The following is a 144,179-nucleotide window of genomic DNA, read 5'->3' as shown; positions in this document are numbered from 1 at the left end:
TCTAATGGAAGTCCTGAGGCCCAGGAGCCCTAGAGCCAAGGGTGGGGAAAAAAACAAACTTGTTCCAACTGCAAAGCAAAAAGCACAATTGGCCTTCCTCTGTGTTTCTTGTTATATCTGTGCCCTCACACCAGTGAAGGGAAAACTTCAGTCAGTCTACTGATTCAAATGCTAATCTTCCAGAAACATCTACACAGGCACACCTGGAAGTAATGCTTTGCCAGTTGTCTGGAGATCCATAACCTAGTCAATTTGACACACAAAATTAAATATTACAAATTTCTCACTAGAAGAGATGCAAATGTCATTGGATGAAAAAAGTCAAGCAAAGCATCTTAGCCCTGCTTCATTTTTTGCGATTCTGATCAACTTTAGAATTATTGGCTTTAAAACAGCGGAAGCTCAACTAGAGACAATGTCCTGGATCCCATTCTTGCATTCTTGCATTAATGAGGATTGTTGGTTCTTTTTTTTTTTTAATCTTGAGTATTCTAATAATCTTTGAATTAAAAAAAAAACAGATTTATATAGCATAAGAACAAAGCATATAGACCAATAGGGAATCCGGAAATAAACCTGTGCCTTTCATACATACTGATAAACTCAGTATGTATTGAAAATATCTTAAGTGTTGTTGGTATTGGTACGCATCGGGTTAAGACACTGTCTGCAATGCTGGTGTCCCACACTGGAGTGTCAGTTTAAATCGTTGCTGCTTGATGTGTGTGATCCAGCTTCCTGCTAAGCCGAAGAATGGCTCAAGTGCTTGGGCTCCTGTCATACAGGTGGTACACCAAGATGGTGTTCCTAGTCTGGATGCTGGGGCAATTTGGAACAAGCAGATGGAAGAGCTCCCTCCTCTCTTCTATTTTTCCTTCTTTCTCTGCTTATTTTACCTTTCAAATAAATCTAAAAAAAAAAAAAACTTTGGTAAAAAGTATAAATAATATCCCTAAACTATTGAACATCTTAGTGTGATAATACTGTATATTGTAGAGCATCAGTCATTTAAATTAGGAATGTTTGCCATTAACCCAAGACACCAGATGCAGTGAGTCACACGGTAGGTCTTTATTGCAGCAGGAGAGGCTACCACGGGGGAAGGGAACAAAAACCTGGCAGAGGAAGATGGCCGCATGAAGGGAGAGAAGGCAGAGAGAGAGAGAGGAAGCAGGATTGAGCTCCTGCCATCGTGACAGGAGAGTGCTCCAAAGGAAGAGAGAGACAGAGAGAGAGCAAAAACTGGGAAGGCACAGACGCAGGATTACGCTTTTATGGCCAGACAGGTAGGTAATATTAGCCACGAGGGATTGGTAGGTGTGGTGGTGGTAGGCGGGCACTAGGGGAGAGGCCATAAGAGATTGGTGCATAGGACCAACAGGTATGGTGCCATGAGGTTACAGCATATTAGTGAAAGTAGAGTTGCGAGGTTACAGCAGATTGGTGGACAATGAAATTTGGACATAAAGGGCACAAACCTTAAGAAACCGAGATGTAGGGGAAGCAGATATTTAAAATGGTGATGAGCCCAAAATGGCAGGTGTCTTCACAATCCTTGGGCAGATGTTCGAGTCACCACTTAGGGCTTATCCTGATTGTTGTTGACTGGAAGCTGTGAACTACTAAAGCAGTTGACTCTGTGAGAATAGCATACTGCATTTCAGGAGTCCAGAAAAAGATCAACATTCAAGAGGCAAGGCTTACTGCTACTGGATATATATGGCTTTTGTACCATCACAACGTCAAAAACCATGAACAGGAGTGTGAAACTGGAGGCCATCTATGTGGTCCACTAATCTTCCATGATGTGCCAAGAATACATTGCGGGGAAAGGAAAATCTTCAAGAAGTGCTGCTGGGAAAACCAGGTAGCCGCATCCAAAATAGTTAAATTTGGTCTTCTTTGGCACTACATGTAAAACTTCATCTGAAACAGATTGAAGACCTAAATGGAGCTTGGCTCCAGCTGTTGCAACCACTGGGGGAGTGAACCAGCAGGCAGAAGATCTTTCTCCTTGTCTCTCCTGCTTTCTGTAAATCTGCATTTCCAATAAAAAGATAAATAAAAATTAAATCAATTGTTTCACTAAAATATGCACACTGAAAATGTATATTGTGAAATATATAATGTATGCATGAATTTCCAAATGTTTTTCACCAAAATCGATGTGTCTTCTAATCGCAGTTTTTCTCAGACTTTCTGAAGTAGCCTTTTATAAAGTAGGATATTGTTCAGCCATAAAGAGAAGGAAATTCTGCCATCTGCCACAACATGGATAAAGCCGAAGGATACTGCACTAAGTGAAATCAGCAGATCCAGAAAAGCAAATACAGTGTAATCTCATTTGTAGGTGGAAGCTAAAAAAGTTCATGTGGAAATAGAATGATGGTTGGCAGGGACAGAAGTGGTGGGCGAAATGGGGAGATGTTGGCCAAAGTATACAAACTTCCAGTTGTGAGAGGAACAGACTGGGTGTCTAAGGTACACGATGAGTGGTGAAAGATGTGTTAATGAGTAACCATGAGATTAAATTTATGGCACCAATTAAGGCATCTAAGGACTTGAGGTCAAATCCTGTGCCCTGCTTGTTCAGGCCTGATAATGTCTATGTTGAACCTTAATTTCTACAAAGAAAGCAGAGAATCAGCTTGACCATCAGGATATACAAACAGGCTCAACATCTTATTTAAAATTATTACAATCAATGATCACCTCCTTTGCTTTTTAAATAACGTACTTAATAGTGGAAAAACCAGAATTGAACTCTTCATGGTGATAACTGGAGAGAAATTGCTTTCACAATGATGTGTTCTACTTTTCTGGGTTCTGAAATGACTCACTAATTTCACAGAGGAAACAGATCTAATTGAAAAGTAGGCAAACACTTGACGTGTTTAACAACAACTTTGTGTGCGCAGGACGTTCTATGAAGAAACAGAAGACTAACAATAGCTGACGGCTAAAAATAGACACCGAGAGGATCTTGTTACGCATTACATCTCTGTAGGGCTTAAACATTAAATTCACTCTGCTAGAACTACATGGATCACAGTTTAATAGTCAAGATCTCCCAGGCTCTTTGGGTTTCTCATGAACCTTACTTACCACCGGAATGTACAGGTGTCAGAAGATGCAGTGCTGGGGAAATCGTTCCGCCGTGATGCATCAGGAATGGGCGGGACCAACTACAAATCAAGGTGACTCCTCCTTTTCCCAGTAAGAGCTGATTATCACTTCAGCCTAGTATCCGGACTAGTGCTGTGAACTCGGTGATCTTTAAAACTTTCAAAGGAATATTCAAGGATGCATACATGACAAAACGTATGCTTTCTTGAAGGCAAACCTCGGACTCAAAATATGCTGAATCGCAGCATGGCTATAAATAGAGAAGGGCAGACAGCTCTGTGTTTGGCCTTCAAAGGAGACCGCGGATGAACGAAGGTTGGGCAAAACAGCAAGCGTTTAAATGGGAAAGCGGGCGACGCGGATTGTGGCAGCGTTACAGCATTGGCAATTAGCTAATGTCAGTGATACACTTAGGAAGTGCTGTGTGAGGCAGCTCATGAATCACCGCCAGCCATCATTAATAACCCATGACGGGGGTGTGAGAGAGACAAGGGAACGGAGGGCGCGGCAGGCGGGAGCACTCGGTAACAAAATACACCTGGAGCGTCCTATATTTTGAACTATTTCTCTGGTCAAAGGACCCAGGAAAAGCTTAACTGTGGATGGTTCAACAAACAACCGTGTAGCCAATGAACATTCTGTCGGGTCTGAAATTTTCACTTAATTCCATTTCACTTTAGTTGCACATACAGATGCCTTTGAAAGGTGCAAGATGTAATAGGCTTGAATTGTGACATCATATGTATTCCTGGAGATACCATAATTCCGAACAAAAAAACAGCACGTATTGCACATTCTAGTCTGTGTTAGAAATTCTTTACTAGTCAATTTCCCCATGGACGTACACAGCAATAATCGTCATCCCCAGGTTGCCCATGTACCGAGAGCTGAACACTCTTGCAATATCCATTTGATGTTTCCAGTCAGTGTTGCTATCCTTATCTTATGAATGAGGCCAAAGTTCATAGTGAGAAGTGCAGCCTGTTAAGTTCTGCGCACTGGCTAGGCTATTAAACCGGCAATTGCAATATAGTGTGATAAGTGGAATGCTAGGGAAAGTAGGAGGCGGTGTCTCCAAGGCAATGACTTTAGAGGTCAAAGAAAGCTTCTTGCAGGAAGTGGCTTGTAATATGAGACCTACAGGATTGAGAGAAGTGGAGTGGAGTGTCTGATTCAAGCGCAGGATGGCAGGCGCAAACCCGGAAAGCAGGATGGAGCGCAGCAATGTGGAACGTGAAGAGCAATTTAGTCGATGTGGAGTGTGGAATTTGAGAGAGCAGTGGTGAGAGATAGCAATCTGGAGAGGCCTGATTAGTCACGCAGGTCTGGGGCCAGTGGAGACGCAGTCTCTTAAGGAGGGAGGTGGTCCGATCAGAGCTCTCGCGGTGAGCCAGGTGAGACGTGATAAAGCTGTTAATGGTAGTTGTGTATTCAGAGCATGGAATGATGGTCCCACAGGATCGTCGAAGGGCTTGCAAAGAAGCTGGAGGTATAATTGGCAATATTTAGTACTGAGAATATTTAGGATTGACTACAAACTCCTGGCCAAGTTTCTGGTTATGATTTTACCTCCGCACTCAGAGGAACTACTCAGCACATAATCAGGGGATGAATACATGAAATCAGTGGACCCAAAACATGCTTTCCTTTGCAAATGTAACTTGGGAACAGAGTTCCCATCTCTGTTTTCCTGTACCGATTTTTTAACATTGCCACTGCTTGGGGCATTGGTGTTCTTACCAAGTTGCCCTAAGTTGGGAAAGATAAGTTACGTTTCCCAAATTTGTATAATGGAAATTGTCAAGAGTGTAGAAAAAAAAAATTAAAATGAATAATACAACAAATCAGCAGGTACCCATCACCTTGCTTGTAATTTTCAGTATTTCCTCAGTGGAGATTATTTGAAAGTGACCAAAAATCACACTTCACCTCTGAATGTTGCAGCTATAATCTCTAAGAATAAGGATATTTACATATAAAGTATTACTGTCATTACAAAATGTAACAGTAGCGGAGAAATACAACTCAATACAATCATTTTCAAATTTCTCTAATTTTCCCCCAAAATATTCTTTTCTAAAAAAAAAATATATATATATTTGTTTATTTTTATTGGAAAGGCAGATATGCAGAGAGGAGAGACAGAGAGGAAGATCTTCCATCTGATGATTCACTCCCCAAGCGGCCACAACGGCCAGTGCTGCACCCATCCAAAGCCAGGAGCCCGGAGCTTCTTTCTGGGTCTGCCACGCGGGTGCAGGGTCCAAAGGCTTTGGGCCGTCCTCGACTGCTTTCCCAGACCACAAGCAGGGAGCTGGATGGGAAGTGGAGCTACTGGGATTAGAACCTGCGGCCATATGGGATCCTGGCATGTTCAAGGTAAGGACCTTAACCATTACGCTATCGCACTGGGCCCTTCCCCAAAATATTCTTTACGTTTTCCCAAATAAATAATACAATCAAGGGGTCACATATGCTTATGTGCCAAGTCTGTGGAAATGAAAGCTTTTTGAGTCAAGAATGAAAAGGGTGGAAACCTTGACCTGGGACATGAGTGTTGGGGCTTAGTTAGTATTCAGTAGATTGCATTGAGCAATCAGGCTTACTTCCTCTGCATCTCCAGCAAATCAGTCAGTTGACAAGTGCATTGTATTTAGGAGCTTCAGGTCAAGGTTCACCCTGCAGAAGGGTCTCCTCCCCGTCCTTGGAGAATAATCCCTGTTCCCGGGATGAATCACTGCCCTCGGTGCCCTGGGCAATGGGCTGATAAAAGGCGGCAGAAACTGAGTGAATGCGCACAGATAGTGAGGTGAAAACCTATTATTGTTTTGAGAGGGACCTCAATGAATCATGAACTATTCATTTGTGGAGATATATTCCTATCTGAAGTGCTACACTGGCTTACATTCATGCTGGCATCACGGGGCACTTTGCTCTGGGGATCATGGCTGGGAGCAAGGAAGACATTGAGATAAATGCCAAAGGAAGCTGGACTTCAGTCTTGCCCATTGCACTTGCCAAGTCATCAAAATGTAGAAAATTCTAAGTACAAGTATTTGAGCCTATTGTCAAAGGCTAATATTTTGCCTTATCACTTCCTTGTCTCTTTGTTCCTCCTTCAACCTGAACGGAAATGCCAACGGGAATTTGACAGTGATGGACACAGTCGTCACACCATAACGAAGTCTGTAGCTCTGTCTCTAGCTGCACAAGACTGAAACATGAAAATGACTCACTTGTCACAAATCACACATATCTAGATGCACTCTATTGGTCTCGGATGCTCAGTGCCTCTTCGGAAATGGGGTGATTTCAAGTAGTTCACTTATTCCACGGTTTTCAGGGATGTGAGGGAATGTTGGTGTCCATCCTCTAGAAAGTTCTCCCTCGGGCTTCCGGTACTTCCTGGGGACTGTAGCAAAGTGGACAAAACAGGAGCATTTGTACTCTCAGACTACAGACGAGGTCGTACCTTGATGAGCCTCCATACTCACTATCCATTCTTCCCATATCAGGCAATTGGTTTTCTAGTAAAACAAACATCCTGAATTTTCTGTACACTTTAGTTTTCCAACACAAATGTTTGGAGGGGGATATCAGTGACAGTGATGACAGGGTGAACAGTGGTTATGAAAATTTGTCAGGAACAATAATTCTCTTTAACTGCATGTACCGTTTTCTTCTTCTAGACTGCCACACAATTTGCAGAGCAGGGGCTGGATGCTAAGCAGGTGTTGGTAGCGTTGATTTCTTTCCTATGTCCTCGGTTCAGGAAGGCTGCTTCATTTCCAATTGTTCCACACCAGCTGAATCCACTGCCTCTTCCTGCAGTATGCTCAAAGGACGCATACTTGGAGAGTGCTGTAATTCAAGTATTAGGGGATCCCTGCATCACACATTCTGTCAACATTCCAAGCCTACTAGGGTTAAACTTGTCTATTACTGAAATGCAAATATAAGCAGGGTTCAAGACCCATGCCATTGCTCTAAGACCTTGCCATTCTCCGTTTAGACTGATTCAGACATGAATCTAGAAACACCAGTAGACAGTACATCAACTGGGCTTAGAGGTATTTCAGAGTCTATTAGCAACTGCTTTTACAAATAGTTTGTTTATAGTAGAAAGGATTGTCAGTGGATGCGAGAAGAGTTTCTAATCTCTCATCTGCGACAGATTAATGAAAGATGAAGAAGGGGATTTATAAGTGGCCTATAAATTATAGGATATATTCTATAAGAAGTATTATACTTCTGCTCAGCCTGTAGTAACAGCAGGTGCACACACCTGTGCATGTAAGCATCATCAATTGGGAATGTTCCACAGGGAAAACATCCCCTGCTTAGCCAAAGTCTCCAATTCAGTTCATTATTGTTCCTTTTGGTTAATTTGTTGGTCCCATAGCCCTGTGTATATTTTTGTTTCTTTCTGTCTGCCATTTTGCATCTCAAGGAAAATTTGCCTTCTGGGTAATAACAAATCACCTAATTGCTTAAACTAATATAACGGTAAGTTGCATATTTTGTTACCAGTTTATCTTGGAGATGCATTTAGCACTCTTGACAGAAAGCTGCTTGAGGAGGTATACACATGGAACTGCCTTGCCAGCACTGAGCTCACTTAAAGCTTTCATTGTGTCCTCTTAACACCATATGGAAAGCTTTACTTTGTTGACTGAAAATAGTTGAGAAATGCACAAGAACCCAAAAGGGAGGAGTCTCCAAGCAGGTGGTCAAAGGTGGTTTGGGGATTTCATTAACACCTTTGTGTAAACATGCAGAGGGCATCAGGGCTGTGGGCTGAGCTGAAGGTAAACAAGTTAAGCCCATCGCAGCCCTTGTAAGGATCTTCTGGGCAGGGCATTTGTGAGTACACGGGTGGAGCACTTCTCAGAGAAGAGGAGGAGGTGGAGAAAATCAGGAGGACTGTGCTCCCTGAGCAGCCCCCCCCCCCCGCCCCGCCTTGGGGCTCAAAGAGAAACACGCACTGGAATGAGGGATGCAATCGCATTGCTTGAGACGTTGGGTGGGAACCGACAGGCAGAGGAGGGATCCCCTTCACTCTGGGGTAGAAAAGGCCTCGACTTCAATGCAGTAAAACTGGTGGACTCTAGACACCATCTAGAGTGGACCCCAGCTAGGTGGTGAGGCCAGCAGGAGGGGAGGTGAAAGGCAGCAGGGCTGGCTTAAGCCAAAGTAGAAGAGTGTAATTTTGTTGTGAGCCTAGAAGAACCAGAGATGAACCGAGGCTATTATAAGTGGAACCAGGATTTACACAGCATCAGGCCCTTAAGGGGGAAAAGCAGTGTTCCCCCTGGACTATTAGCCCGTGTGCAATAACAGCCATAACAGTATTTCTTCAGAGTGTCTTGCGTGTCTTAAATTGTCAGCCCAATGAGACAGATCTATCATTAGCTCTGTTCTTTTTTTTTTAAGATGAGAAAACTGGGGTTATAGAAGTTGAATGGCTTCCATAATGTCAGCCCAAGGAATAAAGGCAGAGCCTGAATCTCACCTACCCAGACAGCTTGACCCCAAAACTCCTCCCCCTGCCCACTCAGTACTCCATCTTATAGCATGAAATCACTGGGCTGAGAATATTCAAGCTATGTAATGACTGTCTCATTTTAGGAACATCATCCAGTCATCATAAATCTTAAAATTAGGGACTGTTTCTAATACTGTGTTAATTATCATTGAAAGATATATAAACAAAGTTTGATTTACAAGATAAATGGCTCTTTAGAGATGACTAAGCAGTGAACAAAAGCACCAGATTTGTTTATTCCTTTGAGAACTGTAAGTACTGATGAGTAAGTACCAACTCAGTGAAGCAAAATTAAAAATATAAAGAGGTTAGCAGAGAGAGCTTGACATATGGAAGGGACATAGAGTAAGACAAAGAAATTCCACACTGTGTTGGCCACATGTTCTACTATGTTTACTGTGTTAAGTGAGAGGGCTCTCCTGGTTGACAAGAACGGAAGGCGTTTCAAACAGGCAAAGAAAACACCAACCACAATGTGCAGGTAGTGCATAGCAGAAAGCCATTTCTATGCTCATCACTCTGCGCACTGGACGTCGAAGCCGTATCAGCGGATGAGGGGATTTGAATCCAATGGCTCCATGGACCATGGACCATGACATAAGCTGGAGAAGTCTTTCGTACGTTTTGTTTTCTGTAAATTCCAGTCTTGGAGAATTCAGCCTATGAGGAGGTGAGGCCTTTTTTCAACCGTTTCATCAGGGCTGCGTTGGGTTTGCTACATCACGCATAAGCAATGTCAGTTCACACTTTCGCAAATCTTTCTGGTTTGTCCAAGAGGAACAAAGGAGAAAAGGACTGAGGGTCCTAAAGTCTGTTTGATGCCTGGACCGCTGCTCTCACAGAACTTTCGTTAACAGCAGTGATCAGAAAGGGGTAAGTCTTGATACCTTGCAGTGTGTTAGTCAATTACCAAATGCTACGGGTCAAGGTTAGGGGTTCCAGCTACAAAAGGATGCTATTATTATCCTACTCACTTCCCAGAGTTACTTTGAAGATAAGATGATTGTCTCCCAATCGTCTGGTAACTTTTAAGAAGCCAGAGAAACCTTGTGAAACCAAAACTCTTCAGACTTGAAGATCTCCAAAATAAGAATTTATTGAAGGTGTTAGAAATGCTGGCCAGAAAACGGCCAAGTCTGAAGACAGGTTCCGCCAGCTGGCAGCTGCAAGGCTAGATCGCACTGTAACATACGCCTGCCACATGCAAAGCATGAAGATTTTGTTTTTTTTAATGAAAACCTAAGGGAAAGGAGCTTAAGGTGTTTGCATTGTACTTTAGACAAGAGCAGTGCGATGACTCCTAAGTGTGGGGATGGAATGGTCATAAGGGGAAGTCCTTGCTGTTCCTGGCTTGGTTGAGGCTCAGTAAGCAGGTGCTAGGACCTGGGAGGTCAGACACCATGGCTTTCAGTCCAGATCCGCACACAAATTCAGGAATCTGCAATAGTTGTTTTGTTTGTGTCCGGTTGGTCCTGTTAACTAATTGACTCCCCTAGCTATGTTCCCCACCATCTCAGTCACTGTAATTAAATTTAAGGCATCTTAGTGCTGCAGGCTAAACACAGCTGGTCCTGAATACATCCTGCAGCCAGGCATTCAGCGGCTCCACTTTCAGTGCAGCTTCCTGCTGAAGCCTCTAGGGAAACAGCAGATGCTGTCCAGGTGCTTGGTCCCTCCCACCCACGTGTGAGATCAAGGTTCCTGGCTGGCCAGGCACTAGCCATTGTGGCCATGTGCAGAGGGAATCACCTACTCAAACGTCCCCCCTCTCCCCGCCGCTCCCTAGCACTCTGCCTTTCAAATAAATAGATACGGTTTTTAAAAATGACCCACCTCAGAATTTTTCCTCTAATCAATCTTTTTAACTAATAAGTATTATTTAAACTCTTTGTTATGTTAGCTTCAATAGAGTGGATTCTATAGGCATTGCAAAAACAGGGATCTTATACAATACTTTCCAAAGTAAAACCACGTGACTTCCCTTTTTTAAAATTATTTCCCAGATTATGACTGATTTGGGTTTGGGAAGTATGGCATTTTTTTTTTCTCAAGCTCCTGTCAGCCAATGTATGCATGTGGCACAGAAAAATGAATATGCAATCAATGATTCATTAAAAGTCACCGAGTTGCATATGTGAAGGGACTAGGGCAGAATTCTCATCAGTAGAAATTCTTAAAAATTTTTTGAGAGAGCAAACGTTTCGAACTGCTTGCCAAGTTACTCCATTAAATAGCCTCGGTTTTTTGTTTGTTTGTTGTTTTTAGTGCGTGAGAGGTACATAAATTATTCGAGGCTACTGGGTTGCCTTTTTAGCTAAAATAAAACTTTTACTGAATGATACCCTAGTGACCTGTAGGCATTTATGAAAGCCGCCTAATTTATGCCGAAGGCTCATTCTCTTCTCAGTCGAAGTTTCACCCAGAAGGAGCAACGTTTTGTTGCCTGCAGGGGCCGGGAGCAGCTGCTCGGTGCCCCAGGGGGCGAGAGATTGAAAAGCACCTTTGGGAGTGCGGAGTCCCAGCCTCCCTGCCCGCCTCCCGGCTGTGTGACCTTGCGCAGACCCACTGCTGGCTGAGCGGGGACTGGCCCTCCACCACCGCCGTTTATTGGGGGCACAGATGCAGCCCCTATAGTGGGTATGCGTCTCCTGGACAAATTCTGAGACTTTGCTCTAAAGGAAGAAACTCCCCTACTCCTTGGGGGGAATATTTTAGGCTTGGGGTTTGGTTGCTGTTGTTTCTCTTTTTATAATGCAACCAGGAACGTGGTGGGTTTATATTTTACGTAACAGCTTGAGAGCCATGGCAACTAGCTGGTTCCTAACTCATCTTCCACGCTGAGATTGTGTGAGGGCAGTGACTGGCTGCGTGTGTGTACCGGCGGAGACCAAGCTGGCCGGCCGGCGGCCAGAATTCGTTCTGGTTATCAAGACAAAGCCTGCCCTTCAAAAATAATGAGCTCCTGAAGAGGATAAAACTGCTTTGATTCTTACACTGAGCAGCCTGCTTATAATAAAAGGGCAGCAGACTTCGAGTTAAGAGGGTTCCATTCCCTACAAATCTAATATCCACATCAAATGAATCTGCTGAAGACGATTAGAGCTGCAAGAATTAGAAATGATTGTTATAATGTTTCCTTTAGAGTTTAACCAGATGCGACAGCGCATTTTACCTAGCATGCTTTGAAAAAGGAAGACGTTTTCATTTTCTGTGGCAAATGCTAAATCCTTTTTTTAAGAAATGAAATAAGCCAAAAGGAGTATTTTTCTACATCTCAAGGAAAAAGAGAGATGGAGACACTGTTCCAATTAGAAGCAGACGGCAGAGTGTTCCTCCCCTGCCGGCTCAGATCTGCCATAGAAGACGTTCTGTCTGGCCCGGGCTATCAGGGGAGGATCAGAAGCATTCTGTGCGTGACATAAGCAAAGGCCAGGCAGAGGGGAACAAGCAGAGTGCAGCCGCCGTGGTCCCAACTGAAACAGCACATCATCATTTTATGAGCACGCAGAGCTGTGCAAACTTCCAGAGGGACTCAGGAATAAAATCCAAATCAGAGCGCTGGTAACAATTCTCAAGGAGAGAAGGACAAAACCAAGCGATCATTACTGAGAATCGGTCATTTCTAATAAAAATTAAAAATAGGTGTGTGGGGGGAGGGGCGGGGACAAGGAGCCACTAATTAAAGGGGAACAAATGGAGGAAATAATTATCTACTGGTATTTGCCTTTTTTTATTATTATTATTACTACAGATCTGCTCTCATCTCCAGAGAGATTCAGTTGGTTTTGTCTAGTTCTAGTTTACATGAATAGGAGCCTGGAAGGACATTTCCGGAGGAAATTCATTTGTCTACCTAACATTTTCAGGACCAAGACGTGTCGCACCACACAGTGAACCGCAGGCGACAGTCGTCCACGTCTGCCTGACCTGTGCCGGCCTCTCGGGACAAGTCTCAGGGCCCAGACTAGGGCTCTCCAGAGAGTTCGTGGAAAATAATGTCTTAGGACAAAACTTCATATTGCAACCTTCTTTAAAATGTATTTTTATTTTGGATTCTGAATTATGTGGTATAATTTCGTATAGTCTGGGATTCTCCCCTCAAACTCCCACCTCCGACAGGTTTTCCCCATTTTACTACAAAGGTGTTCCTTCATAAGGAGTCATGATTCCATCAGTCTGTTATGTAAGTGTACCCCGACATTGTTGGTACAGACAATGTCAGACAGTCCAGCATCCCATTGTCTACACATGTCCAACAGTTTCATTGGGAATCTATCTTTCGTCTGAAAGTAAGGATGCATGTTCCGTTATACCCCCACGTCTGGATATGACAGACCCCAGTACTCCATCACTATACGTTTCCATAATTGAGAAGCCATGAAACCAGGTCAACAACTGGTATGAGTTAGAACAGCCACAACAACAACATCAACAACAAATTATCTTTGGATTCCATTTTTCTTTTCATGAGCTTAGATTCTGTTGTAAGGAATGGACTTGGAAGATAAAGCGTTGCCTTTGGAATAAAGGGCAGGTTTACCTGAAGCCTTGGAGGATATGGTACTCGGATAGTACTCCTCCCCCCACCAAAAATAATAAAAGACTACATGTTGTTGCTCAGTACAAAAAATTCAGGCTTTCCAAGCCCAGATTCCCTCCCTGTATGAGAATCAACAGTGTGGTACAACTGTCACCTGGTTCTTTTTGTGTTGCCTTGTGGGAGCAAGGAGTTGTCCCTTTTTCCAGCATCCATGGGACTGTGAGCAGAATGGCTTGTGAGTTCAGAGGTGTGAATCTGCCGGTAAGACTCTCCCAGCACAATGGCATATGCCAGGATCCCATATAGGCACCAGCTGTGTCCTGACTGCTCCTCTTGCCTTACAGCTCCCTGCTTGTGCCCTGGAAAAGCAGTGGAGGTTGGTTCAATGCCTTGGGATCCTGTCGCCCTGTGGGAGATCTGGAAGAAACTCCTGGCTCCTGGTGAACTTCAGATTGGCTCAGCTCTGGCCATTGCAGCTGTTTGGGGAGGGAAGCAGCAGATAGAAGATCTTCTTTTCTGTCTCTCCCTGTCTCTCTAAATCTGCCTTCCCAATAGGAATAAATAAATCTTTAAAAAGGAAGAAGAAGAAGAATCTCATAGTCAGGTAAGAGCCTCTGCAGTCCTTGGCAATAGTGGAATGGACAATTCCTTGGAAACATTGGGAATCTCTTCCCTGGACTTTTGGCAAACAACAGAAAATGTCATGTGTCTAAATGGATGATTTTCCAGGACATATGAGCAGAATTTAACTGTCATAGGCGTAGAAGTGTCTGATAGTCTCTGGTTGACCACCTCAATAATCTCTTCAAAATATTAGCACCTGCAGATCCAGAAATTCCATATCATACTGTTTGCACAATTAAATTTGCTGCAGCTCAGAAGACTAACAAAATTCTTGTGACATCCACTCCATAATGTTGACGCATTCATTTATACAAAAAAAAAATGTGATTCCCATGTAGATAAGAAGTCTGCCAGAAAAAGCCATTAAGTCTCATCAAGTAAGTGAAAATGTCAGTGTAACAGTTAGGGACACTTGAGCTGGTGTCATCAGGGCCAACACTACATGTGGTCCCTTCGGTAGGATCCAGGTTGACCAGCCACAACAATTAGTCAAGGAGCGCTTCTGGGTGATGCTGAATAACCCTGTGTTTTACTGAACACATTTCCTTTCCGTAATCTGTCCAGATGGTACAAGTCAACTGACTAGCTTTTATCTTTATCATGATTCCTAATAATTTCATTTCACTGAAATGCAACCTTTGCACCTTGGCTGGACTTGACTGTTACTCAATCTTTTCTATTGCTCATTGAGAGATCATAAAATGACTGGTTTCGCTAGTTGCGCTTTCACTCTCAAATTAGCTGAGTTATTTCACCTTACATCCTAATTACATGCTCTAATTCAAATCTGTTTCATCCTTTGATTCTCAAGATGTGATCTCCAAGTCACTGTCATTGGCATCAGTTGGGAGTGTGGTAGAGATAAACTGCGGGATTCCAACCCAGATTCATGAGCCTGACATTCTAGGGGAGCAGACTAGTATGCCGTTTTAACATGTCCTCTGAGTAAGTCTGATGCCTGCTCAAGAGCCACCTAATGAGTTAAGTCTGATTAGATGAACAGGGTGAACTCTAGGCAACTTTTAAAATTGCTGGAAAATACCTGATTTGCTTGATTAAAAATAAGTTAGCTGCTGAGTTGAATTGAGACCTTTTGCTGGGTATTAGAATATATATTAGGGATGGGTATTGTGGAGCAGTGGGGTAAGCTGCCTGTCAGGATGCCTGTGTCCTGTAGGGGAAGGCTAATTCAAGCCCCAGCACCAGATCAGATGCACCTAATTCACCTCCGATGCAGCTTCCTGTTGGAACTTCTGGGAGGCAGCTCTCGGATGCTTGAGCTCCGAGTGGCCGCGTGAAGACCTGGATGGACTGTTTGGCTCCTAGCTTTAACCTGATCCCACCTTGGCTGTAGCAAGCATTTTGAGGGAGTGAACTAATGAGATTCCTTTCTCTCTCCACCCCCAAATTCCTACTCTGCCTTTCAAGTACATGCAAATAAATAGGTACCAATCTTGAGGGGAAACTGAATTAACTTTGCATGGTACTTCTTTGCATTATTTAAATGACTTGCTATAAGTCTAGAATCATTTCTAATTTAAAATTTTTTTTTAAACTTTCAAATGTCTGATTTGTAGAAGCAAAGAAATTTTTAAATAAAGATTTATGTATTTTTATTGGAAAGTCATAGAGGAGGAGAGACAGAGCGGACGATCTTCCATCCGTTGATTCACTCCCCACATGGCTACAACAGCTGGAGCTGAGTTGTTCCAAAGCCAGGAGCCCGGAGCTTCTTCCAGGTCGCCCATGTGAGTGCAGAGTCCCAAAGCTTTGGGCAGTCCTCGACTGCTTTCCCAGGTCACAAGCAGGAAGCTGGATGGGAAGTAGAGCCACAGGGACACAAATCAGGGTCCATATGGAATCCTGCTGTATGCAAGGCGAGGACTTTAGCCACTAGGCTGCCACGCCAGCCTAGGAATTTGTTTTTATATGGAGGATAAAATGTACTAATGGCACATAAATGACAACACGAAAGATGCTTACTGTGCAACCAGCGGTCTACTGAAAGCTTCCTCATATCATTCATCGTCCCATTAAGAGAATTGCATCAATTCCAAAGATCCAAGGTCTACTTGGGAAGACAAATAACATATGACAAATAACATAAGCTGAATAAATATTCGCTAAACTTAAGAGTTTACACAGAATATGTGATTATATTCACCCAAACCTTTGCAAGTCTAGATACAAAATTTAATTTAAAAAAAAGTAGGTGTAAGTTGTCCTGATTTTCATTCACAAGTTTATGCTTCAAAAGATAAAAATGACCATATGTTAGAGGTTGGATGGTTTTTGTGTCAGTTCAGATCTTCTGAGCAGTAGATGCCAAATGGGATTAGATGTGCAAAAATATTTAAGCGGAAATGCTTGCGGAGGATGCAGGGGAAGATGCAGAGAGAGCCAGCAGACCACAGGGGAGTCCAACATGGTGAGAAGATGTGGGGAGAAGGGAAGGCAAGAGAATTGGGTGGAGGTCTCAGACGCAAGCATGTGTCTGTATATAGTGTGTTTACATGGAGGGAGACTCCTGGAGCTGGAGGGGCCTCTGGGATGAGCCCTGCCTCCCGCTCCACTAAGTGCAGCTGTGCTTAGTCACCTGGGAAATCCCCAAAGCGTGGCCATGACCTATGTCCCTGGAAGCAGGAGTTCCCAGTGCTACATTCTCAGGCCACCAGTCTTCAACCCGACGATTTCAAGAGCATCAAATGTAGGATTACAAAAACAGCGTGTGCTCCGCCTGTCTGGTTTGTTACCCAGGTATCTTGGGGTTGTAGCTCAGATCTTGCAGATCTCTTTCCTTTACTTGCAGCTTCTGAAATAAATAAGAGGAAATGGAAGCATATTTTTAAAGGAATTCTGCACTTGAAGTTTTGATCATATGGCTCAAGGCCAGAATATCCTAATGTATCACATGGTGAAAGCTAATATAATCACTTCAATAATATAATAAAATATCCAGTGTAATTCTTTCACGATGTGACCAGTCTTGTGTCCTATGTATTGCAGGACACAAAACCAAGCCCAAGACTGGCAGTGTCTGACAAAACAAGGCCACAGGTGTCATTTAGAACGCCATGATGATCCAGCTGCTCACAAAGCAGCCATCAGTAACCTTTCCATTTGTTTATCATGAATAAACTTTAGAGTGGTTTCAGCTTACAGAAAATTCGAGCACAAAGTACAGAATTCCCTTACATCACCAGCTACTTCCCCCACCCTACCTGATTCCCCTGTTATTAACATTTGGCATGAATGTGATAGATTTTGTGAGCCAATACTGGTAGAGTATTATTCATCAAAGCCCATAGTTGGCTGCTGGGTTGACTTTTTCATGTTGCATGTTGTCAGATTTGACAAATGTATAATGGTCTGCTTTCCTTATTGTGGTTTTGTGTTCCCCCAAATCTCTCGTGCTCCACTACTCAATTCTTCCTCCGTTAACTACCCCCATTCCAAACCCCTGGCAACCACTGGTCTTTTTCCCATCTCCAGAGTTTTGCTTTTTCAGAATGCCATGCAATTGAAATTGCAAAGTATGTAGCTATTTTATATGTGCATTTAAGGTATGCATTTAAGGTTCTTCTGTGTCATTTTACCACTTAAAACAGATTTTTAAAGATTTATTTATTTATTTGGAAGATATAGTGACAGAGAGAGGGAGAGATAATAAAGCAGAGAAAGAGAGAGAAACAGAGAGAGAGAGAGAGAGAGAGAGAGAGAGAGAGAGAACCAATCTGGTTCACTTCCCAAGTGGCCTCAACAGCCAGGGCTGGACCAGGTGTAGGTTGGGAGCCTCTCACATGGCTGGAGGGGCTGATGCACTCAGGCCACTTTCTGCTGATGCCCTAGATGCATGAGCAAGGAGCTGCATCAGAAGTGGAACAGCCAGGATTTGAACCAGTGCTCACATGGGCATCACATGTGGCAGTATAACCCACTGCACCACAAAGCCAGCCCCAGTGGTGCTTTATTTTTTACGTGTTGTCTGAACATACTGCAGTGAGCTTACCCACCTCTCTGGGGACGGACTGCTGCTGCCTCCAAGTTTCGATAATTATGGAGGCAGCTGCTCTCGCCATGCTCATGGAGGTTCTTGCTTCGGTGCACATTTCCAACTAACGTGGCTAAAAGGATGAAATCTGATTGTGAACTCAGATGATGAGAGTATGAGAAGAAACTGCCAGCCCGCCTTCCAGCATGGCCGCACCGTGTCAAGGACCTTTCCGTGACGAAGCTGGGCTGGGACTCCTCTGAGAGCAGCAGAGGCCGCAGTGTCTGCATGCCGCACTGGACACTCTGCCACCTTCTAGCACCAACTAGAGCTCTACGTGTAGCAAGTAGGAATTTTTACAGAGAACACGCTGTTTTGGGATCTTTCTACGTTAACAACAGCTACAAATTACCATCCATTTGACAAGTAAACATGGAGGCTGCAGCCTGAGCCAAAGCTTGTATTTCTAAAACTTCGTGAACAGTTGTTGGTGGCTTCTAAATATGTTCCCTGCAAACAATAACTGCAGGAAATGCTTGGTTGGTAGGAAAGGTATTAAGTTTCCTCGTCTAGCTTTTTAGTAATGAGGACAGGATTTAAATCCCATTCTATCCCCTTAAACACAATCTCTTGGAAGAAAAGCAGATGGCCTGCCCCGCCTAGCACACCTGTTGGGCCGGGCTCTTGTAATCAACAGTGCATACACACACAGGGCTCAGTGCAACAGGTGACAGCCATGCCGTACTGATGGGGCTCATGTTCCTCTATGGAGTATAGGAAGGAACTGAAGTGTTGTCCAGTTTTCTCCGAAATCACAATTGTCGCTATTAAAGGAAGAGTCTTCGTTTTAGAAATGAAATGAAGGCAGATCAACTGCCTTTTGAACCAAAAGTGAAACATGCGCATCGTAACAATTTTAAGCAGTGCAGGAATATACTAAGAATGTGATTTTAAAAAGTCACGTTAAGCTTCACCTCTAAAGGATAGTCACTGCTGGTATTCTGACTAACACACTTGGGGGACCTCTCAACGTGTGTGTTCACAGAATTAGCATGAAACAGTGTGTGCTTTAGCATATCTGCTGTAAGTTTTTGTGTGTTCTGTGCATCTCTGTTTTTCCAGGCTCATAGAGGGAGCTGGATGAGAAGTGGAGCAGTCAGGGCTGAAGACGGTACCCATTTAGAATGGCAGCATTGCAGGTGCTGGTTTAACCTGCTGCTCCACAGCACAGGCCCCAAAACATGACTCTGAAGTATTACCCTGTCCTTCTTTTTGCTGCTTGGTTTCTGTGGCTGCTGTATTTCCTGTTCAGCTTATAAACTATTTTTAGAAAGAGAATGTATCCCATCACTTTCTTGTACTGCCTCACAGCACACACACTGAATATTTGTGTCAGTTGTTTTGTTTTTTTTTTTTCAAAGAGTTATTTCTTTATATCGGAAAGGCAAATTTACAGAGAGAAGAGAGACAGAAAGATTTGTCTACTGGTTTACTCCGCATGTGGCTGCAACAGCCAGAGATGAGCTGATGGTCTGAAGCCAGGAGCCTGGAGCCTCTTCTGGGTCTCCCATGCAGATGCAGGGTCAAAAGGCTTTGGGTCGTTCTCTACTGCTTTCCCAGCCTACAAACAAGAAGCTAGATGGGAAGTGGAACATGGACCGGTGTCCATATGGTGCAGACAAGGCGAGGATTTAGCCACTGAGCCATTGCGCAGGACCCTGTGTCGATTGCTTTAGAAAAATGAGTTTAAAATATCTACATTGGGGTGGGCATTCAGCATAGTGCTTAGGATGACGCTTGCGGTGTCTACCTTTTATTTAGGAATAGAGTGCTTGTCAGCTTCTCACTCAGCTTCCTGCTAATGACATGCTAGGGGGTAGCAGGTGACAGTCACAGGCTTGGGTCCCTGGCGTCCACATGGATGACCTGAACTGAACCCTGATTGTCAAGGACGTAGGGGGAATGAACCAGTGGTTGGAAGACCTCTATCTTTCTGTCTGTCCCATCTCAATTAACTAACTAAATAAAAATAATAAAAGGCACTTATTACAGGCATGGTTATTTATAGATGTTTCATTTCGATGCTTGCTTATATAATGGTTTACATGAATGTTATTTCACAATGATTTGCATACACATCACTGGAGATTTTCTAACGGATAAGTGATGTTGAATGCTTCCTTCACTGAATACTGGTTTTAGTTTTTAAGAATATTTTTAACCCTACAATAGCCTATTTTCAGTAAATGTCTGGATAGCTAACTATAAACATAACATAAGCTGACTAAACTTGAACACTGAAATTCTAAAATAGGCTGGGAATGTTATGAGTCCTATAGTATACTATCATGAGCACTTCCAAACATACGCTCTTGTGGTCAGACTCACTTTGTTCAGAGTCTGCTGCTGTGTTGTAGAAGATGGTGCCTGTATGCATGGACTGCGCGGAGCGATTGGAACACTAGCCAGTAACACCGCAAGAACTGCCAGTGCATCCTGCGGCCTTCAGTCCTGCTGCGCACACGCACCGCTCTCAGAATCCGTTGTCTCAGCAAGAATCTATATGGCATCCAGAGGGATCAAAGAAGAAAAGCAATGGCTTGCATGATGTACTTTCATCCAATTAGTCCACTTTCTGTAGGTCAAACCAACAGGATCAGTTTTTATGCTCTCTTAGAAGCAATCAATGTAATGATACAAGTAATTACTAGGCACTAGACGTGCCTTATGCTGTAAGGGTTCATGAAATACTTAAAGTAACACTCGGGAGTAGATATCGCTAAATCCATCTTGCAGATAAGAAGACAGAGGCTTCGGAAGTTTAGCTAACTTGTCTATGGTCACAGCACTGGAAAGTCACACCACTGAGATTCAAATCCGTTGCTCTCCCTTCAAAGCCTGTGTTTATCTTCGGTTCCTTGTCTATAAAATATGCATCCGTTGCCATGCTAGATGCTGAGGAACATAAAGGAAATGATTGCTATAGAGCCTGGTAGGAGAGACCAATAAAAGACAAGCAACTCAAATAATGCTTGTGTAAGGGGGCAGTGTGGGTTCAGCTGCTCTCCCTGACTTCAGTGCTTCATTCCTGCATGAGCGTCTGTCCTGTTTTACAGCCCTGCCCTGTCCTGGTTCTCAGGGAATCTGAGGGTGTTTGATACAGAGAAGCCTGTGCAGCTGACACATCCATCAGACGGGCCGTCCCTCCAACTCACACGGCAGCTACAAGGCTCTCTGTCTGGAGAAATGCATTCAGATCAGTTCCAGAAGTTTGCTCACTACCTCCAGTGATCAAACTGCCCTTCAGTGGAGCCAGACGCGGCCCCACGCCTGTCAGGTAGTTAGCATGGCGTGTTTTTCATGTGTGCACTAGCTCAGGCCAGCTACGTATCGATAGAGACAAACTACTTACTACCTTCCTTAGGGACAACTTTATGATTTGGGGGAACACCCTCCTTTCTAACAAGGTCCCTTCAGTGCTTGTGGCCAGACCACACCTCCAAGGACATTGTCAATCAGATTCATTGCTTCATTTTAATCCTGAGCTGTTTCTACCATTGACAACCACACGTCATTACGCTAGTGACACATTTTGGATTGCCTTTAAGTGACTTGTCTTGAACAGGTGCCTTAGGTATGTATTCCCTGGGTGGGCTCCCCACACACACCTGTTTTCCATTAGGAGCCTTAAAAAAACACCAGTTAGCATCAAGGCACCAAATCCAAATGGTCTCCACATTGTGCTGGAGGCATAAGCATCTTGGTCATTTTCGGGGAGCCCGTGGAAGCAGTTGTCCAAAATCTCTCTTGAGAAGTTTGTTTCACATGGGGCATGCGTTAGTTTGCCAGGCTGCCATGGTGGGCTACCACGGCTTGGATGACTTGAGTAACAAGGATTTCTTTTTTGCGACTCTGGAGGCACGGGGCCCAAGGTCAGTGTGTCGGGGCTCGGGGTCTTCTGGGACTTCTGTTTATGACATGCAGATTTTTATGAGCATGGTGTCTCTGGTTCTCACATTGTTTTCCCTCTCTTTGTTTTGGGGTCCTCACCCCCTCCTCTTGCTCCTAACACCCTGCCTAGTGGTTAGGGCCTGGCTTCACAACTTCATTTTCATTTCGTTATCTTCCTAAGGGTTTGTCTCCAAAAGCAGCCACAACCTGAAGTTCTGGGGTTAGGACCTGGAAACACGGATTTTGAAGCCCGTAACTGCAATTTGTAAGGCAGAAGTGCATTCCCTGACCAACATGTCACTAGGCGACAGAGCACAGGGCTTCACGGGACCTCCCAAGTCCCCGTGTAACTCAAGGGCAGGCTGGGGGCCACGTGGGGGCAGCTCAGATTCCGCCAGCATCATGTTTTCTAGAGGAGTGTGCACTGGGCGTCAGGTGGCGGAAATAACAGCGACTCCCAAAGGGAAAGTGATTTAATTTCCGTGCAGTTCTGAGGAAGTCTTTGGACCGTCTGGATTAGTTGGTAATGCTTTTAACACTTGCTAATTCCTATCTGCACACTCCAGGACCCCTCCCCCCATTTTTTTCTCTTAAATAAACAAAGATTTCCTTACGCGCAGCCACCACATCTAGCCCTAACCAAATGCTGCTTTTGTTTGTTTGTCAAGTTTGTTTTGATTGCACCCCGAAGGTTCCCTTGCAGGTCTCCTGGTGAGTAATGACGCTGTTGCGCTGCGGAAAGACTGACACGGTTGCCAGTCTGGTGCTGTTTACATTTTAGGAACTGAGTTTCTTTGAAGACAAATATTAATGGCAGCGCAGGTGGCGGACGGATATGGCCAACGGACTCGCAGAGGCTGCTCCAGCGGCGAGAACTGCAGCCTCAGACACGGCGCCGCACCACGTCACACACAGAGAATCCTGCCGCTGCAACTTTTGAGTCGCAACACTCTGTTCCACTCTGAGGGGGCTTCTCAATATTCTGCCCAACCCTCGTCTCCAGGGGCCTTAACTTCGTGTCTGTACTTTAGGTAGAGGGGATTTCTTCAAAGCAAGGCAAGGTTCTTTTTTGTACGTTGGATTTTGGAGGGATGGCTGCAGAGGCCGTTAGGGTGGTTATTATTTTTATTTATTTATTTATGTATTTATTTATTGCTTTGAGTTTGCACCCACACGGGAGGCCGAGAGCGCATTCCTGGCTCCTGCTGGCATCTGAGGAGTGAACCAGCAGATGGGAAGTCTGTCTTTGTATGGCTCTTTCAAATTAAGAAACAAGCACACATTTGAAACTATGTAGCTTTATCACCATGACTTATACTTCCGAAATTGGAGTAAATAAGAAAACAAAAGTTGCTTTAGTCTGACTATTGATTGAAGTTGGTCATCTTAAATAGCATCTTAATTATTAATTCTAAAAGTTTCCATTAAATACAGCATGCTAATACTGTTGGGTTCTAAGACATGAAGGCTTTTAGCGAGCTCAGAATGTCAATGATCTGAAAGCAAGCCTCAACACTAGGATTTGTGCTTAAACTATGTCGTACCTGTAATGTCCTTGGAAGCCAATCTTAAAATACCAATGCTGATAAGTAATGAAAATATATTACTTTGTGAATAATTTATATATCACATCATCAAGTTGATATAAGAGAGATTTTAATACTCTTTACAATATCACTAGAAACCAACACTTGAATTTTGAAAAGAGGCATCTTTTCAAAACATACTTTGTTTACATTTATTGAAATATTTAAAATAACATTAAAAATATAACAATGAAACCATAGAAATAAAACTATAAAAAAATAAAGACGGGCCTAGCGTGGTAGCCTAGCGGCTAAAGTCCTCGCTTTACACATGCAGGAATCCCTTACCGGCACTGGTTCTAATCCTGGCAGTCCCATTTTCCATTCAGCTCCTTTTTGTGGCCTGGGAAAGCAGTCAAGGATAGCCCAAAGTTTTGGGACCCTGTACCCACATGGCAGACCAGGAAGAGGCTCTGGGCTCCTGGCCTTGGATCAGCTCAGCTCTGACCATAGCAGCCACTTGGGGAGTGAACCATCGGACAGAAGATCTTCCTCTCTGTCTCTCCTCCTTTCTGTATATCTGACTATCCAATAACAAAATGAAATATCAATAAAAATAAAGATAAAATTGGGTGGGCCTTCTCCCTTAATAGCCCCCTTTAAACATGAAGGAAACAATATGGAAATAATAGTCTTACCCACTTTCCTGTAGCCCTTGAACCTTTTTACCCCAATTAACTATGTAAAGATTGTCAAAAATATAATAAAAAATTTTTTTTTAAAAATAAACAAGTTCATTTTCCATTGTTTTTTAAAGCTATAGTTATCTATTTAAAAAGCAGAATGGTTGAGGAGGAGAGACAGAAAGAAATCTGTTTCTTGGTCCGCTCTCCATATGGCTACAAGGACCTGAGCTGGGCCAGGCTGACTCCAGGAAGCTGGATTCTGTATGGATCTCTCCTGTGGGTGGCAGGAGCCCAGCGATTTGGGCCATTGTCTGCTGCCTGCCAGGTGCATTATCAGAAAGTATAGAATGTCCAGCATTCCTGTCAGGCACTCTAAGTGGCAGCTTAACCAGCGAAGCCACAGCATCAATCCATGAGTTACTTTCTTTTCTTCTTTATTTTTGACAATCTTTACATAGTTAATTATGGCAGAAAGGTTCAAGGCTACAAGGTTCAAAAGACGTAATATTGGCCCTGGCACAGTAGCCTAGAAGTTGAGGTCCTCACCTTGAACGTGCTGGGATCCCACATGGGTGCCGGTTCTGGTCCCAGCAACTCTGCTTCCCATCCAGCTCCCTGCTTGTGGCCTGGGAAAGCAGTGCAGAACCGCCCAAAGCCCTGGAACCCTGCACCCTTGTGGGAGAACTGGGGAAAAATTCCTGGCTCGTGGCTTCTGATTGGTTCAGCTGTGGCCATTGCGACCACTTGGGAAATGAGTCATCGGATAGAAGATCTTTTTCTCTAACTTTCCAATAAAAGTAAATAAATCTTTTTTTTTTTTTAAGGCATAAACTTACCTCTCTTTGGTGATATGATTTTGTGTTCTGCTTTGTCACAGATGTGTCTAGGAAATCAGTAGCTTTAGCAAGAAGGGGAGGTAATGCAAAACAGACATGACCACATACTTCTTTTCTGGGATCAATGTCTCTGCAGTGAACACGTATGTATGTATTTAGGATGACCTGGCTGTGAGCCTGATTGTGAACTTGTGTTACATTTTGATAGAAAATCTGCTGCCTTCGGACAGGCTCCTTTTGGGCTTCTCCTCTTTCCATGCAGCTCAGCAGTATGTATCTTATAGGCGAGGCATCCGTAAGCACTTTGCCATCCGTCTTCCATTATTTCCTTAGATTTAATTTGCTAGATTCATACATTCCTAAATGTTATAACAGCAAGAGGCCGAGGAGGACATACGTTATTCAGGCTAGCTGAATATTGATCATCCAGACTTAAATTGATTTCTAGTTTGCTGACACAGGAGGGTAGGGAAAAGAAATAGCTAGCTACAAAGAGAGAGCTGTTAAATTAAGGAAAAACGCATTAAATTAGCTCTGCTCTTTCAGCATGTAGAGGTTTACATTAGAGATTAAGAAAGGAAGGACGTGTGAGCCAAGACCTGAGCAACTAATGTGAGCAGATGTATAGCTACCCCTTGTGAAAATTGACATTTTAATCCAACAAGACTTGGGTTTTGAGGGCTGAGAACTCAAAAACAAAGTATTTGTTTGAGTGAAACTGATTGAGATCAAGAGCATGTCTTGGTATGTTATGGTCTTCCAATCCATAGCAAGGATTGATTTATTTCAGAGAGAAATGTACCGAATAGTTGCGTCTCGTTAGTGGGTATCAGATCATTTCAAGGGGTTTGAAGATCTCGAATCCCACCAAGTGCTCCGAAGTTCTCCCTTTCCGTGTGAAAATGCTAACGTGAAGCTTCCGTATTCATGAGAATCCAGACAAGGGCGGCTGAAGGCTAACTGATCCCAGCAGGAACAGTTTCATCTGAGAAAGGACAAAAGCAGTCTGGCCACCCGGCGCGTTGAGTGCTCGCTGAGCTGCGCTGTTGGAAGCCCTAAGCTGCCTGCTTGGATGGGATGATAATCAGGACCACTGAGATGCATTTAGTTCACCATTTAATACTTTGGAAATCGAAGCAGCTCCAGCCCTGGAATGTCTGCTTGGTTTTCCTCAAGCTTAGATGCCTACTTTAAAAAAAATCACCAGTGAACGCTAGTGAAAGTAGATATATGACGAATGCATTCAGTTACCCCTGTGTAAGCGCATAGGTCAAAACGCTCAAGGTATACAGTGGTACGGGTTTGGATGTTTGAAATTTGAAGAAACTCTTGGGAGTCTTCCGGCGCCCGGAGGGTCTATGTTTGTGCAGCGAAGAAAGAACAGAGTTCTTAAAAACTTTTCATGTCTGAGTTAAAGGACCTGAAGTTGGAAAGTTTCACCAAAGTAGAAAATTCCCAGATAAATATCATAAGGTGCCGTAGTTTGTTTTGAAGAAATAAATAGTCCAAGAAAGGATTCAGCATTTTGATAAGTTTACTCCACAATAAGAGATTCCTGTAATAAAGGATTACAGGAATAAAGGGGAGGGTTAGTCTGTCTGCTGGTTAAAATTCATTACAGGTTTATCCATTGACTCAACAAAAATACTGAATTCCTACTGTATGTCAGGCGTTATTCTAGACCTCGGGCACAGTGTGTTGATCAAATAAACTTCTTATTTGAAAGAAAGTAGTTCATTGCATTTCACTGGCACTTCCCCTAGTGATGTAAAGCCTTGTTCATTTAAACAAGGATTTAGGTGACACCGTACCAAAACTGCATTAAAATTCTGAACAGGAAAATAGTGAACACATAATAAAATAACTTTTTCTAGTTCACCTTCCTGAAGAGACTTCATTTTGGTGTGCTGGCATTTCTTGATGGAGATCAGAAGAGTTGCCTTATCCACATGTGCTTCCTGGGGCCAAGCACTTGATACAGTGGGTTAGGACTCTGCTTGACTGCTCAGTCCCACAGCAGGGCACCTGGGTTCCTGGCCTGGCTCCACTCCAGGTCCTAGCTTCCTGCTGCGGGTACCAGCTGCAGATGATAGTTGAGCTGGGTGAATGTGTGCCACCCTGGAGGATGACCCGGATGGAGTCCACAGCTCCTGGCTTCAGACCGCCCCAACCCTGGCTGTGCTGAATGTCCGGGAAATGACAGAGCAGGTGGAGATAACTCTCTCCCTCTCCTATCTTTCATCTATGAGCACAGTGTTACGTGACTGGCACACTGATGCTTGTGGGAGAGCAACACCTGCGTCGTGGTCATCTCTTACAGCCTGCGAGAACTCCTGAGGCCTCCCAGTTTCCTCGGGAGCTCTAGAGGATCAGGGGACATGATACCACTTGGCCGTCTTCTGCGTCCCGGGTTGCGTCACATCCGAGGCCATAACAGAACTCTCACTTGGCACCCTCTCGGCGGTACACTTGCTGAAACCGGCTTGGAAAGAAACATGTTCACTCCAACACAGAGATGGTGTCAGCAGCAGAGATGCATCACATCCGGGAGCAAGGACGGTTCTGTGATGGAGGCAGGCATCAAGGGATGATGGCTCAGGTGCAGGACCACAGGCTGGGGTTGCTGCCTGTACCACTGGGTAGCAGTTTCTCTCACCCTAGCTCGTGCACCCAGAATCGCCTCTGAATATCAAGGGTACTGTTACTGCTTGTTATTGTAATACATACATACATTTATTCATGAAAACACAAGGAAGTAATGGACAGCTTTATACCCCTTGAATATATCTGTAACAGTGTGAAGTGGAACCCTGGACTCAGAGATAACTTGTATGTTGGATGAGTGTTTCTGTTGAATTGAATCAGATTTCTACCACCACAGCACTTGCCCAAAAGAATTTCAGCAGCAGACAGCCAAGTGGGCTGGCACCAGCTTCTCCTCCACTGTTGGCTTCAACACGTCAGAAGGAAGCTTTTCAGAGGGAAAAAAATAAGGACTCACATCAGACATGACGCAATACATGAGTCGGAGAGCCCCAACACCTATCTCAATGTCACAGTGCGACAGCAGCAGGTCTTTTATTCCAGGATCTGAAAGTGAGCCGCTCTCAGCTGCCTGCAGAACGGGGTTGCCCTGCCCATGGCATCAGTCTTTCACAGCAGTCCCAGGCAGCATTTTCTGTTGGCTCGCAGCCCGTGGCTGCAGTTCCCCACGTGTTTCCCCGCTGTCTCTCCCCCATTCTCACTGTGCATCTTGTCTCCGAGAGACCCTCACTGACCACAGCACAATTGCTGGGCCCCCTGTTCATTGCAGCCTGAAGTCATGCAGGAAGCCACATCAGAAAGGAAGGCATGCAAAAAACATTGGCTCCTTTTTTGTTGTTGTTTTGAAAATGTTTGTTGATTGACTTGGAAGGTGTAGGGATAGGAATTCCACCCAGCCTGGAAGTCCATTCAGGTTTCCCACAGGGGTGCCAGGAACCTGAGTGATTGGGCAAAATTCTGAACTGCCAACTCCTGTCCACTGCAGTTTGGTCTCGTGGTCCCTAGGGCCACCTCGCATGCGATATAGAGCAGGTGGCCTGGAGCACTCGGAGCCTGCACTGAGGGGAACTTGCTGGTCACAGATGAGCTCTCTGACGCCCAGGTCAGCCTGACCTCTGGAAGTCACGTGAGTTTACTGACTCCGTGTCCAAGCAGGGCAGAAGCATCTCTGCCGGGAGGATAAACTGGGGGCTGGGTCTCCCCTAGAAATTCCATGGGGCGTGTCCCGGTTTCCATTCCTGTGTCAAGTTCTGCCTGATACAGGTGGATCCTCTGCGTGCCGTCAGTCACCCCTTTCATTTCCCACTTTCAGGTCATTTTTTTCTCCTTATTAGTCTTTTTTTTTTTTTTGCTCCCTGCTTTTCAAAGGAAACACCTGTTGTAACCACATTAGTGAGTCGAGGCTGGAGGTTAACTATGCCATGACTGGTAGATGTGTTTGTGTGTTTGGGGTTCTTCTTTGGAAGTGCCTCAGTAGAACTTACAATTTAGAAAATTTGAATCAAAATCTATAGCTCTGAGTTCTTCGGATGATCCGGCAGTGACTGGGCAGCACTAAGCAGCTGGAGCGCTGGACGGCGTGGGCCCTCACTCCCAGCACACCCTGCCCTGCAGGTGCGCTCGCAGACATGTTGGCCATGGGCAGGCTCCGTTGCGCTTCCTCACGGCAGCCAGAGAGAGGGATGTGCGGGGCATGGGAGCTGTCTCCTCCAGAATGTAAGGATAGGTCAAGGTGAGGGGACCTTTCACAATAAACGTGGCTACCACTGCCTACGTTGGCCCATCACAGGAGCCATGCCAAATCCTGCTCACAGAAAACCCATGCTGACCCATTTCACATGGGAAGACTGAGGCTCGGAAAGAAATATCTCGCCGCATCACATACGGAGAGATTCTGGAATGTTCAAAGTGAGGACTTTGGCTGCTAGGCTACTGATCTGGGCCCGCTATTGGTTTTTCTTACCATGCATACCAGTGGGCCCCACCTTTCTTGTTTTGTCTTGTTTTGTTTTGTTTATGAGATCGATGACACTCACATTATTAGCAAGTGTAGCTGGGTCAGCTCCTGGATTGAAAGGGTCACCCGGGCACTAAGCAGTGGGTCTTCATCAAGGCTTTCATCTCCACTCCTGGAGATGTTATCACCTCCATAAGGGCAGGATTTGGCTTCATGCTTTTACAGATAGCAGCTGTTCAATACATTTGCTGATTTTATTAGTGTTGGAAGCTTGCCTCAGATTCTACTAGGTTTGTGTGTGATGTAGGGAGGGGGTGCTAAAAGAGGAAACTACAACTCCCAATTTACCCTGCGGTTGGGGCACTAAAATGGCTTAAGAGTTAAAAAAAAATGTGCTACCAAGTGGTTTTGCAAAATGGGAAGAAGTTGCTTAAAAATAAAGGCTTAAAATTAATTCAGAACCTATCAGTCTGCATTAGCATGCTGCCAGGCTTACGGTGCAGTGGGTCTCACAGCCTCTAATGGATAAAAATTACATACGTTATTAGCCGCTGTTTACCATGTATTTTCCAACAGTAATTGGTGCTTCATAAACTTCTAACAGCATTTTGCTTCATGAGTTTGAGCTCAAATGTGATGATTTATGCCAGAAACTGAAGCTACTCCTGTTTAACATAGAATATGAGAGGAAATTAGATTATAGAATAGCAGATATAGATGGTAATGGAATTATAATTCCATTTCTAGATGGGAAATTTCATATTTATTTTATTCAGTCTGTAAAAAAATGCCTCATGCCAACAAAGTTTAATATCTGTGATCAAGTGAATGTTGAAGTATCATTGTTGTTTGGAAGTTGAGATAAAGGGTGAAAGGTTTACCATGGAAGGCAATTCCTCGGTGGAGTGGAATGGTTCGTCCAATTTTTCAATGGCTTGAGGCTTTTCTCTGGCATGCCGTGGTCATTTCCAGGCTAGCCTTTTACGTGCGAGACACCCTAAGCTAACAGCGAGGCCTACTGACGGGCAGAGCCAGGGTCTTTTATAGTCAGGACTGTTCCTGTGCCAACGTAACTGGGGCAGGCCTGGTGACTAAGATGCCACGAGCCACATCAGAGGACCGAGGTTCAGTACCCAACTCTGGGTCCTGACCACAGCTTCCTGCTAATGGGGGAGGGAGTGGTGATGGCTCCCCTAATTGGGTTTTTGTCTTTCACCTCTACCACCCCCACTCTCCAGTGCCTGGCTCCCAAGTCTGACTGCTCCTAGCTGGGTCACTTTGAGCATGTGGGGAGTGAGTTGGTACATGGAAGCTCTCTGCTTCTCTCTCTCTCTCTCTCTCTGCCCCTCAAACAAACAAAAACATACAACAACCAAGTGGCATTTGCTATGTTTAAGTCTCAGCTAAGAAATCTTTTATTTTTAATATTCATTTATTCATCATTGGAAAGGTGGATTTACATTGAGAGGGAGAGATTTTCCATCCTTGCTTCACTCCCCAGATGCCTACAATGGCCAAAGCTGAGCCGATCCAAAGCCAGGAGCCAGGAGCCTCTTCCCGGTCTCCCATGCAGGTGCAGGGTCCCAAGGCTTTGGGCGGTTCTGCACTGCTTTTCCAGGACACAAGCAGGGAGCTGGATGGAAAGTGAAACAGCCAGGATGTGAGTGGGCGCCCACAGGATGAGCCAATTGAGCCATTACAAACCCCTTCCCTCCCCAACTTCCCCATCTAAGAAATCTCAAGCATCACCCTTCTACAGCTGGAACCAGGTCACCCAGTAGGTGAAGGGCAGAGGGAGGTGCCAAACCCAGATCCCCCCGGGGAACTCGATGTTGGAGCCCTCCGGTCTTCATAGCAAGGGTCCGCCTTTATGTCCAGCTTAATACTAAGTGCTGTTGTAACAGAGTGTCCTTTGCTTGTTGTCATGGATGCGTCCCCTAAACTTTTAAAAGATGTTATTGTTGTGTTAGCTCTGTCCACAGACGCAATGGTGTATCATAACAAGGCTATCATACCAACAAGACGGAGGCTTTCATGAACTCTAAGGCTTACATGACCAATCTCCTTAATAATAAAGTGCGGAGAAAAAAAAAAAAAACCCAGCGGGCATGAATTCCCACACTTTGAAAGAAACAAGGTATGCCAACCAAACCCATCGCACTGTGGATTTGCTTAGCTCCTGATTTCCTTAAAACTATTGGGGACAAAGAATTAATCACGCCAAGAAATCTGAGCACTCGTTGTGTAAGTAATGATATGAAGGAATTGAATTTCGGGTGTAGTAATGGGGTTGTGGTTAACATTGTCAGGTGCACTTTTTTTTTAAATAGATTTTTATTTTGGATTCTGAATTATGTGGTACATTTTCGTATAGGCTGGGATTCCCACTCAAACTCCCACCCCATTTTACAATAGTGTTTTCCCCCATTTTACAATAGTGTAGCCCTTCATAAGGAATCGTAATTCTATTAGTGTCAGGTGCACTTTAAAGTCTCTTTCGGAGGTGCGTATCCAAAGAGATGGAGTCGGTTGAAGGGTGTCCTTCCACACGAGGCAGCCAACGGGAAGGAGCGGTTGTGAGCGGGACAGCAGCGATCGCCGAGCGTCGCCGTGTTCTCACAGAGGAACGCGCTGCTTGCCCACGCGCCCCCATGTCAGGGGAGCCCCAAGAGGCTGCGGAGGAGGACTGCCCAGCCTCCACATCCGCACAAAAGCCGAAGCGATGAAGAAAAGCCCAAGAGGGGGCCGGGCCAGCAGGTTTGCGCTGCCGTGGAGGCCGCGGGAGCGCGCGGGCTGGGCTCCATCCCGGTGTGGTGTGTTTGTTTTGAGGGGGATTTCGGAGGTCCAGGAAATTCTCGGGGCGCTGACGTCACCGCCCCGGGTCAAGGCGGCTCGGCGTCCACCTGAGACTACGCCACGCTCAGCGGCCGGAAGCGTGGACGGCAGCGGTGCGCCTGCGCGGTGCGGCCCCAGCGGCTCGTCCGCTTTTCCCGCTTCGGCTAGCAGGGGGCGCTGTGCGTTCCTGAACCCGTCAGGGGCGGGAGGCCTCGCGGGCGGAAGGGCGTTCTTGCCTCGCCGGCGCTGGTCTCTATGGTCCCTGGTCCTCCAGCCCCCGCGGGGCGCTGGGCCTGCGGGCCTGGTTGCTAGGCGGAAGCGGAGCGCCGCTGAGGCCGCGGCGGCTGCTGCCCGGGCGTTTGAAAAGTAGCGGAGCAGGCGGCAAAAGGTCCTCGAGTGGCGGGCCGGCAGCGGGCCGAGCCTGCGGCGCGGTTTTTGCCTTTTGGAAGCCGGGCAGGGTTCGGTCCTGGGCTCGCTCAGGCAGCGGCAGCGGCGGGGTCCGGCCTCGTAGCGGGGTCCGGGCGTCGGGGGCCGCGGGCAGGCGGGCGGGCGGTGGGCACCGTGCCTGGGCCGCCGGACCACCCGCCTCTCACGCAGACGTCTGCTCCCGCCTGCAGACCCCGCGTCCGGGCCGCCGAGCGTGACCATGGTCTCCAAGTCCGACCAGCTGCTCATCGTCGTGTCCATTTTAGAAGGTGAGAGACACCTGTCCAAGGGGCTGCCATCTGTGCTTTCGCGGTCCCCGGAGCCGTGGCCATTGATGGCAGGCGTTCTCGAGGCAGAGCTGTTAGGGATGATGGTTTTTGGGGGTCACTGGCTGTAGCCCCCGGAGTGTGTGGAAGGGGGCGATTTCGCTCGGAAGCTGCGGCGGGTCGACGGCTTTCAGGTGCCCGGGAGCGCCTTCTGGCCGGCGCTCCCCGGGTTGACCCGGGTCCCGTGAGACCCCTGCCAGGGGTGGGTCCCTGGAAGTTTGGTTTGCTGAGCGGAGTGGGCTTTCTGGAGACCCCCTCCCCCCGGTTCTGACAGCTGATGGGGTGTAGCAGGAGTAACGGACTCAGCAGTGAGCTAGATAAGCGGCTTCCAGCGGGGGGCGTTTCTTTAGCGGCCGCAGGTGCTGAGGAGTTGGTCAGGTGTTGCAAATGGGCATTGCAGGCCCGGGCCAGAGCGGAGCACCCTGGAGCCGTGGGAGCAGCGAGGCAGCGCCGGCCGAATGTCGGGAGACCACGGTGGCCCCTCCAGACTGCTGCTTTGGTGGTCCCCACAAGGCAGAATGAACGAGTTAAACGTGCGCTTGCCTGGTTTCAGGTATGGTCAGATGTACTCGGCATATCGTGCAGAGCAGCCCCCCAAGGTGGGAAAGCAGGCCGACCTGCTTTTTAACTCAGTAAAGAGTACTTTGCAAGTTAAAAACGAGCGCATGTGTCCATTCTGTTGAATGCCCTGTTTAAGATAGGCGGTGGGGCTGGTGTGTACCTCACTTTTCATTGCCTGGCTCCCAGCCTTCAGCGGTTAGTGAGGACGGGTTCAGAATCTGGTTTTATCTCCCCTGCCGGGTTTGCAAGGCATGGGTTTGCTTTCCACAAATCGGGGTCCGACTTGAGGTACAGAATAGCAAGCACTGAGAATCTTGCTCTGAGCTAAGGAGGGGGTGCAGGCGTGGGAAGGTGGTGGCCAGGTCCCTTGGGCCAGGCCATAGGGGATGCCCCTTTAGCCCAGCTCCTGGGCGGGCATGTTCTGGAGGCGTGAGAGGCAGGCTGAGAGGGAAGGAAGCGACCGTCTTAATGCTGGAGTGCTCTACTTGGAGACCAGCAGCTGCCCTGAGTTGGGCCACCATGGATTGCTAAAATACTGCTGGCTTAAAGTGTGTGGGGGGAGCTTTTCTTCCGCCAAGGGGTATTGCTAAGAGCATTGTGGGGTTGGCAGGGCCTGACCAGGTGGTTCCCCCATGCTTCCATGGGTCGGGATGGAAGGGATTTGAGGCGGTGAGTGCAGGGGAGTCGAGTTTGCGTGCAGCGATGTGTGGTTTGTCATGAGAAGGATGGGCCGGCCGGCGCTGTGTGTAAGGTGTTGTTTGGGCTGCTCACTTTCCAGACTCGCACCTTTTTGAAATCTGAACCAGCCTCCTGGGGGTTGACGCGCTTGGACGCAGTAGAGGGATGTCAACTCGAATATTTGGATCCCTGCGACCCACATGGAAGGAAAAAACCCTAGGTTATTCCAGGCTCCTGGCTTCAGCCTGGCCCAGCATCAGCAGCTGGGGGCACTGCGGACTCGACCAGCAGCTGGAGGGGCTCTCTGTTTCTCTGTCCCTGGCTCTGCTGTTCAAATAGAATGAAAAATAAAATACAGATACGTGATGCAGCTTGTAGCAGGCTTGGTGGGGTGGGGCTAGCTGAAGAGGCTTGGGCAGCGAGTAAGCTTTTTGTAGGAAGTGATGGAAGAAAGTCAAGCCAGGTGACTGGACAGGCCAGACTTGCTCAGAGGACCTGGAAGGGGTCAGCAAGATTAGCAGGAGCATCGAGGTCCGAGGACACCTGGGCCGCTGGGAACGAACGAGGCCAGCTGGCAGCACAGGCTCCCAGCGGTAGCTTGCTTGAGCTTGCTTTCTCATAGCGTCGTGCAGGAAACCCTGGAGGCACGGCGTCGGTTGAGTTGTTGCTACAAACACCTAAGCCAGTGTGGTGGGCGCGCCAGAGGGCTCTGCTGTGTTTGTGCTTCCGTTCATGGCAACGTGCTGTGACGCTAGCCAGGAGCTGGGGGTTGCTTGTTGTCTCGCCTTCCTTCTGGGACCCCAGATGTTGTTGCTGTGAGACACACACACTTTCAAAGGGAGGAGTTTGCATTGTCAGTGCCTTGGTGGGGGGCCTTCGTGAGCCAGCTGCTCACTCTAGTTCCTGATTGCTTGATGGTTTCTGCCTTTGCAGAAACATCTCCTACCCCTAGTAGTGACTCAAGACAATTTTTCAGAAATGAAAAATCTTTCAGGAAAGTGTCTGTGCATCTTGAGCGTGGGCGGACGTGGCTCTCGGTGGGAGGCATCTTGTCTACCTTTCTAGTCTTTTCCTAGACATTCCCCACTGTTCAGCTGTAGCCAGTGTTTGCAGTTGCTTTACAGTGCTTCTAGAACTGCCCAGGAGTCGAAAGACCCTCACCGAGTTTGTACCTTGTGCAAGACTGGGGCTGTGTCCCAGGTCCCAAGGGCGAAGACACAAGGTTTGTGTTCATGGTGTATCGAATGGCGTCGGGGTGATGCAGGCACAGCGGGTCTGGCAACACAGCCTCAGTTTTGAAGCTTGGTGGTGGTAGGTTATCTGATATGGGAGTCTGGCGGAAACTCCAAATTCTTCGCCAAGTGTCAAGTTTGTTGGGGATGTTTGTGACTGATCTGAGAGCAGCAGAAGTGAGGTTTTCAGGACTTCTGGGGGGGCTCGTGGGGAGAGCATTGCCGTGGGTGCTAGGGCTGTGGGGGAGTTCAGGTGGAGCCGGGCGTGGCGCTCTTGAGTGCGCTGGTCTGGTGGGTTCTAAGCTCCCCATGGAAGCCGCAAGGCAGGATTCTTAGCGCCCTGCTGCTGCTGCTGGTGCTTAGCTGTTTTCAGGGGTTTTTTGTTTGTGTTTTCCCATTAGACCCACAGTTCCTTGAAGGTAAAAATCTTTCTTTCTTTCTTTTTTTTTTTTAAACAATATATTTTGATCGGAAAGGCAAATTTGTGGAAAGAGGAGAGCTAAAGGTCCTCCACCCGCTGGTTCACATAGCAATGGCTAAAGCTGAAGTGACCATGCGCTAGGAGCCGGGAACTTGTTGGGGGTCATACAAGTACAAGGTCACCATCCTAGCCTGGTGTCCCAGGCCTAAGCAGGGAGCTGGAAGGGAGGTGGAGTGGCCGGAACCCAAATTGGTATCGGTAAGGGAGAATGAGCCGGTTGAGCCATCCCACTGACCCGTCGTCTCAGGTGAGGCCGATTCTGAATATGCCTGCACTGAAACATGAAGACGTGGGGCTAGCTGGTACAAATGAGAAGTGACATGTGCATGGATTATTTGGAAAATTGATCCTAATATGACATTGTCCTTGGATATAGTGAATTGGCTTATGTGTGCTGCCTTTTCTTTAGCTCATTTGGAAAAAAACCCTGAGTGAGTGATCAGGAAAATTCGGACGCAGGCAGTTTTGTCTTTCTGCTGTGCTTTCTGAGACCTTGAGGCAGCTGTTCCCTAAGTACAGCCCATAGTACTGTTGAAAGTTAGGGCCACCCCACGTGTCGCTCTGACGTTGTAAATGGTAGTGAGATCAATCATGCTCAAGACTGTGAACCCGGGACAGTGCCAGTGAACCACCGGAGAGCTGGGCAGAACCCGAGGGACCACCTGCGGCCATCCGGAGCGTTCTCCCTGTGAGCAGGATCCCAAGGGGCTCAGGGCACCTGGATGTTTGAGAAGGACGAGTCAGTAGCTTTCAATCCCACATTTCTGGGACTTTTAAGTCTGGGAGTGCGTAAGGAGGTATTTTCAGAAATGTGTGCCAAGTCACCGCACTGAGCCCGGATCTCTGCGAGGCGCATGCTTAGTGACCTGGGAGTGGTTCTCGGGCACTTCGGCTCACCTGCACAGCCTTGTCTCTCCAGGTCGCCACTTTCCCAAACGTCCAAAGCACATGCTTGTGGTGGAAGCCAAGTTCGATGGAGAGCAGCTGGAAACTGATCCTGTGGACCACAGCAACCAGCCAGAGTTTGCTACCGAGTTGGCCTGGGAGATTGATAGGAAAGTGCTCCACCAGCACAGGTGACCGTCGCGTAAATGAGCGTCTTCATTGGTCTCCTCAGGCCGTTAGAAAAAGTAACTCTGTCTTGCTAGTTTATACTAACAACTATACTTGTTTTTTAATATGCCAGGGAATTTTTCTCTAGTACTGCACCTTGAAATTTCATTTTGAATATCAATATTTATTATTATTTACTCTCCTTCAACATCAGTGCTATGCCCCGTGCTACTGATGAGGACACCGCGGCCTGAGGTTAAGTGCCTTGCCTGTGTCTGTGAGCTGTGTGGCAGAGCGGTCTGTCCAGCTCTGTGGCTCAGTTGGAGCTGCTGCACGATGCCATTGGCGTTTCTGTTCTGCTAATACGCGCACCGGAACATAGCCTAGCGGGGCCTCGATTTTGCCCACCTCGTGTTGAGCATGGGCTGGGATTCATTGCAGTGTCTGGCAAGTCATTCATGATGCAGCTGCCCGACTTGGAGGTCATGTAAAGAGGTTTCCAGTGAAAATTAAAGCAATATAAGGATTTCGTGAAACAGGAGCGTTAAAAAACAGCAGAAAATCACAACAAAATATAAAACACTGTGCATGGATTTTAGACTTTTTTTTTTTTTGCCTCAATAGGCTTGCTTTTTAGTCCCATTTTCCATGGGCTTTTTGAAGACCCCGTGTGAAGGATTCTTTCCTAATTTAGCATTTGATTTTGGCAGATACTTTATTAGTATGTGCAATACGCTTAAAGCTGCAGCGTTGTAATCTTGTTATGACTCAGTGACCAGAAGCTGGCAAGAATAGCAATAGTTTTTATTAAAGGATTGCAAATATATTTCCTTTTAGGAAGCCGTCATAGCACTGATAAATCAAAGGGGGAAGTTGTTGCTTTATCAGCTGGTGGGTTCTTTTTTTTAAGGGGGTAACGCATTCCTAGAGAAGATCAAAACGGTGCTTTTCCTTAGGTAGTGTCCGTGTATGGGCTTAGCTGGGTCCTGTGGTGACGGATAGGGCCTGTGTCTGCTGTGTCAGGACCAGGTGATGCCACTGCCAGTGCTGTAGGCCCAGGGTAATTGGATCCGTGGAGCCTGTGAGCAAGTCTGAAGTGCTCTCATCGAAAGCGAGCTCAGCTCTGCCCAGTTGAGGGCTCCAAGTACAAAGCATACTGATGCTGTGCTAGTTAATGTACTTTGCATTACTTGGGTTGCAATGAATTATTGACTAATATTTTAAACAAATGAAAGGCATAAAATGCTAGTTCCTGTAGCAGGTGTGAATAGTTAAATGCTCATGTCTATTACAAAAGTTAAACAGTGAGGCGTCCGCTTTGTGGCACCTGGCTAGGTGTGTCTGGCGGCGGCATCCTATTACAGGCTCAGCTGCTCTTTCTCTAACACCTTGATTAGGCACCTGGGCAGCCAGCAGAGGGGGCCCAAATGCCTGGGCGCCCAGGTGCAGGTCCAGGGTTCTGGGGTCAGCCTCGCCTCGCTCTGGGCAGTGAAGCAGAGTGGAGGTTCAGGCTCCTCCTGACTCTCGTGAAAATACACAAGTCTGTAGAAGACATTGGGAACTTTAGATGGGGCAAACTAAGATTTGGAAAGTTTGAATTAACTGCATTAACTTGGCAGTTGGATAAGTAAATACTAGCAATATTTCTTAGGCTAAAGATACTCTATATTTCCTGTCTGTGAAAATTTCATTATTTTGATAAACAGGCTTTTTTTTTTTTCAAGACTGATACGAAGTCAACTCAGTATAAGCAGACCCACTTTGTTTACTGTAATTGTGATGTTACAGGTTACAGCGTACACCTATCAAGCTTCAGTGTTTCGCCTTGGACCCTTCATCTTCCGCCAAAGAAACCATAGGTTACATTGTTTTGGACTTAAGGACTGCTCAGGAAACTAAGCAGGTACGGACCATTGATGGCTTGTGAATGGTCATGTTACCGGATCTTTATTTTCAGTAATGACCTCATCGACGATGGTTCAGACTCACCTGCACTCAGTGTCTTCGTTTACAGTTCTCAAACTTTTCATCATTGCTTTGATCACAAATTCTTTCTCCAAGAAGCTTGTCCCCAAACTCAAAAGCCTGAAAATGGCTTGCCTTCCCTACGCTGACCCAAAGGCCATGATTGGCCCGTATGTTTCCCTTAAAGCAGTTGCTTCCTGCAGCAGGCGTGTCTGGGTGGTGAGGCGGTGGTCAGCGTGTGCCAAGGATGCGGCGCCCCCAGGGAGGGTGTCAGGAAAGGGGCTGCCTCTGCGAGGCCGGGCACTCCTGTCTCAGGGCACAGGGCAGGAGCCTGGGTCAGCGTGTGCCAAGGATGCGGCGCCCCCAGGGAGGGCGTCAGGAAAGAGGCTGCCTCTGCGAGGCCGGGCACTCCTGTCTCAGGGCACAGGGCAGGAGCCTGGGTCTCGCGGAGTTCAGGGGAATGATCTCATGGAGTCCAAGTGCCCTCTCGCTTACCCTCTTCTGTGCACCGACGGAACTGGACCTGGCCTGGTGGAAGAGTTGCAGGTCGGGATAAAATGACTCTCGAGACAGTATCTCTGAAAAATCCAGACTTGTTTTTGTAAATTATACAACTGAACAAATCTGGCGACTACTAGAATGCTTTTTTTCTTGGCTTATATTTTAAAATTCTATAGTACTAATCACCAAAAAGTAGAACAATAAGCTGTATTCATTAAGCCCCAACTGGTGCTGTTTTCCTTATCGAACATACCTCAAACATGAAGCTGCGGTTTTTGGTTCTCATGTGACACTGGTCGGGGAGGAGGGCTCCTTCCAGGAAGCTCGGTGGCACTGTCTGAGCTGCCTGACGCAGGCACCGAGCCGGGATAGTGCGAGCCTCTCGGCTTCGCTAGGACAACTTGGGGTCACAGACTGTGTTCCTCCAGGAACGGGCCTTTGTGCCAGTGGCAGCCAGGTGCTGGCTCAGCAGCCAGAGCTGCACCTGGGGGCCTGCACTGGTGGTTTTCAGTTAACACTGAGATTGTCTTTTACTAATTCGATGAGAACAGAATAAAGCAGAAGTTGGCTGGAAGAAAATGTATGAGAGGCGGGAAATCACCGAGGAGAGAGACAGGAAGCTGCAGATTTGCTGCCTCGGGGTGAAGTGAGGTTGGGGCTGTGCGGGTTAAGATAGACACGTGTGTCCTCGCCGGTTTGCCTGTTGGAGTGTGGGCAGGCCAGCAGCAAAGTCCACACTTGCATGCAGTTTTTTCAGGGGAACATTGAGTTTGAGGTTTCCTAAGCAGGTTTCATTTCTATGAAAGAAATTGTGGGAGCTTATATAGAGAAAGCGGTGAAAAATGCCAGCATGTTTATCAGAACCTTCCCTGCATTGCCAGTCCTTGTTTTTTCATTCAATTAAGGAGTTTTGTTGTTACTCTCCAGGCACCAAAATGGTACCAGTTGCTGAGTAATAAATACACGAAATTCAAGTCGGAGATCCAGATCAGCATCGCTTTGGAGACGGACACCAAGGCGCCGGTCGCTAGCCTGAAAGCGAAGGGAGCCCCGCCCCGGGATGGCAAAGGTCAGCACAGTTTTCTGGAACATTCATGCTTGAACTAGAACTGTAAGAAAGCGTGGCAGTGTTTCTGAGGACCTGTGCTGGCTGGGACCTGACTACTGCAGTGCATCAGACATTGTGCTGTCACAGGCATGTAGCACTGGGCACTCCTAGTTCTGACTTGTACGTCTGCAAAAGCTTGCCTCCTCCGTTCGGTACATAATACAGCGCAGCAGGATTGAGCACTGCTTTTGAGAATTGCTACTTGGAAATATTTCTTTGTGGAATAAATGCAAAAAAGCTCAAGATGATACTTTAACTCGACTGTAATTTAGAAAGAAAAAAGAAAAACTAATTTCCCCCTTCCCTCAAAGCATTTTTAGCTTCCTAACAAAATTGAATGGAACCTGGGTCCAACACGATAGCGTAGCAGTTAAATTCCTTGCCTTGAACGCGCCGGGACCCCATATGGCCACTGGTTCTAATCCCGGCAGCTCCACTTCCCATCCAGCTCCCTGCTTGTGGACTGGGAAAGCAGTCGAGGACAGCCCAAAGTCTTGGGACCTACATCTGCATTTTAGACCCAAAGAAAGTTCTTGGCTCCTGGCTTCGGATTGGCGCAGCTTTGGCCGTTGCGGCTGCTTGGGGAGTGAACCATCAGATGGAAGATCTTCCTCTCTTTTGCTCTGTTTATCCGCCTTTCCAATAAAAATAATAAATCTTTAAAAAAAAATTGAATGGAACCTGCCAAGCATTCCTCTACCCCTTCTTCCCACAGCGTCCCTGCTGTGAGCACCTTGGCACCAGGGTCAGGGGGTGATTGATAAAGCCACACTGAGACATCAGGACCACCAAGTATATGTTGACATTAGCGGCCACTCCGGGCTCGATCCCTGTGTCATGGTGCGTGTTTCCTGCTGTGACAGAACCCGGAATATCTAACACCTTTGCTGCGTCCTGCTCCTGGATCTCTCGTTGCCCCTGGGCCCTGACCGGTGAAGCTGGCTCCTGTGATGGAGCGGCTGGTCAGCATCCTTTGTCCCTATAGGCTTCAGGGTCACATCGTCAGTACCTGTGAAGTAACTTGGCAGGATTTTGATTGGGAATGCTTGAATCTGTAGATTAGGTTGGGATCTCATATCTTATCAGAACTGTCCATTTGTGCAGTTCTTTGTCTCATCAGAATTTTGTAGCTTAATTACAATAGATCTTGTACATATTTTGTGAAATTTATATATCATTTTTAGGAATGTAGATACAAATGATAATGTGTTTTCGTTCCAAGATCTACTTACTTTGTGTTCGTTCTTGATCTTTCTAAGAATGTTTCAACTTTCTCATAATCAGGTATGCTGTTAGCCATGGGGTATTTGTAGACATTTATGATCAGCTGGAGAAAGTTGCCTGTAATCCTGTGTCCTGAGAATAGTCAGCGTGAGTGGCTGTTGGGTTGGGTTGGTGCTTTGATTACGTCGGTGGCTAGCTGATGCTGCATCAGCTTGCGTGCCTGGTACAAATGCCTGCTTGATCTGGGAGTATCCCATCATTCTTCTTACACTTTGCAGGATTCAGTGTGTTCCTTGCAGGTGTTTTATATGTCGGAGCATGTCCTTAAGGGACTTTCTTGGCCTATCTTATTGCTGTTGATGTTAACGTCATTGATTTTTGGTGCAAGGACTTGTTCATGTTTTCTGAGAGATTGCAATTTGAAGAAGCTGTTAAGTATGGTTGTTACAAGTTTGGTTGAACCTGCCAGTAAACCTGTCTGCGCCTGCATTCTGTTTTGAATATTTATTAGGTATTTAATTTTGTTAATAGATACAGACCTGTTTAGATGGTTTATTTTTTATGTATGAGTTTTTGCATAAGTTGTCTTTTGAGGAACGTGTTCATTTTATCAGGTTATCAAGTGTGGGCGAACAACTTGTTCTTGGCATTTCTTAATTACCCCTTAATATCCCTGGGCTCTGTAATGGCGCCCCGTCTTTTATTTCTGATAAAACTTTACTGTTTGTGTTTACCAATTTTTTTCCACTAGCTGTTTTGTTCACTTTTCTCTCTTGATTCTTATTTCCAGTTTCATTGATCTCTTTTCCTTACTTTGAACTTAACTGTCCTTGTTTTTTAGTTTTCGAAGGTGGCATTTGGGATGACTGATTTGTCGTCTTCTGTGCATCAGTGCTGTGCGCTTCCCTTGGGACGCTGTCTTCACTGTAGAACACAAAGCTGGCTGTTGTTATCTTCGTGTACTTGATGCTGATTTTTCATTTCTTGATTTCTTGTGCAATTTCTTGTTTGGCTTACAAATTATTAATTGGTTTATTTTGTTGTTGTTGTTTTTACTTACACTGGAGAAGCATATATACAGAGAAAAGGAGAAACAGATCTTCCATCTGCTGATTCACTCCCAAGTGGCCCCAGAGCTGCGCCCATCCAGAGCCAGGAGCCTCCTCTGGATATTCCGCGTGTGCGCAGGGTCCCCAGGCTCTGGGCCGTCCTCTTCTGCCTTCCCAGGAGACAGGCAGGGAGCTGGATGGGAAGTGGAGCGGGCGGGATGTGAACCTGTGCCTACATAGGATACTGGCACATGCAAAGCGAGGGGCCGTATTTCTTAATATTCAAGTATTTGGAGATTTTTCTAGCTGTTGGTTTTTGGCTTCATTTCATTGGGATCTGAGAGCAAACACTGTGCGATTACTAAGCTGTTCAATTTGTCTAGGTGTGTTTTATTGCCCAGAATAAGGTCTGTCTTGGTAAATATCCATGTGAACGTGAGAGGAAAGTTTCTGCTGTTCTCGGACGAAGGAGCCTGTAGATTTCCCTAACATGCAGTTGATTGATAGCATTGTTGAGTCCAACTAAGTTTGTACTGATTTTCTGCCTCCTAAATCTGCCCATTTCTGAGAAAGGTGTGTGCAAGTTTTCAGCTAGAACAATGGACCAGGCTGTTTGCCTTTGTGGTTTTATTGGATTTTGCCTCATTTTGGTACTTTATGTTATTAGATCGTCTTGGTGAAATGCTCTGAGATTTCCTAACAACTCCACTTTCTTTGATTAATGGTTGACATGGGGTGTGTGTAATCTGTGTTTGTTTTTACAGTCACTGTGGGTTCTTGCAGACAACTGGCAGTGTGTGTGTGTGTGTGTGTGTGTGTGTGTGTGTGTGTGTGTGTGTGTGTGTGTGTGTGTGTGTGTGTGACCTGACGGTCTTTGTCAGCGGCTCCTGCTGGATGACTCGGTCTCGTGGTCTGCCAGGCCCTCACCTCTGAATCCCACTCACTGCAGTGGTGTCCTGCTTGTTAGGACTGCACAACCCAGATCCATTGGAGCAGCTCAGGCGGTGGGGAGCATGCTGCACACTCAGACCTCAGCAGCGCATGTTCACACTGCTGTCACTGGACCAATGGCAGCCATGTTTATTTCCTGTTGCCCTTTTCTCACGTTGCATTCTGTCTTTTTATGGTTTTAGTTGTATGATTTCATTTTCTTCTTTCTTGGCATGTCACTTACGTTTGTGTTTTTACAGTAGTTTCCCCATAGTTTTCACTCTGTTACTTTATGGAAACAAAGTGTTAATACCTTCCTCATGCTTTTAAAATTGTTTCTTCATTTAACTTGCTGGTAAACACAACTACAGATAGACACACAAGCATAATGAACTAAGTTGTTGCTATTTTGGAGGAACGATTAGATCAGTTAAGAGTTAAAAATACTGGGCCCAGCACGGTGGCCTAGTAGCTAAAGTCCTCACCTTGAACATGACAGCATTCCATATGGGCACTGGTTCTAATCCCAGCAGCTCCAGTTCCCATCCAGCTCCCTGCTTGTGGCCTGGGAAAGCAGTCGAGGACGACACAAGGTTTTGGGATTCTGCACCCACGTGGGAGACCTGGAAGAAGCTCCTGGCTTCAGATCGGCACAGCACCAGCTGTTGCGGTCACTTGGGGAGTGAATCATCGGATGGAAGATCTTCCTCTTTGACTCTCCTCCTCTGGCTTTGCAGTAAAAATAAATTCATTTTTAAAAGTACTATTCACTTCTATACAATTGTTCTTCAGTTCCCTTTTTAAAAAAAGATATATATGAAAAGTGGATGACTATGATAAGTAGAGGTGCAGAGGGTGAGGCAGAGAGCTTTTGCACCCATAGCTTCACTCCCCACATGGTCACAAGAGCTTGAGCTAGGCCAGTCCAGAGCCACAAGTTTCTTCCAGCTGTCCTGTGGGTCATCTTCCTTTGCTTTCTCGCGCACATTAGCAGGTAGCTGAATCAGAAAGGGAATAGCTGGGACTAGAACCCACATCCACCTGGATGCCAGCGCTGCAGGTAGCAATCTTACGTGCTGTGCCACAACTCTGGCCCCAGTGCTGTCCATTTCTTTTCATACATCCGAGTTTCTGACTTCTGTCACTTCCTTTTCTCTGTAGAATGGCTTTTAAATTCGTCTCACAGTGGAGGACTCCCGGCAGCAAAACCCTCACTTATCGTTTGTCTCAGAATGTTCATTTCTCACTGTTACAGGGTCCTTCACTAGGCAGATTTCTAAGTTTTGGGGTTTTTATCTCAAAATTTTGAACACTTTACTATTACTATCTGCTTGCATGCTTTCTGGAAAGTTAGGACCAAAGATTAGAATTACACCTGAGGTTGCTGACTCTGTAGTTTGCTGTCTGAGGTTTGATATTCTGGTATTCTCGTTACGTGTTTATTACACATGTTACAGATGCCTTCCATTGTGTATTTTGTGTGTGTGCTGTCTCTTCCTGTCAGCAGTCCCTGGCTGCTGATGGATCTATGAACCTTCATTTCTGTTGGAGTGAGGAAGAGAGGCAGAGAGCTCTCCGTACCAGATCAGTCACCAGATGCCGGCCAGCGGGGGCCCAGAACTGAGCGGGGAGCTGGGGGCTTGACCTCCACCTCCCTTGTTGGTCGTGGAGACTTAACTGTGCAGGAACAGGAACCGGCGTTGGGAGGCGCACCAGGACTCCAGCCTGTCTCCTGCCGGAGGCTGTGGGCAGCCCAAGCCGTGTCCTGCTTGCCCGGCCAGCAGTTTACAATTGAAGCTGTTCCTGTCTCTTTCCAGGGCCTTGAAATGTTAAGACTACAGGTAGTTTATTTCTAGGCCATTTCTAAACTTGAAGTTGACCGTATCTGCACGTAGTGTTGCTGCTTTGTGGATGCCCCCTGTCGGAGGTTGCACGGTTCTCCTGTGTAGCTGTCACCGATGAGGCTCATGCTGACTCCTTGGTTCTTGGGCTGTGTGTCCGTGTTCTCAGTGACTAGTCTCTCTCTCTTTCTCTCCCCCCCACTCTTTTTTGTAATAACCTTTTGTGAGGCAGAAATGTGAAACTTTAAAAGTATTTTATTCCTTATTCGACCACCTTTAATTTATTCATCTATACTGGATATATGCAGTTCTCTTCTTTTCAATCTTTTTAAACCTTTATCTGTGTCTTGTCTTAGAAGGGGTAGACCCATCAGGCTACTTGAGATTCCTTCAATTCTTTGAGCTTTTTCATAGTTGTTTGCATGGGAAGATGTATCAGGTTCGTGGTGAATGTGTCCTTCGCAGCTCTGGGCTCACCAGGTTGTGTAGGGGTCCTGATTCCCTTGGTGAGGAGTGAATTTTTTTTTTTAATTTTATTAATTGTATTGCATTATGTGACACAGTGTTATGGGCACTGGGATTCCCCCCACCCCTCCCCGAACCCTCTCCCCATGGTGGATTTCTCCACCTTGTTGCATTACCACAGTTCAAATTCAGTTGTGGTTCTTTCATTGGAAATATTTACCAAGCATAAAGTCCAATGTCTTATTATCCTAGTGGGTTCAACGATTTCTTGGTGTGACCATCTCTGGTCTGAAGGTAAATCCAGCTAAGCATCATCCCAAACGATTAAAGGCCCCGAGAGGAGTGAATTTTAGAAGAAAAAGCTCAGGTTCCTGGTGTGTCCGTTCTTGTTGGGTGTCGCTGCTCATGTCCTGGCAGGAGACAGAATATAGCCATGTGTGTACGTGTGTGTGTGAGGATATTTCAAAAAGACTAGAAAAATATAGTTATAAGGCAAGTTTATTTTAATATATTAAAGATGTGTACGTTGTTTTTCTGTAATGCATTTTCCATGAACTGTTGAACTGCCTCCTATGTATAGCCTCAAAAGGTGTTTGCACCGGAATACTTACCTTTACAGTTTCATTTCCTGCAAACTTTCCGAAGTACCTGCATAAACATGTGCATGTATACATATATGTAATGCATTTTTTTTAAAAAGGTTTATTTTTATAGGAGGGGCAGATTGCTACATACTTACACACACACACATGCGTGCCCCACCTTTTGATCACTTAGGAAAAACCATTAGCTTTCCAGTCTCGTCATACTGACATGCTTTGGTTAAATTGGACTCTCTTGAGGCCGTACAGACGTGGAAGGCAGGAATGAAGGAGAGCGTGGTGATCCGGCCTCCGCCCATCTCTGCTGCCGCCTCTCTCAGTCCGGCCTCCCCCCTGTACACCTGTCAGCGCTTAAAACCACCAGTTGTTTTTTCTCGTGTTTGTGCACGTTGCTTGCTGTCTGTACTGCTTCTCTAGTCCCTTTTCGCTTACTTTTCTCTTAACCATATATCTGGCTCCATCTTCACTTCCTGGTACAGATTCAGTTGGTGATTCAATTGTGACTTCTTAAATGACATTTTAAAATGCTGTCCTCTTTCAGAGTGACAATGTATATACAGACAATAGATATCTTAAAAATAGATATCTTTGGAGGGTATGTAAGAAATTTGAAATTTTGATTAGAATCTTCACTGTTTCTGTGACAGTTTGCAAGCAAATTAGAAAAAGAATGTGGTCAGCTTGTAGAAATGTGGGGATGTGACAGACCGCAGCATGATGCTCGTTTTTCTCTGCACAGTGCCCCCCGGCCTGGCCAGGCTGGACCCCAGGGACATCGCGGTGGTGCTGAATGAGGAGGGCGGCTACCACCAGATCGGCCCCACCGAATACTGCACCGACTCCTTCGTTTTGTCCGTGACCATTGCTTTTGCCACCCAGCTGGAGCAGGTGAGGCTTCGGGTGAGGTGGACTCATGAGTTTCACACATTTTACGTGTAAATCTTGCCTAGCAATAAGCGATTGTGTTAATCTTTTTGTTTTAAAAGAATCATCCACAGACTCTAGTTGTACTCTGCGATACGGTGAGGGCTGACAGAGAGATTTTAAGAATTAGTTATTGGAGTAATATACTTCCTGGAGAAACTAGCAATGTTGAAATACTTTGCCTCAGAAAATACTTTGGCCTGCTCGGTCTGGGATTATATTTTACTAGTTGATGAACTAACAGAATAGCCAGTTACTGACAGATGTTGCTTGGGTTGTTAACGAAGGACATTAGTACCCTTAGCGCAGGAGCAACGTGAGTATTGGAAAGCTCATTTGGTCCTCTCACTCCAGGTCACATGGGGCTGGCTCTGTGGCTGCCGGCGTGGTCCCCTCACTGAGGGTCCCGGGGCTGGCTCTGTGGCTGCCGGCGTGGTCCCCTCACTGAGGGTCCCAGGGCTGGCTCTGTGGCTGCTGGCGTGGTCCTCTCACTGAGGGTCCTGGGGGCTGGCTCTGAGGCTGCTGGTGTGGTTTGCTGTGTGCAGTTGAGGAGACTGAGTGTGGGGGATTTACCACTAACTTCAGTGGTTGCAGCCTTGGTTTTGTCCAAGATGTTTCTTATCTGGAGGTTGCTGGCTGCATGCCTCTCCTGGTCAAAGCGTGGCAGTCCTGGCACACCAACAAGAGTCCCCAGGGTGCTTATGGAATAGGCTGCCTCTTCTCACTCGTGAAATTACCCGGCACTCCTTGGTTCTGCTCAAGGACTTTGTTTGGCTCTTGCCATTAAAGTGAATTAATATTTTTATTTAAAAAAAGATTTATTTTCACTACAAAATCAGATGCACAGAGAGGAGAGACAGAGAGGAAGATCTTCCATCCAATGATTCACTCCCCAAGTGACCACAATGGCCAGAACTGAGCCAATCTGGAGCCAGGAGCCTGGAGCCGGGAGCTTCTTCTGGATCTTCCATGTGGGTGCAGGGTCTCAAGGCTTTGGGCCGTCCTCGACTGCTTTCCCAGGCCACAAGCGGGGAGCTAGATGGGGAGCGGGGCCACTGGTATTAGAAGTGGCACCCATATGGGATCCTGGCATGTTCAAGGTGAGGACTTCAGCTGCTAGGCCACCTCAGCGGGCCCATGAATTAATATTTCTAAACATTGAGAACATGGGGGCTGGTGATGTGGCATAGCAGGCTCAGCCTGTAGCTATGGGCCCGGTATTCTCTGTGGCTGCTGGTTCATGTCTTGGCTTCTCCACTCCCAGTCCAGCTACTTGCTTAGAGCTTGGGAAAGCAGTGGAGGATGGCTCATGTCTTTTGGTCCCTGTACTCACTTGGGAGAACAGAGGGCGCTCTTGGCTCCTGCCTTTTGATTGGTCTAGCAGCTTTGCTTGGGAGTGAACGTGTAGTTGGAAGATCTTGCATGCTTTCTCTTTCCTTTTTGTAACGCTACCTTTAAAATAAAAAAAAATTTAAATTTTATTTATTTATTAAAAAAATTTATTTAGTTGTGAATAGAAGAGAGACAGAGATCTTCCAGTCTACTGGTTCACCTCCCAAATGGCCTGCAGCAGTGGAGCTGAGCAGATCCGGAGCCAGGAGTTTCTTCCGTGTCTCCAGTGCCGGTTCAAGGTGCCAGGGGTGGGGCCATTCTCCCCTGCTTTTCCGGATGATAGATAAGGAAGTGGAAAAGAAGTGGAGCAGCTGGGATGTGAACCAGCGCCGATATGGAATGCCAGTGCTGCAAAGCAGTGCATCAGCCCCAAAATAAACCTAAAAAAAAACCATAGAGAATATGGGTTTATGCCTCCAGCATGTTTGTTACCAGACTATCCTTTTTTTTTAAAGAGAAAATTTGCCGTATCAGCCATAGTCCCAAGAAAAATGGAATAACCTCATTTAAAATTTTTCAAGATTGATTAGGCAAATGTTTTTCTTAGGAAATGTCTACTACTTTATTTTATTTTGACTTTTTAAAACATTTGTTTTTGTTGTTAGCATTTTATGACAGTTCCATGGACCTTGGGATTTCCCCTACCTGTTTCCCAGACCACCCCCACCCCGGCCCGAATTCTCCCAAATAATTACAGCAGCACAGTTCCTCAAACAGTCCTAAGCCCATCGTTGCAGGCATGGGTAATGGCAGAGTCCAGCATCCAGTTGTCAAGATACATCCAACAGTTTGGATCCGGAAGTAGAGATGCACTCTGCACTGTATCCTCACATCTGGACATGTCAGTTTCCACTAAACAGTCGCTATAAACCTCCCTCCCCCCAAGTGAAAAGCCACAAAACAAAATCAACAGCAGGAAGAAAAATAGAAATTTACAATGCCATGAAGATAAACAACATGCCACTGGATATAATAGTCTCCATTACAGTTACTATACACGCCCTTAAATGAAAAGTCACAAAATCAACAACAGGAAGAAAAAATAGAAACTTACAATGCCATGAAGTTAAATATCATGGTACTGAATGAATGACTAATATGTCACTGAAGAATTCAAGAAAATGCTTCTGTATGATCTATGAGTCATTTAAAAACTTAATGAGAAAAAAAGTGTTTTGAAGAAATGAAACTAAAAGAAAAACCTCAAAATCCATGAGATAGTTTCCACGGATGTTTGTTGGTGAGATGTATGTCCTGTAGGCAACAAATAGATGGGCTTTGTGGTTCTAATCCAGTCTACTAATCCGCCATTTACCTTAGGGTTAATGTAAATAGGTGATAATTTGTTCCTGTCATTCAGCAGTGGGCTGTTCATTGATTTAATCTTCTGTTATTTTGCTGGGATGTTCTTTGCATTACCTTTGGTTTTGGTGGGTGCTATTCCTTTTCTCTCAAGAGAAGATTTGTAGGGCAGATTTGAAAGAGGTGTATCCTTTTAACTTTACTGTGAAAGAATTTTATTTCATTTTCAAAGACAAATGAATGCTTTGCTGGATATGTTATTCTGGGCCAACAATTTTTTTTCTTTTAGAATCTGGACTATGTCGCTCCTTTCTCTTCTGACCTGTAGAGTTTCTGCTGTGAGAGGTCAGCTGTGAATTTAACTGCCATTGCTCTATATGTCAGTTGATTTTTTTTCCCATTTGCATTTAAGGATCTTATCCTTATGTCCAATTGGAGAGAGCTTGACTATCTATCATGTGTGGTGGTGAAGATCACTTTTGGTCCACCCTGTTGGGAGTTCTGTGCCCCTTTTGCATGTTGGTTCCCAATTATTTCTCCAGATTAGGGAACTTTTCCTTTATTATTTCATTAAATACATTTATAAACCTAACTTCTCTTTCTGCATCTTTTGCAACTCCTATAACTCTTACATTTGGCCTTTTAATAGTGTCTGTTAATTCTTGAATACTTTTAGCTTGACCCAGCTCTGCTTCTAGCTTTTTGATTGTTTCCCCATTGAGACAGGAAATATCTTCTCATTTTGAGATTCTTTCTTCTGTCTCCTTCATTCTATTATTGAAACTTTCCACTGAATTTTTAATTTGCTCTATTGTGTCCTTCATTCCCAATAATTGGGCTTGAATTTCAGTGTTGTTCTTTCAATTCCTTGAACTCCTGTATGTACTTCTCATTGTTGATAAGAAGCTTTATAATGAGCTTTCTGTTCTGTAATCCCCATTTTCTCGATGTATTCCTCAGTTAACTCTGAGGTTGGCAAAGGTTTTTGTTCTTTTGCTGGGACGTTTTCAGTAATATTCATTGTGCCTTTGTCTCTTCTTTGGTTTTGGTCATTGTACTTCTGGTTAGCAGATTCTTCTCCTTAGGGCAGGTTTCCAAGCTGTGTCACACACAGGTCTGCAATTTGATTTTACTTTTTTGTGGTTGGCAGACAGCTCTTTGTTTGTAGTCACTTGTGCCGCTCCCTCCAGCAAGTTTCAGATCTGGGCTCTTAGGTTAAACTTCCACCATGGTCTCGTAGCCCCAGCTCCTGGTTCAGCACTCCACCTTTTATCCTGTGCTGTTGTTGACACCATTGTCTGTACAGGCTTTTTCCCGCTTCTGGTTTAAGCAGTTCCCAGGATTGGGGCAACACCAGATGTCCTGAACAGCTAGATTGCTGATGGTGCTGATCTTGCCGGAATCTGCCGGCCTATTTTGAGCAGGAAGATGCCAATGTCAGCATTATTTTCGACGTGGGACCAGTGTAATGCACTGAGCCTGGTGAGTTTGCTTGCAGCTCAGTGCATGTGCAGCTCACTGTGGTCCCTGCAGTCTAAAAGCCTTTGCCACATTGTACAAAATGTGCCTATGTGTCACTCATGGAGTTCTTGATCTGAGGACCGTTAGGTCTGGGGGCTACCCGGAACTATTTTGGGTGGAACCTATAGGATGCCAGGTTGTTGCAATTCCCTGAGCTAGAAATTAGTTCACTCCCAGCTTCGTGCATGTGCAGTCCTGTCCCCATAGCCTTTGCCTCCCTATGCAAGATGGCACCCAAATTGGCTCTACTGGGGACTGTGAAATCCACCTTGTTCCTGACCCACCTGTTTGGGATCTGCTTCTCTGTCTCTGGTGTTGCTCACACCAGCAGGACGGGCAGTTCTTTGTCTGGATTCACCTCCTGAGCTCCTGGTGAACTCGGGTTCCCACCTGATTGCTGGTGGCGTTCCAGCTGCCAGTGCAGTTTAGATTGCTATGCACTGAATGCCACTGGGGTACTTGGTTGCTGCAGCACCACACCATTGTGTCCACTGCTTTACTGTGTCCATCAGTCTCCAGGTACCCCTCTGCTGTTTTTCTGTCCTCTCCTATTTCCAGGAGTGTGCCGTCTCTGCTTCACCCTAGCTAATGTTTCTCCATCTGTTTAAGCATGTCCTCACCCTATTCCGCCATCTTGATTCTGTGGAAATTTCTACTTTAATACACTGGATTAATAACCACCACAGAAAAAACTCTTTGTCCTTGTGTCCTTGGAACGTTTACTTTTTGATAATCTTGTCCTGCCAATCATCATTGCAGGTGTGTCTTCCCCCAATGGGCTTCCTGCTTTGCTTCATCCACAGCTTCATAGGAAATTTCATTAAGCATTTTTAAATGTATTTTGCTAATTTTATTTATTTTTATCTGAATGGCAAAGCAACCGAGAAAGATCTGACATTTACTGGTTCATTCTCTAATTATTGCCATTGCCTCAGGTTGAAACCTGGGCCTCCTGAGGAACCATGAGGGTAGCCTCCGTGAGGGTGGCTGGGCCCCAAGTAGTTCAGTAGCACATCAGCGGAAAGCTGGAATTGGAGGCTGAACAAAAACCTACCCTACCACAGAATGCAGCTTCCCGATTGCTGGCTTTTGTTTTGGTTTTATATATTTATCTTGAAGGAATGAGGAACAGGTCTTCTATCTGCTGGCTCACTCCCCAGTTAGTTGTGGTGGCCATTGCTGGACCAGGCTGAAGCCAGGGTTGATAGGAGCCCAAGCACTGACCACCTGCTTCTGCTTGCCCAGGCCAGGAGCAGGGAGGTGGGCCGGAAGTGGAGCAGCCCTCCACCTAGTGTCAGGATGGGATGCTAGTGACATAGGCGGCGACTGGACCTGGTGAGCTTTAGTGACAGCCTGCCATTGGTGCCTGCTGCCTCTCCAAAGGCTTGTGCTCATCTTTTTATTCATTAACTGCATCAAAACGTCTTATCTGGACATCAGATAATTAGCAGTTCATTACAGTAGTATATTTAGAAAGCATTTTTAAGTAGCTGATATATTTTAAATATTTTTTGCTTCTCTAGGGAAGCATAATTAATATATTTTTTAAAGATTTATTTATTTTTATTGGAAAGGCAGATATATAGAGGAGGAGAGACAGAGAGAAAGATCTTCCATCCGATGATTCACTCCCTAAGTGACTGCAATGCCTGGAGCTGAGCCAATCCGAAGCCAGGAGCCAGGAGCTCTTCCAGGTCTCCCATGCAAGTGCAGGGTCCCAAGGCTTTGGGCCATCCTCGTCTGCTTTCCCAGGCCACAAGCAGGGAGCTGGATGGGAAGTGGGGCCACCGGGATTAGAACCAGTGCCCATATGGAATCCTGGCACGTGCAAGGCGAGGACTTTAACCACTACGCCATCACGCTGGACCCCATAATTAACATTTGTTAATCACATACTATATATTAAATTCTCTTTTACAAAGTAATTAGCACAGTGCTAATTACTTTGAAAATGCTGAATTCATTCATGCTGCAACTTTATAATTATTTACAGTTTAGAAATGTGGAAATAACAATTTTCAGAAGATGTTGTATCTTGTGACTCAGGTGCCCCTGACCACTTGGTTATCTGTCATGCTCTGGTCTCATGTGCTGTCAGGAAATTAGAATGAGACAGTTTGAGCTGGAGTCAGTCTTAATATTTTCCTGAGACTGATTCTAAGGCTCGAGTTGTCTCATTTAGATAGGGGTGAAATTACCATCTTTTCAAGCACCCAAAGGGAATGAAAATATTAGCCTGTGCTTTTCATGTAGCGTGTATGTGAGCCGTGACATTTCTGTGACAATGGTGTGTTGTGGGTAATTGGCCTGTTAAGTCCTTCACTGACACGCTTCCTGCTGAAATGCACTAACTGGAGTACTCAGTTTAGTTTTAGAAAGCAACAACCGACACACATAGTTGATGCGGGGTTGGCTGTTTATACGCAGGCTATCCCACTTCTGAGACTGTCCCAGGGAAGTGGAGTCTGCGTACGAGAAAGGGATCTGTCATCCCGTACTTACAACAGCGCAGTCTGCAATAACAAATGGAAGCATGTGAAGATGATAAGGCATGTATTTCTACTTCAGATTCAAACCTGGACTTCAATGAAAGTGTTAAATGTATCTTGACAGTGGGATGTGCCGATGTCCATACCTACAGTATCAAGATACACTTAAATAGCAGAAGGATGGACTTCTGGCTGTATCTGTAGGACTATATTATCGTAATAAAATAGGGGACATCAGTGGGGAAGGGAGGCGAGGGCAATCCCAGAGCCTTTGGAACTGTGTCATAAAATGAACAAACACAGGGGTTCCTGAACATGCTTGCCACAGGATCCAGCCGTGCTACTCCTGGCTGGGTAGCTAGAGCATGAGAGCAGGGATTCGGTCCCATGCTGTGCAGGAATGCCCACAGGTGCACGCTGCACTCACGAGCGGAGCGTGGTCTGTCGGTGCAGTCCACGACGTGTCATAAATACGCTGAGTGAACTCAGCTGGACAGAAGAGGCCTCACACCACACTCTATCATGATACATCCAGAGTAGGAAAAACAGAGCCCCAAAGCAGGTTTGTGGTCTCTGGGGTCTGAAACAGCGAGAAGGGGGGCGGAGTTGCTCAGTGGTTATGTTTCTGAGGAAAAGAACCAGGTGGTTTTTGCTTCTCACCTACTCAAAGGTGGCATGAGGGGTGGTCTGTAGCTTTCCGGTCAAGATACTGGGATGCAGTAAGCTATCTCCTGTTGATAGACATGAAATGTTCATGGTTGAGTAATGTTCTAATGGGCCTTGAGACCTAGAAGACAGGACCCGAGTCCCGTCCGTAGTCACTTGGAGCGCAAAGTAGCCCACAGCATCCTTCAGGAGCTGTGAATTCTTAGTGTCTCAGCTCTTACAGAGGAGCTAAACTCTCGCATGAAAAGCCAAGACTAGCTGTTACATTTTAAGCAGCCTGGATCAAGACTTCTTTTTAATCTTTGTAAAGCAAAGCCTCCCTGAAGGTGAAGTATGGGTAAGAGAAAAATACATAAAAATAAGGAAAACTCGATTTAAGGCATTTGTCTTGTTTCCTTCTAAAAAGAATTGTCACATATTTATAGATCCACTGGATGAATTTAAACACTAAAACAGCATAAATGTGTAAGGACAGCCTTTTTCAGTATCTTTGTGCTTTTTTCTAAAGTAACTCTTGAGAAAAACAGATTTGGTGGGAATTCACAAATTGTTTCCATGGTTTTAGGGCTTGAATCAAATAATTGGAAGTATTCCAGCAAATATTTTTGGAATGTAATAGACTCACCAACCATATTTAATGCTTTGGGAAGTAATACATTTTTGTTTTGTTGAACCTTCACTATTTAGTTAATTCCGTGTACCATGAAGCTTCCGGAAAGACAGCCGGAGTTTTTCTTTTACTATTCCCTACTGGGAAATGATGTTACAAATGAGCCCTTCAACGATCTCATCAACCCCAACTTCGAGCCAGAGCGAGCGTCTGTTCGTATCCGTAGCAGTGTAGAGATTCTCCGTGCTTACCTGAATCTTCAGTCTAAACTACAGGTAAGAATCGTGTCATTTTTTTAATTGGTGATGCATTTTCCAACATTAGTTTAGTGCTGCAGTTCTGTTATTTCGGTAAAGCAGGCTAGCTTTGACATGTGTGTTAACTTCTAAGGTATTTTTTAGACTCCTAGAGAAACATTACAATTACTTGGGAATTTCTAGAGCTGTTACCTTCTCACAGAGTTCTTGCCAAGAGTTGGAAGAATTGTCAGCCCTGAATATTAGAAAAAGTCTTTACCTGATGCCTGGAGCTAAAGGGCACAGTCAAGGGTTCAGTGTCGTCTCTGGAAATGGTTGATGTAGTTGTAGGAATAAGGTTAGCGTTTATTTACCTTATTACTCTTAGAAATTTACAAATTATACAGTTTCTAAAGTCTCAGTTGAGGTAGTTTGGTTTCTTTTTTTTTCCCACTCTGTCCCTAGTGAACCTGACCTCTTGAGAGGCAGTTGCTTTTGATGAGAGCGGCGCGGGGTGTGAAGGCCAGGCCTGGAGGCCTTCGTGGCCAGCAGTGTCCTTGATGGCAGTGCTGGTGCTGGGCGGGAGGTTAGGAGCGACATTAAGGGTTTTTAGTAGTACTGTATCTTTTTTTTTTTTTAAAGATTATTTATTTTCATTGGAAAGGCAGATATACAGAGAGGAGGAGAGACAGAGAGGAAGATCTTCCATCCAATGGTTCACTCCCCAGGTGGCCGCAACAGCTGAAGCTGAGAGAATCCAAAGCTAGCAGCCAGGAGCTCTTCTAGGTCTCCCACATGGGTGCAGGGTCCCAAGGCTTTGGGCTGTCCTTGACTGCTTTCCCAGGCCACAAGCAGGGAGCTGGATGGGAATCGGGGCTGCTGGGATTAGAACCAGCGCCCATATGGGATCCTGGCTTTTTCAAGGCGAGGACTTTAACTACTACGTTATCGCGCCAGGCCCCAGTAGTACTGTATCTTAAGGGTGGGTCTGTAAACCCAGGATTGCCAGGAAACAGAAGAATGGAAACTGAAATGCAGGAAAAATCAATTTGCATTTTTTTCTGTAACATGATCAAGTCTTACCAAAAAGATTGCTTTATTTGCTTTTGATGGAGAACATTAAGCCATGAAAATATATCCTCCGCAGCCCATCAAAATGATACAGCACATAGCATAAAGCTCTAGTTGCAGGTGGCTCTGAAGTCTGTGTCTCTTGTATAATGATTGCTTGTTATAGGAGTGGGAACTTTCCCAAGGCTAACTGTAATAGAGGAGAAGAATTATGTGACAGATGCCTGGAATTCATTTATATTGATCTTTTGGTTAATTATCAGTAATTACTAGCATATTCCACGCTGGAGCATTCTTATACCTTTTATTCTTAAACTCCTTGTTTTAGTTAAAAAGTCCGCAAAAGAAGAACAGAATGAAAGAAACACTGATTTGATCAGCAAGTAACTAAAATTAGATTATTTGAGCTTTTTGATCCAAATCAGAGTTGATCCACTGAATTTTCTTAAACTGTGCTAATGTTAAGGTGAAAATGGAAAGAATGTTTGAGGTATTTGCTTTCTGTTTATATTCATGCACTCTACAATATAATTTACATTAATTTACATATGGGAAATGTTTTAAAATTTGCTTGAAAGGCCAACCGACAGAGAGCCTGTATCTGTTGATTCATGCTGACCACAGATGCTTGCAACAGAAGGCAGGGCCAGGCTGAAGCTAGGAGCCTGGAATTGCATCTGGGCCGCCGTGCGGGTGGCGGAGAGCCAAGCACATGATCAGCCAGTCCGTCTCACATAGTGCTCACGAGCAGGAAGCTGGATCAGCAGGGAGGGCAGGACCTGATGCCAGGCACTGCGATACAGTGTGTATCTGACCCTCGTGCTGACCGTCTTGTTCCCCGGAGTGAAATACTAAAATGACCATAGCTTACTGAAGGAAGAAAAGAGAGTGGAGGCATGAGTGCACAGTGCTGGGAGAAGAAATTAAGGAGCTGTAGTGAGTTACTAGTAAAACTTCGGACGCTGTTACTAGGGTTGAAACTCCTGTTTGAGACCCTGCCGTGTGGTCTGTGCTGAGAAGCACTATGTAACCTCTGCAGGACTGACGAGTCTAAAGCCCTGTTCTGGTTTTCTCTCATACTAGATCCATCTGTGCTGTGGAGACCAGTCCCTGGGGAGCACGGAGGTTCCTTTAACGGGACTGCTGAAGAGAGGCAGTACAGACATCCACCAGCACCCAGTCACTGTCGAGGGCGCCTTTACTCTCGACCCTCCCAACCGAGCCAAGCAGAAGCTTGCACCTGTTCCCTTGGAGCTGGCCCCGACGGTGGGGGTGTCTGTGGCTCTGCAGAAAGAAGGTGTAGAGTGCCAGGCAAGTAGTGGCCCTCTGTCCCATCCCCTACTTCTCAGTGTCATGTGTGGCTGGTGACAAGGAGGCAGGGGAACTGCCTGGCCTGAGGAGATGTTGGCTCGTCAGGAGTGGCCTACGCTGTAATCCTTCCTTTCTAGAAACAGAAACCTTGTGAAAAATTGTGTGGCTTCCAATGTTGGCAGGGCTGAAGTAGCTTTGCCCAGAGCCTTCCCAGCCTCTAGGCGGTTATTTCGTGGAGCCCGCCCCTGCCCCTACCTCATAGTTGTCAACTGGCAGCCCAGGAGCTCCTGCTAAAGAGAGAACCTGCTTAAACCTAGTCTCTGGGAATCTACACCAGGGGTTTCTTCTTGCTGTGGTAACTGTCTTGGTTCCTTAGCCCCTGTATTCCTCATGTACTTCAGAGGGAGGTTCGCCATAGACCTGGTCATTTGAGTATGTTTTCTAATTGTGTCTGTTCCCAAAATGAAATATAATACCTTGTTCTTTCAAGAATTAATGTTTCTATACAGTGTGAATTAAAGTTAGGAAAACTGAAATGAGCGTCTTAAAGAAAAATACATGTGTATACATACAGAGAGCCATGCGCCACAGGTGGTGTAGGAAGGTCTGTCTGAGCCATTTTCAGACACCTGTGTGTGACATCTTAGCCAGCTCTTGCAGCCATTGTTCCTGCTTGCCTGTTAGGATGTGTTTTGATACTGGGCTCTGGAAATATTTCCTTCCTGTTCATCTTCCTTTTTCTGGTCCTAGATGCTATAAGGAAATTTGCAAATTATGAAGAAAAATAGACTAGGAATATCCCAACTGGGAAAGGAAACATTAAAAAAATAACAACGCCAAGTTTTGCTTAATGTGAAGGAAAGTTCTTTGCAAATTATGTTTTATTTAAAAATTGTTTTTAGTCTTTAATTGAATTAAAGACCCAGAATGGACATGAACTACAGCATTCCAAGAAGAGACTTTTAACCCCCATAGAGGAGAGGACAGATACTGGACCCAAATCACCCAGCAGGTCACCTGCTCCACCTCCCACCCAGTCACCTCCAACTAAAGATGATGCAACGGAAAGTGAAGTGGAAAGCTTACAATATGATAAAGACATCAAACCGAATCCAAAGGGTGAGACTTATTTTTTTCCAGGTCTTGTATAAATAATGGGCTCATAGCCATTTCAAAAATGGCTGTGAGATCTTCTGTTCGTTTTAGGTAAAAAATGTGCATTTTTTTAGAAGAGCCATTAATATGTGGAGTGTATTAAAAACACTTTAAATGCAATGCAGTTAGCCTTATGATTAAATTTTCTTAGGAGCATTTTTCCTGATATTTTCACACTAGAAAGAGCCTAATCAAAAGAACTAAAAGATTATGGTTGTTTCAGATAAGTTTTAAATTTTTAAAAAAATTATTAGACAAATGAAGTGATGGAGGGAAAAAGAGAGCTTTCATGTTCTGATGTATGCTGTGACAGACGGTAGTGGCTGGGTGGACCATGCCCGAGCCTGCAGCCCTTCAGGGCTTCCTTGAAGGTGGCAGGGGCCCAGGTAGTTAAGCCTTCTTTTGTTAACTTTCTGGGAATGAACCTTCTGGGAGTTGGATTGGAAATGGAGTGTCTAGGAGCCTGAGCAGCTGGGACTCACCTACATGGGATGCTTGCATTGCAGAACTGTGCCACAACACCTCCTCAGATGGATTTTTTAAAAAAAGATTTACTTAATTTATTTGAATGGCAAAATTTCTCTCTCTCCTCTCCTCTCTGTCTCTCTCACACACCCGTCCACCCACCCCTTACATTAGCCGGAGCTGTGCCATGCCAGAACCAGGAGCCTGGAGTTTCCCCGGGCCCTCCGATGGGGGTGCAGGGGCCCCAGCACTTGGCCGTTATCTGCTGCCTTCGCAGGAATGTTAGCACAGGTCTGGCTTGGAAGTAGAGCAGCCCGATCACTAACCAGGGCCTGTATGGGAAGCTGGTGCTGCCAGCTGCAGCTTAGCTGGCTGTACCACGATGCCAGCCCCTCAGATTTTTGAACTACTAAAGTCAGCTGTCTTGTGGTAATTTGAAATTTAGAGGAAAAAGCTTACAGAGTCAGTAATTGTCAGTAATTATTTTTTATCTTAATGATGAAATAAGAATGTATGTACTTCTGTTTTTATATAATTTTTCAATCACATTTGGTTCTATAGTTGTACTCTAAATAATTAGTGGCAGATTAAGTCTTGAGTAGCTGTACGACTTGGGCCACTGGCTGAAATTCCTGCTCCAAAACGAGTTACATACATCTTTTCAATTTGCTTTTTTCTGTGTCTAAAATAAGCATAGTGCTTTTTACAAAGGTGGTCTAGTTATATCTATACTGGATCTTAAACATAACCCTCTGAAAGCTACACTCCAGGTAGGCTGCAGTCGGAAGCTGTTGCATCAGTTCTGTATGCATGCATTCTAGGTCGTTCTTTATGCAGTCCTTGGGTGGGAATTACAGCTCACATAGTTTGGGGGCAAGTAGATTTTACAGTTATGTCTCACTTCGTAAGTTTATGGAACAACAGTTTCCTTGCTGCTTGAAGGTGAATGAGATGGCATTTTTAAATGATTTTAACAAATTAATAGAAACTTTAGCCAGTCGCATGTCCATTTTTGTTTGTTGTAGCCCTCAGTTCTGTGCCTGCGTCACTGGCCCAGCTGGTGGCCGCCGCCAATGCTTCAGAGACTGCTTCAGGACAGAAGATTGCTGTTCCCGCGACGGCCCATCATTTTTGCTTCTCAATAGACTTAAGAAGTGTCCATGACTTGGAAATCGGCTTTCCAATCAACTGTATATTAAGGTGTGATTTGATCTTGTTTCAAAGTAGTGTTTTCTGAGGAGAAATGCTTTTCCTCTGGGGATTTGCGCAAAGAAATGTCACCAAAGAAGTTAGTGATTGTTCAGTCATTAACATAGAAGAGGGTAAGGCTGAATTCTAGACTTTGAACTTAAACCTGAGCAGTCCTGGTGCTGTGAGAAATAATAAATTATTAATGCTGTTTGAAATATAGTGGTCCTTGAACTTTTTTTTCTAGTTTTTTTTTGGTTTGTTTTATTAATTGTATTGCATTATGTGACACAATGTTATGGGCACTGGGATTCCCCCCTCCCCGAACCCTCTCCCCATGGTGGATTCCTCCACCGTGTTGCATTAAGTGGTCCTTGAACTTTAAGGATGTTTGACAGGTGCTGAAGGTTAAAACAGAACCATGCAACATCTGATTTTTCTATAAAACTGTATTAGGATGAGAGGCTGTGTTGCTGAGGCCCACATTGTATAGCTGTGAGTCTGTGTCAGTCATTGAGGTGTAAGTGGGATGTGTCCAGTCTCTTCGATGTGGAATCAGTTTCATGGGTAGATTTCTACTGTTACATTTGTGACGTACTGCGCTTGGAATGTTTAGCGTCTCATAAATTTCTTGGAGTCAGCATTAGCATTTGACATGAAAATGTTGATTGAGTGACTGAAGTGAGAACAGCTTCATCTTCTCTTGGCATTTCTGTGAATTTTAGTAACTAGGACTGGACTGGGTGGAGGGGACCCTGTGTCCAGTGTGATCATGAATTCATTGGACATTCTGCCATCCACCTCATGTGAGATGCTGAGCATTATTCTACAATGTTTACATTTGAAAATTAAGGTCTGAAAAAGGATTCTTGGGTCTCATACACACAGCTTCAAATGTTTTTGTGACACTTGAAAATTACTTTCAGCAACGATTATTTCCTATTTTGTCGTTTTTTTTTTTTTTTCTTTCCAAAGAATGTGCTCTTGTAACTGAGATGTCTGTGCTGCTCCTTCGGGAGTCTGCTCTTGGGATAGCTTGAGAGGGTGCTGGCCGTGAGAGGGAATGTTAACACAGACTCACTTACGAAGCACTCTGACAGGTTTTGTATTCTTCCCCCGGGGACAATTATTAAGCACCTACAGTATGCTTAATACTAGGGGAACATGAGCCACAGGAGCAAAGAGCTCAGCCTAGTGAGAAAGAGAAGAAAGAGAAGAGTATTCCACCTGCTAAAGGGGAGCTCAGTCTAACGCTGTCCACGGAATCCGGACGGTCAGGATTGCCAATCCTGCCTTTGATTCATTTTAAAGCATTTTAAAAAATATATGGCACTTAGTTTTTTTTTTTTTTTTTCAGTTTGATACATTTTGTATTCTGTTTTGATATGAAATTGTACTTTGAAACTATGTAGAATATGTGAGGTAGTACTGCTATTTGAAAAGGTTAATATATAGGACTTTCCTTAGTCTTATTCCCCTCTTACTCCAGGGTTAAAAAACTCTGAAATGGCCTGATTTAAATAGATTTATAGTTCTACTGGAATTGAGGGATGCATAGCATTTTTTTGTAGGAAAAAGTTTTTGCAAGTGTGGTTACATTTTTAAGTTATGTAAACAGCAAGATGCAGGAATGAATTTTAAGTGATCATCGTCGTATCTTCACCTGTGGCTTTAAGTCCAAGCTGAAGTTCGCAGTTGTGAGGCCTTGTTCCACGTAGCCCGCTGCGGGTTTTGTGTAATGTCTCCCCGTCCGCGATTCCTCCGAGTTGCTTGCATCCCTCGGTGTTTGTTCAGAGATGCAAGACCGTAAATGTATTCTTGGCACTCACTGAGGGCAGTGTAACCCACACAAGATGGGAACACCACTGTGGGCTTAGACCCTAAGTCCAGCAGCCTTTTCCTGAGTGGTACCGAGGTAGCAGCTCCTCGTTGGTCCCCAGGCAAAGGTGGTGAGAGGATACATTCTCTCACAAATGGCAGCTCAGCCTCCCTCCCGTTGTTCTTTCTCAGAATTTTATTTGCTGATAACAATGCTGTTTTACTTGTGGGAAACAGTTGTGAATTGTATCGTTACACCTTGTTTTTCTTAAACTCTAGGTACTCCTACCCATTCTTTGGAAGTGCTGCTCCTATTATGACCAATCCTCCTGTAGAAGTTCGCAAGAACATGGAGGTTTTCCTTCCTCAGTCCTACTGTGCGTTTGATTTTGCCACGATGCCTCATCAGCTGCAGGACACCTTCCTACGGTAATGAGCACGCTGTGTGTATTCTTACTGAAAAGGGAAGTTCAGGCGGCTTGAAATTCACAAATATTTAGACGCTTCAGCATCAAAAAGCAGAATTATTTGCTTTTTTACTGTAATGTCTATGACATCGGTATACCTGCTAGTGGTTTCTGTTAAAGGGCTCTTTCCTCTTTGCTGGAAGCAGACACAGAACTTTGTGAACACATCATCTGTGGGTAATGAAGGAGCTTTAAAAAGGGGTCGTGCTCGCCTTTTCCTAATAGAATATTTCAAAAAATTTGGGGGAAATTGTAACAGCATAAATTTCAAGAACTTTTTGGAGACTATTTGCATGAATTTCAAAATTGCCTGTATGGAGAGAAGTCTTAAATCCATTTTCTGTGATCTGTGTCATGTCCCTTTGTCCATGTTTGAAAGTAACTAAGATTGCTTAGTTTTTATTAATGAGTCACCAAATAAATGTACTGTTTGTTAAACAATTTTTTCTTTTTAGTGCATGAACTAGTTAATCCTGTGAAATGAATTTGTGAAGAAAAATAAAACTTTGAAACGTCTTATTTCTTAGAGTATCAGTATTACAGTTGAACTTAATGAATTTTAAGGGGAAGAAAGAGGTGTAACTAAAAATTATTTAACCATTTGTGGAAATAATCTTGTTTAAAGGGTTTTCTGTTTAGAAAGAAGTGTAGAAAATGTGCCAGTATTTCAGGTTTGGTACTTGGAAAATTGAGCCTTTATTCCAACTGTTGCGTTGGATGATATTCCAGTTTCCAAAACCTTTTGGTTCCATTAAGGATGTTTCTGTCTCCTATAGGATTCCATTGCTGATTGAACTGTGGCACAAGGACAAAATGAGTAAAGATTTACTTCTGGGAATTGCAAGGATTCAGCTTTCTAATATCTTGGCTTCAGAAAAAACGCGCTTTTTGGGTTCTAATGGTGAACAGTGTTGGCGTCAGACTTACAGTGAAAGTGTGCCTGTTATAGCAGCACAAGGGTAATGCATTCTACAGAACTGGCCGTTGTGTGCGTGTGCATGTGTGCCTATGTGTGCATGTGTGCAGTGAATCTAGTTAGTTAGCCACAAACTTTGCCTTTGACCTGTTGAGGCTGCTTTCCAGTTTCCTCTAGCCTTCTGTTACCCATTTTAAATTACAAGTAAATCTATGCTCCTGGAGACTGGGATACATCCTCAGGCTCCCTGCAGGTCTCCTGTGCATGGGTGTCAGGAGCCCAAGTCCCCAGGCCACTTTCCACTACCTTCCTGGATGCTCCACTGGAAAGCTGGTTAGGAAACAGAGCAGCTGACACTTGAACTGCTACTCCCGGGCTGGTATTGCCAACAGCAGCTTATCCCACTGAACCACAGTACCAACCCAGAGTAACTTAACATCAACCAGCAAGTATATTAATACCACAAAGTTAAGTTGAATTTAACATTATGTTGCTTTCCGAAGTGTTATAAGAATGTAGAAGGAATTAAAGTTCAGTGAAAATTAAGAGATTTAAAAGTATTACTGAAATTGCTTCCCTTACTGCACCCCCTCCGGAGTGCTTCGGAAGACTTTTGCAAAGTTTGTATTTACTTAGAAGACAGGGAAATCGAGTTTCTTAAAAAATGATACTTGGTTAACTGAAAATTGGTGTTGCCATCACTCATTATTAAAAACTTGTTTCTAAAAAGTAGTATTATTTGTAATGATAAATAAAATATAATGACATCAGAAGGAGGGTATTTTTGATGCCATTTGTTGCAAATACTTTTATTTCCCTGTTTTTCAGACAAGATTTTAGGAAATTTCTCTAGGTAACAAGATATGCTGAGGAACTTGCCATGTTTTAACATTTTTGAGATTAGGAGAAAGCATAAAAGCGAAGAATTAGATTTGTGTGTGTTTTTAAAAAGTTTAATTTTGTGTTTTGGAAGGCAGATTTTACAGAGAGAGATCTTGCATTGCTTGTTCACTCCCCACGTGGCCACTGTGGATGGAGCTGAGCTGAAGCCAGGAGCTTCTTGGTCTTCCACATGAGTGTGGGGACCCAAGGATCTGAGCCATCCGCCGCTGCCTTTCCAGGCAGGGAGCTGTGGCAGAAGTAGACAGCTGGGATTTAGACCAGTACCCAAATGGGATACTGGCGCTGCAGATGGAGGATTAGGAGTTAGGCCACTACACTGGCCCCCGTGTGAGATCATTTAGTCCTTTTATTTAGGGCCTAACGCAATGGTTCAATTGGCTAATCCTCCCCTTGCATGCATTAATATCCTATATGGGCACCAGTTTGTGTCCCAGTTGCTCTACTTCCTGGTCCAGCTCCTTGCTAGATGGCATGAGAAAGCAGCAGAGGATGGCCCACCCTGCATCCCCATGGGAGACCTTGAAGAAGCTCCTGAATCCTAGCTTCAGGTTGGCTCAGCTGCAGCCCTTTTGGCCCTTTGGAGAGGTAGTCAGTGGATGGAAGATCTTTCTGTCTTTTCTCTAAATTGGCCTAGAAATAGTGATTTTATTTCAACGTCTTCTTTAGACAAAAATTTTTTTGGTTACCAAGATTTTTGTTTTTCTGTATTATTTTCTCTTCTGTTTATTAAATGATGTATACCACTTGTAAGTTCCATGACAGAGAAGTTCCTAGAAAAATAATACATAATTAGCCCACTTGTCAAAATTACCCTGAAGCAGTGTTCATATCTAAGAAAAGATTTGCCTACCAGTGTATTCCTTGCAGGTAAAAGACAAAATACAGTATTAAAGTATATAGAACCAAAACAGAATTTTTAAGTGTATTTTATAAGCAGTAAAAAGTCACATTTTAAAATTATAACATGAGGAGGTGGGATAAGTGCCAAACTGCGTGCGCTCACGCGTCTACATATGTAAATAAGAGGAGTAACCCAAGTACCAACAGTCATCAGCAGTAGGGCTTTGAGTAAGCCGCAGGTGTTGTTGCCAGTGTGGTAGACGGGTGTGCGTTCCAGGAGCTTGGTGATGGTCAGATGCCACGAAGCCAGAGGCCACTGCAGTTTCAGCATAATGGCCGGGCCAGAGAGCATCTCTTACTCCGTAGCACCCCTAAGCCCAACCCCAGTCCTACAGCTCTGCAGAATGAGAAGGACCAGGGTTCACCTGTGTTTCTGTGCGTTTTAAGCTCTGCCTGGCTTCCTTTGTAGGTCAAATAACAGGATATTAGAGCTGTCTTACACGACAACCCTGGAGGATTACGGATTGGTAAAAATGCGTGAGGTTTTCGTCTCTGATTCATCCCAGGTACGTGGAATGGCTGAGGGGTCTGCAGCACACAGTAGGGGGTGAGGTGCCGGGAGCGTGGCCTCTTTCTACCTTCTGCTTGCTGTTGCAGGGTCTCGCTGCCGTCTCCCAGAAGCCCTGCTCCCTGCCTGCAGCCCCCGCTCCTGCTGAGGGCCAGGTGGAGCCTCGCGACACCCTGGAGTACAAGGCAGCCCTGGAGCTGGAAATGTGGAAGGAGATGCAGGAAGACATTTTTGAAAATCAGGTTACTTTTAAAATGTTACTCCGAAGTTTTTTTAGCCTACTTAGTACATTTTCTTTCTTCATAGCAGGGCTGCTTTTGTGTGTTCTGCAATTTGATTGCATGTCAGCATTGCCTTACAAAGACTGACCTATGAGGCGATAGTTCTTTAAGAATAACTGATTGGCTTGGGCCCGGCACGGTGGCGCAGTGGTTAAGGTCCTCGCCTTGCACGCCTGGGATCCCATATGGGTGCCGGTTCTAATCCCGGCAGCTCCACTTCCCATCCAGCTCCCTGCCTATGGCCCAGGAAAGGCCCAAGGCTTTGGGACCCTGCACCCGCGTGGGAGACCCGGAAGAGGCTCCTGGCTTCGGGTCGGCATAGCATCCACCGTTGCACTCACTTGGGGAGTGAATCATCAGACGGAAGATATTCTCTCTGTCTCTCCTCTCTGTATACCCGCCTTTCCAATAAAAATAAAATAAATCTTTAAAAAAAATAATAAGAACTGATTGGCTGATACGTAATGTTGGTGTATTTTTCTCTTTGTGTAGCTAAAGCAGAAAGAACTGGCTCACATGCAAGCTCTTGCAGAGGAATGGAAGAAAAGAGACCGAGAAAGAGAATCACTAGTGAAGAAAAAGGTAAGAAGGCCAGGAGTGCTGGCGGCGTGTCTCACGTAGGCAGCAGGTGGACTCTGCGGAAGGAATGGCCAGCGGTGCCATGTGGCCGAGCGTGAGTCAGTACCTGCGTCAGGGCACGAGGGAACCTTTTCACTGAGGGCTTTTGTGCTTTTTTTGGGTCTTGAAGAATGCAAAGGAGCTGTCTTATTTAAGAAAATAAGTATTTTTTAAAAGAATACTCTAGAGAAAAACACTGCCTGTGTATGAATAAGAAAATAGCACGCTGACCTATGCATACATCCATTATAAACTGTAAGGTCCTATAAAGGTCCTCAGAAACCTCGAAGCTGGTAGAATGAAGTTGTAAAGTCAGTCACCACATGAGCTCCTGAAAGCACCAGGAAGTTAGATATTCCTTCACACCAAGGGACTCACTGAAGCAGCCCTGGCGGAGCTGAGACTTTCCGCAAGTCTCTGAGAGTCTGTTGTCAGTAGCTGGCGGTGTAATCACGGGTCCGCGTTCCCCACTCGCCACGCACTGCTCAGGGCGCTGCTGTTGCCCCCACCTCTGCTGGGCAGCACAGGTGGGCTGTGTGGGTCTCCAAGACAGCAAGCTCAGGGCTGCCCCCGTGTTCCCTTGGGATCCTGTCTTGCATTGGCTCTTGTCTAGTGCCCTACAAAAGCTGTTTGCGAATGCTGTTCAGTTCATGTTTGTGGAGAGGCAGTTTGTCTTCTATGACTGAAGTGGAAGTCCCCAGACTTCTGACATACAGCATTTGAGCATTTCTACCTTAATTCTCAAGCCATTAAAGCTTGAATAGCTAATTGCTAAGTTTCTAAAAAGTTAGAAAGGCAAGATTACCTGAAAGTCCATGTTCTTAAGGAATACTCAGTATTGGGGGCCCAGCAGCGTGGCCTAGTGGCTAAAGTCCTCGCCTTGAACGTGCCAGGATTCCATATGGGCACCAGTTTTAATGCTGGCAGCCCCATTTCCCATCTAGCTCCCTACTTGTGGCCTGGGAAAACAGTCGAGGATGGCCTTGGAATCCTGCACCTGCATAGGAGACCTGGAAGAAGTTCCTGGATCCTGGCTTCAGATTGGTGCAGCACCATCCGTTGCAGTCACTTGAGGAGTGAATCATTGGACAAAAGATATTCCTCTCAGTCTCTGTTCCTCTCTGTATATCTTACTTTCCAATTAAAAAAAATTTTTTTAAAGAGAAATACTCAGTATTAACTAGAATTTCAATAACTAGAAACCCTGAACATACTGAATTCATTGTGCTAGTTTTATTATATTTATAGTGTTCATAGACCTCAAGTGTTAGGTATTAATTGAGTTTACGGAATTTGGAAAATATCATTTCAGTATTTTGAATTTTTTATTTAACCTTTCAGGCAAGATGTGTTTATCTGTAAATTTTTATTTCTATATTGTTAAAGATTTTTCAGTACTGAGGTTTACAATATTAAATCATGAGCAAATTTGAAAAGCTTAATAAAATTTTGCCATAGTTGAACTCTGCATAGTCAGAAGTTGGTGAGGCAGAACAGAACAGCCCAACCTCATCAAGCAGTAGTCTTGGGTTTGTTCTCATTCGGTAATGATAGTGAGCTTGAAGTGCCCTGCTTGGTGTCAGTGTGTGCGGCTGCTTCGGGCGCCGCGTCCTGACCCGGTGACTCCCGGGCACCGAGGGAGTCCAGAACAACAAAACCAAAGCAGGAGGCTTCACTGATACATTTTGAACAACTAATTTGAATTAGTTGTAAAGGTAGATTTGAGTTGATGATTTTCTTATAAATTCACTTTAAGATGTGTGAACACCTTTATTTTATGGTGTCCTGTCTTGAAAAGAATATTGTGGAACCCAGTGCTGTAGCCTGGCGGCTGGGGTCCTTGCCTTGCACCTACCAGGATCCTATGTGAACGCCAGTTCTAATCCCGGCAGCCCTGTTTCCCATCCAGCTCCCCGCTTGTGGCCTGGGAAAGCAGTCCAAGATGGCCCAAAGCCTTGGGACCCTGCACCCGCGTGGGAGATCCAGAAAGGAGCTCTGGGCTCCTGGCTTTGGATCAACTCAGCTCTGGCCCTTATGGTCACTTGCAGAGTGAATCACTGGATCAAAGATCTTCCTCTCTGTCTCTCCTCTTCCTCTGTAAATCTGACTTTCCAATAAAAATAAATAAATCTTAAAAAAGAATATTATGGAACTAACAGATACTAACATATATGACTGGTTTCCAAAAATTTCACAAGCTACTGTAAAATCAGAAGTAAGAAAAATTGTTTATTTTCATGAAGATGGAATCTTTTTAAATGTCCTTCATATGAGGTTCTTTACTGTTTGTTTTTGTCATATAGAACTGAGTTCCTAAAAATGTTGTGTAACTCCTTTAAAACTTGGGAAGTTTATCTGATGGAGTGTGCCTCCTTGTCGCCTGTTGTGCTCTCTGGGCCAGAGAGCACGGTGTTTAACTCATGTCCCCGCCCGTCAGATAACTGCAGGCCACAGTTCTGTGCTCCAGAGGGGAGGACCTGGGCAGCGCTGCACAGGGGAGATGCTATCGGCCTGTTGGAAGATGAGCAGAGGGCCAGGTGGATGCAAATGGCATTCCATCAGGGACAGTCCCCTGGGCAAAGGCAGAGAAGTTTGCACTAGTGAGATGGCACCGTTTGGAGTGGAGGGGAGGCAGTGTGTGCTGCGTGGAGCGAGGCAGGAGGCAGTGCGTGCTGCATGGAGCGAGGCAGGAGGCAGTGCGTGCTGCGTGGAGCAAGGCAGGAGGCAGTGCATGCTGTGTGGAGCGAGGCAGGAGGCAGTGCGTGCTGCGTGGAGCAAGGCAGGAGGCAGTGCGTGCTGTGTGGAGCGAGGCAGGAGGCAGTGTGTGCTGTGTGGAGCGAGGCAGGAGGCAGTGCGTGCTGTGTGGAGCGAGGCAGGAGGCAGTGCGTGCTGCGTGGAGCGAGGCAGGAGGCAGTGTGTGCTGCGTGGAGCGAGGCAGGAGGCAGTGCGTGCTGCGTGGAGTGAGGTAGTTGGCAGTGCGTGCTGCGTGGAGCGAGGCAGTTGGCAGCGCGTGCTGTGTGGAGCGAGGCAGTTGACAGTGCCCGCTGCGTGGAGCGAGGCAGGAGGCAGTTGGCAGTGAGCATGAGCGGGCAGAGTGCTCCACTGCGAGGAGTGGAGGGCAGATCCTCAGGCCGGCCCCGCTGGGGTCCCCGAGAGAAGGCAGCTAGAATGCTCTGAGGCGTCGGTTACTGGGAGTGGATCCACTGTGTCCTGTGTGCAAGGGCAGTGTTAGTTCACATTGTAGACGCTGGAGAATATAGCCACTCAGTTCATCCTCTCTGTTCTGTTAGTTGATGATACTTTCTGGTTGAGAGACTGACGTTTGAGAAACTTGTCTGAAAAAGATTTTGACATAGCAGTGTAACTGGCATCTTAGAACAGTCATTGTGCTGGAACTTGAGTGGGTGGAATAGAGGAATGTGCGGCCAGCACTGGGGACGAGGGGAGCAGTACTGTGTGTAAAAGCAGAGAAGGTATAAATGTGGAGGAAGGGGGACGGGTGTCCGGCCAGGCCAGCAGCCTCGGCAGTTCTCAGAACCCCTAGAGGCGCTGGCCTGCAGCTCGCTGGCTCATCTTCCTGTGGGCTGAGTCCCAGGAGCGGCTGGGAAGTGACCTGGAGGCTTTCAGAGGGCTGCTGCAGCTTGGTGACGCTGCTTGCGGGCAGCTGGACTTTACCAAGGCCAGGGGCTCGGACGGCCGGGCAGAGGCCTCCCTGCCCGGGGACTGAGCGGCAGTGAGGACGCCGAGGCAAAAAGCACGCGGACTCCCACTGTGGAGGACCATGGCACCACGTCTGCTTTGACTGGTGGATAGAACTTGCCACATTGCTGTCTTCAGGCCCTGTTTCAGGGAGATGACACATTTTTGAATGTATGCATTTTGAATAGGGGGAGAAGGTAACTTTTCTGTTTTACTGTTTCACAGGTGGCTGAGTATAACATTCTGGAAGGAAAACTTCAGAAAACCCTAATTGAATTAGAGAAGCGAGAACAGCAGCTTGCCAGTGCTGAGTCAGAGGTAATTTGTTCTGCCTTTCACAAAACTCCGCGCGAGCTGCATGGGAAGAAGGGTGGGAATTGCAGCTCATATGTGCTGCTGCTGGTGGCTTACCACACAGGCTACAAGGCTGTTCCCTCATACATTTTTTTTTTAAGATTTATTTATTTATTGGAAAGTCAGATATACAGAGAGGAGGAGAGACAGAGAGGAACATCTTCCGCCCAATGATTCACTCCCCAGTGAGCGCAACGGCCGATGTTATGCCGACCCGAAGCCAGGAGCCTCTTCCGGGTCTCCCACACGGGTGCAGGGTCCCAAAGCTTTGGGCCGTCCTCCACTGCTTTCCCAGGCCACAAGCAGGGAGCTAGATGGGAAGTGGAGCTGCCAGGATTAGAACTGGCGCCCATATGGGATCCCGGGCGCGTTCAAGGTGAGGACTTCAGCCGCTAGGCCATGCCGCTGGGCCCCCCTCATACTTTTTAAAACTAAATGCTTTTTAAATTTTCCTTGCAAATCATGCTAATCTTCTCATGACATGGGCAGTGTAAGTTTGTTCCCATGGCAGAGGCTTCCTGCTGAGTGATTTGACAGTGATTCGAAAGTTTGTAATAGAAGTGAAGATGCTGGGCATGCTTGCTTATGTTTTTTGTTTTTTTTTTAAAGCAGCTTCACTGAGGTAGACGTTTTAAGTGTTAAGGCCTTTTCAACTGACTGTACAAATTATGTATGGATTTTATCTACGTTCATAGCTATTGATAATAGACTGTTGAACAGTGTAATGTGGCAATAACAGAGCACGAGCCTCTTTAAGGATTCGTTTACTTTAAGCTTCAAAGAGAAAAAAAGGAACTAGAGTCAGACCGTGAGCGGAACCGACAGGAGCTTCAGGACTGTATCCGGAGGGCCAGAGAAGACTGCGCTCATCAGGTGGAGCTCGAGAGGCTGAAAACCAAACAGCTGGACGAGGAGAAGCTCCGCCTTCAGCAGCAGGTCGGCAGGAGTCATCTTCTCACGCTTGACACTGAATAGCATTCTAGAAGCAATAGAAATGGTGTTTTAATAAGTGGTTTGCACTATTAATCATAGTTATTGCGCTCATCCAGATGTGCTTGAGATTGCGTCTGGCTGTAGTCGAAGCTGAGTGCGTCTCGGCACAATTGCCCTTGTAACCGTTTGTGTGGAACTGGACTGTTTCGGGTGACTTCTGATGCAGCTCCTGGCTGAGGAAGCGGCACTCACAAGGGGATTCTCTCTCCATGTCCTCAGTTCACAGGCATCTTTCAATATACTGCACTCTGTTTCGGGTCCTGATTTCTACATTATCACTTCCGGGAACCTTCAGCCACTCTTCTAGCAGACTTACCTGTTCTCCAGCCATTAAGTGTTGGACTTGCCAACGCTCAGGATGCAAGAGGATTTTGATCAGTGTTAAGTTGCTGGGTCATAGCTGTGTGCCTGGAGCCCAGTCCAGAAATGAGCACATAGTAGGACCACATAGATACACAACTGGAAAAAAAGGGACCAGGCTGTGAGAGATTAAGTTGATTGTAGTTGAGACATTCTTGATGAATTCTCTGTAGCCCTCCTCGTGTCATGGAGAGCGGCTGACAGCTCAGGGTCAGTTACAGCCACACTTAGTGGTAAACACTGATGTGACAGGTATTATGAGGGTCTCACTTAGAAAGCAGGCAGCTGTGAAGGGATTCACTAGTAACCTGCCATTTCTTGTGAGGAAGAGTCACCCTTCTAGAATAACAACTTATAACTTGTGTTAATCAATAGGGGAGCTCCTCAGAAGGATGTCCGTACCCTGCCCAGACTGGTATCTTTAGCTTACGGCTTTGTGGGGAAAATCAAGCAGGAAATACCTCTTCTTGAACCTCTCTTCCAAAATCTGGGAGAAATTTCCAAGATGCCCACATGCGTATGTTTCACAATTTTAAAAAAAAGACTAACAGATTTGAAAGGCAGAGTCAGAGGGAGAAACAGAGCCATTCCATTGCTGGCTCACTCCCCAACTGGCCTTGGTGGCTGGAGGCTGGCTGGGCCAAAGCCAGGAGCTGCTTGTGGGGCTCATAATGTGGCTGCAGAGGTCCAAGAACGTGGCCATCTTTTGCTGCTGTCTAGGTGTCTTGGAGCACCCGAGACGGGAACCAGTGCCCGTGTGGTTGGCTGGTCCCTCGGGTGGTGGCTCTACCTGCGCCCATGGCGCTAGGCTCACAATTCATATTTTATGTATTGAAAAACTGCTTAGACCTTTGCTTAAACAATTTTTAACGAGATACATCGAGGATCAGGACAGTAAAGCACACTTTGTGAGAGCTGGTGATGGCAAAGCATCTGTCCTCAGAATTGTGGACGCTGTAGCCAAAGGAAAGAGCTCAGCCTGACTTCATCGCTGTGGTCCACAGCCCAGTTGTAATCATAGCTCAGGGTAACGTCCCGAGGGGGGAAGAAGTTGCCACATGTTGTCCACTTTATTAGCTTTCGTTGAAAAAAGAAGTGTGAGGCAGGTAGTTTTTTGTTTTTATGGGAAAGGCAGATTTACAGAGAGGAGGAAATACAAAGATCTATCCAGTGGTTCATTCCCCAAATGGCTGCAACAGCCAGAGATGATTCCCTCTGAAGCCAGGAGCTTCTTGCTGGTCTCCCACACAGTTACAGGGTCCCAAGGCATTGGACTGCTCCATTCCCAGGGCATAGGCAGAGAGCTACATGGGAAGTGGAGCATCTGGAACACGAACTGGTGCTTGGAGGTGGAGCTTTAGCCAGTTGAGCCAATGCACCAGCCCCAAGGCAGATACTCCTAAAAGGTTCAACTACATCACTTGGGGGATGGTGCTGTGGTGTCGCTGCATTCCACATGGGCACTGGTTTGTGTCCTGGAAGTTCTACTTCTGACCCAGCTCTCTACTTATGGCCTGGGACAGCAGTGGAGGAGGGCCTAGGTCCTTAGGCCGCTGTCCCCACATGGGATGCCAAAAGAAGTTCTTTACTTTGTGACTGCTTGGGGAGCGAGCCAGTAGATGGAAAGTCTCTCTCCTCCTCTCTCTCTGACTTTCAAGTAAAAGTATTTTTAAAACTCATAAAGTGCTGAGTAATATCCTAGTTATAACTGTTTTGTTGCTGTAGTTCTGTTTTTTATGGCAGATGTTCTGCATGTATCTTTGGGCTCAGGTGTTTGGGCCGAAGTGCCAGTTAAGACACATTCCAGGAGTGGGTGTTTTGGCACAGCAGGTTAGGGAACAACTTAGAACAGTATAGATTCCAAACAGGAGCTGTGGTTTAAGTCCTCACTGGATCCAGGAAGGCATGAGAGGACGGCTTAAGTATGGTACTTAATCATGTCCGACATGTAAGATTTGAGAGTTACAAAGCAAGTATTAGCATTCCATAGCTGATGTTTACTTTGCCATGCAAAATAGAATGAAGACATCTGTATGATATTGGTGTTAAAAGAAATTTTGTATGGAAGTTCTGTATACTTCTAATTGATTTTGTGAAGGGGAGTCTGTACATTTATATTTTCTGTAATTTCTGACTTTTCTGTTGAAAACATGGTTTAAGATTAAGGAAAGCCTTGACATTGTTAAACTGAATTCAGTAATATACTTTATATCATTGTTTTAACATAGCTATGAATGTGTGTTTTTAAATACAGCTTAGTGATTCTGAAAACAAATACAAGATTTTGGAAAAAGAATTCCAACAGTTCAAGGAACAACAAAGCAACAAACCTGAGGTTCGTCTACAGTCTGAAATAAATCTTCTCAACTTGGAAAAGGTATGTGTGTCGGTTTGGGACAGTTTAACTAATCCTAGTGATGAGTTTATAAACTGTGTAAGTTAAATGCATGTGTGCAGTGTACTGACGGATCCTGTTGAGTTAGCTGCGGACAACAAAACTGGACTGCTGGTAGAAATAAAGAATGTAAAAACCTGTCACAGCCTAGAAAACCATTTGAGAACATGGGCAAGGAGGGGGCGGGAGGCGAGGCACGGCCTTGCCTGTCTCACAGTGGGCTTTCTGTGGGATGGCACTGCCACTCCCAGTGACTGGATTCCACTCGCTCCGATTTGAGCATCCTGCTGTGGAACTGAGTTTAGTGGCAGCTGCTGCGAATGCGTGCTCAGAGCAGCGGTGTTCAGGTGCCCGATGCAGGTAAGAGCGGCACTGTAGCTCCAGCTAGGAAGAATGGGCAGTGTTCCTCTTGGATTTCTTCTGCTTAGAAAACATTTCTACCGGGATTGCCCCCAGATAGCATCCAGGCATTCAGCACCTAGGCATTAAAAAATGTGAATGTGTTGTGTGCAACAGATGAGGAAGTTTGATCATATGTGATTTTGTTTAAGTATGATTATAAAGACATAACATAGACAAAAATGCAGGCAATACTATCAGAAAGTGACCTCCAGCAGTTTGGGCAGTTTTTTTACACCAACTCTTGCCTGTCCTTCCACTCGACCTTGTCTTGGTGATTGCCTTGCCCTTTCCCTGTTGTATATTCAGCCACCAGGGGGCAGTAGGATGAGTTGGGAAGATGCAGGGGGTAGTGTCTTTTTCCCTGTCTGCTTACAGAATCAGGTTAGTGCATGTTAATAAAAATGCAGAATTTTGACATAAAACATGACAGCAGTAACAGGAGCAACTTAACACAAAGTTGTAGAGGAAGGAGAGCCAGCCACAGATGAGAGCTAGAGTGTGGCAGTCACAGAAGACAGAGTACCTTAACAGTCTTTCATTTCAGAACTGTACCATGCAGCCTTGGGTTAGGTTGCTCTGAGAACTTCCAAACTGGGACTCAATCCCAGTCCAGAGTTAGATTGCATTCTGCCCAAGGTGCAGTCCGTGCTGAAGCTGCTTTCCTGTGATCTGTGAACCACACGGCACTCTATTCCTTGGAGTACTGAGTCAAATCTTAATAGTGTGAAATCATATTTGTACCACTTGGATTTTTTGTGTATTGTTGGAGCAGAAATTGAGGTAGAGCATGCCTGTGTGTGTTATGTTGGTACACGAGTCGCTAAGATCTTCAGTTGCCATGAGTCAGGTCCCTACAAAGTAGCCTCTCTGTTCCTAGGATGATGGCGAGTCTTGCATTGAATAAGACTCCTGTGAGCTCCAGTCTAGAGGAGTAAAGGATGTTACTTAGTGCTGAGCAACAGTAAAAGCAACAAAAGGATGGTGTTACGGTGACTGTGATGCTGCCAGTGGCATGGTGGGACAGGTGCCACTGTGAATATGACAGTTAAACAAGGCCTCAGTGTGGAGCCAGCAGCTGGACTGAGGCCTGCAGGAAGAGCGGTAGTTAGCTGTGGAAGGAGTTGGACATGTCCGCCCAGGGAGCACCTGCAGAGGCACTGAGGTGCGACAGTCTAGAAGGAAGGAGATGTCTGCCCAGGGAGCACCTGCAGAGGCACTGAGGAGCGGCAGTCTAGAAGGAAGGCGGTCAGGGTTTACATAATCGCAGTGGACAGTGACCCAGGTTCAATTCCTAGTTCTGTCACCAGGTGCATATATCAGTGTGGACAAGTTGGGGTCCTCCCATGCCTTTCAGACGAGGCTGATAAAGGCAGCAAAAGCCTTTTACAAGCACGTAGAAAATACAGGTATGAGCACAGTGGCTGTTTGTGCTGAAGGCCAAGGAGGCAGTGGCCCGCTCAGCTTAGGGGTGCTGGCCTCCGGATTGCTTTGCTAAGGGCCCCTCCAAAATCATGGAGACTGTGATGAAAAGAGCTTATTGTAGTCAAAGTGTTTACTAGAGTGGGAATTTTTTCCATGCTGTTTGAAACCCATGCACAGACGGCACCTTCCACGAGCTTGTGCACCAAAATTACTGTACTTTTTGGAGCATCCTCATTGTTAGAAATGGAAGCTGGACATGCTTAAAATATCTAAAAAAGTATAGTAATACTTTTTAAAGATTTGTTTATTTTTATTGGAAAGGCAGATACACACAGAGGAAAAGAGACAGAGAGGAAGATCTTCTTCCAGTGGTTCATTCCCCAAGTGGCCGCAACGGCTGGAGCTGAGCCAATCCGAAGCCAGGAGCCAGGAGCTTCTTCTGGGTCTCCCTCACGGGTGCAGGGTCCCAAGGCTTTGGGCCGTCCTCGACTGCTTTCCCAGGCCACAAGCAGGGAGCTGGATGGGAAGTGGAGCTGTCAGGATTAGAACTGGCGCCCTTATGGGATCCTGGCTTTTTCAAGGTGAGGGCTTTAACTACTGCACTGTTGTGCAGGGCCCCATAGTAATATTTTTAAAAAGCATTTTAAAACAGTATTTTAAAATAAAAGGTTCTCTATTTCCTAGAACAAAAAAAAATTCTGGCAAGAGTAATCTTTGCTATTTTTTAGGCGAAAGTTAAATTCCAATATCTGTGTTTGCATTTATTCTGTTGTGATTTATGCAACAGATATCCCATGGAAAAATCCACTGTATATTCATAAAGGAAAGAAAAACAGAAAAGCCAATATGTTAGTAGTACAAAAAAAATGGCTTCTTTTGACTTTCTGGACCCTTGGAGGTCCGGCTCTAGTGTGAGCTTTCCCAGTGCCCGCAACTGCAGTGTGTTCTCCATGTGACCTTTCTGGTGCAGTCCCAGTTGCCAGGCCATCATTAGGCCACATTCTTATCCCTACTATGTTTAACTGCCAAGTGTTAGGTATTTGGACAGTCTCTTCATTTCTCTTCCAGTAACTTACATGCAGCTAGACAGTCCCCACCCCTTTTGATGAAAGCAGGGAGTGAAGTGTCTGTGCTGGCAGTAGGAATGATGTGCCGAGGATATTTGAAGTATACGTTGGATAGCATTTCACCAGTTGTCACAGTAGCATTTAGGTAAAAGGCATCAAAGATTATTTTCATTGTACCTTGTGAAACTTTCAGAATACAAATACCCTAGTTTTAACAGAAGCATTATCTTGTTTATCCCTAAGTATGTCCTAGTTGACTGAGTAATATCCACCATAGAAAGAAGTTTGCTAAAGATTGACTTACCTGAGTGCTAGAAAGAGCTCACCCCTGCACTGGGGTTCACTTCTCTAAATGCTGTAGGGACCAGGGTTGGACCAGGCCAAAGCCAAAAGCTTTTTCTGGATCTCCAGTGGAGGGGCAGGGTCTACATACTGCAGCCTTATTTTCTGCTGCACTCTAGAGCAGAGTAGCAGGGAGCTGGATTGGAAGTGGGACAGCCAGGAATTGAACTTGTGCCCAAGTGGGATGCTGGCACTGCCGGTGAAGGCTTTACTTGCACTATCACAGGACCAGTTCCAGAAATAAATTCTAGGTGGTACATAAAATTCCTTCTTCTGAGTACACTTTTCTTAGAGGTAAAAATTATTCAACATAGGCCTGGCTAGTGGCCTAGCCTAGTGGCTAAAGCCCTCACCTTGCACACACCAGGATCCCATATGGGTGCTGGTTCATATCCTGGTGGCCCCACTTCCCATCCAGTTCCCTGCCTGTGGCCTGGGAAAGCAGTCGAGGATGGCCCAAGGCCTTGGGACCTGCACCATATGGAAAACCCAAAAGAAGCTCCTGGCTTCTAACTTTGGATCGGTGTAGCTCTGGCCATTGTGGCTGCTTAGGGAGTGAATTAACAGACTGAAAATATTTTTCTGTTTCTCCTTCTCTCTGTAAATGTGACTTTACAATAAAAATAAAACTTTTAGGAAGGAAATTGTTCAACATAATAAAAGTACAGTTAGTGTCTTGAGAATATGTAGACAGAATTTAAGAGGATATGCATAATTAAATTGTATTAAACTGAAATAGTTCTTCTAGCATAAGATGACAACAAAACTTTCCTGCTGTTGGCAGACTCTTTTGTAAATCTTCTTAGAACCAGAAGAGGGCAGAATTTTATTTCTCAGAAATAGTAGTAACAGAAGAGTGAGCACAGGAAAGAACCTAAGTGAAAAGTGTCTGAATAGTTGCGTCTGAAGAAAGGCCCTTTTCCCGTTCTGCTTACTCATTCTGTTCAGTGGAACACAAATGTGGGTATTCTTAGTCCTCGGTGAGATCTATCAAGATCCAGTGTAGTTATTCCTGTGACTTTTTCTACTATGTAATAAGTAACACCTTACGGTTTTCTTGTGCCTGTAGATGTGTTTAGCATTGGTTGAATATAACGGGATGGTATAGTATGGAAAGTGTACAATAAAGCAGGGCACAGAGGCTGAGAATATTGAAAACAAATCAAAATAATGTTGAGACTTTCAACAAGACTCAAATATGCCCACTCTTGGGATAAACAGAAAAAAATACAGCTTTACAGGATGTGACTTTTCAAGAGCTTGTAAAGTTCCTGTGACAGTGGCTCAGTACGTGGGTCATCACATACCAAGGAATGGAGTCAAGATGCTTCGCAGTGCGTGAGAGAAACCATTTCATGGCTACGACATAGTAGCTCTAAGATCATTCTGCCTAGAGTAAGACTTGAGCTGAGACTGGAGGTTTAGGTGAGCAGAGAATTAGCAGGTTTAGAAAGTAACTTGGGGGCCTGGCGCAGTGGCGCAAGTGGTTAAGGTCCTCGCCTTGCACGCCCGGGATCCCATATGGGCGCCGGTTCTAATCCCGGCAGCCCCGCTTCCCTTCCAGCTCCCTGCCTGTGGCCCGGGAAAGCAGTCGAGGACGGCCCAAGGCTTTGGGACCCTACACCGGCGTGGGAGACCCGGAAGAGGCTCCTGGCTTCGGATCGGCATAGCATCGACCGTTGCGCTCACTTGGGGAGTGAATCATCAGACGGAAGATCTTCCTCTCTGTCTCTCCTCTCTGTATATCCGCCTTTCCAATAAAAAAAATAATAAAAATAAATCTTTAAAAAAAAAAAGTAACTTGGGAAGGAGAGGAGAGCACGGGGGACACAGACGTGGTTGGAATAGAGAATTTTCTGTGTGTCGTCTACGGCCATACCACCCTGAACGCGCCTGATCTCGGAATAGAGAATTTTCTGTTGGAGTATGAAGAAAGGTTAAGGAGTAGGGTGGAAATTAGGAGGGGGTATTTAAAAGGTCATAGAAAATGTCAATTATGAAAAATTATGCATGGATTTCTAAAATTTCTTGCCTTAGTATACATTCCATGTTGGTACAAATTGCTGAAGTACCCTCTTATGGAGTGCCTTGAGTCTCACACTGAAAAGTTAAGAATAATACTGGAGGCAAATAATTTCTCCTGATAGTGCTTTGCAGGATCTGTCAGAGCAGATTCGGGGCTGGAAAGATGGAGATCCTCGTACAGAGCAGCCTGGGCATTAGGAATATGAAGGAGCAGATTCGGAAAGTCGGCTGGGGGAGGAAATGTGTGGTTTCTTAGGACTTGCAGGAGGGAATTGTAGTTGTGGGCCTATGAGGGCTGGGAACGAGGAAGGTGTATCTTTCATCTTCTTCGGCCTCTGGATGCCAGTGTGTCACTGAGCTGGCTTGTGGTGCATTGCTTCTGTACGGAACTCGTATACCCGGAGAAGTACAGGTCAAAGGTCAGAGATTCTCAGATGTAAGTGTGGTTACCCGGGAGTCTGAGTGCCCGGAAATGTCTGTCAAAAGTTTGGTTGTCTGCATTTTTCTGGAAATTGAGTACATATATTCATGCCTTCAGTGTCAGATTAAATCTTAAAAAAAAATTGGAGTTGGTGGTAGGATTGAGAAGCTTGCTATGTAGGTGTGTAAAGAATATAAAGATGTGTAACTGCATGCATTTTTAAATCACTAACAATGCATTTGTGAATTATTTTAATAATGGGCAAAGCTGTTCGAATGCAGCTCGTTTCCTAGTGGAGATCATCCACTGGATATAACTGACCATGGACACAGTTGCTCTTACAATTGACTACTCTCCCTGTATCCTACAGCTATAAAAAGATCTGTTCTTCTGAGGTATGGCCTCTTGTTAAATTATCAAGTAATATTTATAAATCTTTGGGGGATAAGTGGGAGAGCTCATCCCTGATAATCTCGGCAGTATTACTCGACTTAAGATGCTTGAGTCTGGTTGGAAAATGTCAACACGTGGAAATCCGCACACCAGGGATTTGTGAAGCAGAAGAGACCTGACTGCTGGAGGCCGTACATCACTGCTGCGCGTGCTGTGCTGTGCTGGGAGAGGAATTTGGCAGTGCTTCATTTTATTTCATAGTTTTCTGAAGTGTGAATTGTTGGGCAGTGTCTTCATTTTGTTTTTCTATGAAACATTAGAGTATGTGTATGTGGGAAAAATTAGACTTGATGTCAAAGAATTTGGGCCAGTTCAAAGAGTGCTTTATTATAGTTCAGATGATTACATTATCACTTAATAGTAAAACTGTCTGTTGGCTCCATGAGCCGGTTTGCTGCTTGGTTTGAAACACGGAGTGAGTACATTCCGAAGACAAGGCCAAGTTGGCTTCATTTCATGCACAACAGATTGCCTGCCGCAAGTATAAATAACCACGGTTTTAATTGAGTCACGTGTTTTTCTTTATGTATTTAAGAAATCAAAAGTAGAGTTAGATATGTGTTATTAAGGGAGCTTTCTTTTAATTCCTGGGTTTGTTTTAACATTCTTCAAATATTTCTTCATTCTTAACAAAGTACTTTCTGATAAAACATTTCTGTTTCCAGCATTACAAGGTTGTGCCAAAATGCGTCCATAAGACTAGGACTCCAAAAAGAGGGGGGTCTCTGAGCTTCAGAGTGCCAGCGCAACTGGAATGTTAACAGTTACAACTGCTTTTTGTAAGAAATAGTGTATTTTTTGCTCTGTGATCTTGATGTAATATACATGTTTAAATACATTTATAGGAACTGTCTGGAGGTTAAGACTAATTCAGTTCTCCTTAGTGTAGGCTGTTAGGCAATAAAAATAAGACCATATTTTAAACAAGAAAATGTTCATGTGCCATAATATTTATAGTACATTATATAACAGTTTTAGATGATGTCGTATGTTACACTATATAAACTCTTTTCTTAAGCCAGACTCTCTGTATATATTATCTTTCAGTGATTGTACACAGTGGTATAGTGTTTCACTTGATATGATTTTAATCACTGTTAGGTTGAACTTGAAAGAAAGTTGGAATCTGCGACTAAGTCTAAACTGCATTACAAGCAGCAGTGGGGACGGGCTTTGAAAGAACTTGCCAGACTTAAACAGGTATGTAGTTTATAGCTCGTTCTCTTTATGTCTTTTTCCCTTCTTTACAAGTGTGCGTGTTTGGCAGTATGTGCAGTGTGGAGGTGTTTGTCTCCGAAGCACCACAGCTATTCTAAGTGTTAAATAGAATAATCCCCTTTTTCATAATTACAAATGGAAACATCGGGGTCTTTGACCAGAAAAGGTCTGGAGTAGTTTGTGCAGCTTTCATTTATGAACAACCCCTCTTTTTTTCTTAGCCATTGAGAGGACTTTTGGGAGGAGGGGAAGATAGGATAGATGGATGGAAGCCAATACTTGGTTAAATGTAACAATATTCAAAGTGCTAATCTTAGGAAGATGGAGTTACTCAGTTAAGAAAATGAGTCATGGCAGAAACCTTCAAAGTTTGCAGACTGCTTTTATTGCTACTAGACAACAAGTGATAAGGATGAGTGTGGTTCTACTACATTTGTTTTGTTGTGAATGAAATTTTTTCTGCAAATACTATTAGACTTCCTGTGGCTTTATGTAGTAGGTGTTTACTCTGTTTGGTACAGTAGTTGACGTTGTAATGAACATTCCAGATGAAACCAGGTAGATTTCAAGAAGGTGCGCCCCCTATCCTAAGTGCTTGGGACTGCAACTGGAATTTCTTCACATTTTGGAATATTTATGTATGTATGATGAGATATCTTGGACAGCACACAAAAGTAAACATTTCCGGTGTGCCTGCAATTGGCTGTAACGTGTTCAGCAAAGCCAGGTGTGGAGTATGCCTGCTGCAGTGCCTTGTCAGCTTGTTGAGCAAGGAGGGCCTGAGTGCTGACAGGAGGCTACTGTAGACAGTGCCAAGGGCCCCTGCGTTTAGGATGTTATCCTAGGGGAAGCTGAGGCAGACATGCTGTTCTTTCAGGGAGCTTGTCATTTTTTAAAGAGGAAGAAACGACTCAAGCCGTCCCATGTACGGCCTCAGGGAAAAGCTGGAACCAAGCACTTAGGAGAGAAAAGTACGTTTATGTACTAGGACACTGGAAAGAAGTTTTAGAAGCAGAGGTATCTGAGAGGGACCTCGGCAGGTGAGGAGGTAGGATTGTAAGGTGTCCGCACCTAGGATGTGCTTGGTAAGTGGTGACTTGGCGAGGAAGAGAAGCCCTAGAGATGGCGCGCAGTCTCTACCAGTGCTAGCTCTGGTGATCGTGGCCGAGCGCCTGTGAGAAGGCAGGGTCAGCCCTGACCTTGAGCACTCTGCACTTTACAGAATAGTGGGGTGTGGCAGGGAGGTGGGGAGGATGGGGCTGGGCAAGAGGCACACTTGCACGGATAGTCGTTTTAATTAACGTATAGAAAAATGTGCAGAGAAGGGCCAGATGTTAAAGATATGCAAGTGATGACAGGTGAAGTTCCCGGACCTGAGGCCTTGGGTTTGAAGAAGGATCCATGGTGAATCTGCTCATCCTGTACTCAGACACATGGAGTGCTGCTTTGTGCCTCTGCAGAGTGAAGTCGGCAAGTATTAGCTAACACAGCTGTGCCTTGTTTTTCTATGTACAGAGCTGAGTGGAAATTCAAAGAGAAAATATCTGAAATGACACTGTAAGGTCTGACATTTTCAGAGACGTACAGGACGGTAGCGGCTCTGTGGAAGGAGTGTGAATGATAATCTTTATTATATTAGTGTCAGAACCAGTTGAGAAGAGTTGGTTTTTAAAACACAACACCGTTGCTGCTAGCCACTCCCAAGTCCTGCTGCTTTGTTAGTGTTCCGATGGAATGCTGAGCTCCTCTGCCGCCCAGGGAGATGCAGTATCAGGCTGCCCTGCCAGGCTCGCCCGCCTGCTAGCAGTGTCCCCGGCTGGTTTGGTTACCTTGTAGATCTTTCTGTTCCTAGTAAGAGGGTGATGGCAGAAGTTCCGATTCCCTCTGCTTCCTCAGTTACTGAAAAGGCAAAAGAAAATGCTGTTACATTAGTAGTTACACTCTCAAACTTCATGACAAAAAGTCTTGTCCTTGAAGTGCAAGGAGATTCGTTGCTGTGTCACTGTACCAGCTTTCTTTCTTCTCCCACAACTTCACCTTTTAGAAACAGCACTGTAATTACACAGTGTGGTCCCTGGGAGCCACTGATCTGCAGACCACGTGCAGGTGCAGCCCTTTGCTTGAAATGTGCTGATTTGGTGAGGTTGTTAATTTTAGCGTTTCCAAACAGTTAATGGGTGAGCTTTCATGTCACAATTTATCGTGAAATATCTTCATAAAAACATTTATTGTTTTTGATATAAAACTGGCATCATCTATTTGCTTTTGTGTAAGGATTGCTTGTGCAACTTCTTGTTTAAATTGGATTAGTACCATGTTAATTTTACATTGCCTCTGGTGAATAGCCATGGGGCCGTAATCTGTGCCAGTGATTTGTCACATCCAACCCTCTGGAGAACCATACAAAACATTTGTGCAGTACGGATTAGACGGCGAAAGCCATCTCTTAGATTGTTAATAAATGTTGATGACAAAACCCAGCTGGTAAAGCTTGGAAACAAGATCTAATGCTCAGTGCCCATTGCCAAAAGAATGTTTACACAGAGATTTCCATTACTCAAAGGTGACCTAGCAGAGTCGATTTGTGAATTAAAAAATCATAACCTTCTCACTGGTTAGAAAAAAATCTTCTATTCACAACTACCAGTTTGTCCTTCCACAGAGCAACTGTGTTTGGTACCTGGAGAGGCGTGAGAGCCGACAGCTATACAATAGGCTGCAGCATAAAATGTTAGAGAACAAAAGAAAACCTTCACATACTAGATAGATTTGGGGGTTTGGAACAAAGTTACAAGTTCTGTTAGACAATTCTGGAATAATTTCATTTTTCTTCCTTGGATACACTATGGAAATATTTAAGAAAACTGCTTTATTTCTTTGTGTTATAAACAACACTTGCATGTTTACTTAACCTGACATGTTAAATTATGTAAGCAAAATGAAGGCATTATTTTAAAAAATACATGCCTTATTGTGAGGAATTGTTACAGTAGAAAATGTCACATTTTCATCACGTCAGCTGCATTCTATCTGGGGGTACTTGTTCTCAGGACAGCAAAGAGAACTAAGATTTGAGGTGGGGCGTCGGTCCCTTAGCATATTTGTGCACAGTGTGTCTGTTTTAACTGAATGTATCAGCGTGCTTTCAAACAGACTTCAGTGCGGCTCACATCAGCACTATCTTGTCCAGCTTGGGCTTATCCACTCAGAGTAATTAATTTGATTAATTTACAAGTAATTTAGCCAAGGATGGGATGTAAATCTTTGTTTAAGAAAACAGTGGAGGTCCAAGTCTTGGTTAAAAACTGTGTCTTGAAACCATCCAGGCCCTCCTACTGACTTGTCAGCTCCGGGTTATTTTCAGAAAACTTTACTTGAGTTCCTTAGTTTAGTTGTAAGTTTTTTCCCACAGACTTAGATGGTATGTGTGAGTGGGAGAGTAAGTAGTGGCCACTTTTTAGCCGCTGTTTAGTCTAGTGTGTGTATGTTTACATCTGTTCTCTAGATTTATAGGCAGCCAAGGCAAAATAAAGATTATACTCACTTGATTGAGGAGCCTTTAACCCAGAGCACCTGGCAGTGGACAGGACTTCCTGCACAAGCTTCGACTTGGCGTGCCTATTATTAATGCTGTGTACTTGATTCAAAAGGCAGAGCAAGGAAAGGATTTTCCTGCATTTTGGAAAAAAAAAAGTCTTGCAAATGGATTTTTTCCTTGTCTTCAGCTTACAATCATTTTGCTCCTTGGAAACACTAAATTGTGACTGCCCTGTAACACATAAAATAAAAACAATAATAGTACTGCTCTTTAGCCAGGGATAATGTTCTGGTATAATCTTGTCCAGATAGCTTCCCTCACTTTAAGTTTTAGATTTCAAGCACGGGACATTTGTACTGTCCCTGCAGAGGCAGGGCTTCAGGGCTGTCTCCGGGCCTGCCCGTGCTGTAGTATTCACTATTCCTTGTCTGTTTCCAGTCTATCAGCTTGCTAAACTTTTTTTCTTCCTCTCCGGTGGACATGATTTTGTACATGGAAGAGTTTTCTCTAGTTTTCAGATCTCGTAACAGAACAGGGAAATGGCCGCAGCACTTTTCTAAGGTTGGTTGTACACATTTCGTTTGGTAGGTCGAAATAGAGGAGACAACTTAAGCCATAAAGTGGTTCTATCTACTTAAAACTTCAAGAACCTTTTCTACGTTTCTGGGCCACTTACCTTTATGCCGGTTTGTTCTTTAGTATGAATGCTATCAACACATAATCTAGACTTTGGACTCATCAGGGAATAGGAAAAATTTAAACATAGAATATTTGGTTAAAGTGAAAAAAAATAGATGGAAAGATTTAAATCCATACATATTATCATTTCCTTTTAAAGACAAATGAGATAAAATCAACTGTGTAAAAGAAAGGCAGCAGTAAGCCAACTGGGTGAGTGCCAGCAGCGTGCTGGAGCAAGGTAAGCTGCCAGTCGGGATTTCTGCATTTCAGTACTGGAGCACTGCTGCTCCACTTGCACACTGGCCCAAGTGGGAGACGCAGAGCTCCCGGCCGGTGAGGCTCGAAGGGAGAAAAGCGGCAGGTGGGAGATCTCCTGTTTCTCTGCCTTTCAAAGAAATGTTCATTTTTAAAGAAGCCTATTAAGTAAAGGGTACATGTTAAATATAAGGAAGGTTCTAGCACTTAATAAGGCAAGGTTGACTTTACTGTAGGAAGCAGTACTGTGCATAGTAATGTTCAAAGGCCTTACTTTTTATTGAAACAGTTAAATTCATTTTATCCTAATTGAGCAAACAAAATCAGAACAAAAAGTAGACTGATCCATCAGTCTAAAATACTTCACCAAGAACAGAACTCCAGCAGACATTTCCTGGTGCATATGGAGCTTGTCCCCAAGTTGCTCACAGTGATTAAAGCACAATGAGATTAAGCTAGAAATTAAAAGGTACTAATGCATGTCCTGTGCTTACATTTTAAAATATTTCATGCTGAAGAAAAGACAAAGTAGCGTTATCAGAGCATGGGATTTGGTAGAAGTCATCTTTAGAGGGAAGCATGCAACCACAAAACAGTAGAACGTGTAGCAGACCTTTTGAAGAAATCGGTGAAATGAGAATTTAAGGTAGGAAAAGCGAAATAAAAATGTATGGGAAAAAATAATAAGGAAAATTGTCCAAGTTAAGTTGCTTATTAAAGTTATCCTTCCTTTTGGCAGGAAAGTTCAAGGACAAATGAGGCAGTTTCACAAATTCCAAAGACCTTTAGAGAGGAGGGTGGTACAAGCAATGTGATTGAGGCACAACAACGAAGTGTAACACCACCCTCCCCTCTCTGGTTTAGACCAAAATAACCTGCATTAAAATTAAAGACTTTATTACAGACCAATTAAGGCCTAAAAGACAAGACAAAGGCAATGGGATATTTGCAATTTATGTAAACGATACTGGGATTATCCAGCATATCTAAATAATACTGTAAGTACTGCTGCCACAGATTGCAATGCCAACTTTTAAAATGCAGATACCCACATGCCATGAAGGAATGTGTTCCACTTCACAGCTCACTTCAGTAGCTTTGGGGAAAATGTAAGATTTTTCATGAAAGTACCACTGTATCCACCTGCCCAAGTGTTCACAAAGAAAAAGACATTATTGAGTGTTGGCAGGGACTGGGAGCAGTGGAATGCTCACATAGAACAAATTGGTAAAAGTTGAGTTACGCTGAAAGATTTCCAGACCCCCTGACCTAGCAGTTTGAATGCCCAATAGAACTACATGTTATAGTCTTCACTCAGCGTTCTTTATATCACATTACTGGAAACTGCCCAAGTGTCCCTCTGCAAGTTGAGTAAATTGTATGTTTCAGTGGAATGCTGTAGAACTTGAATGTTCAGTTACACACAATAATTCAAATGGGTCTTGGAAGTGATGGCCGTGAAAGAAGCCTGGACGCAGTGCTCACCGCACTGCTCCACAGCAGGCCCACAGCACCAGACCGGCCCCCAGGGAGGGGCTCCGAGGGACCCTGGAGAGCTGGCAGTGCTGTCTGCAGGTTGGCGTGCTTGTCCTTTGACAGGGTACACCTGTCATTGTGTAGGTCCTTGTAGTTTAGTAAATAATTCAGTTTAAAAGCAATGAATGATACATACCTCTTCAGCTAGCTCCCCCTCGCTGGGGTTCTGCCCCAAAGAGGAGCACCTGCAGAGCTGTGTGGAAAGGGGCAGGAGCCAGCGCTGAGGGAGACGGGAAGCTGCAGTGCGATGTCACAGTACAGCAGGATCTGTTAGGAAGCTGGGGGAAGTCAGACCAGCCTGAGCAGTGTTGCACAATGGCTCTTGAAAGATGTTAGCTTGACCTGGAGGAATCAAAGGTTTCTGTTAGAATCACGTCAGTTCTGTGTATATTTTTGCATGTGTTCACAGAAAAGAACTGAAGACCTTTTCTGAGGTGGCCAGCAGGTCCCGGGTGCTCTCATCCAGCTTTTCCTAGGAATCTGCAGGTGCCACTCTTTGCACTGCTTCCTGGCTTTCGGCTGTACAGTCAGCTAATGTGGGCCAGCAATGGATGCCATAAATGATTATGACCTATATAACCTTAATAAGAGACGAGCGACTCTAAGAAAATGTGCTCGTTGCCAGTTGATAGAATGAACAGTGCATGGCTGTGTCAGGACTTTCTAAAACAGGATCGTAACGACAGGTGAGGCTATGGAAACACTGCTCTGATGCGTCTGGCTTGTTTCTGTGCTCTAGAAGGAGCAGGAAAGTCAGATGGCTCGCCTGAAGAAACAGCAGGAAGAGCTGGAGCAGATGAGGCTGCGCTACCTGGCTGCCGAGGAGAAGGACACCGTTAGAACGGAGCAGCAGGAACTGTTGGATATAAGAAATGAACTGAACAGGTATAATGCAAGAGTTTTTCCTGAAAAGAAAGTTCTAATCCAATAATCTTAACAATTTTCCTGTATTATGGAGCTCTCAGTCACTTTTCTTCCCCAAGATTGTAGTTTTGTTTTCTTTTTAAACTTATTTGAAGGCAAAGTCACAGGGATCTAGCTTCTGCTGGTTTACTCCTGAAATGGCAGGGGGCATCTGCTGCTGCTTTCCCAGGCTCGTTTGTAGGGAGCTGGCTTGGAAGCGGAGCAACTGGGACTCGAACTGTCAGTCTCCTATGGAATGCCAGCATTATGAGCCTGCTTAGTTCACTGCATCACAGCACTAGTCCCTTAGGTAATCTTTGCAGAAACAATACAGGTCTTCAGAGAACATGACCAAGGTCAGTGTTGACAGAGCAGTTAAGCCACTGCTGCCAGGGCCTGCCGCCCACGTGAGAGCAGCTGCCCGAGTCTTTCCACGTGTGCAGTGGACTCAGACGGGCTCCTGGCTTCCGCCGGCCCCACTCCAGCTGCTCAGGTCCACGAGAGAGTAAAGCAGATGATGCAAGATCTGCTTTCTCCCAACTCATCCTTCTATTACACTGCGCCTTTCAAATAAATTTAAAAGTCTTTAAAAAAAAATTAGGACATACAAAATACACAATACTTACGCATTACAGTTTGTGGAATTTAGTATTGAGAGTAAGGAATTTCTGCTGCATTAATCAGTAACTCAGTCTTAAGTGACAATTCTCTAACTGTTCCATTTGACATGGACTTTGTCTGTGCACAGCTGGGAGACACTGAGCAAGACAGGCTGCACGTGGTGCTACTCCGTGCAGCTCCAGCATGTCTGCAGTTTTAAAGGCAATTTTTAAAAACTGAAAACAGTATAAAGTGTGAGTGGCTTAGCCAAATGAACACTTTCTCTCTGAAGATACTTTCATTTCACCATCGAGTCCTTTTGTTCTTAGACAGCACTGTTAAGAAAACAAAAACAGCATCTGTTGCTGCTAGAGCGGCATTTGTTCTTGACTTTGCAGGTTAAAACAAGAGCAAAAACAGTGCCAGGAGTCCAGGGAGATGGCAAGTGGGAGAGCGGACGGCCCCCCCGGCCCGGCGCTGGAGGAAGGGCTGGACGACTACCTGACGCGCCTCATCGAGGAGCGGGACACGCTGATGCGGACGGGCGTGTACAGCCACGAGGACCGCATCATCAGTGAGCTTGACCGGCAGATCCGGCAGGTGCTGGCCAGGAACACTGCGAGCACTTAGGGTTCTGTGGGGCCCGCCCGGCTGCAGCTGTCTGCAACACCTTCACCACGGCAGGGAGGCATGTGGAGATGCTCTAACATTCTTTTGTAAGTAAAATGTTGTATATCATTGTACAGTATTTATTTAATGCTACTTACCTTACGCTGCGTCTCCCACACTGGCTTTATTCCTAACGGCATTTTATACACTCGTTTTGTATGTTCGCTCACAGGTTACAAGCTGATGGCGGACTTTCCACCCAGCTTTTCGCTAAGTTGGTTCTAGGACAAATGACCACAGTAATTTCTAATTGTGTGATTTTTACACCAAAAGAATGTGTGCAACTTTCAAAGTGTTGTGTCCTTTTCCATACCTGCTGGATGAACACTAGCTGTAAATATACTCCTGCTGATTTACTCATTGCCAAAGCCTTACTTGGATAGCTGGTAGCATTTCCGGGTGACAAGCTTCGAAACAGAGCAGGGTCAGTGCAGGGAATTGTGGCCTGGGGTCACAAGCTAACATTCAAGTGCTCTGAAAGCAGACTTGAAATGTTCAGTAGATTCAACTTTTAAGAGCACAAAATAGCAGCCTGATAAGGTCTCCGGCCCAGGACTGCATAATGTATTTTTATATTATGGAAATTAGAGATTTTTTATTTTCCCAGCATTGACACATTAGTTGTCACTGCAAACCCATTACTATGGAGTGTGAAAACAGACACGGATTGGCTCCAGCTGGAGACAGTGACAACACCTCACCTCTCCTCCCCACTGAGTCCTGTCCGGGAGTCCGTGAGGTTAAGGTACCTCAGATCTGCAGTGCCAAGTCCATGCTGCCTGCACAGCGCCCCCTGCAGACAGCATTCCTCCTGCCCTGCCCGGCACGTGGTGTAACGGGAAACAGATTCCCCGGGTACTTCAAAACATTCATGGGAAAAAGCGATGGAAAGTTCACACACGTTTTCCATGAACTTTTTGAAGTATATTGTATACTGTACCAACAGTATGGAGCAATAACTTCCATTAAGCAAAATAGATTTGCTCATGAAATGAATTTTCTTGTATTTCCAACAAGCTATAGTATGTTTGGGGGTAAATTAAATCCCCTGTACACGTTTTTGTGTGTTTTTTCTTAAAGTATTACTCTCCTAAAAACCCAGCAGTAAATTGAAGAGAAAGGAATTACTAAGTAAGGGAATACTGAATCTGTTAATCATAGCAACAATTTGAAATGCTAATTATGGTTATTTTCTCTCCCTGACCTTTGTGCCACAGGAATGGGAGAGTTTTTTGTTTGGGGGCTTGCGGGGTGAAGGATTCCGAGTCCTTGCAGCTGCGCTGTCTGCTGCTGTGTCTGCGTTCTAACACTAGAGGGGGCCTCAGATTTAAAGAAACAAAAACGTAAAGAAATGGATGTGTGCTTTCTATAAAGTGATCTTTTGGCTATTGTAATTTAACAAATAAAAATCAGAATTACATACATCTTAGTGTTCCTGTATTCCTGTCTGCGTTTGCACAGTGGGAGGGTCACCGCAGCCTTCCTGCCTCACGTCACCACGTCTCTGTTGCTGTCACTTTGCTGTGGGTTACAGCCAGTCAGATGGAACATTCCTGGTGTGCATCTTCGGCAGCAGCCGCTCCATCTGCAAGTGGCAAAGAGTTTACGCTGACTCATTGTCCACGGGAGATAAATGAGCAGGTGGCTAAGAGAGGAACACACTTCCTAGTTACTACATGTAATGAGATGTTTCATCCAGTATTTTAAGGCAAAATAAAATCCACCTTTCCATCGCCATGCTTGTTATGCAGAAAGCCTCGCTTCCACAGCTGGGCAGGTGTGGCCTCTGCCGGAGGACTGCACGCTGTCCCCAGGCACGTCCAGGCTGAACCAGGACATTGGGAGCCAAGTTCCTGTTGTGCCAGGCACATGCGTGGCCGAGGGGTAGGTGGGCTCGCCTGACCACAGCATTTCCTCCTTGCCCTGCTGCCCTGCGCACTGTGTGGGCACCTTCGAGAATGGACAGCTTTGGCCCTGTGTGTGGTACACTTTCTGGACACTGTCTCTACCATTTTGTCTAGCCTGATTAAAAAAAAAAAAACAAGTGTGCAATTTATAGGCCATGAAATTGCCCATTTTAAAGTGCACATTACCACTACCTAAAACATTTTCATTGTCACAAAAACCCCTGACCAGTCAGTCCCCATCCTCTCCTCCCCAGCTCTGGAGCCAGCACCTCCCTCCCGGCCGGGTAACTGCCTTTTGAACACCTCAGAGGTGTGCAGCCCAGCATCATTCGTTAGAACTGAAAATAACTGGAAAAGCACGCAGTACAGGTTTCTGGCCAGTTCCATGAGTATTTTAAGACTATCAGATGTGTATATAAGATTTTATCAGGGTTTTAACTACTTGCTAATTTCGTGGAGAAATCAAGTGACACAGATCGCATTTGCTATTTCGCTTTCTTACCTGCAATGGTTGGAGGCAAAACATGCAGCAAGAACACAGCCTAGGTTTCCCAAGTCGTGTGAGCAACCTAGCTCCCCAAGCCCTCGAGGCTGCCAGATGAGCAGGGAGCTGGCATCCAGAGCTAAACCCGGGGTCAAGCCCAGCGACTCTGATGTACGGCAGGCTTAACAGGTACTCACAGGCCAGACCCAGTGCCCACCCCAAGTCTTACATGGGTGATAAGATTCAAAGAGCAGCAGAAGGCAACAGACACATCACAGCTTAGGAATGAGGCCTGAGGAAGCACTGTTCCAAACAGTCCAGATCCGATCATGTTCTGCTACCCTGGTGCTGGAAGTGGATGATCGGTACAAGCCCTGTGTGACGTCATTGGCATCATCAAAACCACATCACTACATATCTCACAAAGCAGGAATGACAGGACGCACAGTTATCCAGACCTGCAGGGCAGTGTGCACAGGACCAGTCAACCTCAGGATCGCCTTGTGGTCGCCTTGTGGTTCCTGCTGAGTGGATGCACTGCTTCCGGGTCTGTGAGGCTGGGCCTGGGACCCCTGCAGACCACCCTGCACAGGCGTCCACCCATGCCACTGTACGTCACCTCTGTACATCGTCCATGAGACGGAATCATCACTAGATTGCTTCAAGGCCTAATACAGAGTAGATTATAGATCCACACACGCCACAGGGAACAGTGGCAATGGGAAAAAGTCTGCCTTGTTCTCACACCTCTCTCTGTTTTTGCATATTGTGGATCCACAGTTGGTTGGATCCGGGAGGCAGAGGGCTAATGGCACATGCTTGAAGTTCCTGAGGAACTACCTCAAGAAAACTCCGTGCACTGTCAGCCTGTCACAGTTGGCCTAAAACCTGTGATGACTGTGGTGCTGGCGACACGGGAGGCCCTCCTCCACTGGCGGGCTCATGTCCTGTGTCCCCACTGCACTGGCCCTGTTGGAATTGATTCTTTTTCTTGCTCTTACTTTTAATTAAGTCTATCTACATTCACAGAAACAGAATGGACAATATTTGGTGAGTTTGTTCAATGGATGCAGTTTCTATTTTGTTCAATGAAAAAGTTCTGGATTAAGGGTCATGACAGTGGTGCCACAATGCTGATGTCATAAGGGGTCACCAGAAAATTCACAGAATATTTTAAGATCATGTCCACATTGCCACAACTTCTGGCATGATAACAAACATCTTTTTATTCCATTTTTTTCCATGAACTCTTGGAAGCACACTTGCATTTAGCACAACTACACACAGAAGGAACACAAGGTGGATTTGGCATTTAACCTAGTTGCCAACTCGCTCGTCTCTCTGTCGCAATGCCCCGGCTGTCAGCCCCACTCTGGCTCCTGACTCCAGCTTCCTGCTGGGATCCTGCCACATGGGAGTGATCTGTACCAGAATGGCCAACCCCCACTTTCAGCCCAGGTTACCTTGGTCACTGAGGAGCGACCAGAGAAACTTACTCTGTCTCTTCTAATGGTAAATTTTGTCACATATACTTTCTGGTTTTTTATGGACAGAACGTTCTTTCACACTCCATCTCATCTGTGAAGCTGATTTTCTCATACTGACTTTATGCAAGGGTCACCTGTCAGACCAACATAAGAGATGATCAAAGATGTTCTTTCTGTATGCCTGTAAGCGCCTTTGTTAGCTACCAAAACCTGCAGGGAGTGAAAATTGAAAGCTATTTCTAACTTTTGAGCTACGGACTGGAAAGGGTCTTCAAAAAAGCTACACCTTGGCACAAGCCGAAATGACCAGTGTTTTCCAACTGAACAATTGCAAAGAGCTCGGCTGCTTCCTGATGGCATGATATAACCTGTTTGCCATTGTTAGCATAGTCTCCACGGGAAAGCTGCTGCCCGCTGCTGTCTCCTCGTGTTTGCTTCTCTGGAGGTCGCCTTTGTGTTCTCATTACAAATGTTTTCACAGATGTAGGCGCCTCAGATATGATGTTGCTGCAGTGGAGACTCAAGACATTTAGCTTTCAAACTGAAGGGTGCAAATCTGCTTAGAAAGATGAATTTACAGATAAATAGTTTCCTGACTCCAGTATATTAACATAGGAGAATCCCTTGAGACTTAAAGATGAAGTCATTCTAAAAGTTTCCAACTGTATTAAACCTGCCATTCAGAAAGAAAGAACTAAAAAAAAAAAAAAAAATGGGGCCCATTTACAATTTCTTCTTGGAAATACTTCACCCACAAATTCATAGACAAATATTTTCTCTTTTCCAAATACCTTGTCTACTAGTTGTACAGCACAGCCTTGTCTTGGTTAGCACGCTAGCTAGTCAGAAGCACCCAGATGCACCGCGTGAGATCTGCCCCACAGACCGCACTCATAGCTGGCTTACGCTAAGCAAATATTGCTGCAAAAACTGGACTCTGACATCACTGTACATTTTGGTGGCTGTCAACCCAATAGTGACAGCCTGTGCCTCGAGAGCTGTGTTCCATCAGTCAACTCCACAAGCAGCTCTCCACTCGAGATACAGTGAGCAGCTGGAAGAACCTTTGTGAAGCACGGACTGCGTTTCTGTGGTGACTGAGCAGTCCACAAAGAAATCCATTGCCCATGGGGCCCGGCAGCATGGCCTAGCAGCTGAAGTCCTCATCTTGAACGTGCCAGGATCCCATATGGGTGCTGGTCCTAATCCCGGCAGCTCCACTTCCCATCCAGTTCCCTGCTTGTGGCCTGGGAAAGCAGTGGAGGATGGCCCAAGGCTTTGGGACCCTGCACCCATGTGGGAGACCCAGAAGAGGCTCCTGGATCCTGGTTTTGGATCGGCATAGCATCGGCCATCATGGTCATTTGGGGATTAAATCTTCGGACAGATCTTTCTCACTGTCTGTCCTCCTCTCTGTATATATCACTTTCCAATAAATAAGTAAATCTTTTTAAAACAGGCCATCTTGCCGATCAGGTAAGAAAAAGCAATTCCCCAACCCAACATCACCACCTCATCTTCCTCAGCCTGATGAAGGACATCTATGAGAACCCACAGCTGACGTCACACTCACTGGTTCAGTGAGACAGTACCTTCCCCCAAGAGCAGCAACAAGCAAGAATAACTGCTCTCACCCCATCGCTATTTTAGCAGAAGCTCACCATTGAAACAGGCAGAAAACCACTAAAGGCACCAGAATGTAAACGTCACAGTAAAAGTATTTTCTTCAAAGATCACATCAGTGACTGTCTGAAACATCCTTTGGTACGTATGAAAAGTGGTGACAATGACTAAGTGAATTTTGCAAGTTACAGGATCAATGTGGAAAATATACAAAAATTAGCCGCCTTCCTACATATGAGCAACGAACAATCCCCGTCATGTGAAAAAAAACACCGGACTTAAGCAGTGGTAGTGACAGAATATGAAAGGAGGACACACTCAAAGCTACACAACCCTGCTGGCTGAAGTTCACTAGAGACTTACCATGTCCCATGTCACAGGAGTTCATACTGATGGTGTCATTCTCTTTAAATTGATCTACAGATTCAGTATTGTTCCCAGCAAAAATATCAGCATGATTGCTTTAAGAAACTGAAAGCTTGAATGTAACAAATGTATCAACATGCAAAGCCCAGAGCAACTATCAAAAATAAGGGAGGAAAACAAACTCCAAAAGGACCAAGGAGAGGTGCTTGGGAGCCAAAACTGGAACAGGAACCCAAACGACAGACAGCTAGCTGTATTTCCGAATGAAAGTCGGAGGGAGGGGATTAGAACCCAGCAAGGGAACAGGGGCACCTACAGGACACAGAACTGGGATGACAGCATAGACACACAAACGCACAGCAAATGCCAGCCAGGCCCCAGGCTGGAGAGAACCCCTACTGGAGGCAAGGGCAAAGAGGGGCATCCTAGCACCCAGTGCTGGGTGCCACCAATCCCAGCTGCAAGATGGGCCATGGTCAGCATGGACGTGCACCAGCTATGCAGAGGAATTGTCTTGTAGCTGAACAGTGACTTGCGGTGTCTGCCCCATGCTCAGCACAGATTGGAGCAGTATGGGCCCCATCTGGAGGTGGGAGTTGCTGCAGCAATGCCCACTACTGCAGGGGGCAGCATGGGCCCCTACATGTGCCCGTCCCCAGCTCCCCTCAGACTCCCCCCACAGCACAGCACGGCAGCCCCAGCACCCTCGCCCACACCATACACTCTACTGCAAGCAACAGCAGACTCCACCCTAAAAGTACGAGGCATTACTCCCTTGGACATGGCCCATCCCTTCGTCACTGCTCTTCCTGCTGCCCAGGGAGGTGCTGGCTGCTCCTGCTGCTGAGAGCTGAACAGCCCCCCAGCAGGACTGAGGGCGCAGCAAGGATTCAGGCTAATCGTCCAGAACAGCCCGAGCCCAACTGGAACTAAAGCCAAAGGAACCTCCTCACCTGAAGCTGAGGAGATATCTCTAGAAAAAACACAAAAGCCACCCTCAACAACTGAAGACAACTGATCTGCCAGAAGCACAAACATCACTGTAGACACACAAGAAGGAAGAAAAACAAGACAGCACGACCCCTCCAAAGGAACACAACAGATCTGTCAGCGATGGCTTGCAAAGAAAAGGCTGCTGACAAAATGCCTACGGACAGAATGATAAGACAGCTTAATACAATCAGGAAAACAAACTGAGTGAGAAATTCAATGAATAGAAATCTTGAAAAAGACCCAAACCAAAACCCTGGAGATACAAAAACTACATCGATCAAATGAAGAAGCTGGAAGCCTCAATGACAAACTAGATCAAGCTGAACTTGAAGTCAGATCTGACTAAATATTCCAGTCACACAAAATAAATACATCAAACAGCTTCCAAGATTTTCTGATACGATTAAATGAACCACATTCACATGAGGAAATTCCAGAAGAATAAACAGTGCAAAAGACACAGAAGCCTCAATCAGTAAAATAACTCAAGAGTTCCCTATCTTCAGAAATATTTGCATATTTGGGTACAAAGGCCCACAAAGATTCACAAATACACATGATCAAAAAAAGATCCTCACAATAATTTACTAAAGTGAAACTGCAAGAAGTACCAAACCCAGAGGGAGCTGAACAAACTACAAACAAATAGTGCCAAGTTCCATTTGAGGGAAACCCTGTCAGACTCACTGCATAGTTCTCAGCAGAAAACTCATAGGCTCAGAGGAAATCAAGCATACTTCAAAGTCATCCTTCAAAAATGAAAATAGAAGAATTTGTATGAGAGCAAACACTGGGGGAATTCATAACTGCTAGGCCAGCCGTGTAAGTAACACTTACTGGAGTCCAACATCCAAGACCATGACAAAGGTAACGACCATCATGGAAACGAGGCAAATATAAAACTCATTAGAAGAACAGATACACAAAGGCAAAAAGAACCACAATTGTTTTGAATGAGGGGCCCGCATTGTAGTGCAGTGGGTTAAGCTCACCCCTGCAACATCAGCATCCCATTAGAGTGCCAGTTCAAGTTCTCGCTGCTCCACTTGCAGTCCAGCTGATAATGTGCCTGGGAAAGCAGCAGCAGATGGCCCAAGAGCCTGGGCTCCTGCCACTTGTGTGAGACTCCCACTGAGTTCCCGGCTGCAGGCTTCCACCTGACTTAATCTCAGACATCGTGGCCTTTTGCAGAACAAACCAGCAGACTAAAGATCAACTGATCCTCATCTCTGCTTCTCTCCCCACTCTGCCTGTCTCTCCCTCTTTCTCTTCAACGTGGCCTTTCAAATGAATCTTTTAATGACTTACTTTTACTCATCAACAACATCCAAAGCATAAATACGTGTCATGTTACTAGATGTGTTGAAATCCATATCATGCCTACAAGACACAAACTACAAGTAAAGGATGGAAAAATCACAAAAAGATCATGGGAAAAGGAATGTAAAGGCAATGCGAATTTTCCATGAATTTTTTTTGAAGCCTTCTGGTCTCTGCAAATAGAAAATAAAAACGAGTTCAAGCAGTTACCTTAAACCAGAAAAAAATAGACTTATGAAAGAAACTAAAAAGAGGGGCTGGCATTGTGGCGTAGTAAGTAATGCCACTGTGTGTAGCACCAACATTCCACCAGTTGGACACCAGTTCAAGTCTCAGCTGTTCCAGTTCTGATCCAGCTTCCTACGAATGCACCTGAGACCGTGGTGTAAGATGGCCCAAGGAATTGAACCCTGCATTCAGGTAGGAGACTCAGAAGAAGTTCCTGGCTTTGAACCAGCCTGGCTCCGGCCATTGCAGCCAGTTGGGGAGTGAAGCAGCAGACAGAAGACATCCCTGCCTCTCTGTCATGCACGAGCAGGTCATGCTGTGCGTCTCTTTGTCTCTCCATCTCTCTTCATATTTGCATCTCTGTCATTCTCTTTCTCTCATTCTTTTTTCTCTCTTTCTCTCTACTTCTGTTTCTTTCTTGCTGTCTCTCCCTGTGTGTCTCTGTGTTTATCTTCCTGTTTTTGTGTATCTTTACCTCTTTCATTTTGTCTTTTCCTCTATGTCTTTCTCTTGCTTTTTATTTCTCTGTGTGTCTCTAACTCTGTCATTCAAATAAAATAAATGAATATAAAGAGTAAAAGAAGAGACAGAATGTAACTACGATATAATAATCAAAGATCAATTTAGACAGAATAATAGTTATATATGAACCCACTACAGGGCCATCTAATTACATAAAACAAACATTGTTAGATATAAGTGGAGACACAGACTATTCGAGTGTTAATGCCTTCAGCATCCCTCTGCCATCAATGGACAGATCATCTGTATAACCCCAGTATCAGCAAACAGAATAAACTGTACTGCAGACCAAATGACCCTACGAGGCACTAACAGATCATTTCACTCTGTCACTAATACACAATCTTTTAATCAACATACAGAAAATTCTTCAGAATACATGTTTTAGTCCACAAAACAAGTCCCAACAAATTTAAAACATACTGAAATCACATCTTTTCTGAGCTGAAAAGCATAAAATAAATGACAAGAGGAACTTTTAGTGGATATAGATACACCAAGACAGAACAACATGCTTCTGAACTCAATGACGAAATCAGAATGACGAAATTCCCTTGCACCAATAGACACAACAAAGTCAAAATAGCCAAGAATAAATTTAACCAAAGACCTCTGTAATGAACTCTAGAAAACACTAATCAAACAAACTGAAAGTGATACACAAAGACTAGAAAGATCTCTCACGCTTGTAGTCTGGAAGCATTAACGCTCTTAAAACAGACTGCTCGAAGTGATTTACCAATTGCATGAAATCCCCATCAAAATTACAGTGGGATGTTTCACAGAATAATCTGGGAATTCACAACGAAGCAGAAATATCACCAATAGCCTAACTAACCTTGACCAGCAGAAGAACCAGGCTAAAGGACAGGCACTGTGGCACAGCGGCTAAGCCACTGGAACAGCTGGATCCTGTATCAGACCGTGGGTTCGAGTTATAACCACGTTGTTTCCAACCCAGCTCCCTACGACTGAAGATCTCCAAGGCACGAGTTTATGGCTCAACTGCTTGGGCTTTGCCACGCACATGGGATACCCAGATGGAGTTCCATGCTCCTGGCTTCACCCCAGGCAAGACATGCACTGCATAAAAACACAGACTTAAGGAACTTCTCAGAGAGCCTGGAAATAAATGCACACACCTGCATTCAACCGAGTCTGGACAGAAGTGCCAGGAAAGGGCGGCACTTTTGATAAATGGTGCTGGGCAAACTGGCTGGCCATATGCCAAAGATTAAAGCAGAACCCCGCCTCTCCCATTCCATGCAGTCATAAACTCAAAGATAGAAATATTGTTCCTAAAAGTAACAGATTACTACAAGAAAATACAGGGAAATATTTTAACACGGATACGGGTGAGGTTTTGGATAAAATCTCAAAAATCACAGGCAATACAAGCCAAATGGATACATGAGATTATAGAAAACTAAGAAACTTTTCAAGCAAGTAAAGACAGGACCAACCCAATGGGAGAGAATGCTTACACACTATTCTCTCGGAGAAGAAGTCAGCATTCAGGATAGGCAAGGAATTCAAGAGGCTCAGCACCAAAAGGGGAAAAATTTCAATTTAAAATGGGCACATGACAAGTAAAGATACTTCTAAAATAGATTCAGGTGATAAACGAGTTTATAAAAAATACTCAGCAGCATCACACATCTGGAAGTGCAAATTGAAACCACAATGAGCTATCTCCCCCGTTGGAATGGCTACCATAAAAAAGCCAAATAGTAAGTAAGAGTGGGGATGGAGATAAGGAGCTCCCTCCAAGTAATAAAAACTGATGTGTCCTGTAAGGCAGCAATTCCCTTTCTGGGAATACATCCAAAGGCAACGAACTTACCGTGTCCTTTGACAGAGGCACTACCAGGTTTACTACTGTACCACTCATGTTAGCCAAAACAACGGATCAACCTAGACGTCCACCAACAAATGCATAAAGAAGAGATGCTGTGTGCATGTCTGCATGCAATGGCAAATGCTAAGAACAGGCACTGCTACCCCCGACCCCTTCCCTCCCTCCCTCTCTCACACACACACTAATTTTTTTTTTTAGCTGTCAGACTATCACACTACTTGTAGCTAATTAGGTAGAACATGGGGGAGGCCGAAGAGGGTGAGAGGAGGGTGCAGAAAGGTGATGCACCAGGCACGGAAACACTGGGAACAGGGTAAGGTCTAGTGTGCCACAGCGCACTGGGACGGCTGCAGCTGCCACAACCCGTTACGGACTTCATTAATATGTAAATAGGAAACCTTGAGGTCTCTAAACAGTGAAATAATGAGAAGGAATCTACAAATCTACAACCTACAAATCAGGAAAATTTCCCTGATTTTTAAACACCATATGTTATTTCAAATTACATACTAAGTCCCAGCAAACTCACCTTGACTAAGAGACCTGCATTCTACACGGTGGAGCCACCTAACACTCAAAGGGAAACAAGATGAGAAGAGCTCAAGGAATCCAGTGAGACTGGACCCAAAAATATCCTCTCCAAACTGCGAAAAATGTAGTATAAAGAAATTGTTGAACAGCAAGAGAAAAACATCAAACCACACAAAAGGAATCATGATAGATGAACAGCAGATTTCTCAATAAAAATCTTACAAGCCAGGAGAGCATGGATGATAAATGCAAAGAATTGAAAAGAAAAACTGCCCAATGGGAATAATATACCCAGCAAAGCTATCCATCAGGTATGAAAGATGTGGGTGTTCCAAGACAAGGACAAACTGAGGGATGTGAAATGACTAGCCGGGTTACAGAAACATGTGAACACACAAAACTCCGTTGCAGAGCAGGAATGCAAAATGCAAACAATTCAGAAATCCATCAAACTTCAAAAAGAAAAAAATAAAGGAAGCACAAAGGACAATACAACTAGAAAAAAACCCCCAAACAATTCACACCAAAAATTTTTGGAAAAACTGAAAATAGTATTTGATATTTCTGAGATCTTATGAAACATTCTAACCTTACATGCCTTAGAAGTTCCTGAAGGAACTATTCAATGAACTTATAGCAAAAAAACCTCCCCAATTTGGAGGAAGACACAAACATCCAAGAACAGAAAGCATAGAACTCCTAATAGACACAATTAGAAATGAGCTTCCTTATGACCTGGTGCAGCCCAACTTCCTAAAGGACAGCGTAAAGGAGAAATTCTAAACCATGCACAAAAGATGTCAGACAACTCTCAGAGGAACGCCAGTGAGACGGCTAGTATCTTATCAGAAACCCTGAAGTACTGTAACCAGAAAAGCTTTCCTTTATAAATGAAGGAGAGATAAAGATCTTCCAAAACAAAATTTCAAAGAATTTGTCTCCACTTATCTAGCCATTGCTATACACAGAAACAAAACAAAGGCAGTTATTACTGTAAAAGAATGTGAAAGCAGATATTCTAGTAAAAGTAAAAAGGAAATTCAAAGCAAACGATAGAAATATTTAAGGAAAAACGGCAGGACCAAGTTGGTACTCTTTAATAATGATGTTTAATACCAATGACTCAATCTCTCTAATTAAAAGACAAACTGGCTGAATGGATTTAAAAGAAAACATAAGACCCATTTATTTGCTGCCACAAGAAATATACCTCATCAACAAAGATCCACACAGAGCAAAAGTGAAAGGATAGGATACCAAATTCTAAGTTAATGGAAAGCAAAACATCAGACAGAAGAGAATTTAACACAGAAAATGTTGAGAGGAAGAATGTCATTATAGAATGATTCAAGGATCAATTCAACCGGAAGATGTGATTACAATAAATGTATGTACACTCAAGCTACGGCACCTGGCTATGTAAATGAACATGACTGCATCCGGTGGTAGACAGAGGCTCTGATGCAATCACGGGGAACTTTAATATCCCATTTTCACACAGATCAGCTATATAGAAAATTAGCAAAGAAGCAACAGTACTAACCTCTACTATGCACCACATGGATCTCAGTGATGCCTAGAGAACATTCATATAGCTGTAGAACAACTATTCTTTTCTTGAGTGTTTAAAACTTTCTTAGGCCACAAAATAAATCAACAACTTTTTAAAACTATCATATCATGTACATCTTTATGGCCATGCCATGTATATTTTATTGTTGGAAACCAACGACCTAAGTGACCCTATAGAACATGCCAGCACATGGACACTGAGCATGCTACTGAAAGAACATGTCCCTGAATGACATGAATTTGGAAATCAAAAGGTTCCCTCAAACAAAGGAAGAGGACAACACAACCTACCAAGACATGTGTTACAGCCAGAGCCCTGGTAAGTTGATGGCAAGTAGTGCCTACATCAAGATCTGGAAAAGGCATCAAGGAAATGCTCCAACAATGCATCTCAAGGATCAAGGAAAGCAAGAATATAACAAATGCAAAGTTAGTAAGAAGACGAAGAAATAAAATTCAAGCTAAAACAATGAAGTGAAATGCAGACCTTTTTTTAAAAAAACAAACAAAATCAATACACCATTGGCCTGACCAAAAAAAGATGGAGAAGACCCATTCAATACAAAGAATATGTTCCAATAGACAAAGATACACAAAGGCTCCTCACAAATTACTACACACAGTTATTTGCCAACAAGTTGGAAAATGTAGAAAAAATGATATATCCTGGGTGCATACATATAGCCTACCTGAGCCAGGATGAAAAATAAAACCTAAATAGACCAAACACGAAGATGGAGATTGGATTGGTAATAAAGACCCTCCCAACAAAGAATGCAGGACATGATGGCTTCACCGGGGAGTTTAACCAAACTTTTCAAGAGCAAGTAGCTCCAATTCTTGTTTAATTATTCAAAACAACAAAAAGGGAGGGAGTCCTCCCAAATCCCCTCCAAGAAGCCAGCATCACTTAATTCCAAAACCAGAAAACCACACAGTAATATAGACCAACATCATTGGTGAATAAACAGACTAAAAAAATCTCAAAACACTAGCTGATTGAATCCAACAACTTCAAAATGAAAATTCACCTGATGAAGTAGGATTTATCCTTGGTATGCAGGCATGGTTCAATAGTTATGAATCATTAAATATATCACATAAGCAAATAAAATAAAACCATATGTCAATATCTCCACAGAAGATGTTTAATAAAGTACATCCTTTCATGACAAAAATCCGAAGAAAACTGGGTACAGAGTAAATATTCCTTAACAAAATCAAGGTAATATTTGACAAACTCATACCTGGCTTCATGTTGAACTGGAGCAAACGGAAAGCATTGCTACCAAGACCAGAAACAGACAAGGATGCCCAGTTTCACCACTGCACTCAGTCTATTTCTTTAAGTTTGAGCCAGAGCAATTAGGCAAGAAAAAGAAATAAAAGAGAGGGAATGGAGGTGGTCAAATTATTTTCTTTTGTAGATGACATGACCCTATATACAGGGGAACCCAAAGACTCTACTAAGAGATTATTGGAACTCACAAGGGTATGTCAAACTGCCATATGTAAAATCAACATACCAAAATTAATAGCCTTTGTATATACAGACAATGCCATGGCTCAGAAAGAACTTCTGAGATCTGTATACATGTATAATAGCTACAAAAACGTAAACACCTTTGAGTAAATTTATCCAAGGATGTGAAAAATCTCTACAATGGAAATTACAGAACAAAGAAATTGAAGATATAAAAAAATGGAAGAAGTCTTTTTTTGGAAGCGTTCATAACAACAAAAGGACCACACTGCCAAAATCAATTTATGGATTCAATGTGATCCCAGTGAAAACACCATTGACATTCTTACTAAATCTAGCAAATATGATGCTAAAACTCAAATAGAAACACCAGAGACCCAGAATAGCTAAAGCAATCTTAAATAACAAAAACAAATCTGGAAGTACCACAGCACTAAATTTCAACATGTACCGTAGTGCAGTTGTACTCAAAACCACCTGGTGCTGGCACAGAAATAAGCATATAGACTATAGAAGCTCCAGAATTAATCCATGCACCTGCAACTTACTAATATTTAATGAATGAGCTAAAATCCATCTGTGGAGAAAGGACAGTCTCTTCAACATATGATGTTGAGAAAATTTGATCTACTCGTGCAGAAGCATGAAACTAGATCTCTACCTTATATGTTATGCAAAAATCAACTCAAAATGGATCTAGCATCTAAATCTAAGAGCTGATACCACCAAATTACTAGAGAGAAATATCAGGGGAACTGTCAGTACTGGCACAGGCAAAGACTTGCTGGAACCTTTTCCAGAAGCTCAGCCAAGCAAGACAAAAATGTACCAATAAGTTACACCACACTAAGAAGCTTTGTACTGAAACAACAACAACAATGCAAAGAGGCACCTGAGAGGAGGAAGAAAACAAATTTGTCAACTATGCAACTAGTAAAGGATTCATATCCAGTATTTACAAATAACTCAAAAAATGCAACAACAAAATTAACAATTCAACAGGCAGGTACCTGAATAGGTATTTTTCAAATGAGCGCATTCAAATGACCAACAGACACATGGGATCAGTAGCCACTGGGGAAATGTAAATGAAAACCACAATGAGACATAACTCACCCAAGTCAGAATAGCTATCATTCAAAAACCAACACAACATATTCTGGTTACTCTGTGCGGAAAGGCAGTACAGCTTACTCAGAAGTCTAAAAATAGATCTACCGTAAGTTCCAGCTATCCCACTGCTGCGAATTCACTCAAATGAAATGGAACCAACATGTAAGGGTTACCTGTACCCACAATTCGTAATAGCTAGGTTATGGAATCAACCCCAATGCCCATCAACCCGCAACCGGATAGACAAATGTGGTATATATACACACTATGGGATACTACTCAGCTATAATGAAGGATGAAATCCCATTTTTCCAACAAATGGATGTAATGGAAAACCATTATGCTTACAGAAATAAAAGACAAGGATCATATGCTCTCCAATATGTGGCGATTAATACGGAATACATAACAAAAATGATATCGACATCTAGTAATACGATTGTTACTGTGAGTCCTTGTTCATATGCCTGTGGAGCTGTAATCTTCCTACTTCTAACTGATTCAATATTATGACCAATGGTGAATTAAGCTTGCGATTATAGAATAGATTGAAATTACGTCTTTGCAAAAAGAAAAGAAGAAAGGAGGGGGGATGAGGAAGGATGGGGAAGTGGAGTGTGGTTATATTCTTACAACTGCCCTGTGAAATACACAAAGTCTGCTTTTTATATTACTAAGATTTTAAAAATAATTTGAACAGAATATCAATTCGAAACAAAGACTCAGACTGGCCAAGCAAGAAAGGCTAAATGACACGCACATTGCCAAAAACTACCATTCCCGACGCACCCAGACCGAAGGTGAAGAGATGGACTAACTAGTAGGAGCACCTGCATTTAGCATCAAACAATAGATTTTAAAACAAAAACTGGGAGAAGGGGTTACAACAGTCTCTATAGAATTACCTATTCAACAAGAATAAATAACGGTTGTAAATATCCTTGTATCCAATGCTGCAGCATCCAGTTATATTAAACAAAGACTATTAGACTTCAAAGAATACAATATTTTTTGGAGACTTCCATTTTTATATTACAGATTTAATAGACATTTACAGAATATTTCATCAAGCAGCCATAGTATACACATTCTTTTCATTGCCACAGAACATTTTCTTAGGCCGTAACAAGAGACTTAAATTGTAAAAAGCTGAAATCATAGCATGGATCTTCCCTGATTACAGTGGAATGGAAACTAGAAATCAAAAAAGAGGACTGCACAAATTGTTCAGAAAAATGAAATGAAACAATACGTTCTTGATTGAATGGGCCAGAGCAGCAAGCTTGGCACAAGTGTAAATGGAAAAACAATACACTAAAGCCTGCTGGATGAGCAAGAGCAGAAGAGGAGAGTTCGTAGCAGTAAGTATTTTAAAAATAAGTGTGTGCAAGGCCCGGCAGTGTGGCTTAGCGGCTAAAGTCCTCGCCTTGAACGTGCCCGGGATCCCATATGGGCGCCAGTTCTAATCCCGGCAGCTCCACTTCCCATCCAGCTCCCTGCCTGTGGCCTGGGAAAGCAGTCAAGGACGGCCCAAAGCTTTGGGACCCTGCACCTGCATGGGAGACCCGGAAGAGGTTCCAGGTTCCCAGCTTCAGATTGGCGCAGCACCGGCCATTGTGCTCACTTGGGGAGTGAGTCATCAGACGGAAGATCTTCCTCTCTGTCTCTCCTCTCTGTATATCTGACTTTGTAATTAAAAAAAAAAATCTTTAAAAAAAAATAAGTGTGTGTAAGAGAGGGGCTAGTGCAATACAAGATAAGCCACTACTTAAGATGCTGGTGTCTCAGATGGGTGTCAGCTCCGAGTCCTTGCTGCTCTACTTCCAATCCAGCACCCTGCTAAGGCACCTGCAAGCACCAGAGGATGGAGTAACCGCAAGAGGAAACCCAAATGCAGCTCCACACGCCTGGCTTCCGCTTGGTCCAGCCATGGCAACTGCAAACATTTGGCAGTCAACCAGTGGATGAAAGTGCTCGCCCTCTCTCTTCCTCTTTCTCTCTCTGCCTTCCAAATAAATCTTCAAAAAGTTACAAAGATCTCAAACAATTTACCGATGACACTCAGGAAAACTAGTGAAGCAAGAACAAATCAATTTAAAAATTAGGAGAAAGAAACAAGATAAACTAAGTGTTGGTTTTTTAAAAAACAAACCAACACTGAAAAGAAATTTTTCTGGCAAGAGACAGAAAACCTAAGTAATTAAAATCAGTAATTAAAAGAAGATATTGCATTTGATAACAGAAATGCGAAGGATCACTAGTGAATATTATGATTAATTGCACGTCAACAATTTGATAACCAGAACTAGAAAAATTTGGACACATTACTTAACAAAGTTGAACTGTGAAAACTCAAACAGTTCAAGAGACAGAATCAATAATCAACAGTTTCTAACAAGGTCTGAGTAACCTGCACAGTTACTCAACAGGCTAACCCTCCACCTGCAACTGCCAGCATCCTGTATGGATGTCGGTTCATGCCTCGACTGATCCCTGCTTATGGCCTGGGAAGGCAACAGAGGATGGTCCAAGTCCTTGTGTCCTTGCACCAAGCGGGGAAGACTGAAGATGCTCCTGCCTGCTGGCTGATCAGCTTGCTCTGGCCACTGCAGTCATTTGGGGAGTGAACCAGTGGATGGAAGAGATTTCTCTCTGTGTCTCCCCTCTCTGTAAATCTGCCTTTTAAATAAAAATAATCTTTTTTTTTAAAGGAAAAACATTTATAACAGGGAAAAACCCAGGATCAGATAGCTTCATAGCCAAACTTTACCAAACTGTGAAAAGAAAACTAACCAGTTATTTCAAACCATGCCAAAAATGGATCGGGAAGGAACTCTTTCAAACCTGTTCTTTACAGCCAGTAAAGTCAGAACCCATTCTGGAGATGGCAAGACACTGGGTTTACGATGCTTGTGTGTGAAAGGAGAAATGAGTGCCCATGCAGAATCGCAGGGTCTGGCCTGCTGAGACCATGAAGAGCTTCTGAGTTCAAGAAACGCGACAATTAAAGGAAAACGGGAATTGCCAAAATCAATGCTAGCACTGTCCATCAGCACACATTCAGGAAGGCCTTTATTGCAAATGATCGTGTCAGTTTCTCACGAGGAATAATGAACCATCAACACATCAAACACGCACATGGGGAACACACTCCAACGTATCAGGATAGAATATGATTTTTTGGATAAGTTAACCAAACCACAGGCAGCAGCAACAGCAAAGTAGGCAAAAAGGATCATAGAACATTGAGAAACTTCTGTGCAGTAAGAAAACAGAGGATAGTGAAAAGCTAATATATATATAGAGCACTTGGAATATAAACAACCTGATTTTTAAGCTAAATAAATGGTATCAACATTTCCCATGAGAAATTATATAACTATTTGGTCATGAAGTATACATAAAAAATGCTCAGAATCCCTCAAATTCAGAAGAACCACACTAATATGTTATCTTACCAAACTTAGAAGAAGTAGAAGAGTTGATACACAAAAGAACAGAAACTGCCAAAACTATGGAGAGAAGCAAAGACTTAACACACTGTGGGTGGAAATGCAAATCAGCCTAGCCATTTACAAGCCAGAATGGAAGTTACTGAAAAAATTAAAATTAAACTGTCACACGATGCAAAGGAAAAAAATCCATCGTGTCAAGAGACGCTGCACTCACATCCATTGCAGCACTTTTCACCAAGAGCCAAGAGACGAAACTACGTAGTTCTTTTTTTCCCCTCAAGATTTATTTTACTTGGAAAGACAGAGTTACATAGAGGGAGAGAGTCTGGGGTCTTCCATCTGCTGGTTCAGTTCTCAAATGGCTTCAGAGGCTAGAGCTGGGCCAATCCAAAGCTGGGAGGCAGGAGTTTCTGCTGGTTCTCCCACACAGGTGCAGGGTCCCGTGGCTTTGGACCATCCTCCACTGGTGTCCTAGGCCACAGGCAGGGAGCTGGATGGGAAGTGGAGTTACCAGGACATGAACTGACATCCATATGGGATGCTGGCACCAGCAGGTGGAGGGTTAGCCTGGTATGTCACTGTGCCAACACATTTTGGCTAGATGAAGCAGATGTGGTAAACAAGAACATTTTCAAAAACTTCATGGAAAAAATACGCATTATAGAAAATGTACAAATTTTTATATTTTACTGATTAAAAATAACCATCTTTTCCATTTTCAGTAAACTTTTTGAAGCATCCTCATATCTACAATGGAAGATGATTTAGCCATTAACAATTCTGAAATGCTGCAGCTTGTGGCAACATGGATATGCTGAAAGCCATTACAAATAAAAAAATAAGCCAGGTACAGCAAGATAAACATTGTATGCTCTCACTTTAACATGTAGAAATGAGAAAGACTGATTCCATGGGAGTGAAGTGCTGGCAGCTGGACAGCACAGGTGAGAAGGGAAGGAGCCTGCAGAATGAATAGCTCAATCTAGCTGGAGAGTGCAAGTTCTAGCATGTCACATGTGGCACAAGAGGGTGGCTGCAGTCGGCAGTAATTACATATTTCAGAGCTAGAAAAGAGGAATTTGGAGGTTTCTAATACAAAGAAATCGTAAGTGAGCAGAAAATGCTAGTCAGCCGACTATCATTACACACTAGGTGAGTGTATGTACATTGAACTGCCACTCTGAACCCCACAGAAACAGTTAGCATCTGTCAACAAACTTTGTATAGTCACTGAGGAACACTGGCACAGCTAACCACGGACGCCAAGGTCTTGTACTACAGAAAAAGATCAGTAAATAGAAACACATCCCAGGCCTGGTGCAATGGCTCAACTGGCTAATCCTCCGCCTCCATGTGCTGGGATCCCATCTGGGTGCCAGTTTGTGTCCCAGCTGCCCCACTTCTCTTACAGCTCTATGCAGTGGAGGACGGCCCAAAGCCTTGGGACCCTACACATGTGGGACACCAGGAAGAAGCTCCTGGATCCAGATTGGTTCACCTCTGGTCATTGTGACCATTTGGGATATGAACCAGTGGATGCATGATCTATTTCTCTGCTGTGTAAATCTGCCTTTCCAATGGAAATAAATCTCTTAAAAACAAACAACAAACTAACCAACCCCCCAAAACACCACATTCTATGTTCACGGCCTAAAAAGCTGAATAGTACTCAAATGTCAATACTCCCAAAAGCTATCTGCTGATTCAGGACAGTCCCTATCAAACAACCAACATCTTGTCAAGATTCCACTGTTATGTTCATTTGGCATCTCAAGGAACCCTGGCTTGCCTTGCTCAGTTTTCAAGTCAAAGAGCTGCAGCTCTGCCGGCAGTGAGGGTCCCTCTGCCACGACACTGTGCTCCAGCTGGTTCCTCTCAGGGAGATGAACCCTGTGTCCTCACACAGCAGGCACACAAGGACAAGTGTGTTCCCTCAACTGTGGGCCTGCTGGCCCGAGCGCTGATCAAATCCACACAAAATACTCTGCAATGGTTTAATCACCCCCGCCGAAGGCCATCTCTCTTAACTACTGCACTGGGGATTAAATTTCAACATGAACTTCAAAGGGGACACAATCATTTAAACTATCCCTGATCCTGAAGTGCCAAAATGATCCTGAAAAAGAGCCAGGTTGAAATTCTCACAAATTCAGAATTTAAAACCTACTACAAAGCTGCGATAGTCAAAACTGTCTGGTACCAATATTAAGACATACACATCAACAGCACAGAACACAGCCCAGATACAAACGCAGACACGTGTGGTCCAGGGATTTTTACCAGCATTTACTGAACAAAGCACTGCTTTTTCAACATAGTGTTGAGGTAATCAGATAGCCAGTTGCGTACCATAAACCCAATATAAAAATAGATTCAAATTGAGTCAAAGACAAGTGTGTAAGAAACAAAATCAGAAAACTTCTAGAAAATGACATGGGAGAATTCGTACATAACCAACACAGGAAACAAATAGACTAAACATACAACATGAAAGCAGTCGAGGATGGCCCAAAGCCTTGGAACCCTGCAACTACGCGGGAGACCTGGAAGAAGCTCCAGCCATTGTAGCCACTTGGAGAGTGAACCAGTAGATAGAAGAGCTTTCTGTCTCTCCTCTATAACTCTGCCTTTCCAATAAAATAAATCTTTAGAAAGATATTTTGAAACCCATTAATAGTGTTTTCACAATATGCATTTCACATGAACTTTCTGGAGATTGCTCGTTGGTAGGTAAGGAATCCACAGCAGACAAACCAGAGAGAGACAGGATGGTGGGTGATGTGGGAGGGTGGGTAAAGCCGTCGCCTGCAGGGCCATCACCCCATGGGCACTAGTTCAAGCTCCAACTGCTTCTCTTTTGGGCCACCTCCCTGGGAAAGTAGTGGAAGACGCCCCAAGTGGTTAAGGCCCTGCACCCACGTGAGGGACCACAAAGAGCTCCTGGCTTGGCCTAGGCAAACCCTTGGCTGTTGCAACCATCTGTGCAGTGAACCAGGAAGTGGAAGACTCTTATCGCTCCCCCTCCTTCTATTTCTTCCTTCCTCCTTCTTTCTCCTCCTCTGCCCATCTCCTGTAACTATGCCTTTCAAATAAATCTTTCTTAAAAAGAGGTAGAGATGCTTATTCCCAGGATTTAGGAAAATGGCTAGAGAGAGTAGAGCTAAAATGGAGAGTTAACTTTGCAGAATTTAAGGTTAAATAGTTCCATGGGTGTATAACAAGCTGACAGCACAAGGCAAATGGACTTTTGCAAGTGAATGACAGTTAAAACGGGTTAAATGATATATGTGTTTACTTCAGTTATTCAAAATTGCCTAAAGCATACAAAACCACATCCACATATAGGTGAAATGAGTTTCCTGGTGGTAATAATGGGCTTTGGTTGGAAAGGTGTTACTACTGGGTGTGTCTGGTAGAACAGTATTTGGGATTATTTTCATTATTATTCTCTGTATTTGTGTGGGAATCTACAATGAACTAAAAACAGACGTTTATGAAAAACATAAGTTTCTACCTTTTAAAATTATTTGAGAGAACTCTTATCTCTTGATTTCCCAAACTCCTTAAAAAAAAAAAAGATTTATTTGTTTTCATTTGTGAGACTATTTTTTATCATAAAGGCAGAGAGAAGGAGTGACAGAAAGATCTTCCATCTGCTGGCTCACTCCCCAGACGGCCTCAGCAGCGAGAGCTGTTAGTCCAAAACTAGGATCAAGGAGCTTCTTCCAGGTCTTCTGCATGGCTGCAAGTTCCCATGGACTTGGAATATCCTCTGCTGAGTCCCCAGGTGCATTAGTAGGGAGCTGGACGGGAGGTAAAACAGCCAGGACACAAATCAGTACCCACACGGATGCTTGCACCACAGGGAGGATTAGCTTGCTGTACTATGGCAGCCCCCAAATGCCTTTAACAGCTGAGACCAGGCCTCAGCCAGGAGCTCCATGCAGGTCTCCTGTGTGGGTTGCAGAGCCCAAGCAGGGACAGCTCAGGAGGAACCTAGAATCATGAGTGTGGCTTGGACTTGAACCCACACACTCCACTGTGGAATGCAGGCATGTTAACAAGTGCTCAAATCCCTTGGACCTAAGCCCTGATGGAAGTGCTGCCACAGCTGCACCCAAGCTGAACTGCAAACGAACTATGCACTGCCTGACAGGCAGAGCTCAGTCATGTAAAGGTCATGGAGTCAACTGTGAAATAAATATATACAACAAAGTAACAACACAGAGCCGGTCACCTGAAGAGCACATCTTTAGAAATAAAACCGACAAACTGACAAAGTAACTAAAAAGGAAAAAGCATAAATATACAATACTGCTAATACAAACATAGAAAAATCACTACAATCTATTTGAACTGACCAGTGAGAATAAATTTGAAAACTCAGAGGAAAGCTTTAAGGAACCAATTTAATGTAAGTAATCTTCAATTCTCTAACCTCTGCAAAATGGTCTGGACCCAAGTGCTTCCATGGGGCTGGCTGTGGGAACGCTGGGGAACCACATAATTCAATTGCTCCTTCAAATGTTTGAACTTTGAGTCAGTTTAAGAAAATCATCTTCTAAAACTTTTTGCAAAATAAATGTAATATGTACACCAAAGTCTGAGGTTGGAAAGAACACAGATGTGCACATGTGTGTGCTATAAGCACACAGATCTCCCATTTGTGAATAGCAACATGAAATTCCTCAGTCCATGAGCTTCTAAGAGAAGCCACCATCATCAGTACCTCCTGTCTGCGAGAGAATAGTTTACTGCTAAGAAACCCATTCATTAGTCTTCACAATTTTAACCCGGAAAAAAAAAATGTATATATCAACAGAAGTTATAAAGTCACTCATAAAAATCTAAGGCCCACCATTGGTTCCTGAATGTCGTAATTAACTAAGAACAGTGTGGCAGGCTGAGTCAGGAGCCCAGATGTCCAGGCCCTAACCTGCAGACCCTGTGACGCTGTCCCTCTCTAACAACGCACAATCTGCAGGTGCAGTTGTGGCTCCTGAGATGGGTCCACCTTACCTGGGTGAGCCTATTGAGGTAGGCATGACCTTCGTGTCCTGGGAAAACTCAGGGAGAGGGCGATGGCAAGCAGTGGTTGTAGAGAGAAACCAAAAGTGAGGACGGGTGTGGACCTAGGAGTGATGGGATGGGGGCCAATGCGCCAAGAAACCCCAGGCAACTCCCAAGATTTCACAAAGCCTTTGGAGCCTCCAGAAGGAACCGGAAATCTTACTTAGGGTTCCTTGGGATTCATGCCCACATCTGCCTTCTGACAACCCTACCTGCGAAGTTCCTCTCAGCCCTGTGAAAGGAGATTTAGGAAATCCTTGTTACAAACAGGTTCTCTGGGGGTCTGACCGGGCTCAGAAGCCCGGAAAGTTCATGTGTGTGCCTGAGGCAGAAACCAAAGTCTGTGCTAGTCCATGTCAGCGTGGGAAATCATTAACCACCACCAAGCTGTGTTGCTGCGTCCCATTTACTTACTCTCTTGTGGAATCTATAGGACAGCAAGAAATCATCCAACAATGAAAGCCAACGAATCCAAGCAGCGGCTCTCCGGCTCTCCGTGGAGCTCCAGCACCAACTCTCTCCCCCACTGCTAAATCAAGCCTCAACTACTACCAGTCAACCAGAAAGTCAGGTGGGGCCCAGTCCTACTTAGGTAGGTAGGCAGGTAGTCTCCAGCTGTCCTTACTCTATGATCAAGTTTGAGAGTCACCCACTCATCATGGCTGAGTCTTAGAAACACAGTAATGGTGGCCACGAACAAGAAGCAAGACGCAACGAAGCCATGCACACAGTGCCACGCACGCATTAGAGCCACACAGGAAAATTTTCCATAGCTTCTGTAACAGGGGTTCTGTGGGACAACAGACCCGCTGGGGATGTGTCGGGACACACACACATACAAAGAGATGGATTTTAAGGAACTGACTCACACTATCCTGAAGGCTGGGAAGTCAGTCGCTGCAGGCAGGGCCGTGGGCCCACCGGATTCTCAGGAAAGAGCGGAGAGCCAAGGCGACTGCAGGCAAAATGTTCTCGGTCTGGACCTCGCTCTTCTACACTGATGACAATCTTCAGCTGGCCCACATTAAGCAGAGTCACGAATGTAGCCTTGCAGTTCACCTCCTGGAAGAAACGCCACCACAGTGATGAAAGACCATCACACTGCGACCAGAGCGATCTGGCCACTGCTGCCTTCCTACCTCACAAAAGGGATACACCCTGGTGCTGTGCAGATGGCCTCTTTTCTGGCTCCCCAACAGAAGACTCGGAGCAGCTGAGCTCGGAGATGCGCCATCCCCATTGGCCCGGCCATTCAAAGCCCCGCCCAGGAACCCAGCATCAGCTCCACCTGGGCATGTATCCCACCCACAGGCTCCCAAGGGCACTGGCTGCTTCCCAGCTCGAATGAACCTGGGGCCCCGGGCGCAGAGCTAAACGCGGCAGGCACCGACAGGCCAATTCTGATATTCCTAGTGCAGGGGCCACAGAAGAGTCAGTCTCAGACTACAAAGAGGATGCTCTTGCCAGGGGGTGAGGGGAGAGGAGGTGAGCGACACATGGGGGTAGAGTCCCGCAGGTGGATGTTGGTGAGTGTCGCCCAGCAAGGTGAACGCCCTTCATGGAATGACCCGTGTACTTAAAGATGGCTCAGGTGCTCAAGCTGTATATACTTTTTTTTTTTTGCAACGGAAAGATCCTTTTAACTGGAGGATAGCAGAGTCCACCTGCACTTCCTACATTTGAATTTGGGTATGAACAAGACCCCTGGGTGTTCCGTAGGTGGTCTGAAATGTGACAAACGCTGGAATGGAAAGCTGTCCCATTCCAGCTACTCCCCTGAGCCCCAGCACACATGCGCCAACACTCCACACCTGCTTGTAGGCACACACGGGGGTTCCTATGGACAAGTGGTACTGGCCCTAAAGCACTCAGATATGGCAGGCGGGAGCTTAGAAGGGGAGAGGGGAGGCCCTGCCACAGCCCAGAGCCTTCAGACTGGATGAAGACCTTGCACTCTCTCTGGGCATAGCCTTGTGAAGGGTTTGGGGAGAATTGGATCAAGAGGCTTGCAGATGGCTCAGCAAGGGGAATTGTACTTCCTCGTGGAACAGCTGTGGGGGGTTCAGGTTTATTGGCGGCAGCTCCTGGAACAGGTGGAAGAGGAGCTGCCCCATCCCCCGCGCCTCCCCCAAGATGTGTGAGGGTCGCGGGGGTCGGGAGAGATTGGGGGGCAGCACATACAGGGCTGCGATGGGGAGATCACAAGTTCGCGAGGAAATGGCGATGCGGGCGGCAGAATGGGTCAGACAGGCACATGGGACCGGCACTCTGCCCTCCCCCCCCTCCCCCCCGACCTGCTCAACTTCGGCACAGGGCTACAAACAGGAGGAGATGGAGGTCCCTAAAAGTAACATGACCACACCCCAAAGCGCAGGTAGGGTGGGGGAGAATTCCAGAGGGGACACAACCTGTCATGAATGTTGACATTCCTGCCCCCAGCTGGTCACGCCCAGCCCCATCGGATGGCTGCGGGAGCTGGGCCCTTTGGGGGCGACCAGGAGCCCTCACGGAGGGGATCAGAAGCATCCTCGGGGACCCCCAAGAGCTTCCCAGCCCTTCCATCCTGTCCTTACAGGATATAGCAAGCAGGTGCTGACCATGAACCTGACGTGGACGGACACCAGGCTCCAAATCCACAAGCTGGAGAAGGAAGTCTGTTTCTACAGAACTCGAGTTCAGTTGTTCAGCTCCAGCAGTCAATCCCCAGCTCACAATATCTCGAACAGAATCCTCACATGACTGGTTAAAAGCAAAGAAACCTGACAACTACTCTCAGAACGTCTGGTCGTTTGTAAGGACGTCGCGGAGACACGTTCCCACAGTCCTGCAGTTTTATCTGTGGGCATCTACTCAACGAAATACATGTAGATGTGCACAGGAAGTCTTGCACGAGAAGTTCATGGCATCAGCTAAACATGAGCCAGCACTGAAACTCAACAACGGGCACAGGGAGACGTGGTCCTACTCACGCCGCAGGGGACCACTGCACAGGAATGACAGAATGAACTGCTAATACGTGAACTGACACGGATGAGCCTCTGAAACGTGATGCTGAGGAAAGAAGCCACACACACACCGCACGTGCTGTGGGATTCCATCTCTATGAAGCACGCGACGACAGTGTTTTCATGGCAGGCAAAGGGGCCACAGGGAGGACACAGGGAGCCTTCTGGATGTGGTCAGAGTGATCTGTGTCACACGAGTGGACACCTACAAAGGGTTCAGAGTTCATCTAATGAAAATATCCATTTGTTTTCACATTAAACTGTGAAATCTACGCACGGGCCTTTCATATTAGTTACTTGCCACAAGCTTTGTACGACCTGCACGGGCATAAACAAATTTGAGCTGTACTCTTGTTGTATTCTATACAGATCTTGCCACATACAAATGAAGTCTTAATTAAGTACCCCCAAAACATAAGAGCTGGGCTTGGTTTTGTGACACAGCCAGTTTAGCTGCCACTTACACTGCTGACACGCCACGTGCCCACCAGTTCAAGTCCTGACTGCTCCCTGCCTACGTGTCTGGGAAAGTGAAAGATGACCCCTTTGTGGAAATTTTTATTAAATTATATGTTTTAACACACATCCTGGTCCTAGCATAACATATTCAATACTCTGTTTTTAGTTACATTTAAAAATACGTAAATTCTGGGGTCCGTGTGATGGCTCAATTGGCTAATCCTCCATCTGCAAGCACCAGCATCCCATATGGATGCTGGTCATGTCCCAGTCACTTCAATTTCCATCCAGCTCCCTGCTTGTGGCCTGACAAAGCAGTGGAGGATGGTCCAAAGCCTTGGGACCCTGCACCCATGTGGGAGACCTGAAGGAGGCTCCTGGCTTCAGACTGGCTCACCTTCAATTGTCATGGCCATTTGAGGGTATAATAGTGGATGGAAGATCTGTCTCTCCTTCTCTTGGTAAATAAATATTTGAAATATATACATATTTAAATTCAATCTTCTACTTTTTAACTAGCTTTAAGGTAGACTTCCTTTCTGGGTTGGCATTTTGCATATGCAAACTGTGTGAGCGTATCTACCCGAAGTCTGCCAAGCTTGAGCATCCACTCATTAGTACCTTGACTATCTCGTGATTTTACATTTTGTATAATCAGCTAAATTCAGTGGGGAAAAAAACCAGAACATGGTTGTTATCCTAAAGAAGATTCAATCTAAATCAACAAGGTACTGCAACGGGATGCTAGGGACCATCCAAAGGATGCTCAAAGCAGAGAAATCTTGCAGAATCAAGTCACCGGAGACACTGAGTAGAAACACTGCAGAATGCCACTTCGTTCACGATGGCCTTGAATTCCTCTTACTCAGTTCTTTTTAAAACAATTGTTGATACATTCCCATTTTCCTACAATAATAAAGGCAATTTTGTTCAAAATGTATGCACTACCAAAAAGCAAAGGTCATTATCAGGAAGTATTAAGTAGTCACATCTGTGATTATAGGTTAATTCATCAAAAAAATCACCTTGTATGCGCCTAAGAGACTCACTAAGCAGAAAACCATGTACCTCCTTTACTAAAGGACATCTATGCAGCGCTGTGTTCAGAATGCATAACCCAGCATCAGACGGCTGCAGTCACTCGAGTGATGACAGTTAAGTCTAGCATGTTTAGTGCCTGGAAAGGTCAGAGCAGGTTGGCTAACAGCGGGACCAGCAACACAAAGTTGTAATGCATGTTTGGATTAAATAAACTCTCAAAAAGGGGGTTCCCCAAACTTGCACCAGGGAAGAGCAGGGGAAATGGGATAGTCAAGTTCAAAGTCATTGTCTCAAGCCCCGACTCTGCACGTAGGCGCTCAGCACCTCTGCATTACAGGTGCACAAGGTGCCTCTCACACGCATGGCCTGTGCTTGGTGAGATACAAATCACTCTCAACTCCGAGAAAGGACCAAGTGCATGTGAAGCACAGGCCAACGACACAGATCAATCATCGCATGTACCAGAAATGGCCATCTTGCATACTGTAATATTTACAGTGATGTGTCATTGAAAACAATCCTTAAAATTCAACTCAAGCTGATGCTCATACAGGATGCTAGCATCAGCCAGTGGTCTGACTCACTGCACATGACCAGTCTTACGGCTTCACTTCTCAGCACCCACAGACGAGGGACCACATTGCGACAAGGAACATGCGCATTCAGGCCACAGCATCCTCCTGACGGGCCACCTGCAGTTTCGTTTAATGATGGCATCTTCTTACCTCACTAGACCCTCGACCAGCTTTTCCTTACATAGCCATGACTCACTCAGAAGAGTCCCTAGTGACTTGGGGACTGGCCAAGAGGAAATAGCAGCAGGTACCTTCAGATAGGAAAGACCAGAGCCAAGCATAAAGGAAAACAGCTTTGCAGCTGGAGAGGTGTGGTGCCAGAGTGCCTCTTCGTCATCAAAATGGAGAACTACTTGCAAAGCTGCTGTAAGTGCTTTTTTTTTTGAGAGTCCCTGGTGAAGTTTTTTGGATACTGGTCCAAGCTGGCTTGTCTCTGTTCCTCCAAAACATGGAAGCAACCTAAATGCCCATCAACAGAGGACTGGATAAAGAAACTGGTTCATCTACTCAATGGAATACTTCTCAGCAATTTGAAAAAATGAAATCCAATTGTTTGTAGCTAAATGGGCCAAACTGGAGACCATTACATTAAGGGAAATGAGCCAATCTCAAAAGGTCAGATATCATATGTTTGCCCTAACATAAGATAATATGATGTCAAATCTAAGGATTTTTCCTGTGAATTCTACCTTATTGCTCTTCCTAATTATTTGTACCTTTGTAATAAGACCTTGTGATGTAACCCATTCATCAATCATCCATAAGAGACTGATTGCTTGTAAAAAAAAAAAAGTATATAAAGGAAGTATACAAAGTCTGTATTATTCCATGTAATTACATTTTTCCTGCTCTTTTCCTTCTTCCAGAAGATGCCACCAAAGTGGCTGCTGCTCTCACAGAACACGTGGAGAAACCAACCTTAGGGATTTTCTTTAGAAGTAGCCACGTTTCTCGACTTTCCCTTGCTTTTGTCCTTGTCACTACGAACTCTATGGAAGCGTGCTCTGGTTCTGCAGTGATTCCAACACGGCCAGGGTCTGGCCCAGCATCTGACTTCTGTTCGCATTTCTGCTTTGTCAGTCCTCATAGGCTTGAGGTCTTTGCTTATATGTTGAACTGTGCTTTCATTTTGACATCCAGATAAAATACATGTCTTGTATTTATATTTCGAGGTTTTATTTTATTCATTTGAAAGACCGAATCAGAAAGAAGCAAAAAGAGACAAAGAGAGATCTTCCATCTGCTAGCTTACTCCCTAACTGGTGGCAACAGCCAAGGTTGGGCCAGACTAAATCCAGGACCCAAGAGTTTCATCCAGGTCTCCCATGTGGTTGTCAGGACCCAAGTGCTAGGCCATCTTCTGAGGCTGTTCCAAGGTGTATTAACAGGGCACTGGATCAGAAGTGGAGCAGCCACGACTTAAACCTGTGCCTTTGTGGGAGGTCAGTGCCATAGGAAGTGGCAACTTTACCCACTATGCCACAGTGCCAGCTCCAGAACACATTTCTCTAGGTACCAGTGTTACGCAGTTCCCTCTGCATGGTGTGTACTTTCAAGCCACTCGTACCATGTGTTATCGGCCCCGGGTGGCTGAGCTGTTGTGATTAAGTGCCGTGGGAAGTGCAGACAGGGGACTCGGGGCCCGGGTCCCAGCCTTGCAGCGTCTGTGTCTGCTGCCTCAGTAAAATGTGGCTTCAGTCTCTAAAGCCACACAGCATTGGCATGCCCAGCATGACAGCAAATGCAAAAAGGCTTTTCAGAGACGAACCACAAACAGGAAGGTGTTTGTTCCATTCTTTGATTTTTAATTTGATTTTTAGTTGTAGTTTAAAGCTGACAGATAGGGAAGAAAAAGACAAAACACAGAGACAGATCTTCCATCCACTGCTTCGCTCTCCAAACGCCCACAACAGTCAGGCTTGGCTAGAAGGCCAGAAGGCCAGAAGCCAGGAACCCACCCTGGCTCTCCCATGTGGGCAGCAGTGACCAAAGTCCCTGAGCCCCCACCTGCCATGTCCCGGGCGTGCAGCAGCAGAAAGCTGCAACTGGAAGTCATGAGCTTAACCCAGGCTCTTCAATAAGGCATACAGGTATCTTAAATGCTGCACCAATGCCCACCCCTTGTCTTTAATTCATTACAGCGAGTTCCTTGAGTCTCTCCCCTTGCCCTTTCGTATCCAAAGAATGCTCCCCATCTCCTTCTATTTAGTTAATGTCACTTCCAGAGACCATCCATACAGTCCTGTCCCCAATTTCTTAAGGGGGTACATTCCCCCTCAGACACTTGACAGCACCTGGACCCAGTCCTCCTTGGCTCTTGGCACAGGTGCACTTTTCCCTCAATCTATTGTAATGTCTGGTTCTTAAAAGGCAGTGTGCTCACGTGGTGGACAGCCCAGCCTCTTCCAGCACAAGGCCAGACGGAGGGTTGGTGCTTAGTAAAGACTTGTTGAAAGTAGAATAACTGTGTGAATTCAGGTTCAGATGAGCAAAAGCTGGTTCGGTAAATAATGATTTTTTGCGGTGGGGGGGGTTTTCCCAAGATCAGTGGATCCAGACTTAGAAATAGTGCTTGTTTTGGCTATGCCCTCACTTTTCAAAAATTCTTCCCTATAATGACCCTGCTCAATCATTTTCATTCCCCAACAGCCACATCCACTGACACTTCTAATAAAATTAGAGGTCTCGGCCCCAACTGCCATAAAAGGGGCTGCAGGCAAGAAGGGATTACCAGTAAACCTAAGGTTTGGTTCCTCTTTAAAGTCACCAGCAGGGCCTGGAAAGACCCTAAGGGAAGCTTAGATCGGGCACACATGAGCTTCAATGAAAGATCTAGCACTTACTCTGTTTCCAGAGGGCGCACCTCCCTGACCTGTTTTGGTTTCCCACCTTGGAGAACTGACTGCACCAGCAGAAAAACAGTGTGGCAATCTTAGGTGGTAACTGAGAAGCCTGGATGAGTGAGGCAGCCTGGCACATGTGCACCGTGGAAAGGTGGTTTTCAGGATGGCATTGCAGCTTGCTCCTCAATACCAAGGTTCCATGGTGCGGCACCTGCCAAGTGAGCAGGGCACCCAGGAAGAACAGAAGGGCGGAAACTCTCTCGTGGATATGACAGCGTCACATCGCCCTGAAAACACAGGTGTTTCTGGGCTGTTTGAGAAGAAGGAATAGAGGCTAAGAATGTAGAGGATGTAGCATGTGCTTGGGACTGGAGACCAAGCCCACGTGGTAGCCGCAGGACGCCCGTGAAGGCTTCTCTTCCTGGGGATGCACGTGTTTCAAATCACCCAGAGAACAGCTTCAGTCGCCCCCTTCAACATGAAGTGGACAGGGCAATGCTGGGTAAATTATTTGGCTTCTAGGAAGTAAAGACTTGGGACTATTTGATGGAAGATTCCTAGGGAAAATATTAGCAGACCAAACCAAATCATATAAAATAGTCGTGAATCACGATCAGTTTTTCCTACACGGCAAAACTAATTTAGTACAAGAAAAATCAATTACAGAAACATATCGCTATAATAGAGAAAATGTTTGTGATCATCTCAATAACGTAAAAGCATTTTATAAATTGAATATATGTCCATAATAAAAACCTTTCATCAAAGAAGAAATAAAACTAACTTACTGAACTCAACAAAGGTAATTTATAGTTAACATCACAATGGTAAAATGTTGATAGTTTCTCTTATATAGTTATAAATAAGACAAGATTGCCAGGCCCGGCGCAATAGCCTAGCGGCTAAAGTCCTCACCTTGAACATGCTAGAATTCCATATGGGCACTAGTTCCCATCCAGCTCCCTGCTTGTGGCCTGGGAAAGCAGTGGAGGGCAGCCCAAAGCCTTGGGACCCTACACTCACATGGGATATTTGGAAGAGGCTCCTGGCTCCTGGCTTTGGATTGGCTCAGCTCCAGCCATTGCAGCCACTTGGGTAATGAACCATTGGACACAAGGTCTTCCTCTCTGTCTCTCCTCCTCTCTGTATATCTGCCGTTCCAATAACAATAAATAAATCTTTTTTAAAAAAAGATTGCCTAATATGATTCATACTATCCAACTGTGTATCAGTGGTCCTCTTCAGTATCATTTTGGGAAGAATAAATAAGTAAACAATTAAAATGGGCAAGGATTGGATACTAACAAACTCATCTTTATTCTCAGACAAAATCATTATGTAGAAGAAAATAACAGATAAAGAATTACAAGTTGCTAGATACGAAAATCAATGTATAAAAATCAATTGCACTTGCACTGAATAGTCAAGAAATGTGTGTGTGTGTGTTAATCCCTTCAACATATCGCAAATGTAAAGGATCTGGGGCCGGTGTTGAGTAGAGCACGTTAAGCCATATGCTGCAACAGCACCGTTCAGTATCAGGACAGAGGTTCAAGACCCAGCTTTCAACCCAGCTGCCCTAATGCACCCGGGATGCCAGTGGGAAATGAACCAAGTGCTTGCACCCCTGCCACCCAGGTGGAGGCCAGGCTCCCAGCAATGGGCTGGTCTTGCCCAGCAGGTGCAGCCATCTGGGGACTGCGCCAGCAGGTGGCGCTCTCTGCAACTGTGTCTTTAAATGTGTGCATACGTATTCAGAATGTATACACACATGTACACATATATTATATATGCACATGTACATATATACATATACATGATACACACACACACATTACGATCAGAGCATGCTATGGCACAGTGAGTTAAACCGCTAGCTGCAATGCCAGCATCCCGTATCAAATGTTGGTTTGAGTTCCTGCTGCTTTGCTTCTAATCTAGCTCCCTGAGAAGGCAACAGAAGATGACCCAAGAACTGGAGCCCTCACCTGCACGTCGGAGACCCGAACAGAGCTCCAGGCTCCTGGCTGCAGCTTGGTCCAGCCCCAGCCATGCCAGCCCTTTCAGGAGTAAACCAGTGGACAGAAAGTCTCTTGGTCTCTTTCAGACACTCTTTTAATGAAACAAATAAATAAATCTTTTTTCACAAACAAATGGTCAGAGATTCATCAAGAGGGAATTTTAAAAAGTTTATGAGCAACAATGCCTGGTCTTTTAATTCCATTTTTGCAGGAGGGTTTTGAAGCGGCTCCTGTGTCAGGGAGGCCTTACATCACGCCACATGGTATGCTCAAAGATTTCAGAGGTCAGCACCCTTCACTCAGCGTTCTCAAGCTCACAGTGAGGCTCAATGTGATTCCAATAAAAACCCCAGAGGGTTTTTATTCTTTGACAAGCTGGTTCTAATATTTATATGAAAAATTAAAGACCTAAGGGGGAATGTAATATAACATGCATCACCATTTACAATGAATAATTGATTCAATATCTTATCATCTTAGGAATAGACAAATTAATCAAAAGAACAGGAGTGAGAGCCTGGCAGGCCTGAGAGTGGGGAAACCAAACTACAGCCCAGCGCGTTAGTCAGCTCAGACTGCCATCACGGACACCGGGCACCAGGTGGCCTGGAGGAACTCAGAAGGGCAAGGGCAGCCAATCAGCCTTCCAGGACGTGCTCCTTCCTGGCTTGGAGCTGGCCGCCTTCTCCCTGGGGTCTCTCGCATGCCTCCCCTTCCTCTCCTGGGAGGCCGGCGCCATCATGACTTTACTTAAGCCGAATTCCCTGCCAACTGTCCCATCCCACTGGCACCACAGTGGCAGACAGGGTTTCAACACCTGGACTGCGGGGAGTGGTGCAAAGCCCCGCCCACAGGACTTGATGTCCCTGCTGAGTGGCAGCCATTTCAATAAAGAGAAATCAGACCTCCACACTGTGAAAAGCAAAATTTTTACAATTCTTCATGCCATGGGAGAAAAAAAAAATCAATAATCTTGGATTGAAGATCAAAATGCTTCAGGAAAATGATAAAACTCCTATTCAAAAGTGGAGGTCATCTTTCCAGCCTAGGATTAGGGAAGGATCATTGAAATAAAAGACATGAAAAGCACAAAGCAAAGAATGAACAACTCAGCAATGTTAAAAGTAAGGCTCGGGCCCGATGTGGTAGCCTAGCGGCCAAAGTCTTCAGCTTGCACATGCCAGGATCCCATATGGGTGCTGGTTCTAACCCTGGCGGCTCCCTGCTTGTGGCCCGGGAAAACAGTCGAGGACAGCCCCAAACCTTGAGACCCTGCACCCGTGTGTGAGACCCAGAAGAGGCTCCAGGCTCCTGGCTTTGGATTGGCTCAGCTCCAGCCATTGCGGCTGCTTGAGGAGTGAATCAACGGACAGAAGATCTTCCTCTCTGTGTCTCTCCTCCTCTCTGTATATCTGACTTCCCAACAAAAATAAATAAATCTTTAAAAAAAGTAAGGCTCACAGTTCATCAAAAACTTCCCATAAAGATAGCAAAAGCACGGACCATAAATCAAGAGAAGCTATTTATCTGTAACTAACGAGCAGCAATGGGTCATGGAAAACAGGCCTTCGTGAAGGAGAAAATCCCACACAGAGCCAGGAACCACTGGCACGCTGTGCACGCTCTTCGGCCCCCTGGCGGCAGAGATGCCGTGAAATCCTTGATTATTGCTACATCTTTAACAATCAGATGACAGCAAGTGTTGGGGGCGCCTTGGATGGCCTCTGCCCAGACATCGCCAGGAAGAGGGCGCTTCGGCGTGTCCTGAACAGAAGGCAGCTTGGTATTGCTGAAGATCCTTATGCCCATGGCCCAGTCATTTGCTCCTGGAAGACCCTCCATGACATGTCACTCGAACACGTCACAACACAAAAATACGTGAGGTTATGCACATAAAGTCCAAAAACCCACCAAAGTGTAAAGCTACGTGATTCCACAGATGGGAACGCCCCAAGACAGCAAAGGGTCAGCAAGGGCTTGTGGGACAGCAGGCCAAGCCACCGGTCAGCACGCCTGCATCTCGTGACGCATTGTGATGCAGCTCCAGCTCCTGCACTTCCCATCCACTTTCCTCCAAATCCTCTTGGGAAGCAAGCAGGACAGCCCCAGTACGTGGTCCCTACCACCCTATGGGGCTCCGGGTTCCTAGCTTCTGCCTGGCCCAGCCCTGGCTACCGCAAGCATTGGAGAGTGAACCAGCAGATCTCTCTCTCTCTCTCCCCCTCCCCCTTCTCTCACTCCTTCAAACAAACAAAAAACCATTAATGGACTAATAATAATGCAAATTTTGGAAAGGGACGAGGAAGCATTCAAGAACGTCAAAAGCAAACACTATTTTCCCATATTCTCTGTATTCACTGCAGCAGGGTTTCTCACACCTCCTACCTATTTAAACTGTTGCTTTTGCATTAACTCAATAGTTGATCAGTTTTTGAAAAGAGAAACGCTGAACTGCAGCAGGCTTTACATTGATTACATCTAACGTGTGGCTTTAAGAGAAGAGTTTCCTTGGAGGAATCATTTCCTGGCATTCATAGTGGAATAGCAGTGAAAAATAAATCCTCATGATCCCAATAAACACAACAGAAAATCTTCCAGGAGGAACTGCAGGCAGAGGACTAGCGAGGACAGGAAGCAACTGCCTACGCCAGCCAAAGGGCTCTCTGGGAAAAGCGCGAACCACGCCCACTCCCCCAGCCCCGCCCAGCCCCCCCACCCCAGCCCCACTCCCCCAGCCCCGCCCAGCCCCCCACCCCAGCCCCACTCCCCCAGCCCCGCCCTGCCCAGCCTTAATTCCACCAATGAGGCTGTGAATTCTCCTGGAACCTGTGGCCAGGGGGCCATAGCTCTGGCCAGCAGCACCCTGTGGCCCCAGCATGGGGACTTCAGAGGACTCCCCAAAGCTTGAAGAAACATGGAATTAACAGTTGACTTGCAGGCAAAAACAAGTTAAAGTCTGATTTTTTTTTCCCCAACAATCTGCATTTCCATAAATTCTGAAAACTCTGTTTCCCCCAATTCTCTCTCTCTCTTTCTCTCTCTCACATACACACACACAGTATGACCTTGCCAATCCAGCAGGTGACACCTTAGGTTTGGCACTGAGGCTGGCCATGAACACCTTCCTGCCTTCAAGTGACTAGGGGAGTGGAAGCTTGGGCAAGTTGTGTTCCTGAATGGCCTCCTGGGGAAGGCGCTGGATGCCCACGTCCAAGTTCATGTGGTAGCCTCCCAGTCCAAGTTCATGTGGTAGCTTCCATTCACTCCTGAGCAGCCCAGGCTGAGCAGCTCTGGGGAGAGGAGCCGGAGGTTGTGATAGGGTTCTTGGCAGTGGCCGCCGAGGCTGTCAGCCCCAGCACTTAAAGCTGACGGATATATGTTATTTTTGTTTGCGTTGGGGAAAAAAAATCCATTCTTGTGTTAATGACTCCTGGAGTATCTGCTCAACTATTTTCCCTTATATTAAAATAAAAGACAACTCAGAACGGTTTCCCATGGCTCCTTGGTCATTTGCCAGGATATCTGGAAAACCTACCTTAATTGAAGTAAAACTGACATACAATGAAATGCACTCACTTTAATGTGACCACCAGCAGGAAGATGCAGGCCATTGCCAAGGCCCCCCGAGAACCCCCAGCCTCCTTTCTGTCCACAGGCCAGCCTCCCTGCACCCCTGCTCTGCTTTCTGTCCCTCTGGATCAGTGTGGCTGTTTCTAGAATTTTGAAATAAAATGGAGCCAGCTAATCTATTTTTAATCCAGGGACTCCGTCATGCCGATAACTGGGTTCTCTGACATGTGTCTCTTGGTTTGCATTGCTCAGGAGGTCAGGCCTCTGTGTGCTGCCTCTCCCACATCTAGTTTTCCGTTAAGGAAAGCCAGAGAACTCAAAGACTTCGAAGCGGGAGGGAAAACCTTGGCCCCTGAAAAGCTCGTGCAGCCTATCTCTCGCATGTGGATGAAGGGGCTCCTGGCCAGCTGTAAGCATCTCCCTGTGGGGTTCATGGCAAGCCCCATTGTCGGTGTCCACAGACAGAAAATGCAAACAGGTCTGCCAATCATGAAACAGCCCAAAGGGAAAAGCTGCCAAGTGGAATCACCTACGCCCATCTCTCCTCTGCCCTCTCCGTGAGGAAGGAGCTGCCGTGGGGTGACACATCATCACGCAGGGTCTACCGGGGCTGAGCTGGGGGCTCTTCAGGGAAGGTACCTCTGAGGTTCTCGCTCCCCACCGTGAGGTCTCCCCAGGAACTCAGGGCTGACCTGTCCCCAAGGACACCACCCCCATCTCCCACATCCCCAGGCTGTCCTGGAGACAGCACGTCACAGGATCACAGAAGTGCAAGGGGCTTCCTCGCCTTCTATTTTTGTTACCATATCTGCTTTAATGGCAGCTCAACTCCAGGGCCCTTCCTTATCTCCGTTAGCTAATGTGTTTAATTCCACCACTCCCAGGAGGAATAATCCCAAATCTACAGCCTGCGCTGTATTAAAGACCCACGAACGCTTAATCAGAGCAAACAGAGGCTTTGGTTTGTATAAACTGCAAAAGCTCGTGTCTTTTATGTCCAGAGAGCACAGACCAAAAGAAGAAAATGACCATCCATCATTTTAAGAAACAGCACAACGCAAATGTATGTTTATTTAAAACTTTGTACAATCATTTGTCTGTGGCTGAGCCTGGCTTCAGCAAGGAACTTGGCCTTCGGGAGCCTGGGAGGTGAGTGGCGCTCAAGGGCCCAAAGGCACACTACCTCCTCCCAGACTGGTTGTCACATCAGCTCTGGGGCAGATGGAAGCATTCAGGGCTGAGGGGTGGGATGGGGGCAGGACAGCAGTAGCATCCTGTGTTGAGCAGTCTCTAACTGTTCACAGTGAAGGCACTGGGAGGCACAAAATTGGTTCTAAAAAGAATAAAAGATGTGGCTCCTTTTGGCGAGTTGAAGCCAAACAGTCCACACCAGTACTGTCCTGGCAAAAGCAATCAGCAAAGCTAATGGTGTGAGTGGGAGGCGAGTGGGGATGGAGGTGCCTGGGAGGGGGAAGGGAGAGGATGTGTTGGGTGGGGTCTGAGGGCTGGGGCAGGCTCTGGCTTCTGGGTGCCCGAGTCTGAAGTCTCACTAGGTTTCTGCTCAGCCTAACAGCCTGGCCAGCACCTTCCTCTCCTCAGTTTCCCCATATGTCAAGTGCAATGACAAGAAGAAGTCAGTGTCCCAGAATTATGGTAAGGATTAAATATACCAGTGTGTGTGTGTGTGTGTGTGTGTGTGTGTGTGTGTGTGTGTGTGTACACGCACATCGTGTTTAGATCCTCAAAAGCTCACAGGAAATATGTATTATGAAGAAATGATACATGGATTTCAGACCTTACGAAGATATTTATTTATCTGAAAGGCAGAGAGACAAACATGCACATGCGTGTGCACACACACACACACACACACACACGGAGGGGTCAGGGAGCTTGCAAGAGAGAGCTAGCAAGCTGGGACTGCGCCAGGTTGAAGCCAGGAGCCAGGACCACAATCCCAGTCTCCTCCACGGGTAGCAGAAATCCAAGTACTTGGGCCACCACCTGCCATCTCCCAGACACAACAGCAGGAAGCTGGATCCGAACCCAGAGAGGACTTAGTCCCAGGTGCAGGTGTCCCCGAGCGGCGGTTTAAGCTATTACCCACAACACCCATCCCAAATATATTTTAACACTAAAGTCAGAGTAAGCCTGTTTTTAAACTCTATTTTCCAAGAATTGCTTGAAGTCCCATAGTAGAGACCATGCTAAAACAGCACCCAGGACCCAGTGAATGCAGGTAGATGTTTCAGAGGGCAAGCTAGTCTCTATGCCTGGAGCAAACCTCAGCAGTGGTGTCACTGCCAGCGATGGTGGGCGAACACTGACCATACTGCTCTGGTATCCTGCACACCAGCTTTCCTGGAGCGGGTGGGCACTGGTTCTCTCCAACTGCTTCTGATTGTGTCTCAAAGCCAAGGCCTGGGAAGTCAGGGGAAATCTTGATTTCCTACACTTGCACTATCCTTGAAGGTGAACATCCTTCACTCTTGCCCGGGATAGCAAGAACCAGTGAGGCCATGGCCTCTTATACCCGGGGCACAGGGACCCATACAGCAGCCTTGGCTCTGACCCAGCACTGCCAACAGCACAACAGCAGCTCCAAGCACACAGCCTGGCCCTCGGCTGCATCTTAGAAGCTTCGCTAATGTTCATAGATCCTGCTGACAGCCGGTGTGGGGCAGATTTTATTTTTCCTCATTGATTTATCTGATCGCACAGGAGGAGGAGAGAGTAGCCCTCGTGAACTTTGAACCTTGCAATAACCACACAGAGAATCTGGTGCTGATGGAGGTCCATTTGAGTATGTGGATGCTGATGCAAAGGATGTTGCCTATACTCGCACATCCCAAATAAGGCACCAAGAAATGTGAAGGAATCATCCTTAGGAAAAGAAGCTGGCAAAGTTTTGCCTGAAAATGCAAGCAAAGTGGAAAAATAAAGAGTGCAAATGCATTATTTTCGTGCTGTCTCGGAAGCAGGCGTTGGACGGGCTGGGTTACATCAGCCTTCTTATCCTGAGCACCACATGGATCTCGGGCACCAGAGCTGGTTTTGAAACCTCCACGGCTCGCTCTTATCTGGGCAAGCAAAGCACAGACATGCAGACCCTGTGATATAGGAAGCCTGAGAAGTCCCTAGTTGTAAGGGCGGCAGCCTGGAGTTCAGGCAGCTTCCTGGCTCCCGATTCAGGAGTGCTGCACGGGAGGGTGAGACAGATGGCACCGTCCTTGGCGCATGTCCAAACTGTTCCCAATATTCTTGCAAACAACAAGACATGAAGATTCTTTAGCAGAATGCATTCTGTGTTCTTCACATCTGCCTTCTCCTTAAGGACCTATCCTCTAACCACTAGTAAACTAAGGAATCCAATTGGCATTTTTGTATTAAGCACATTGAAGAAGTCAAGCTTTTACACCACATCACACTGAGTGTAGGATGGGCACAGGGACTGGAATAAAGGGTGAAGCTGGGAGGGGCTCAGTCCCTCAGGGTGTTGGGAAGCCATGACATCCAGAACCAGGAAGCTTCCAGAAGCCTAGAAACAGGAAGCTTCCTCTTCAGGTGCTCCCGTGACCCTGACAGATAAATCCTTGACAACCACACTGTCATTTGGGATGCACAGAGGGTTCATTCTGGGTCCCTCAAGGATACAAAACCCCACAAAGGATCAAGTACCTAACACAGAACAGCAGAGTATGTAACCCCTGCACATCTTTCTGGGATGTTCTCAAGCATGTCTAGGTTACTGATATATATGTGTGTTTGCCAATAGTTGTTGCATTGCATCATTCAGGGAACATGGATGAGAAAGTGAAGTTGGTGCAAGCTCAGTAGACACCATTTTTCCTGTAGCACTTTCTGCCCATAATCAGATGAATCTACAGATGCACAGGGTTGCCTGGACTATGGAATCCACCTGCCGTGTTTTCTACACGTGCTACACGTGAGCCGGGCTCATAGACGGCAACTGAGCACAGAGGCGATCCCTGTAACTGGGATGCCCCCCTCCCCTGCCTGCGAGCTTGTGGCTTACCAGAGTCCCCGGGGGCAGCTTTCAGATTTATAAACACCGCTTCTCCAGACCACTCGATCAAGCTTCATAGTTTGGGCTTTGAATTTTCCTCAATGGTCTTTACACTTTGTTTGAAAATGTCTTTCCACACACAATGTCATGGGGGGAAAAAAAAACCACACTGAAAAGAAGTCCTGCTGGCAGGTATTAAACAGCTCCAAAATTATAGGGCCAAGGGCTCATTCTCATATCTTTAAAAATGGCCAGGCCCTATGGGCCCCTGTTATTGTTTTCTCAATCTATTAATAGATTTCCTTTCCCAGTGCCCTGCAGCGCGCAGGACATGGCGTGTCTTGTGGAAACACTAACAGACTCTATTTTGGAAGGTTTTTTTTTTTTTTTCTCCCTGTCTTCCAGACTTGACATTACATGTTTGATCAGAAGTAATCATAATTTAAACTTTTTTTTTTTTTGGTACAAGCTACTTGCTTTACTTTCTCAAAGTGTAGACTGTCATTCCAGAGAAAGGTCCGTCTGTGAGTTCAAATCTTTTCAAACACACTACACATTTGATTGGCAAAAACTGCTCCAAATGTCTGTTTGGTTTCCCTCCTCAAAATGGGCAAATGCAAGCTGAAAAGCATCTCAAATCCAAACTGCTGGCCGTCACTTGCCGAGCTGGATAAACACAGCAGGAACAGAGACTACTGCCTCGCCTTGGTGCACCGCGCACCCTCCCAGGCCCCAAGGCATGCATGAAGTTCACAATTACGTTTTTAAACAAGTTATTCACACACAGCAAAAAAAAATGCAAAGATCCCAAGAGGGTTTACAAAGTAGAGAAAAATCACATTGTAACACCAGTCCTGCAACTGCCCCTCTCAAGTTCATGTCTTGTTACCATAACACACTGGCATGTAGTAAGCGTGCTAGCACACAGCCACGGCCTGCCCTGCGTGTAGCTTGCACATTTTATGCCACATGCTCCATCTTGGGAGTGGCGTCTTAGGAGTTCACAGGGTTCTACAGACATACTTGCAAAGGCAGCCTGGAGTTTTCTAACAAGTCCTCTCCTGATGGGTTCAGAGGTCAATTCCGTCTCCTGCTTTATATAAACATGCCTTCCAGAAAGCCCAGATTCATGGAGCAGGCTGCATGGCAGGTGGGCAGCCCTGAAGTATCAGGGGGACATCTCATGGTGCAGAAGCAAACGTGAGCAAGGTCAGGTGCAGAGGACAGCACGGGCCTTCTCGTGGGGTCTCTTTGGCTGCCAGACCGCCTTGGTGTTAAACAGAATAATAGAACAGCTTGATTTCTTAAAAAAAGTATATTCCATTTGGGGACAGTGATAATCACCAAGTGGTGATCATTGCATATTTTTCATTTATTTCCTTCATTTTGTCGGCTTCTCTTTGAATATTTTGATATGCAAAATCTCACTGTCTTTACTCGTCACTGAGGATGATTTTTAGATAGCTTAGTGAAAAACCAATTACTGATGAGTTCAGCATTTTGCAATTCAAGTTGTAAGGAAATATTTTTGCCTCAAGTAGTGCACGTGAATCTAAAATTTTTTTTTTAGTGATAGTTAACAAATTATGAAAACATGAGAAAGAAAAGAACAAATTAAGCCACATGACAAAAGGAGACAGAACAAGAGATGTTCTACAGGCCAACCAATCCACTTTTCAAGAACAAATTCACGCCACGGGCAGAGAGTAAGCTTTGTTTATAATACAACATGTTTATAAGAGGTCTCAAACACACACTGCATTAGCACTGGGTTCAAGCTATCTGCAAATAACTACCACCTCCGAGCCAGTCACCGCGAGGGGAATATGGTCCGGCTGGCAGATAGTAAAACGAGCTGCCATCTTTACGTATTGCTGAAAAAATATTAAAAAGAATTTTTTATAAAGAAATGGTTTTTAATTTTGTTAGATAAGGAATGGTTGGATGAAATTTCTAAAAAATGTTCTCGAATCAAGACACAAGTCTCCTGAGAAGTCTGCTGCCCACTCTCCCCTCCCTGACCCATCGCACAGGATCCTGAGCCGGCCCAGCAACGTTCCTGCTCCTCCCTGCACATCCACTGGTCCCCGCTGGCACAAGCCAGTTTGCTTCCATTATTTGAGGACCACACAAACTGTCAATGCGAAGAACCCACTTCAGAAATGTTTTGCATTTTATGATGGCAAAAGCTCTCTGGAACCTTGCAAAGTGTTCACAGCCCAAGAGGACAGGACCTGTTTCTTTGGAAATACAGGAAAACAGCTTAACTTGGCAGTCTCACGGTTGGCTAGTAGGTTTTCATTTGTAAAATTATTTGCCAATGCATTTTCAAAAGACAAGATCCAGTGCTGCACTCCAGAAAAACAGTCTTAATGTACATTTGTTATAATAGATAATGTTATATATATTATACATGTTATATATAACATGTTGTATATTGTATAATCATACATTTTATGATTATGATTATGTCATATATTGTGATATGTTCTTACCACAATATATGTTATGATAATATATATTCTTACCCAAAATATAGGAAAATATTATAGGTCAACGTTTTTCACTACAGTACTATTTACAAATGGCAAATCACAGCACATCTAATTGCTAGAAAATTCTACAACCTTTAATGGAGAAAACGATAAAAGACAGGCATGAAATATCTCTTGACATGAATAGTTTCTGGCAGAGAGGGGGGAAGCAAAGTTAAGAAACAGATCTGGACAAACTTTTTATGCCATAACCCTGAGAATAAGCAGTTTACAGGAAATGGAATATTTATGCTAATCCCAAGATTGTCAGGTGCACTCAGCTAGTTTTTGCAAAGAAGCATCCACTTGAATCGCAATTGGTTCCAAGATCCAAGGACTCAGAAGAATTGGGAAGAAAGGCGAACTTTTGGTCAAATGTCAATGGGTTTCAATTTAATATAAGGGGCTTCAGAAATGGAGTAGGAAGAGAATGGGAAGAGAAAGATTGGGTCTGGTGCTGTCTGCTGAGCAAAATAGAATGCAGCCTGTACCCAAAAGAAGACAGCCTTGCATTGGCCGGTATGAGGGACTATGTGGGATACAGTACGTCGAGAGGAACATGAATTGGAGTTCTTCTGTGTAACTAAGAGGCTGTGCACGTGTGTGCTCCTTTGCACCTGCGGAAAGATGCGTTCCGGGCTGCAGGTTTGCTGTCCGGAAGGAGGGATTGCTGGGACAGAGAGCCTTTGAGCTTCCTGTAATTTTACTCACTCAAGTATGTATTACTTTCAAAATAGAAAACCTCTAAGTGAGCTTATTTAAATGCATACTTTAGAGATTCATGGAAAATGTTTGGAATCTAAAATGCTCAGTAAAAGACAAAATTCTACTCACAAAAGGAAAGATTCACATAACTTGTAAGAAGAGCAGAACACTCCTGGATGGCAACCATTCGTGCTCTGGTGAAGGAATTATGGGGGAATTTTCTTCTCTATGACCTAAATCTTCTGTCAGCTGCCCACATGGATCTTACCATATTAAAATAACTACAATATGATCAAGTATGCAAACTTTTTGCATTGATTTCACCTACAAATCAAAATCCACCCAGCAATGGGTCGATAAGGGGCAGGTCCTTGTGAGATGAAGCCAAGTGTGCACCCCTTCCTGTAGCTCTCAATCAATGCGAGTGGCCTCCAAGACCATCCTGCTCTGCCCCAAGCCTCTCCTTCAACCTCAGGTCCCTTGTCATCAACCCCATCACTCCTGCGACCTGAAACCAGACCTCTCTCACCTGCCAGGAGCCCTTCAGGAGCTCAAGGGAAAGTTGTTCTTGGATCTTTGGATACAGGCCTACTTCTGTCTCTCTTGACACTGGCCACTTCCAAGCCACCACAACTCCCAGTGCAAGTTTTCCAGCTCTGTCTTGACCTCTGAGCCCCAAATCACGGGTCCTATTGCGAAATCTGAGATGCACCTACTACTCAAAATATAGCACGTTTTTACAGACCTGCTTTCTAGTGTTTTCCACATTGGCAAAACAATCCATTCATGCCAGAAACCTGGCCAACCTTGGACACCCCCTTCTCCATCTCTCCTACATCAACCCTTCACCAGATCCCACCCTACCCATATCAATATCCACTCACTTCTCCCTTGCTGTTTTCCTTAGTGACAACAGAACTGAACAGGTGACACATCTACCAGTCAACCTCCCCATCCCCAAGAGGGGACATAGGCTACCTAGATTCTTCAGTATATGAGTAAACCTGCAAATTTAAAGAGAACAAGGCAAACTTTGAGGTTGACAATGCCCTTGGAAGTGTTAAGAGCTGGAGGAGCTGTGGAGCCCTGCAAGCAAAGCCTTCTAGCTGGTTCTTAAAAGCTGGTTCAGAATGGTCCACAGTCACCGTGCCACCCACTGGGACAATCTGGTCCCAGACCTGGGGATCAGCTCCCTTATTCTTCTGCATGAACTCCATGGCACTTGCAAAAGGTCCTGGGGGAAGTTAATTTCTGCAGCCAAGCTTTCTGGCTGCTAATCACTGCCTAGGAAAGGAAAAATAATGTGGGGAGCATTAATATTTCACTGATGGATTTAGTTACAGAGATTAAAGTGTCAACTTGGGAGGGTTCCAGCCTGTCTCTAGTTTGACATGAATTTGAGAGGGAAGGTAAAGACGTGCAGAGCTGCCTCCTTGACGTCCCATGGGTCCCCTCTCTCCAAACCTCGGCTCGGTTTGTCATGGTGGGACTGGGGACTCCAGGGAGGCCCCCAGTCAGAAAGAATAACAGGGGTGTGCAGCGCAGGCCTGAGACCTGTTGGCACCACAGTGTGGGAAACGCTCTCACAAGGCCTGCCCACAGTCAGCCTTCTAGACGGAGGTTATTAATCTTTCATGTCCCCAACCACTCAAGTGCACAGGGTGCACTGGGAAGGGAAAACATGCTGGGAAGGCAGGAGACTGTGTGGTGGTGGAGAAGGAACAGCACAAGTAGCTGGAGAACTGAGCCCCAAGGTCCTTGCCCCAAATCGAGAAAGGTCCTTGCCACCATCGAGTGATGGTGGGGAGGGTGCTGGCAATCTTGCAGTCACAAGACAGGTTCTAAGGTGGGCTTTGTTACCCACAAGCTCTTTGTCCGTAGCTCTTGGAGCCTCAGCTCTGAAACAGGCCTCACAGTGTTGTTTTCAAGGCAGCAGTATACGCTTTAAATGGCTGGTGTGTCACATCTGCTCAGTCAGAGTCAGCTACTGCCACCATGACCTCCTGACACCCAAAAAGCTCTGACTGGAAAGGACAGTGACCGCAAATAGCCCAAGGTTTGTGGTCATGGATACAGAAAACAAAAGGATGCCCGTTGTTCAGTGTCACCTGAATTCAAACGATATCAAAGGAAACGGAACTCATGAAATGCTAGTAAGTACCCAGGCTCCAAAGCTGTTCAGCCACCTGGTTCTGAGTACAAACCCACAGTAGGTATGCAGGGATCCTGGCACACCGAAGTGTGTGAGCAGTGTGTGACTCAGAGAGGGGTGACGCTGGGTGGGACCCACGGTGCGTGCTTTCTATCTTAATTTTTTTTTTGCATGTAGGAGTTTTCTGAATGCATTCAGCAAACACATGTTACTTCATGCAACCGAGTTTTCTGAATTGTTAACATGAAAGGAATAGAACAAAATAAATCAAGCTGTGGTCAATGGCCTTATTTGTTACAGACTGTCCCACATCTGGGGGCCAGAGCCCTTTCAGTTCCCTACCTTCCTATTTACAAGTTGTCCTCTTAGCTCTTTCTAGGCTTCCAGTTGTGAGACAGCACAGAACAAAAGTGGAAGGAGTGAAAGACTGGAGAAACGGAACAGGAGGAGAGTGGAGCAGGGGGATCCCTTGCTAAAATGAATGAATGAGATGCCTCATGGTGGGACAACTCAGTGTACGCAGGAGAAGGTCCACATGCCTCGTGCAACTCACAGCATGACAGCGATGTCACAGGGACACACACAGACACACACCTTCACTCACACACAGTTTACCCAGCGGAAGAGCCACATGACCCTGTGCAACTCTTGGCATGATGGCTACGTCACAGGCATGGACGGACACACACACACATCTCAAGCACACCCCACTTCTTGACAGGCGGCATTACCCGATTGCCAACAACTGCAATTCCACAAGAACTTGCTTCTACCTGCTTAGCGCAAAATCGCCTGCAAGCACTGCTGTCAGTGCACAGTGAGAAGGCAGAGACCAACCTAACAAGAGGACGTGTCTTTTGAGGTATTTTCCCAAGTTGATTCCTAGCAGATAAACTTCCTTTAACTTCCCCCAACGTCCTCTCCTGCTCCCGTGCCTCTCTGACGGCCAGGGGCGTGTGAATTGGGATGCATCCTTCATGGGTTTATTCAGTGTATGCTTTGAGGCCCCACATCAGTCTCTTCTCAGAAGGCAATGGAAGTTCTGACTTTTTCCCTCCCTCATCACATGGGTCTAGGGCAGAACTGGATACATCCTGCCCCACAACAGCTGGGGGTGGAGAGGGCTGGGCATCCCAAAAGCTCTACTGCCCTTGGCCTCCTGGGCTTCTGACTCTAACACATCCTACAGCCTCCTCATGGTGGACTGGGGTCTTTTCTGCTAATATGGGGCAGACAACTCTCCCCTCTCCCCAACAAACAAACATTCACTGGATTGGGACCCAGCAATGGGTAGCAAGTCTCAAACCATTTTTTTTTTTTCAGAGCCACCCCCGCTCGCGGACCGAGTCCTGCTTCCTTTCATTAATCCAAGCAGTGGAGTAGATCACACTGGATTCACACAGTTTCGTGAGTAGACGGATCCCGAGGTGCTACTGCCTGGCGGTACCTTACTCCTTCTGAAATAGTTCAAGCAGCATTTGGAAGAAAGCAGACGGGTAAGTGAAGAATTGAATCAAGCCCTTTCCTACTCAGCAGAAGCATCTGAGTGATTTTGCAGCGCTTCTAGAAAGACCTAGAGCCCTACAACGCTATCATTAGTAGCAGACACCCCCACACCTTCCTCCTGACCTTCAACAGCCTAATCCCCACTGTCCATCTTCAGACATTAATGGAATCACTAACTCTAACCTCCAGCCAGATGGGCTAAACACCACTGTTTCTACCAAGCTGTTTGTGTTGCGCTCTGGCTGCTGTGCCTTCCATGAGGGAGATGCTGTATTTATCTCACTAGGCAAACTCTCTTTATTGGCCCCATGGCACGCCAGCCCATCAATACTTGTCCAGGCCTGATGAGATCATGCTCTGGTTCTTAATCAGAGTGAAAGAGAGCTAGAAAGACCTTTATTAAAAAATCAATTAGAAACCAGTTGACCCAGGTACACATAAGCATCGCTGGGACACAAGAAGAGGACAGCTGGGCAGAGGAAGTAGCAGGCACTGTTGAGTTAGAGCCTGCAGGTCACAGGTCACACCGCGCCTCTTGGTTTCCTTTCCCTTCTGCTGCGGAGGCAAATAATGTAGCCGCTTGCCAATTTCACATGCTCTGAATAATTCTTCCAGAGAATTGGGAGAGCTTTGCAGACCATGTGTACACACACCAAGATGGCCACATGCCCAGTGGCAGACAGGAGGACTGACAGTCCAGGATGGTACAGACCTGGGATTTCCACTGCAGAAGCATCTGGGGTGGGGGCCAAGAGCGTGGACTCCAGCGCCCTTACCAGAGAAGGCCCTACTGGGCTGTATCTGAAACAGGCCTTCTGGGCAGATCTCATATACTTACAAAGTCTGGGGACCACCCCGGGAGAGACACAACCCAGGGTCTGATCTCTTCAGGTCAACAAGTGGTGAGGATGCCCGGTAAGTGCCCCTACAAGCCCTCACTCCAACCCCAAGTTTCGAACATTCACCTCCGTCTCCCCAAGCAGTTCCTTCAGCCCCACCGCAGCCCTACCTCACCCTCACAGGCAACCCCAGATCTGACTGTCAACAGCGTACAGCAGTTCAGCTTGTTCTAGAAATTTACGCAAGTGGCCCCTCACTCTGGTGTGCCTTGTGTTTTGTTTTGTTTTTGGTATCATGTCATAGCTACGAGAAGTCGTGTTACAATGCACACACAGCACCTACAACAGCAGTGACCACGCTGAGCCACTGCCACCTGCCGTCAACAATAGCAACATTTAATGTTCTGCAAATCCAAGGAACAAAAATTTGCAATTTGCTCTTGCTGTTGCTATTCAAGCACACAGGACCAACTACGGTGGCCCCATAGCTGAGAGTTTTGCTGCAAGGTCTAACTCCTTTAGGGAGATCCTAGCACATCAACAGCAGTTCAGCAAGAAGCCTGATGACAATGTGGCTGCCACACAGATTCTCATTGTCAGAGCTCCTGGACTCCAACAAAGGCAATGTTGTCATGAGCTCCGAGAGAGCTTTGTCACAACAGTGACCCAGAGAGTCCAACTCAAGAAACACGTTCTGCTAAGGTCATATGTCACACAACCAGATGCCTGGAGATGTAGAGGGCAGCTTTCAACAAAAGAACAGCCTCACCTATCCCTCACCTTCTAGAAAGCCAACCAGGAGCTCAGGTGTACAGTTTATGGACTTTTAAAACAACTGTGCAGAAAAGCTGGGAGGACATAGCAGGACACGAAGAGCTAGCATTCATTTCTGGTTCAGTTGGGATTCTTTATATGGTAACACAGAGAGAAACCATCCCCAGGCTAGCTCACTATGTATGCATTTATTTTCATCCAGAAGGCTGTCAATCCAAAGTCCCTTCAGAGCCAGTTAGAAACTTTCCAGAAAACTTGAAAAACTTGGGCTGAAAGAGCTGTAGCATCTGGCTCTGCTGAGTCTGGGAATTCCCCTGGTTGGAAGCTCAGACTGGGACATTCTGTCCTGCTTGGGACAAACGCACATCCACGTTAAACAGCTTCTGTAGTTCAAAGGGAACGAGGCAGGCCAAGGACCAAGTAGGAAGAGCAGAGGTGCTGAGGGAGGGAAGCACCTCACTGTCAGCCACAGGGGCTCATGGGAGAGTTACCCCAGGGCACGGCTCAGGGAAGCAGCGGAAGGGAGATACTCCCTATTCTGTATTTTGTGGGAATGCCTTGACAGCACTGTGTTCCATAAATATTTATTCAGCATCGTTTTTTCCCAGATCCTATGCAAACTTCCATTTCCTTCTGGCTCTCTCTTAAACACAAAAAAGAATCTCATTTTGGGGTGTAATGCACAGTTGGTGGGGGGTCAAGGTCATAGTTTTAAACTTGAAAGATTATTGTTGCTTCCAAGCAGGTGACGGAACAGGATTGGAGCCTCTGCCCTGTGTACTGGGCTCTGTGGAGTCCCCCAGGATGGCCTGAAAGGCAGAGAGACTGGACCTTCCTTGTTCCTGCTCAACACAGGCCTGGGGACTCAGGAGTCGAGTGGGTGAATGAACCAGGTCAGAAGAGCTTTGGTGATTTGCCTCACGAAAAATACAAAGCAAACATTTGGTAGGAGGAATTGCGGTTAAACTCATCCTGTAAGAGCCTCCACGATACCAGCATCCCGTAGGGTTGCTGGCTGGAGTCGTGCGATGGAGCTCCCTGCTCATGGAAAAGCAGAGGATGCTAGCTCACGTGCTAGCATCCCCTCACCCACCTGGAGGACAGATGCTCCTGACCTCAAACTAGCCAAGCCCTGGTCATCGCAGCCTCTGGGGAGAGAACCAGCAGAGGGAAGATCTTTCTTCTTGTCTCTCCTTCCTTCTCTGTCATTCTGACTTTCAAAGGGATAACTAATTTTTTTTAATCACCAGAAAATGTTGAACACTCCTTCCCTCTGCCTAGGCCTGGCCATGTCTCAGGACCCCAGGTACTGACCCAGTTCCCCAAGCAACTATGGTCCCCACACACAGCAGGCCAGGCGAGTGAAATAGAGCCATGGAAGACAAATTGGGAGAGGAAGAGGGATGTGATGTTTCCATTGGGGAATTCCTTGTTTGGGCAATGGACACAGGCATCACACACACAGTTTCATTCATTCTACTTCTCACAGGGACACAAGTCCTGCAGACACAGGTCATTCCATGACTGGGACTCCGCCCCAGGACCCCCAGGCCTGAAGTCCCACCTCTGGTCTATGTGAGACCACAGTTCCACTCCTGGAATAAACAAGGCCCATTCGGACATCACCTGGGAGGCAAACCTACTACTCCCTGAGCCCCACGAATCCTGCCTGACCTGTGAAATGGTCTTCAGTGAAGATCAGCTATGGGAACAGGACTGAGAAATTGAGTGGGAAAAGCCACAGCGCAGGAGACACAAACGTCCACCTGCTCCGCTAAAGCCCACGACCCAGTGCGGTGTGGCATGAGACCAGGCTGCTGCTGATAAATGCGTATTTTAAGAGAAAGTCTCAGCTATGCTCCAATTATCATACAGATGTTCAGGTCAGAGCAGGTCTAATGCAGCAGCATCTCTAATTGGCTCCTTGGACAAATTCAAACTTCAAATAAAGCAGAAGTATAGAAACATTACTTAACTGACATCCTAGAACCAGCACCAAGCACGACCTGCCAGCTCACGGAGCCACAGGGACAGCTCCACCAGCAATGGCTCACAACTCGCCCCACCTCAAAATCCACAGGCTTTCACACAAAACTGCTCATTTGCGTTTTAGCATAATTGGACACATTGGCATTGCCTCAGCCAGCTGCCACAAGTATAAAGTGGGATAAGCCACGGAGTCCGACCAGGCAGGGTTTATAATCAGACACAACAGTTGCCTGAAATAAATAACATCATAAGAGTGAAATAGGCTAAATCCCCAATCGTAACACAGCCAGTGCTTCTCAAACTTTAATGTGCAGGCCAATCTGGGGATCTTGTTACACCGTAGATTCCCATTCTGGCGGTCTGAGTCAGAGGCCAGGGCTCTGTGCATCTCTAACAAGTTTCCAGGTAATGGGGATGCCAAGCCGAGGATCCCATTTTGAACAACAGGGCTTTGGCCAGCCATGGAGATGTCAAGGAGGAAGGCAGGAATACACCTGTGGAATTCAGGAACGATGCCAGCCAGGGAGCTTCACAGAGTTCAGAAAAAACAGAATGAAAACAATTATGTTGATGCTATTTTCCTTTTAAAAAAATTGTTTTCATTTTCTTTGAAAAGCAAGAAAAGATAGGAAAAGAGAGGTCTCGCACCTGCTGATTTATTCTCCAAATGCCTATAACAGCCAGGAGCCCAAAACTCTATTCAGGGCTGTAGCTATCCCGCATGGCAAGCTGACTACACACCTGCCCAGATGCAAAAATGTTTATATCCATATTTAAAAACAATAACAAATACATTTCTACAAACTTGTATGAGACCCTTCATGTATACGGATTCTAACTTTTTTTTTGTACTAAAATAAACACTTTTTAATTCCACTTTCTTTTCTTTTTTTTCAAGTCCCCTGCCCTAGACATAATTTGGGAAGTAGACATCTAGATGAGTCCCCAAGAGAGCGAGGCATGCCAAGAACACCAGAACCATGGGCACTGATGACGCATCTCCCGCAAGCCAGTTTGGTCGAGTCAGAAGGCTCCCACTGGGAGCACTTCAACGAGGCGGCCAAGGCTGGATGCAGTTGCAAAGGGATGCGAAGGCCACTGCAGAGAATTTGGCTTGGGAGAAACCATTCTTGCCCTCTATGACCATCGGGGAGTCCAGAGGTTGACGCAGCTGACGGAGAGCTGATGGCGAGCCGATGTCAGTGCCACGCAGTCCTTCGCTCACTGCTTAGACAAACGGAGTCGTTTAGAGCCAGGCCAGTGTGCTACTCTGGGGCTCTGCTAATTCCTTAAACCATGCAAGGGAGCGATTCTGAGTGGCTTTCTCCAGGCTACAAGCCCGTCGCTTCTGTGACTAAGAGCGGACGCTAACCATGACACATCTCTGCTTGGTAATTGCTTGATTTCGGATTAAGACTAGCAATTTTCTTGTCAGAGACGGGTCTGCAGC

The 144,179-nt window shown here is 45.3% G+C and overlaps 1 protein-coding gene across 2 annotated transcripts; it reads left to right on the top strand.

Moving 5' to 3' along the window:
* Window positions 1–32,671: 32,671 nt before the first annotated feature.
* Window positions 32,672–92,101, top strand: CEP120 (centrosomal protein 120). Of its 2 annotated transcripts, none has more exons than XM_040968542.1 (20): window positions 32,672–32,856; window positions 36,785–36,941; window positions 38,707–38,821; window positions 40,312–40,453; window positions 47,343–47,491; window positions 55,585–55,782; window positions 57,898–58,125; window positions 59,163–59,244; window positions 60,771–60,945; window positions 63,031–63,180; window positions 63,995–64,177; window positions 66,347–66,443; window positions 66,535–66,687; window positions 67,219–67,308; window positions 71,269–71,361; window positions 72,172–72,333; window positions 75,005–75,127; window positions 82,379–82,477; window positions 89,245–89,390; window positions 90,407–92,101. In XM_040968542.1, the coding sequence occupies exons 1-20, from the start codon at window positions 32,808–32,810 to the stop codon at window positions 90,636–90,638; spliced, it is 2,823 nt and encodes a 940-aa protein (XP_040824476.1). In that variant the 5' UTR covers window positions 32,672–32,807; the 3' UTR covers window positions 90,639–92,101. The 2 variants fall into 2 exon arrangements, with proteins under 2 accessions (XP_040824476.1, XP_040824398.1); XM_040968464.1 differs by having other exon boundaries at window positions 59,028–59,244.
* The last annotated feature ends 52,078 nt before the right edge of the window (window positions 92,102–144,179 follow it).

The sequence above is a fragment of the Ochotona curzoniae genome, unplaced genomic scaffold (genome assembly GCF_017591425.1).
Source record: "Ochotona curzoniae isolate NIBS_2020 unplaced genomic scaffold, NIBS_Ocur_1.0 contig_1, whole genome shotgun sequence".
NCBI classification, from domain to species: domain Eukaryota; kingdom Metazoa; phylum Chordata; class Mammalia; order Lagomorpha; family Ochotonidae; genus Ochotona; species Ochotona curzoniae.
The sequence above is the reverse complement of the archived record's forward strand: the minus strand, read 5'-3'. Positions and strand labels throughout refer to the sequence as shown.

What these genes read in the sequence shown, in the direction of transcription:
- CEP120 (XM_040968464.1), top strand. Translation starts at nt 32,808, where the DNA reads ATGGTCTCCAAGTCCGACCAGCTGCTCATCGTCGTGTCCATTTTAGAA. An exon ending in CCAATCAACTGTATATTAAG is followed by an intron (nt 60,946 to 63,030) that starts GTGTGATTTGAT and finishes CTTAAACTCTAG; the next exon opens with GTACTCCTACCCATTCTTTG. An exon ending in ATAAGAAATGAACTGAACAG is followed by an intron (nt 89,391 to 90,406) that starts GTATAATGCAAG and finishes TTGACTTTGCAG; the next exon opens with GTTAAAACAAGAGCAAAAAC.